At 40.1% G+C, this 144,179-nt stretch overlaps 1 protein-coding gene across 1 annotated transcript; it reads left to right on the forward strand.

Annotated features, from left to right (window-relative positions):
* The first annotated feature begins 18,730 nt into the window (after positions 1-18,730).
* LOC122794882 (vomeronasal type-2 receptor 26-like) lies at positions 18,731-111,773 on the forward strand. The gene is made up of 3 exons (XM_044063482.1): positions 18,731-18,812; positions 18,932-19,024; positions 110,750-111,773. Exons 1-3 carry the CDS (start codon positions 18,731-18,733, stop codon positions 111,646-111,648), a joined length of 1,074 nt encoding a protein of 357 aa, XP_043919417.1. The 3' UTR covers positions 111,649-111,773.
* The last annotated feature ends 32,406 nt before the right edge of the window (positions 111,774-144,179 follow it).

Below are 144,179 nucleotides of genomic sequence, written 5' to 3' on the forward strand. Positions count from 1 at the left end.
GACCCTTATGTATGTATATCATGCCCCACTCTAAGTAACATTTATCCTTATGTCTGATAGGAGCAGTGCCCATTTGGTGCATTTTTTTTGTTTAAGAAGCACTAATTAATGTTCTCAAATGTTTATGCCAGCCCCCATGTTACCAGTATAAGTAACTATTTTTAGTGTACTATTTAGAAATTTATTTTCCTTTCTAAAACATAGCACCTACTTTTTACTTACCCCAAAATTCATATAGGTTTCATAGGCTCATAAGTGTATACTAGGATAATGTCAACTGGGGCCTTTATAAGCCTAGCCATGCAACCAAAATGTTACCCATGACTTATTGTGCCTTAGCAGTTATTTTAAGGGGTGCATGTTAGTCAGGTCATGATTTAACAGCTGCCTCTCTCTGTCAGAGACATAGGTGTCTGACCAGGGATGAATTTCTGGTTTCCCCTCCAGGCTGCTCTTTAATAGGGTTAAGGAATGGTTCTGTGTTAGATGGATGTGAAGTCTATTCCAGAAAATAGGGTATCTCTGAGATACTTACTTGTTTCTCCAATATATCCTATGTAAGTTGCAAGCAAAGTTTAAATCCTTCGATATAGTAGTGCTTGTGCTGCTCGTGTTGCAGATGTGTATAAGGTCCATCAAAGTGGGATCCAAGGATGCACTTGTGTGCCAGAAATAAATCATCTGCAGTCTGTAGGAAACAGAGTATAGAGAAAGGCCTTTGATGAGCTCTGTAAAGGACACTGTGCTTATACCCTGTATTCTTTTTGTTTGGAACTTCTGTGGATGTTCCAGTTATTGCATGTACCTGGTCAGTTACTTACTGAAGAGGATGTTACACTCAGTGATGGGTTTGATGAGGGCTGAGCACAGTGGCACTATGACTTCCCTAGACATAACTGATTGGTTAGTATGATCTTCTTACTACCTTAAGCACATATTTGAAAGCCAAGTTACTGTCTACATGAGTCACCAAATCCCTGACTACTGCATCTTCTTTTAGGGGTGTTTATCAAAGAGGTAGTTTCCCTGGGTGGCTGACTTCCCAAAAGCATTTCTTGCCATTGAGCTGAAGCCATTGCTTTGGCACAAGTCATTAGTCTGTGTTAGACCTTCCTGGGAGTAAGATGTTAGTCTCTGTGGGGTGGGGTTTATGAATGCTCCTAACTTACAATCATCTGCAAACTTGGTAAACCAGAGTCCCTTAACATTGGCCTTGACTTTCAAAGAATAGATGCCAAAAAGGACTGGACTGAGCACAGAGCCCTGGGGTCTCTAGTAGTGACCAGCCTCTTTGTGGAGGTAGTCTCTCCAATCTTAGCTGCCTGAGTCCAGTCTTTGAGCAGGCTGGTTATCCAGTGATTTACATAGGGATAAAAACCTAATTCAGTGGCTTTATTTACAATTCCTGAGTGGAGTATTGTGTCAAATGCATTAGCTAAATCTAGTTATGCAGTATGCACCATTTCCCCTTATCCATTGCCTTGATGACCTTCTCAAAGAAGTCCACCATTCTGTAAGCATTACCTGCCTCTAATGAAACCAAACTGAGTTGGTCCCATGTCTAAAGGTTTCCTAACTATGTTATTGTGAATCATTTCCATGATAATTCTTTCAATGGCGTTGCATATGAGACAAGTCAGACTAATGATTCTGTAGTTCCTGGGATCCATTGATGGTCAGCCCTTGTGCAGAAGGATGACTTGATTTGTGTGGCATGAACTCTTTGCAGAGACTATGGTTTTATAGTGACTCCAGTAGGTCTGATTGGTCTTACTTCAAGCTATTTAGGAGACATCCTGGGATATTATCAGAGCCTACTGAAGCTGTATTCTTGGCCTTAGACAGCACATCTAAGACCTACTCCCTTCTGATTGTTGGAGGAGTTATGTTAAATGGTATTTCCAGGGGGGGGGCAAAGTTCCAGCTAAAATTGTTAGCCAGAAGTCTTGCTATATTTCCCAGTTCCTTGAGCATGGCTTTATTTACCAGCAGTTCAGCATACTGTTCTGTGCTGCCAGTCATGTATCAGACATAGCTAAAGAAGGCCTTCTTGTTGTCCTTGGCATGGGATGATATATTTACCTCACAATTTTCTTGTTGGACTTAATTAGTCCTCCTAGGTGTCTATTCAGATTGATGAAACAGTTTTCATTTATTTATTGTGTTCATAGGTTCATAGGTAGGTACTAGGCTATTGACCCTAGGGCCTATACAAGCCTAGCCAAAAATGTACCCTGGCTTTCGCCACCCAAGAAAATTATTTTTCTGTACCCCTGTCAAACAGAACCACAGAAGTGATCCCAGGGGTGAATTTCCTATTACCCATCCAATCATCAAGATTTTTCTTGAAGAGTGCTAATGAGGAGCTCTGTTTGACATAGATAGGCAGTCTGTTCCAGAGTATGGGAAGTCTCTGGGACAGGTATCTATCCCTCCAGCATGTTCTGTTTATTGTGGTGACAAGGTTTAGGTCCCTAGAACGTGTAGCTCAGAGGGATTGGGAATTCTTTAAGTGGAGCATGTCCAACAGCTCTGGGTTTGACATAGCTTTGTATGTTAGGCAGAGATCGCCTCTGAGTAGGCGATATGCGACGGAGTAAAGCTGGAGTTTTTTGAGACGGTCTGCGTAAGGCATCTGTTTGAGGCCAGTAATCCTGTTTGTGAGGTATTTTTGCGGTCTTTCCAGTTGTTGCAGATGTCTTGTGAGGTGCATACCAAAAGGGGCGTTGTACTCTATAATGGGTCTAATGAGTGATGCATAGAGGGGAACAATGACCTCTTTTTTTCTGGATGAGAAACCTTTTGTGATGAAGTGTGCCACATAGAAGGATTTCCTGACTACTTTGGCGATGTGATTATCAAAGGAGAGACTGCTGTCCACCTGTGTCCCAAGGTCTCTTATCACACTTTCAGTGTTAAGTAGACTACCACCTATGTGATAGTTCATGGGTACAGAATTTTTACCAAAGGGGATGACAATGCACTTTTTGGCATTGAGCTTGAGACCATGTCTTTGACACCAGGCATCTGTCTCAGTGAGGCCCTTTTGTAGGATGTCCACATCATTAGGAGTTTCAATTATGGCTCCTAGTTTGCAGTCATCTGCAAATTTAGTTAGCCAAAGGCCTTCTGTGTTAGCCTGTACTTCGGAGAAGTAGATACCAAACAGGAGAGGACCCAGGACTGAACCCTGTGGTACTCCACTTGTCACTGGTCTGAAGTCTGATTTGGAGTCTGCTACTTTTACAGTGTGGGTTCTTTCAGTAAGCCAGTTGGCAACCCATCTTGTGACATAGGGATTTATACCTAGTTTAGTGAGTTTATCTATAATTCCAGAGTGGGGGATGGTGTTGAATGCCTTGGCGAGATCTAGATAGGCTGTGTGAACCATGTTACCCCTCATCTATGGATTTGGTGAGTACTTCAAAGAATTCTATCAGGTTTAGGAGACATGATCTGCCTTTTACAAACCCAAACTGCGTGGGGTCCAGTGTTTGGAGATCTCCAATGTCTTTGTTTATGAGTTCCATGATGATACGTTCCATGGCCTTGTAGACGAGGCTCGTCAGGCTAATGGGGCAGTAGTTCCTGGGGTCTGTTGTGGCCCCCTCTTTGTGGAGTGGGATAACTGTCGCGGTGCGCCATTCAATGGGCACAAAGCCAGAGGTGAGGCTATGATTGAACATGGTACTTAGGTGGGGTGTCAGTTCATTCTGTAGTTCATGTAGAAGGCAGCCTGGGATGTTGTCAGGTCCCATGGATGCTGTGTTCTTGGCTTTGGAGAGTGAAGTTTACCTGTGCAGCCGTGATTACAGGAACTTTGCATTCTTCCGGTATAAAGATAGGCCCTTTATGGGGTGAGAGGGGGGTAAAGTTAGCACTCAACCTATCTGCCAGGATGTTGGCAATATCAGTTGGTTCTGTATATTTAGTGTCATTGTGCTGTAACTCAGAGCAGATCTGAGTGTTGCCATTGAGATTTTTGACATAGCTATAGAATGCTTTGTGGTTGTCTTTAGAATCAGTAGCAATTTTGTTTTCATATCTAGCTTTTGAGGATTTTATGAGGGATCTCAGCTTCTTACTGAGGCTGACCAGGGAGTTCCTCCAATCGTGAGATTTTACTCTTTTTTGCAACAGTTTCTTACTTCTGTTGTAGTTTGTTTATGGCAGAAGACCACCAGATTGGCTTCCTTTTTTTGGAGGATAGCATTTTGGTTCTGTTAGGGATAGCATGATCCATGCTCTCGTGTAAGTGCTTATAAAGCACATTTGTGTAGGATTCAGCAGTCGTACCTCTATTGTCCATCTGCATGGGTGTCATGAAGTTTGCCACTTCTGTCTTAAGAAGCGTGAAGTTGGCTTTGGAGAATTTTTTTACGGTTGTTTTCCTAATGGGTGGTGGGAATCGGGATGTGGATGTCTAGGGTGATTAGCTTGTGGTCGGATCTGACCAACAAGGAGCTGACCTCTGGTGTGGAACACCGGTCACCCATGTTGGTGATGACCAGGTCTAGGATATTGCTGCCTCTGGTGGGGGTGTGGATAAGTTGATCCAAAGCATTGGAATTGATGATTTCCAGAAAACGTTGAGCAAAAGAGTTGGTACATGAGTAGTTTTCCCAGTTAATGGTAGGGTAGTTGAAATCACCCATTATTAGAGTGTTGGGTCGTACCTTAATATTTTCCAGTGTATCAAGAAAAGAGGAGTGGGAATCCTGGGTCATGGTGGGGGGTCTGTAGCAAGCTACAATCTGGATTGCGGTTTTGCCCACAGTTAGTTGAACTTGGATAATTTCGGATGCATTATGCTGAGCAACTAGCTTGGAGGTGTGGATATCCTTAATGAATATGGACACGCCTCCACCTTTAGTGTTTCGGTCCGGGTTTGGTGGCCGAAAGGTGTGGTATGAATTATAGCCTGGTAATGCAGGGGTGCTCTCTGGAGCTTTGAACCAGGTCTCTGTCACTGCACAGATGTCAATGTTCTCCATTTTAAGGAGTGCCTCGAGTTAGTGCATTTTGAGGTTTAGACTTCTAGCATTACCCTCAGATTTTGCTTGCTTGTACCTGTTACGGTGGTAAATTTGTCATTTGAACCTTGCCTAAAAAAGGCACTATAGGGGTGGCAAGAGCCTTGGCCAGTATCAGGAATCCCAAGGGCAACAGGTGCAGGCCATCTCTGGCAAAGCAGCGTGGTCTGTTGATCATGTCATCCCAGGCAGACAGATACTGGATTCCCTTAGAATGACATCAGAAGCTTAGCCAATTGTTAAAGTCAATCATTTTTTCCTTGTACTGTGGTGTCATTCTGGGTGATGGCAGGATGTTACTCAGGGCTAGGGTCATACCGGCCTGGGCTACAAGATCAGAGAGCTCCTCCATGTCTCTTTTCTTGTAGTCCAGGGAGGTACGTCTCAGGTCATTCACACCAACATGGACAATGACAGAGTCATATTTGTACTTGTTGTGGAGTGACCTGAGTGCGTGCGTGCATTATGTGGTGGATCCTGGCACCTGACAGGCAGCTGACAGTAACTTTTTCCTTGTTTAGCCTGGTGAGTGGAACGTCAGTGTGCCTGACTAGTCACCTATGATTAGAGTGTTGGGTACGTTATGCCTTATGGGTTGTAGTGGAGTGGCACACTGTGTATGTGGGCTATGTGTCATTCGGGTTGTGTTGGGGGGTGGAGGTTGCTTGCATTTTTGCTTTGGAGGTCTCTGTTGTTTGGGCAGATTAGTACTGAAAGCCTCCGCGAATGTAGGTGTGTGTTTTGTGGTTCTGTGTGTGTGTTTTGGTGGTGTAGGTTTTGAGGGACTATGTGATGAGTGGAGTGCATTGCAAGTGTTTACCTTCTCCTCTTGACTGTCTAGACCAGTCTTTGGTAAAGAGAGCTTTGCTTCCAGTTTGGCTATATAAGTGCATCTCTCACAGGTCATAGTGTTGGGTGGTAGGAGGAGAGGGTTGTCTGTGTACATGAGGCAATTGCTGCATTGTCCCAAGATGCCCAGATTCATCAGGTAGACAGGAGAAAACACCAGGAGCTGACCTTTAGACATGCCTGGATAGGTGCTTATTTATTAAGTACTAAAAACTGTTTTCCTCTAGACAAGTGAGGAGAGTTGAGTGCTGTAGTAATTTGTAACTTATTTAGTGCTTACAATGAGTTCTGAACAAGTGCTGAGATCAAAGAAACAGATGAGTGCTAAAACTAAAAAGCTGTCTAGTTGCAAGGGAAATTTTGAAAAACAGACTTTATGGCGCCAGGAATACTTTAACCCCAGTTAAGGGGGGAGGGGGCTTAGGAGCTCACAAACAGTCCTGGACACAGCAAATCCATATCTGACCTGCCACAGGAAAGGGGGGAAGCAAACTTAGATTTTTTTTTTTCCCAGTAAAGTGGAAATGGAGAAAGCTGGAACAGAAGTTAATTCAATGTTAAGAATCTGAGTGGGTTGGCCTTCACAAATGTTCTTTATTAGATTGAGTTGACTAATGACACTAGACTGGGAGGAGTGTCACAGATCAAATATACAGTATGGGTGGGCAACTGCAAGGCCACCAAGTATAAGAACACACAACACTAGGGTGGGTGGGAAAAAATGACAGTTCCTAGCTGTAGCCACTAAATTAAAGTTTTAAACAGATTAAGGAGCAGACTCGAGAATGCTTTTAACAGACAAAAATGCACAAAAAAGTTCGGATAGAGCACTCACAAACAGAAAATACAACTCTCAGTATGAAAAAGAAGTTTACAGTTAAGAAATGTTAAAACATTTAAAACAGTACATAAATGCAGTGAAACAATAAAAAAAAACTTTATAACAGCGCAAAAATATAGTAGATCAACTGTATAGCACAATTATAAGCATTTCAGAAGTGCAATTCAGTATAATAAGTGTAAGAAATAACTTAGCCTGCTCTTGGAATCTTAAGGAATTTCCTCTTATGCAATGCAATCCAGAGCCTGACAATGCAAGCAGAACCTTTATAAGACACAGGGTTTATATAGCAGTAAGAATGGAAGAGTTGGAAGATCAGATTACTACTCAGCCCCTGCTATTACCCAATCACTAGTAGTACAGAAGGCTAGGAGGCCTTGTTAGTCTCAATAATAATGAAGACAATCAACAGAAAATGGCTGCCAGAAACACAAACAAAACTTCCAGCCTACACAACAGGCCTCTATCAAGATTATGCCCCCTGAGCAGAACACAGAAACCTCACTTTAAAAGCATAGAAAGAACACCCACAAAGAGAAAATCCAAGTCTCAGTATGAAAAAGCAGTTTACAATTTAGTAATTTAAATAAAAAGAGCAATTATAGTAATGCACACTATTACAGTTCCTAGCTGTAGCCACTAAATGAAAGTTTTAAACAGATCAAGAAGCAGACTCGAGAATGCTTTTAACAGACAAAAATGCACTGAAAAGTTCAGATAGAGCACTCACAAACAGAAAATACAACTCTCAGTATGAAAAAGCAGTTTACAGTTAAGTAATGTTAAAACAGTTTAAAACAGTACATAAATGCAGTGAAACAATAAAACAAAGCTGCATATGAGACTAGTCAGACTAATGATTCTGTAGTTCCTGGGATCCTTGGTAAACCAGAGTGTGTTACACTTCCTAATTGTAGCTATTTTTTTATGTTTAATTTTGGATTCCACCAGGGTGGTTTGAGTTTTGGGCTTACCTCTGGTAGGCACCACAGTGTCTATGCAGTTACTGACATGGTTGTACAGACCTTTGTGAATAATTCCATGCAGGTTGGTATGTTATCTGGGTTTGGAGGAGCTTGAGATTTTGACAGGATATCACTTAATAAAAGGTAATTCACCTTAGGGTAGTTTCTAAATGTCACAGGGTTTGTTAGAGTTACAGAACTGATTCTTATTTTGAAAGAGACTGTTTTGTGGTCTGATATTAACAGAGAGGACAAGATACTGGCAGTGGGGGGTAGCATTTTCCATATTTGTGAGTACCAGTTTGTAACTCTTAAGAGTATGCATTATTTGGTCCTGAGTATTTGTCTTTCCAAAGTCTAGGAATCTCTGTGCCTGTAAATTTGGTGACATGTAGGACTGGCAGTTGAAAGAGGGATAATTAAATTCTCTCATGAGTATGGTATTTGATTGACTGGTGAGTTTCTCCAATTAGTCTAAGTATGAGCTATGGGTTTCATGGAATACAGAGGGTGACCTATGGCTTGTTATGATATGGTATGAGGCATTTTATATGGTAATCTGAACATGAGTGAACTCCAGTGCATCATCCTCTTTAACCATCCTAGATGTTTGTATTCTCCAAGGTGAGGAGAGCTTGGAGGGATTGGAGCTTCTTGTTTAGACTCCTGGCATTGAGCAGTAACACCTTTAGATTTCCTTGGGTTGATTTTGTTATGTTGGAAGGTCTGTAAATTTGGCATTGCCTAAAAAAGGCTTTGTGAAGGAGGGCAATGTCTTAGCCAATATATGAAACTGTAGAGGGGTCAGGTATGGACCATCCTTGGCAAAGTAATGTGGTTTATTAACCATGTCCTCCCATACTGACAGATAATGTCCCCTAGAATGACAGCAAAACCTAAGCCAATTATTAAAATAAATCATCTTCTGTTCATATTGTGGCATCATCATTGGTGAATGTCTGCTATAAAATGGCAGGTATTATCTGACATGGTTTGAAGAGTGGTTAAGGTTCTGGCAGAGACAGAAGCAGAGGCAAAAAAGTGGTGTATATATTCAAGTTATGTGAGAAGGACACCCTTTCCTATAGCTACTCTAGCAGAGTTAGAGAAAAACTGAGAAGTATTGCTGGCCCAGAAAAGGAAGTAGTTGATGCTGTTTCATAGTTTCTCAATGTTTTCTTGGAAGTTGCAGGATCAGTCTAGCCATATAACTAGATATCTAAAGGAAGTGGTAGTCTCAATGGGATTATTGTCACAGTCTTTAGCATGAAGAGGCAAGTGGCTCTTGGCTAGTCTTGTTTGGTTGCCAAACAGCATGGTGTTTGAATTTTTAGTGTTTAGAATACTTTCAGGATTGTAGGTTATAGTATCTTAAATCTCATATTAGCAGTTCTACAGCCGCAAAAAAAACAAGATTAAATGCATTTAATTTAATTCTTATCAAGAGAGGAAAAATCGTTGACCACAAATACCTTATGACTGTCCACTTTCAAGTCTATCACTCTAACCTACAATTTGGATAAAAGTAACTATTTAAGTAGCTAGTTTTGGCATTTTATTAAAATTGGCTGAGGGCTTTCTTCACATTTCTACTGGGAATAAATGCTCCATGTGCTTTTATCAAGAATAATATCCTCTTCCTTTACATCAGTAGATTCCCAAAACACTTTTCTTGTGCATTCTACACAGTCTCTGCCTTATTTCCATTGAGTAATGCTCTCTCTTCTTAATCTGTTCTTTAATTCAGCCAACTTTTCAGTAACTTCTTTCTATAATGCATCTGCCCTTGCAAGCCAGTTGCCACTTTCCTGATGTACTTTCTGAATCTCATCTATATTGTGTTTATTTAGCACTTTCTCCATTGACTCCAAGCACTTGTCATTGGATTTTATAAATTTTGCCAGAGTATAACTCATTTTTGAAATTTCTTCAAGGATGCTGTCTATTTTCTCATTAAACTGTCCCATCTATCCTGTTTCTTCTCTTTTGTTCTGCTCCTGTGTTCTAGTAATGGCTTGCTTCATGTGCTAGGTCGGTGGATTTTCACAGTGGCTTATTTTATGCCTGTTTCTTGTGCTTTTCTGTTTTACTTCCAAACCTTACCTGACATTCAGTTGTGTTGACATTTATAACACCTTTCTTTGCAAGATCAGTGCAAAGTTGTGAAAATGTCAACTACATAAGGCTAGTTCATTTATATCCTATCGATGGCATAACAGAAGTCCTCAAACATTTCTTCAATATTGTACTTAAAGGTGACCTATGCCCTTCTATTAAAAATGCTGCTCTAGCACTCTTTGAAAGTCATCTTTCTCATACCTTTCAAGCTATTCTTTTCGGAGAATTCCTTCGGTTATCTAAACTGTGTATTAATTAAATGAATTTTAAATATGAGTTGGATAGAACTGTTGAGATGTTCAGAAATAGAGGTTATGATCAAAAAGTAATTAATAAAAGTTGGGAGAAATTTACAGAGAGGGATAGTAGAAGGGACAGGTTGGATAGGAGAAGACAGAGGAAATTAGATTTGTAAGAGAGAGGGATGACACCATTTATTTTGTTACAACATATAGTTGTGTTAGTTCTAAAGTTATAGAACAGGTAAAACATTTTTGGGAATACTTGATGCCCTCAAGAAATGTTTCTGAATGGTTAAACAAGAAACTTGCAATTTCCTATAGAAAAGGAAAGAGTATACATAATTTTATAGTGAAGGGTAGATTTAGTATTCCCCAATGAATATAATACATACACCAACATCATGTGGTACAACCAGTTGTGGTAAATGTAAAGCTTGCAAGTATGTGTTTAAAGGATTTTCTAAAATCAATAATATATCTTTTAGAGTATGGGACTATTTTAGTTGTAATACAGAGGGCGTTGTATATGCTCACAGGTGTCCTCGTAACAAATTTTATATTGGGGAGACAAATAGGTCTTTTCAAAATTAGATTGTTAGAACATGTGAGAGACATTATTAATAAGAAAGAAGAGAGTTCTATAGTTGTACATTTTAATACGTTTCATCATGGGAACAGTAATGGACTGCAAGGTACTGTTTTGGAAAAAATAGTGATCTCTCAGTTTAATACAACACTTATAAAAAAATGTTATTTAAAGAATCAGTCTATATTTTAAAATGTGATACTCTATCCCCTAGAGCTGTAAATGAGGAATGTAATCGGAGGCTATTCATTTAAGTATGTGAGTAAGTGTTAATTGCTTTTTGTATTTAAGGCAAGTGTCTTGTACTGTGTTTTACTCCTTGAAGGCTTTGGCCGAGACATCAAAGTGAGTTTTATTAAACGTGTTTGGATTACTGGCTGCTCGTTTTTGTATTATTTCAGCTTTTCCAGTTGCTTCATTTCTTCCAAACCTTACCTGACATTCAGTTGTGTTGACATTTACAACACCTGTCTTTGCAAGATCAGTGCACTGTTGTGAAAATTTCAACTACATAAGGCTAGTTCATTTATATCCAGTCAATGCCATAACAGAAGTCCTCAAGATTTTCTTCAATATTGTACTTAAAGGTGACCTGTGCCCTTCTATTAAAAATGCTGCCCTAGCTCTCTTTGAAAGTATATATTTGGAATGTTCCACTGCAATAATTGTAACTAGACTGGCAACTTAATACTACAAACAGATATCAGTAAAAGAACGAAAAACAAAACTGACATATTACATAGTGTCTTTCTAGATAATGCAATATGCTTCCGTTTAGATTCAAATGTCATTCATTGACTTCTTTCCAACAGCAACCTAGGTGCAACAATTTTAGGCAAACCTCCTGGAGTCAGAATTCATCAAATGCAGACTCTGCTGTGTGCTTGAGTCACAGAACCATGCATTGATGAACATGAGGTAAATAGGTAGGGAATGGGGATATATATGTTGGTATGCTTGGGTGTTTTTATTTAATTAATTATTTTGATGTTTTTAAGTCTGTCTTAATTAGTAGTACTATCAGGGAAAGGGTATTTTAGCCCCTAATGTGTAGGGTTGGGATTAGAGGCATTTTTCAAACATTCCTCAATAGAAAGAAGGCAGAGATTATATAGATTTATGGTTAGGTTTAGCACACATGAGCAAGTTGATAGAGGTACTATTGGAGATTAGTGTTTTTTTTTCTATTATTATTATTTAACTGAAAGGAGTAAGGAACTGTCTTCCTTTTCCTTGAGGAAACAGCATTTCTAGAAAAAGTAAGCAAGATCCTTATTTTTTAGTTTAAATGTATCTAACCAATATGAGAGTGTTATGAACAGTAATATATATATATATATATATATATATATATATATATATAGAGAGAGAGAGAGGGAGCATGTGTGCTTCTGTGTGTGTGTGTGTGTGTGTGTGTGTGTGTGTGTGTGTGTGTGTGTGTGTGTGTGTCTGTGTGTATACATTTTTTTGTAATCTAATATTGTTAGATAATGCTATACTATCGATGCTCATAATTTTAATGGTACTAAATGTGATTTCAACTCTGTTGTTGATTATTGTTAATAATGTCATACTATGAATGTAACAAATTTTTATTTTGATTGTTTTTTTTTATTGTACTGAGGAGCTTTTCTACCCGGGCCTCCACTGAAAATGAACTCTGCACAACCCAGTGGACTTTCTTGGTTAACAAACTGCAAATAAATAAATAAATGACGTGGCTGTTATATTCTCTTTTGCTGGTATTTGGTATGAACATTTATATATTATTTTATGAATCTCTGAAGTTCAAGTAAATGTGTTTTAGATGTGTGTATCTATGGTAGTTGATCTAAGGACATAATGATTTAACCATACAAGTTCAAACGTGGTGCATGAAACAATGCCATAACATACCAAAACATAACAGATTGCAAAAGGAAGAGTTTCTTCTTGTGATTCATTAACCATACCACTGACTTCAGATATAATTCATCTGAATTGTGGTTGTGATGTTTTTTTCTGAGTTAAAGAAGAGGGTTGGGGTAAGGGAGAAGTTAGGGTTATGGGTAATGTATTTTAGTAAGATGGAACAGGAGGCAAAGAAAAATCCTTATTATAACACTACCGACTATACAAGGCACCTTGGACACAAAATACATATAATAACTCACACACACATATACAAAATCACATCTATAACCTTACTTAGGAACTACCCTAACTGTGAAACACTTGTAGAAACACTCCTACAATGTGTTCCATTATGTCACCATAGCTTGCATACACTCTCTCTCTCCCAAACACACACACACACACACACACACACACACACACACACGCACACATATGAGAAATAGGAAGAATATATATTCTGCTATATATTGCTCATAATTTTAATGGTACTAAATGTGATTTCAACTCTTTTGTTGATTATTGTTAATAATGTCATACTATGAATGTAACACATTTTTATTTTGATTGTTTTTTTTATTGTACTGAGGAGCTTTTCTTCTGACTCCAGGAGGTTTGCCTAAAATTGTTGCACCTAGGTTGCTTATATAGCATATAAGAAATAGGAGAATAGAGAGATGCATACACTCTCAGGTCTCAGACTACCTCCTTACTAACAACCTCCTTTCCAATACTCAGCATGGTTTCCAACCAAACCATAGCACCACCACTGCCTTACTCTGCTTTACTAACACCATCCTTCAGCATAAAAACAATGGCTATCTCTCCTCTGCTACTTTCCTAGACCTATCTAAAGCATTTGGCATGGTCCCACACAAACAACTTATCTCTGTCCTCAATAACCTATCCTTCTCACAATCAGTCACCAACTGGTTTCAGAGTTACCCGTCTGACCGCCAACAATCCGTTGTATGGCAGAATGACATATCTCCCCAACTACCTGTCTCCATAGGGGTTCCCCAAGGATCCATCCTTGGACCCCTACTCTTCTCTGTTTTCACCAATAATCTAGCCTCTGCCACCAAACATGGTACATTCATACAATATGCAGATGACTCAACCATCATCTGCTCAGCCCAGTCCCTACCCAAACTGCAAAAAGTCACACAGGAAGCCTTTGCCTCTGTTGAAACTTGGTTATCCGATGCCCAATTAATACTCAACCCAAACAAAACTAAACTACTTATCTTCCAACCCACCAAACATACTCAAAGCAACCCTCACTTTAACATCACAGCAAAAGACAACACCACTATATACCCAACTGAACACACCAAATTGCTAGGAGTGGAAATAGACAATAAACTAAAATTTGACATTCACATATCCATGACCATAAAAAAAGTCCACAAAAAACTAGGAGCGTTATTCAGAAATAAGCAACTTCTCACCAAAGCAGCAAAGATTTCAATAGCAAATTCCCACCTTATCTCCACCCTACTTTATGCCTCTCCAATATATACCAACCTAAGGCAATGTGATCTAAACAAGCTAGAGACCTGCTACAACAAAATCGCCAAATTTGCCACAGGGGCATACTACCGTAGTCACCACTGTCTCTCACTTGCTGAACTGGGCTGGCTTGAACTCCCTCACCTCCTTCAATGGTATCAACTCTCACTCGCCCACAAACTAGTAAACCATCCACTAAATGTCCCATCCCTCCAGAATCTACTCCAGCCCTATCGCACCACCAGACCACTAAGATCCATAAAACAAAAATCACTTGCAGATCACTAAAGCCAATAACTCTGCTGGTGAAGCACTATTCTCTTGCACCATAGCCAAATTATGGACCTCCCTCCCACCCACAATTACCTCCATACCATCATGCACCCACTTCAAAACTTTAATAAAAGCACACCTAAAAACATGCTGGCTATGCCCTTGCAACTCCCACTCTAATATTACCCACCCCATCCAACCACTACCTTTCTTTCCACTCCACTAACTACCTTGATTATAGCAAGCTCAGATCCTCATAAGCCTAGTACTTATTATAAAGCAGGAACTTCTTATTGTAACATTTGTTAATGTCTGTTATATACTTCACAGATAAAGATTCTAGTTGTCTACTGATGTACTGTGTTCTTCATCTGTAAATATGTTGTAAGTAATTGCTATGTAAATTGTTATTTGCTATGTAATAAAATGTAAGTACTGTCTATTTTAACTGTGGAGCTTTTCTCCCCGGTCCTCTACTGAAAATGGACCTACATCCAGTCGTCCACTCCCGGTCAACAAATATAAATAAATAAATAAAAAATAAATAAATAAAAGAATAAATATGAGTTTTTAGCACGGTAATTCCAAGATAGTGGAGGTCCTATGAACACCCTCTCCATGAGGCTCCTGCTCAAAAATAATAGAATCAAATCAATAGCCATACATTTACATCTAAAAAAATTATCTACTGACTAATACATGTAACCTAAAAAACATCTGGTCTAAATGAAATGCTTTGATCCTGAATATCGATAGTTATCAGTTATTTTGAGCTCTCAAGAGTTCCGACAGACCAGACCACCCACCACGTGTAGTTTTCAGGCCTATGGAAAGCACACGGCCAGCTGCTATCCGAAACGGATCTTGATTACTATTAGAAAATGTCAAAGGAATCTGAGACTGTGGAGAAACAAACCTGCAAGACCAAACTGTCAGCTATAGCTTCCCCAGAGAAGGAAACTATACCTAAAAGACAGAAGACAAATAAACAACTTGAATTAAAGAAATCCAGCTCTAAACAGAAGTTGGAACCGAGCGTTCACATGGAGAAACTGAAAGAAGCCCTGTTACCATTGCAATTGGCAATCCAAGGATTCTCCGATCAACTTTCTACCTTTGGTAACAAAATAAATCAGATGAGGATGCACATGGACAATATAGAAGAGAACACCAAAGCCAATGAACACCAGATATCCTTACTGAAAGATGAATTGAATACAAAAAGTTCTACTCTGCTTGACATCCATCAGAAACATATAGATTTAGAATCTAGTAGTCGATGTAATAATTTGCTGGTGAAAGGGATACCAGAGTATTATCAACATAACCAACTACCAGAAACTATTATGCAGGTATTTGAATTCATTCTAAAGACCAACGAGAACAGCAGTGGAATCGTAATTGAAAGACTCCATAGAGCCCTTTATACAAGGAAAAATGCAGATACCCCTAGACAGATTTATGTCAAAATGCTTAACCTTCAAGATGTCCAAAGGGTTTTGACAGCAGCAAAAAAACAAAATCAAATTGTATGGATGGGACGCAGAATATCCATATCCCACGATCTTCCCTTAGTCATCAAGGAAAAGTGCCAAAAGCTTTCCATTTATTGCTCGGAACCAGAGCATCCAAGTGCTCCGGATTATGCGTAACGCTCCACATTTAATGAAGAGCGAAGCCACTGTTCTGCTGTTCCGCATTGAATAGCTGTGGCTCTGCTACAAAGCTTTTGATTGGTTTGTATACCGCAATTACTGCCAATCGACATTGCGGTATACAAAGCAATGCATAGCTCTGCTACCCTTCCGCGTTGACTGTGCTCTGCAGTTTTTGATTGGCTCGCAGACCACATTTACGACCAATCATGAATTTGGTCTATGAGCCAATCAATTAGATAGTCTGAGGAGGTCAGGAGCCATAAGAGTTCCAAAATACAAGCCAATCATGTTCCTGGAAGCCTTTTCGCGCCAAAATAATGGCTTGAAAAAGGCTTCCAGGAATCAGAGATTTTGCTTCGACCGACTGCTGGCTACGTTACGACCAATCATGAATTTGGTCTATGAGCCAATCAATTAGATAGTCTGAGGAGGTCAGGAGCCATAAGAGTTCCAAAATACAAGCCAATCATGTTCCTGGAAGCCTTTTCGCGCCAAAATAATGGCTTGAAAAAGGCTTCCAGGAATCAGAGATTTTGCTTCGACCGACTGCTGGCTACGTAAAAAGTTTGGCTGGAAGAAGGAAGGAAGGAACAGCTGGCTGCAGATGAAGATATCGCAGGAGTGGGACTCGGAAGTGGAAGTTAGCCTGCCAGGATGGAGAGGTGACTCGGTCGGTGAGAGGAGTGTGTTTGCTGAGGATTTTCTTTCTGCTACGCTGCTCTACAACCGAGTTGGAATATCAACTTTGTGCCGTGGTGTTTATATTGGATTATTTGTGACAGTGCTGCCTTGGATTGTATTGCTGAAGTGGTACCGTGGTGTGTATAGGCAGAGCAGAGGTAAGTGTTTTAGGCTTTTAGCTGTAATGGCTGAACTTGAAAATATTTCCCTTTAGAAGTGGTATACTAGTACAGATCCTGGTATTTTAGCAACTTTCTAAGTGTGTAAGTATTAATATTTAGTCTCACTGTTTTGTGTCCCTAGTATGTCTCTGGAGTGATAGTAATTTTGTATGCCTAAACAGATTCTGTTATTCTAGCATCTTTCTAAGTTTAAAAAAGCAGTATTTAAAGTGTCTGTTTCTACTGCTTGTCCCCCTAGTATGTCTATTTTTTTTTTTTGGGGGGGGGACTGTATGCCAAGACAGGTCCTTGTTCTAGCAACTTTCTAGGTTTATAAGAGCAGTTTTTAAAGTGGTTGTATGTTTCTGCTGCTTGTCCCCCTAGTATGTCTCTGAAAGTAATTGCCTTTTATTTTGAGAAACTGTATGCCAAGACAGGTCCTGTTCTAGCAACTTTGTAGATTTATAAGAGGAATATTTAAAGTGTTTGTATGTTTCTGCTGCTTGTCCCCCTAGTACGTCTCTGAAATTAATTGCCTTTTATTTTTTTGAGAAACTGTATGCCAAGACTGGTCCTGTTCTTGCAACTTTCTAGGTTTATAAGAGCAATATTTAAAGTGTTTGTATGTTTCTGCTGCTTGTCCCCCTAGTACGTCTCTGAAAGTAATTGCCTTTTATTTTGAGCAACTGTATGCCAATACAGGTTCTGTTCTAGCAACTTTCTAGGTTTATAAGAGCAGTTTTTAAAGTGTTTGTATGTTTCTGCTGCTTGTCCCACTAGTACGTCTCTGAAAGTAAGTGCCTTTTATTTATTTATTTTTTTTTGAGAAACTGTATGCCAAGACTGGTCCTGTTCTAGCAACTTTCTAGGTTTATAACAGCAAAATTTAAAGTGTTTGTATGTTTCTGTTGCTTGTCCCCCTAGTACATCTCTGAAAGTAATTGCCTTTTATTTTGAGCAACTATATGCCATGACAGGTCCTGTTCTAGGAACTTTCTAGGTTTATAAGAGCAATATTTAAAGTGTTTGTTTCTGCTGCTTGTCCCCCTAGTGTGTCTCTGAAATGAATTGCCTTTTTTTTTTGAGAAACTGTATGCCAAGACAGGTCCTGTTCTAGCAACTTTCTAGGTTTATAAGAGCAGTTTTTAAAGTGGTTGTATGTTTCTACTGCTTGTCCCACTAGTATGTCTCTGAAAGTAATTGCCTTTTTTTTTGAGAAACTGTATGCCAAGACTGGTCCTCTTCTAGCAACTTTCTAGGTTTATAAGATCAATATTTCTAAGGTTTTAAGAGGAATATTCTAGCAATATTTAAGTTTATAAGAGCAATATTCTAGCAATATTTCTAAGGTTATAAGAGCAATATTCTAGCAATATTTCTAAGCTTATAAGAGCAATATTTCTAAGGTTATAAGAGCAATATTTAAAGTCTCTGTCCTGCTTGTCCCTCTTATGTTGAGCTTTGTCCAGTTTTCTTGGACTAAGAGGTTGAGAAGTATGTCCAGATGGATGTCTAAAGTGAGTTATAGTAATGGGATGCTTTAACGTATCCAGTTTTGTTTTTGGTAGAACTTTGTGTAACTATCTTGAATTCTTTGTCTTAAATGGCACATTCTTGTAAAAGTGCAGAGGGCCCTGGTTTTAAGTACCTTTTTAGGCATCTTTGCCAGGCCCCCACCTTGCTGTAGGACAGGGGTAGAACACATCTAAAGTGGTGAATGTAAAATGCAAGTAGTATTGTCATGATGTGTGTTGCAAGTGCCTTTGTTAAGCTGGATGTGTTTATCCTTGGCATGGATTTTGAGATAATCAAGGGTGCTTTGGATACTGAATGTCATGAAAGTCACTCTTCCCTTCTGCAACACTGGTTAGGTGGGCACCAGCGGATTGAAAGTGTCATCGAAGCAAGGAAGTGAAGCATGCAGGCCTTTATAGTAAACAAAAGGAGCAGAGATGAGCAAGAGAAGAGAGTGCAAAGTCAGAAAACTTCCAGTGATACGGGTAGGTTATGGCCCTATTGTCTTGTATCTTTGCTATTGAGGACATTTTCTAATTTTCCTTTCTGCACTATAGCCCCATTTGTTTCATTGTTTAACACCACTGTTTTACAAACCTGCTAGGTACAGACTATCCAGATTACAGTAAGGACAGGGATGTAGATATAGATCGCACCCCCAAAGAAGAGAAGATGCACAAATTTTCAGCCAAGTTGGGCAAGTGCCTTTGACTGGCTTTCTATGAGTAGGCGTGAAGTGAAATTTGCTTTCTGCAAGACTTGTAACACGGATTTCACAATCCATCATGGGGGCCGACATGATCTGCAAAGACATGCCAACAGTGAGAAACACAGGCAGAATTGCAAGCATGCAGCTGGAAGATCTATGGTGGATTTCTTTGGACCTCATAGTTTAACAAGTACAAAGGTAGTTGAGGCAGAGGTTGGTTTTGTGTCTCACCTTGCTAAACACAACTTATCATTTGCAGCAGGAGAACACATCCTGAAATTTATGAAGAAGTGTGGAGAGGATCAAGATGTTCTCTGTAAAATGACATGTGGAGGGACGAAGGCATCATGCATTGCACGGGATGTTCTGGGGCCTCATTACCAGAATGATGCTGCAGCAGCCTACCAGAAATTACCATTCTGTGTGTATATGGACCAAAGCACAGACATGGGAGATGACAAACTATTAGTCATCCTTGTTGGTTACCTTGATGAAAAGGCAAGCAAAAATGTGATAAGGTTCCTTCATATGCCAGAATGTGTGTCAGGAACTGGACAAGCAATGTTTGATTCTTTAATGTCCACTCTGACAAAATTTAACATTCCAGTTTCCAACATTGTGGGCTTTTCTTCAGACAATGCTGCCTCAACGACTGGAAAACACAATTCTGTGCTGTCTCATTTAAAGGAGGTGAAGCTCACAATTATAAACATGGGGTGTCTCTGCCACTTGGCAGATCTCTGCAGTAAGGCTGCTGTAAAAGCACTACATTCACCAGTTGAAGAACTTATATCAGATATGTACTGCCATTTCAGTTCTAGTGCACAAAGACAACAAAAACTGCAGGAATTTGCTTTGTTCACAGATACTGACCCCCTCAAGATCATTAGACATGCACCTACTAGATGGCTCAGTCTTGGTAAGGTTATTAACAGAACCCTGGACATGTGGCCAGCTCTAAATTCATATTTTCTGTCTGCAGAGCCAAGGTCTGCTAAGATTGACTTAATTTCTAAAAACCTACAGTCATGAAGTGCATATGATTTTTATGTTCCGTAAGTATGCACTGGAACCCTTATTGGAGTTCAACATATAGCTTCAGAGCAGAGAAAGTCAGCTACTGACACTGCATGCCACTGTGCATAAACTCCTGCAGCAGTACACTAGCAGAGTCCTCAGACCTGCAACTGCTGTCAGACTAATCAAACACAGTGATGTGTCAGTGTTGACTGATAGTAGCTGTGTTCTACCAAATGGTGAACTGCGGATTGGCTATGAAGTCAAGCAGTACATGAACAGCCATGAGAAGGATATTGCCGGCACAGTTATTGAATTTAAATTTTACAAAAAAAGTTGCAGCTTTTTATACTGCAGTGTTGCAGAAAATGCTGAAAAAGTTTCCCATACAGGATCACTTACTGAAAGATGCTGCATTACTTACTAATCCAGCCAAAAAATTGAACATTTCTTCAGGGCTTGTCAGAGATGTTGGTTTCCGTCTGGGTGTATGTGAAAATGATGTTGTGGCTGAACAACTAATCGATGAGTTCACCCAATATCAGATCGAGGACACAGTGAATCTGACAGGCCCAGTAGATGGGCCCACTCATGTGTGTCACAGTACTGGGCACACCTTCTGAGGGACCTTTGCACTGAAGGGAAACTGCCACTCTTTAAGCAGCTGTTGATGAGCCTGCTTTGCTTGTCACACTCTAATGCACAAGTGGAAAGAGCATTTAGTATGGTGCGGAAAGTGAAAACTGAACTGCGTCAGTCTCTGAGTGTAAAAACACTGAACTCTTTGTTGGCAGTCAAAATGAATGAAGAACTGGATGTCTGTGATATTAAGCTCCCAAAATATGTTTTAGAGGCTGCCAAGAAAGCCACAGCAGCATACAATAAGTCTACATCTGACGTATGATAGGATGCTGTTTAACTTGGTCTAAACTTTGTGTGAATTGCAATATGTCTTTAGAAAATGTAGTAAATGTGATTTTTATTTTTGTAAAGTGCTGCCTCATTTACTTATGGTGTGGTTATGGTATTGCAGATTATCAAATAAAGTTTTTTGGATCTGAGAAGTGTGTATATTGAATTTTACAGTTCTACCATGCTCCATGGCGAAGGCACGTCTCGCGCAGTGCGAAAATAGGGTGTTCCACATTTTGACCATTTGTCACACATTATTAGGGTCTGTGTTCCACATTGGCCTCTTAAGAGGTTGAGATCTATGCTCAGAACTAATAAAATGCAAGATTAAATTTCAAATGCGATATTCAAATATGCTGATCTTTACATTCAATGAGACCAAATTCACCGTAGACTCACCTGCAGAAACTAAAGTCACTTTTGTAAAATGCTTCGGTAAAGCCCTAGTGCCTTAAAACCCATTATGTCAGTCCATATTGGTGCTTATACACTTTCATTTGCAGTCACTAGTTGTCCTCCAATGTTTTCCTAGTTTAGGTTTTCAGAAGAAATCTAGTTGCATCTGTGACTTTAAGTTTTAAAAAAAAACAAAAAGAAGAAAAAAAAAAGAAATGAAAATGCTAAACAAAATATATTATCTAAGCTGGAAGTAGCCCTTTAGGAACATATATGACGGTTGCTGTTGGGGAATAGGAGTTTACCCGAGTTACTACTTCCTGTACTGTCATTCTAACCTTCCCATGTAGTGTGAGTCACACTAATGGAGTTACAGAGAGCTCTGAAGCATGCAAATAATCTGTATATGCTGTTCGTGACCAACGCTTTGCCTTGGATGGTAAATATTCACAGATATAAGACTTTCTAACTGAAAGAGCTATTTTTAAGCTAGAGTATTACAGCTGTGCGATAGAACTGTCACTTTGCTACAACGATGATGGTGTTTTTTTCGATGTATTATAATTATATTTTTACAACCTATTTACTTAAACAGATGTGTAAGTTTGAGAAGGGAAAGGAGTGTGACCTACTGATGTAGTACAGAACTTTCTTTTAACCTGGAAAAATAATGCCTGTTAAAGTTAAGGCTTTTGTAAAAGCTGAAACAGCTAATAGTTTCTAGATGTAAGCATAATGCTGTGACCTGCTATTTTATTCTGCTTTCTTCTTTGCCCACTAAAAATGAAGAGAGTGAAATTGTGAAAAAGGGGGCCAACACAAGGAAAGAAGCCCACATATGCTTTTAAATCAACCAAAATGTGATGCTTGATAAAGAGATCACATCTTGTGCTTCTCGTGGAATATTAATATTAATTTGTTTTAATGTCTTGAGTTTCAATTTATATATTGCAGAGTATGCAATGATAATTTCTTTAATTAGTTGGGTCACTGCAATTTTTGGGGGGGCTGATATGTCTACAAATACCCTTTTAAGATGTAATAATGGCTACATAATAAGTTATAATGGATTACATTAGTTCATGCTTTTGTCTCATGTTTGTTTCATACCTACAGTATTAATCAGACACTGCATGTTTACTAATACTCTCATACTACACATTTGGGTAACATCTATTAGAGTCTTATCTAGTACAGTAACATGGTAAAATACCAAATTATTGTGCTATGATAATTGTGATTAGTTACGTGGTAGGTTATGCAAATATCACTATGGCTATATTCATCTTATTTAAGAGTGGAGTGGTTTCATGTAGAATGGGTAGGGGATGACGAGTCTAGGAATTGTAGTGATTTTGTATATATGTTTTGAAGTTATTATTACAATGATATTAGATGTTTTTGAAGTGTTTTTTATAGGGTACATAATCTTTCATAATAATCAACATTTAGTAATGCTGTACCTTATCTTTTTTTGTTCCTTCAAGCAATTGGGGTGGGTGGTTAGGCACAGGATTAGGCTTGAAGGTGTACGATGCTATTGCTAAACATAATTTCTTATGTTCCTTTAATTAATATTCTTTTTTACCGTATACATACTAAAATTCAATGGAGTCTTGTAAAGTATAAACATTATATATTAGTAATACCATTATGCAGTCTATAGTTTAAGTCCTAGAATGTGGAATATAGAGTCCTGGAATGCGAGAGGGCTACAAGATAAAAATATGTTTAGATTGCTGTTATACCTAATTTTCAACTCAGAGGCACATATATGTTTTCTACAGGAAACACACATGCCTACAGAGGATTAGAAAGGCATTTTAAATAAAAAATGGATTAAGGCTATAATTGCATCCAGGGATAATTCCAAATACAAAGGGGTGGCTATTATTATTAAAAAAATCTTTTTAGTACGCTATCGTGGAGCAACAGTCGGATGAAGATGGTAGATAGTGTTATTTTATTCATAGGCGCCGGAAGCTGTTAAAGACTGGGGGGGGGGTGGAGGGTAACAGGGGCACTTAGTGAAATAAAAAGGGTAATTTTTTTTATAACTATTTGCTATCACAACATAGGTTTACTTGGAGGGCATTTTAAGCTTAGCCAATTCCCCTTTGGTGCTTGAATTAAAATTTTCTGATTGGACTTATTATCCCCATGGCTGATAATTGTATATTAGCCCTAGTGAGAACAACTGTGATCATACCATAGATAATTTGAGGGAGCCATGTAATAGATGCAGCATTTAGGAACTGCCTCTATCTATTAGTGGCATGAGGGGAAATCCTGGAGTACATTTTCTATTACCGATCCTTAGATCCAAGTTGCATTTGAATATGGCTGGATGAGCTTTGTTTTATTTTTATGGATAGTCTGTTCTGAAACAGTGGTAGCCTCTGTGATATATATGTATGTGTATATATATATATATATATATATATATATATATATATATATATATATATATATATATATATATATATCCATCCATCTCTCCACAACATTCAGTTTAGATACCTGGACTGAGTATTTCTGATGCCATTTGACTTGCTGATGTTCAGTAGGTCCATCTGTATTATGTCGGAGGATGCTTTGTATGCCAGACATGTCACCTCTAAGCTCTCTGTAGGATACTGAGTATTGTAATAAATCTTTGAGGTGGTCCATGCAAGACCTATTGTTTAGGGCTTGTATCCTTTTAGTAAGGCATCTCTGAAGGTATTCCAATTGCTGCATGCGGCTGGACAGATACATGCCAAAGTGGGCATTATACAAAATGATTGACATAATGAGAGCTTTGTAAAGGGGGACAACAACATCTCTAGATCTAGTCGCAATCAATTTGTTTATAAGCTGTGCAATATTGAAAGGCTTTCTTATGACTCTGGGCAAATGTTGGTCAAAAGTTAGGTCACTGTACACATAAGTTCCCAAATGCCAAACAATTATACCATTTCTCAGAGGGCATTGTCATGATTTTGACACCAGTTATTATTTGGGACAAACCTTCCTGCATGATGGTTAAGTCATTTGGGGATTCAATAACTTTTCCTAGCTTGCAGTCATCTCAGACTTAGCTAGCCAAAGCTCTTTGGTATTTCCTTTTACTTTTGAGATGTATATGCCAAACAGAAAAAGTCTCAGCACTGAACCCTGGAGGACTCCATTGGTGACTGGTCTCTTCCCCTGTTTTGATCTCCTGCATCCTGTGAGCCAAGTTGGCAATGCAGTTGGTGATGTAAGTGTTTGCTCCTACATTATTCATCTTTTGTACTACACCCGAGTAGGGGATTGTGTGAAAAGGCTTGGCCAGGTCAAGGTAATGTGGTGTGAACTGTTTTACCTTTATCCATTGCTTTAGAAACAAGAGTAAAGCTTAGAATTTGCCCATAATTTTGAGCCTTTTACACTTTCGTCTGGGCTGTTTTCAAACACATGTTTAGGGCCATGCATACATGTATGCATTCCTTGATTCACCTTCCTGATTGTATTAAATTATATTCCTTGAATAATAAAGCACACTTGTTAGACTTAAGTTAGAGCACATTTTAAATTTATTGTTTAAACATTTTTCCAGTAGGCAATGAAACAAAAATGCATTAACCAATAATGACAAAACTGCCCTATTCAGAACATTTCCATCATAAAGGTCTACTTCCACACACAACTGCATTTTAAATTTGTTTGAACATTTTTCCAGTAGGCAATGAAGCAAAATGCATGCACGAATAATGACAAAACTGCCCTATTCAGAGCATTTCCATGATAACAGTCTACTTCCACAGAAAACTGCATTTTAAATGTATTGTTTGAATATTTTTCCAGTAGGCAATGAAGCAAAATGCATGCACCAATAATGACAAAACTGCCCTATTCAGAACATTTCCATCATAAAGGTCTACTTCCACACACAACTGCATTTTAAATTTGTTTGAACATTTTTCCAGTAGGCAATGAAGCAAAATGCATGCACGAATAATGACAAAACTGCCCTATTCAGAACATTTCCATGAAAACAGTCTACTTCTACACTGAATATATAAATACAGAATCACAGTAGACAGTAAGCCATAGGCATGTTGCACACGTCTTGAACTTATTTTCAATTTGGGGGGGGGGGCAAAAAGCAGGGACACATTTTAAACATTGTATGTATAATTTTGGAAAGTTGTTTGCATAAAATGTTGTTACCACCATGCATTTTACTGCCAAGTCTTGAACCCAGAACAGTGTGCACTACAGTCAGATCAACATACCACTAAGCTAAACCAGCAGTTTCTTGAAAGATAGGAAGACAAACATAAATGGCTATCATATAATTTAATGAATTCAGTTCTCACTTCTCACCATAGCTCGCAACCTCTTAGCACAAAAATACAGAACAATACCAATAATGGGGGAATACAGCCTCAAAAATAGGGACAAATTTCAAATACTGATTTTATAACCTTAAAAAATTGCTATAATAACCCGCGGTGGTGGTGCTGCGGTAGCGTTGTCACCTCACAGTAAGACACTGTCCAGTTCAATTCTCAGCTAGAACGTCTTCTGCGTGGAGACATGCGTGAAGGGGCCTACCTTCGTTGAAGGTTGTGCATCAGGGCTGGTAACTCGGCACGTAAAAATCAACTACCAATCATTAGCAGACCGGAGTTCCACTGTGGTGTCCCCTATCCAGGAAAAGCCAAAAGAAACAACAAGAAAATTGCTAGAATAAAAGGTTTTGTTTTACCACTCCTGCAAACCAGAGAGAACAGAACAAAAATGTGAGGCATAAATTCACAGGTGATGGTGGCTAGGGACTTTAGGCTCTTTCTACCTGCACCCAAGGTACAGGGTTTGAGCCGGAGTACCTCTAGCCACCAGATGTATCATGCTGGGGGCATTTACACACACTACAGTCAAGCAACAGTGTACTTACTCTGATAGACAAACTTCTCCATTTCGGCTCCACTCTAGCATTCAGCTTCTGTCCGTTCCCCCACTCCACTATTAATTCCTGTCGTTCCTGCCCTGCAGTCCAGACACAGCAAATCTGCTCCATTACAGGCTTCTGAAATAAATCCCTTCAGTTTCAGCAGCAGCTTCTGAATATCCTGCTTGCAAACAACAGCCAGAAATACATACCCTGATGTCATCACGGCAGTTGGGAGGTGCGGAAAATGAAAGAGACAGAGGTATGGATGATCTGCAAAAGTGGGGGGGGGGTCCCCTCCCCCCGGGAGTCTATAGTTCCAGTGCCCATGATTTTATTGCCATTAATCCTTTCAATAGTAAACCACCTCTCTTCATAAATTTGTACGGTCCGTGTCAGAAACAGCAAAACTTCATCGTAGAAATTCATAATACTCTAAGCAAATTCCTAGATCATGAATACATATTGGGAGGAGACTGGAATACGGTTATTGACTTGGGGATTGATCGTTCCACTAACTCCCCCCAAAAAATATTTGCAAGTGTCAACTGCACTAGGTGAACTTGTGGCCAATCTATGTTTGATAGACCCTATCTCATTTGGGGAAAGACATGAGAGGAAAAACTTATACACATACTATCCCAAATGTCATAATACATGGTCAAGGATAGATTTCTTTCTCATGTCCAAATCTGTGGCAGTGGGGGATATTAAATATCTTGTGGAACCTTGATACTTTTCAGATCACTCAAGAACTGGGTTGATAATAAGCTTTCCTGACAAAACAAAGAATAAGAGAAGAAACTGTAACTGGTCCTTAAATAATAATTTACTTCTTAAATTGGAGGTGGTCTGAGAAATATCAGATATCTTATTACAACTGGACCTAAACATGGAGAACACAAATATTCCATACAATATTCAATGGGCTGCCTGCAAGGCACAAATAAGGGTGGTCCTTATTCAGAAAGCAGCTTATTTAAAAAAAATGGTAAAAGAAAAGAAAATAAATTAATGGCAGAACTGATAGCATTAGAAAAAGAATTTCAAATTAAACCAAATTCTGATATTGAAAGTCAAATAAGTAATACTCAAAGACAATTACGTGAATTACATCAACATAACTACTCTCTATATGAGTTGAGATGTATAGCTACTCAGAAGGGGCACAATTCCCATCAAAAGTTCTGACTAGAATTATTGCAAATAAACAAGAAACGGCCAGGATTTTACTACTTCACTATCATGATAAGATTTATAAAACCGATACTCAGATACTAGATAGCTTTCATCAGATTTACACAGATTTATATGGTCTAAATATTCAACAACCCTCTTCTGAAGAAATTAAGGATTTTCTTGAGAATATTGCATTCCATAAATTAAAAAAAAGAGTCCCTTTGAAGCCCTAATCACTCCTCTCAACCAACAGGAGATATTTGACACTATAGGGAGATTGAAAATGGCTAAGGTGCCAGGACTGCATGGATATACTGCAGAACTTTATAAAATGTTTAGTCAGATCCTATCGTCCATTTTTTTGAAAGTCTATAATTACATTAAAATAAATGGTATTTCTGATTGCTACTTAAATAATTCTAAAACAATCTTTATCCCCAATAATAACTTAGATAGCTCAAACCCACATATATATAGGCCGATCTCCTTAATTAATGTGGACATTAAAATTCTGTCTGCAATTTTGGTCGAGAGACGGAAAAAAGTTATGCGACATATAGTTACCCTGGAACAAACTGGTTTTATGTCAAATAGACATACTTGGGACAATGCATTAACGTTGGATGCTATGCTGCACCTCACTAAAATGATAAGAGCCCAAGGTATGGTTTAATAATTGATGCTTGTAAAGCATTTGACAGAGTAAGTTGGAAGTTCTTGTTTGGAACTATGGCTCAATTCAACATCCCCAGAGAATTTATTGTTATTAAAACTTTATATAATAAGTCATATACTTTCCTTTACATTAATAAAAATATATCTAAACCCATCAAATATATATAATGGTACTAGACAGGGTTGCCCCGTTTCTCCTCACCTTTTCAATTTATACCTGGAGCCTCTACTGCTATACATTTCTCAGACCATGTTCCATACTATTCCTAGAATTATGAAGGTCTTATACTTTGAACGCCCTATATCAGACATTAAGAACATAATCAACACAATTGATAGATCTGCGAATGTCTCGAACTATAAAATTAATCTGAAAAAGTCACTTATTTTTCCTGTCAATCCACTACACCATAAAGAGTATTTATACTCAGATTCTCCTTTTAAAATTGAATACTATTTCAAATATTTAGGGATACAGTTTGAGCATACTCCCTCATCTATGTACCAGAATAATTTGATGAAAATTTGGTCAGGTATTTTACAGGACCTACTGAGGTGGCAGCAGCTGAAACTGTCCTTGTTATCCAATGCAGCAATTATCAGGATGAACGTCCTACCTAATTTGCTATATCAGTTTAATGCCTTCAACTTGATCATCCCTAACAATTTTTCAATAAAATCAATAAAGAACTGGCCACATTCATATGGTTTCCAAAAGCAGTTAGAATCAGTTATTAAAAACTACGTTATCCGAAACAAAAAGGAGGCTTAGGTCTGCTGGACTTTAAACTATATTATTGGATTATTTGTGCAAACAGAATTATTTCAATTTCAAGTTTTGATTCCAAGGATGATACATGGCACCCTCTCTGGGTTAAGATTTGGCATAACCATGTATGTAGCTATAATTTTAATCCTAAAGTTCTCCTATACCTAACGGCTTCAAGCTTAAATAACATTTCTATAAACTCTATTCTGAAACAAAGAGTTAGGATCTTTCAAAGCTTGATAAAATTTATAGATCTGGACAGGGTCCTTCCCCTTATTCAACCAATCCACATGAATCCCAATATTAAACTAAATAAAATGATCAATCTCTTGGACTATCCTCTTATTATGGATTACACTGTATGGGATATACCTAAATACAAAGGGAAATCAATGCGAGACACGAGATGTGATCTAAAATTAGGTCAAAAATACACTATTATCCTACGCCAACTCAGGGAACATCTTGCATCAATTATTGCTGATGATCCGAAAATTGTGAATGATAGAGTAAGTACAATTTATTTCATAAACAACTTATCCAGGAAAAAAGTATGCTATCAAACTCTTACAAAATGGTAGTGGCCTATAAGTTCCAAAATGCGTTATTATTTTCTAACTACTGGAATCAACACAATGCCAACCTTAGAGAGGACCAAAAACTTAAGGCAATACAATTCTCTCTTAAGTTTTCCCCATTCAAGAAATTAATCTATACACAGTTAATGATTAATAACGCCTACTTCACTCCCTGCACACTAAATAAGTTTACTCCTAATATATCCTTAGCATGTTCATGCTGCTCCTTTCCTCAAGCAGATCTTCTACACATCCTGTGGTTATGCAACCACACATGTAGGCTTTGGTGACCTCTCAAAGTTAGATTAGAAAAAAATGGGGTACCAAAAATTAACACTAACTTGTGAACTAACAATATTGCACATTACAGATATTAGATTACCCAAGCTGAAATTCCATGTACTTATTACTCTCTGTCTACTGATTAAATTTTATATATCTAAAAATTGGCTAGATCGCACCAAATTATCTTGGAATGGTTTCAGGAAACTAACAATAAAATACATATCATCACAAAAACTCTTTATAAACAACCCTATTAAACAAAGCTATTTCCAGAAATTTTGGAAATTGATTTTTGACCTCATTCAGGGAGATTGATGTAATGCATAATTAATAAAAAAATATTGGAAGTAGTCCTTTTTTAGATCTGAGATGCCCCACTTTGCTGATCCAACCATCTAGGAGGTTACTAAAAGTACTTGGCTCTATACTTTATAATTTACAGTAGATTTTGCTTTATGTATATATTTGTACATAGTTATTATTGTATGCTTTGAGGGGTATATAATGTTATATGAATGACTTTCAAAATTTGCCTGTGTTGCACCTGAATTGTTTTTCTGTAATTTTATATGCTTGTTGTACTCTCTGATACCTCTTATGTAAGACAATAAAATACTATTGGAGAGAAAAAACATGAGTTTGTAGCAATTAAACTTCTTAATGGTCTCTACATCATTATAAGATTTCCTTAATAGTCCCCACTGCATTCCATCTAGAAAATGAGTAATCATAGAAACTGAAGAATCATAGAAATTCCTTTTCGTGTTAGGATGCATCTTATGCAATTCTGAATGCTGCCCTGTTTTAGTGACCATATTTTTGATTGTCATGGTTCTCCAGTAATTTAGTACAGTATAATTCTCATAAAAAATGTCACAACTAAACAAATGCATGTTATTTAATGGGAACTGTAGAACATGTAGACCTAATTACAGTCACTTGCATTTATATTTGTTGACTTGCCTTAAACTACTTTTCAGGTTCCACGCTCCATTTGTAGTGAAAGCTGCCTTGCAGGATACATGAAAATCCTCAGGAAGGGCCAGCCAGTTTGTTGCTTTGACTGCACTCCATGCTCTCTAGGAAAAATAACAAATGTTACAGGTATTTTTAACACACATGACCTAAATTATGAAACTATCTGCATTCTTTTTCTGTAGATTTTCTTAGAATACAAGGCCAAAAGTACCAAATGAAAAAATGTTCGCTAACATTTCCATTGCATATTTGATGAGTCACAACTTTTTATAAGGATGCATATGGATTGAACTGTACAACTGATGTTGAAATGTTGAACAAAATGAAATAGGAAAGCAGTCAAAAAGTATTAGAAGTTTCTCTTTCACATAAACACAATTTCGCTAATTATCAGTTTTGTGGGGAAAGTACTGAAGTAAATAACTTTTCCAAACTGTACTGTGTCACTTTCACATGGATTTGAGATAAATCAGATTGGCTAGTGTCACACTTATGAAATATATTATTAGGTGTGCCCATATACTTTACTTTGTGCTTTGATTCTGAAACACTCTTTCATTGTTTGAAAGGAAAGGCAACATATTTTCAGGATGATTATTTTCTAGTACTGGATCCACAAAACAAAGACAGCCATATTGCAAACTAGTCAGAAAAATACATGCAGTGTGTTATACAAAATATTTAAAGTGCAACAACAGCATGATTTTTACAGTATATAAACAATACTGCTGCCTAACTAAATTGTGATAAACTCGATGAAAGTTCTCTTTGCAGGACATATGTAGCATAGGGATCTAACAGCACAATGATGGAATCCTACAGAACTTGTTTTCATTTTTTTTTTTGTTTTTTTCCAGAAAAAGCAAGCATTTCTATCTAAAGCGCAATGTTTTGGCAAAACCTTTTATTATGTAAGAGGATTATAAACCATAATTAAGGCAGCACAACTTTAATCTTTTATTAAAGACAGATAAGTACAACACAGAAGTTAAAGTTCACTGCCAACACTTGTTATTTTACTTTTCATTAATGTTCACTGCCAACACTTGCTATATTACTTTTTTTTGTTGTGTCTTTCGGCTTTTCTCGGTTAGGGGTCGCCACAGCGGAACTCCGGTCCACTAATGATTGGCAGTAGATTTTTACATGCCGAGTTGCCAGCCCTGATGCACAACCTTCATTGAAGGTATGCCCATTCATGCATGTCTCCACACAGAAGACGCTCTAGCTGAGAATCGAACAGGAAAATGTCTTAATGTGAGGCGACAACGCTACCACAGCACCACCTATTCATTATTTATTCTTTATTTTTGAGAAGGTAGGTTGGCTGGGCAACTAATGCCATTCTCTAGGCACAATCTGGTAAGGGAAAATAAAATGATTTCAGTTATACATGATACAGCAGAAAACAGAAGACAAAACACCCATAGTAAAATTACAGATGATAAATGCAGTCAGGCATCCTCATTCTATGTTAGTGAAAATTCAAACAATATTTTACTAATTTTTATTTTATAAAACAAATAGTGTTTTACTAACGTATAATGTTTATGTAAAAGTATTAAGATAAATACAGTGGATGCAATGGTGAAACCGCATTCTCTATAATTTGAATCATGTATAAAATAGTAAGAGTGTATCAGTCCCATGCATATTAGGGATAAGCTTGATTCCACAAAAACAGGACACTGTGAATGTATAAGTAAGACAGAGGGGGGATTCAGTAATCCTCTGTGTAGGACAAACAAAGTCCTACTCGGAGACTGCCGTCTAAGAGTATGACGTCAGCGCGTCATGCATATGCATGAGGGCGCACTGACTCATCTCCCAGGCTAACACGGAGCGTGTAGGAGTGCATGGGGGGCATGTCAGACTGCCGAGCAGTCCAAATATCCACATCCCTGCAAGTGCTTAACTCTGCAAATGTCAACAGATATGAGCGAGTCTGCTCAAATGTGTATACCCCCAACACTACACTCCCCCACATTCAAAAGCCCTGTACAAATGAAATAAAACGTAAAACAATTTTTTTTTTATTATTTACGATATAGCTGCCCGTATTTGCATGTGTGTGTGTGGGTGTGCCCATTGCTTAGCTGCAGTTAGCAGTTTAGACATCGAAGAAGATAATAAACCACTTATATGCAAATTAAGCCAAATAGCAATAGTGTAGTGGTAGAGACTTCACACAAAGAGAAAGCATTCCCGGTTCAAGTCCCACAACTCCCTTTTCCATTTTCTGTAGGAAATCCATGCATAAAAATAATTCCTGACATTTACCTTTTAAATTATATTAAAATGCATTGAAATGGCCTATGTAATAGTGAATGATATTTTAAATATATATAAGAAGGTGAAATGGTCATGCATAATAATGAATGTATAAGTAACCTATCTTAAGCAATGTGAAGCACTGCTAAGCAACGTTTACCAGTATTAAGCACATTTAAGAATAATTGCCCAAAGCTAAGCACTGGTTTAACTAGCGCAATAGCTTTGCACGGAGCTGCGCATCGCACCAACTAGCGAAAACCAAACATGTTTGCACGGAGGTGCGCACCGTGCTAACTAGCGCAACATCGGGCAACGTTGGGCAACGTAGAGCAATGTCGAGCAACATTGGGCAAAGTTGAGCAAAGTCGGCTAAACACAGCCGCACCCATTACCGGTCAGGCCCGTAGTAAAATAAAAAGCAATGACAGGTCTCGAACCCAAAATAGTGTGCACCATAATCACAGTACTGATCCACTAAGCCATGACAGCATTTGATGTTCATGGACTGTCAACACACATATACCTATGAATCAAAGTTTATCTAGTGCTAAGCAGGTGTGCACTCAGCTGAGAACTTTCAAATCCAGCCAATCACAAATAAGTGCGGGAAATGAGGCATATTTAAACTCTATAGGTGGGAATACTCACCATAACTGGTTGTAGCTCCCATCTGCAGGCAGGAATGGCTGGTGTCGGAGAGGGCTCTCACTTCCGAGTGCAAAGGTGGGGCATCAAGGAGTCAAAAGTGATGGTTTGGCTCCTCATCCATCATCATTATGCTAGACTCCTGCAGGGCCAGTTCCAGTGCATGGAATACAAAGTGGAGGCCTGGAACCGTCTCGCACATGAACTCACCAGTGCCACAGGCATCCCTTGGACTGGTGAGCAGGTCAGACATCACCATGCAGACCTGAAGAGACGCAAGCAGGACCAACTGAACCAATGGATACAGGAGGCCCGTGGGATGCAGAATGCCCCACTACTGAGTAGGTAGCCATGGACTGAAGTATGTAAAAATTGCTAGTGTAGTCGGAAGTATGGATAGGTATATGTCTCAATATCACTTCATTTACTTCACAGCTGCAGGTGTCTGTGCTACGAATCAGCAAGCCTATGCAGATAGGCTGCTAAGGCTGTGCCACCAGGCAGGTTAATAATTTTCTGCATGTACTGTTATATAAAATAAGTGAGAGAGCCTGACTAAAAGTGTCTTAGCCCAATAATAAAGGTATAATAAGTCTTGAATAACCTCTCTGCATGAACTGTTATGTAAAATAAGTGAAAGAGCCTGAAAAAGAGTGTTGTAACCCATTAATAAAGGTATAATAAGCCCTGAATTAATTTTCTGCATGTATTGTTATACAGAATAAGTGAGAGAACCTGAAAAAGAGTGTTGTAAACCATAAATGAAGGTATAATACATCCTGAATAAGATGTCTGCATGCACTGTAATAGCAAGTAAATGAGAGAGCCACTAGAAAAGTGTGTAATGTAATTAATAAAGGTATAACACCTGTAGTGTGTCCGTGTCACTTTCTTTGAAATGTTGATGTACTCTTGCAGTATAGAAATAGTAGTGTTATATTAAGCGCTGTCAACCCACACTTGGGTAGGCCCATAGAAAGAGGATGAAGGGAGTGCCAGTATCTATATACAGTCCTCAACTGTAGTTTCAAGGCTGGCATGTATAAGTAATTCTGGCACATGTGTAGCTTGTAATTGTGTGCACCGGAAATGTCAGTGTGCTGCTAGAAATGTAGGGGGCTGTTAAAATATAACTGATAATGTCACCTGAGCACATCCAGATATGTAGACATATGAGTATAAATAAAATACATAAATACGTAGCAGTAACATCTGCATCCCAGAAAGTTTGTATAGTTGATACAGGTCAGGTACATAATGAACTAGCAAAACACATCCCACAACGTAATGGACATTGCCTAGTGTAGTAATACATGTAGGGGATATATACCTACAGTCAATAGGAATGTAGTGTAAACTATAAGTTCATATAAGTTGTTAATGGAGGTATCTTATTACACCCTACTGTAGGTGCATAAACAATGTAATTCCACACTTCAATGGGTATGTGTAATCTCAAAACATTTGTTGGGACATATGTCCTATTGGTTTATAAATATCTGCATAACTTTGATGCATGTGCCCTGTTCAAACACCACAATCTTGGTGGCCTGTTGTTACCAATCATTCCAGCATGCTGTTGGAATGTCCACTGTCATTCAATATATGCATGTGTTATGCCTGCTGTTCAACTGTTGGAACTCTGGTGTGTTGGGTTAATGGGAATATTACTGCATGCTGTTACAACTAATTTGGAATGCTGTTGGATGTATTGTTATTAAATACACCTAAACACAGAACGTATGGGAAGGTCAGTCCCAGCTGACTCACCTGTCCCACCTCAGCTGGCGATGGCACCTGGCACCAGCAGGTCCGGTGCCCAGCCCGGAACCTCCTCCTCCATTGGCCCTGTGCCACCTTTGGGTGGAAGTGCTGTAGGGGATGGGGCTCGTCCCCCCCCATGCAAGCGTGGCCAGAGGAGGGCCACCTGTCACCCTCTAAAGAGTCCAGGCTGTGGTGCATAGGGAGATCCAGCGTTCAGTCGCTGATCCCTTATGCCAGCTCGAGGCAAGAGTGGCATGACTCCTGGGGGAGCCTGCCCCTCCTACGCAACCCCCAGCACAGCTACCCTCCGGGCTGTAAAGGTGCAGTGGCTTGCGATTTCCAAACATCCTTCCCCGTCAATTGTGTTCACTCACCCCATGTGTCATATTCCACCACTGTATGCGTCTTGTTTGTCTTGTCTGTTTACCTCCCCAACCTACCTCGCAAAACATACCTACTTCCCCTACCCCACATTCCACTCTTACCTGAAAAAAAAAAATGGGCAATCTGCTCCCACAAAAAAATTACGCCTCATACATAGCTGCCCATTCCTCACAAATGTCCACTGGACACAGAAACTGAAATTTAATTGGCAGTACAACATACTTTGTTGTCCTCACCCCTCTCTCAGGGTTGTAAGGTTTCAAATTTCCCTACAAATTACTAGTATATGCACAGCTGTTGCTGTTAAAGAAATGGGCAGATATGGACCTTCCCTATACCCATCCTGCACATCCCGAGCTGTTTTCCCTACTGTCTTTCCCTCTCTGTGCCCCTTTTTCACCACTTTCCTATCTCCCCATTTTCTTTTCTTTCAAAGAAATGAGTGTGGGAGTTAGCGGGAGTAAGCACTTCTAAGCAGTAGTAAGCGGGTTTGAGCGAGTGTGCGCACGTGTGCACTTAGCTAAGTATTGCTAAGTGTTGCGCAAACCTGCTTACAACTGCTTAAAAGTGCCTTAGTCACCCTGCATATGAGGGGCCTTGTTCTGCAGCAAAATAAAACACCACTGTCAGTCTCGAACCCCGGACACACTAGACTGCATGAAGTTCCACTAGGCCACAGTAGATATAAAGCAGGATGTTGCTGAAATATATATATATATATATATATATATATATATATATATATATATATATATATATATATATATATATATATATATATATATATCATGCATCAGAATATGTGAATGTAAAGGAAAGATAGGAATGCCATAACACAAAACCTGTTCTGTGGAACTTTACCAGCAGTTGTTGTGGAATTGCATTATATGACTGTGATAACAGAACCAGACATTCTAGCAGTAAATAATGTTACAGCAGCACTTCAAAACCCCCACACAGTATCATAGCAGGACAGTCCCCACCCAAATGTACAAAATACCAGTGTGTTCAAGGTACAGCAAGGATGTAGGTAGGCATACTCAGTACTGGAATTGTCCAGTTTCATGAGCATCCTGTGATAATGTCAACAAAATAAAAATCGCAAACAGTGCAAAAGTGAGTACATTAATATCCACAGTATAGCTGTTCCCAAACAGTTCATGTGCCAAATAAAAACATCTCAATAACTACATATGTATGGCAGCTAATTGTAGAAGTTGTAAAGAAACTTCATACTCCCAAGTATCCTGTGTTAGCATTTCTAGGGGTGAGTACAATTCTACACTGTCAACTGTGTACTGGAAGAGGCAACATTAAGGTCTGAGTACAACATACAAATAACTGTCTACACCCTTAGCAACAGTTAGAAGAAGTATACCAACCTTCTGACCTACACAACGGTGTCCACAGCAAACAAGCATGGTCCCCAATCTGGAATTCTGAAAGGGCTACACCTACTGGACTTAGCAATTTATAGCACTGGGTTGCTATGACAGTGAGTACTGCAAGTACCACACAGCAGGCTGCATGCAATTGCCAAATGGTGGCCACCAATTGGTACAGAGGCCATCACATGCACATGTGCAGATACCTATAAAAGCAGTCTGTACTTGCTGTCGACACATGCAATCATTCTATTGCAGGTAAGGAGGGAGAGAGAGAGAGAAAAAAATTAAAAGAAAAAGTGATGTAAAGTAAAGAAATATAACAAAAGGAATATATTGAAAACAAAATAATATAGTGACAAAAGAAATTATATTGAAAAAATATATTGAAAAGAAACTATATTGAAAAAAGAAATTGAAATAAAATATATTGAAAAAAACTTTGAAAGAAAAATATATAGAAAAAAAATTGAAATAAAAATATATTGAAAACGAAATATATTAATAAATATCTAGAAAAAAAAGAATATACTGAAAAAATATATATTGAAAAGAAATATATTCTGAAATAAAAATCTATTTTAAAAAAAATGCTGAGCAGTGAAAGATATATTGAAAGCAAAACAGATATTGCGAAACTATCATACCAGGATATATGGCAACATATACGAAGACATACAAAGGAAAGGTATGTAACAGCTATGTATTTACTGGAATGTAGTAGATGTATAGTTTTAATCATCCATATGTGGCAGCAGTATGTATCGATGCACAGATGCCCTGCATAACTACTGGCATGGGGAAATGAGTGTATTGCTGTGTGCAGTGGGATGTGACATGACATATGTAGTTCAGCATTAAATGTCAAACATCTGATCCATGTTATCTGTGTTCTGTACAGTAGTGTGTACAATGTCTGTGTGGGGTAGTAGCCCATACGGTTATGCAAACATGGATGTGACAGAGTAACAAATGCATGATAGTCATATTAATGTGTAGCTTAGCATTGGCAACAGCTGTACCAGGCTAGTATGCTAATTCAGCATTAGCAGCTATGTATACACCCTCTAATATTACTGTGTGCTCACATGTGACACCTGTTCATGTTGCAGAAGGCCCAACAGGTCAGCCGTGAGGTACATGTACCTACAACAGTGTAGTCCTTGTGTGTGTATGGCACACACATATGGAGAGATCTGTTCGTGTCAGATATAGTAGCATCTGTACATGTGCATTGAGCAAGGGACATACTGCAACTGTTTGTGAAAGGTGTATATATATATATATATTTATATATATATATTGTTGAAGGTTATGTGCATATTTCTATTTAGGTTGTAGTGTGTGGCAGACCAGACAGCATACAGTGCTAGTATATGTCATGTGGTGGTTAAACGCTGTGGGTATGATTTATCAGATTTGCAGTGCTGCAGCCAGTGAGGCCTGCTAAAGCTATATGGGCTGAGAACACCTTCAATGCACTGTGCAATGTTATGACATAACTGTATACGTCACAACATTCCCATACTTGATATCCCCACCATGACAGGTGGACTGTATATGTGCCTATATGTATATCTATATGTACAACAATGGATGTTCATATGTATGTGTGTATATATATATATATATATATATATATATATATATATATATATATACACATACACACACACACATATATATATATATATATATATATATATATATATATATATATATATATACATATACATATATATATATATATATATATATATATATATATATATATATATATAGAGAGAGAGAGAGAGACAGGGTCATAATTACTGCAACAGATGCCTGGTGACAAAGCCATGGACTCAAGCTCAATGTTGACACTGCATTGGCATCCCTCCTTGCAAAAACACAGTACCCATGAACTACCACATAGGTGGTAGTCTACTTAACACCGAAGGTGTGATAAGAGACCATGGACACAGGTGGACATTAGTCTCCCCTTCGATAGTCACAGTGCCACACTAGTCATGTAATCCATCTACGTGGCACACGTCATCACAAAAGGTGTCTCATCCAGGGAAATATATGTCAGTGTTCCCCTCTACTCCACACACATAAAGCCCAGTATAGAGCGCAATGCCCCATGTGGTATGTACCTCACAAGACATCTACAGCAAGTGGAAAGGACACAGACATACCTTACAAAGAGTAATACCTGCATCAAACAGATGCCCTATGCAGACCGTCCCACAAACCCACAACTAGACTGTGTCGCATACCGCCTACCCATAGGTGACCTCTGACTGACATACTAAGCTATGTCAAACTCAGATCTGTTGGACATGCTCCACATAAACAGATCACAATCTGTACAAGCTACATGCTCTAGGGACCCAAACCCTTTGACCACAATAAACAGGAATCTATCCCTCCAGCATGTGCTATCTCAGAGACATCACATACTCTGGAACAAACCAACTATCCATAGCAAACAAAGCTCCTAATTAGCAGTCGTCATAAATAATCCTGGAGATTGTGTGGGAGATAGTAAAATTCACCCAGGCAATCACCTCAGTGTCTCTGCTTGACTAGGCCATGTGAAATCTAAATACCTAAAAAATGCGAAAAAATGGATAATACTGCCAATAGTCAGCAAAACCAAAAGCAAAATGCAGTATCCACGATAGACGGCTCCAACTCCAAATTCAATGGATGTTTAAACAATGGTTGTTTTTAATTAAACATATATTTATAGTATTATATTTAATATATTTAATATATTTAATAATATTTAATAGGAAATGGAGTTTACATATTTTTTTAAAAAGGATTTACTGAATTAGATATGTAATTAATTAATTAATGGTGAATTTTTATTGGTTGACAATGATGTGTTTTAGTATAAAATAAGTGTTTTAGGGTATGCTGGTCATCTGATGAAGTCATTTTTATGACGAAAATGCAAGTAGATGTATGGTGAAGGCGTTTATGTTATACAAGTGTCTCTGTTGTGCGTTGGAAATAAACTTGGTTAATTTGTTTAAAAGTTGCTGGTTGGAGCCGTCTATCGTGGATACTGCATTTTGCTTTTGGTTTTAAATCTAAATACCTACCTATGAAGTGATACACACCCACATGTACTTGTTGCAATAATCGATATGTGAGGTTGACTGAGTGTGATGGTGAATATGTTGGTGAATGTGTCAGAGTTCGGTATATGTGTGATAGCATAGTGGGAAACTGTTTCTGTCATGGTAGTATGTGTCCTAGCTGTGATCCCAGCAAAAGATGTGTATGCAATTGGTAGGCAGAAAAAGCAAAATGCCATACCATCTGACGTAGTCCCTTGTTGTCGACTGAGGTGTCCCATTGTAGGCTAAAGCAGTACATGTATGCTTATTGGGTGTTACTGCTGGTGAATCCAACTCCTGTATGAACTGTAGTACTAGCTGAAGCTGTATGCCTAAACAGCACAGTATGGTGTACGTGCTCATTTATTGGAACCACTGTTATGTGTGTTCCCTGTAGTCCTCACAGATTATATACCTCAGGCATAAGGTCTGGTAACTACTGACAAGCAGTACTGTAAGGTACATAGGTAAAGGTCACCTGGGTTGCCATACCTTTGTGTCTGTTATGTATGTCTGCTGTGTGTGTGGGTATGCCTGTACCATGGCCTCGGTCATATGTGTGTTACATGATATAACTCCGTATCTAGCAACATGTATAGTCTAGTACAGCAGTATGCCACCTATATTAATGAATGTGCACATATGTTAGGCAAGGGCTCACCATCAATAACTAGTGTGGTATACTGGTAATACTGTCAGTGGACTTTACAAACATTGCAATGGATTACATATTTCATGATGCATTAGCATGATATATACCTCCTGTGGCTAGGTAGTGCATTGTGTCACATACAGTGTACCATGTACTGTTGTATAGTCTTACATACTGTTATAACTTTGTTGCTGTGCAAAACATGGTTTGATATATAGAATGTGCCAGGCACTATCAGGCATCTGTGTATTGAGAACTGATATGTTGTATTGAAAGTGTGTATCTTCTGACAGCCAATAGGTTGCTATATATGGCAGTTAATTGACATCTCTACTTTAGAATGTTACGTGTGCCACATGACTTGCTCACACATATTGTTTAATTGTCTTCCAGGGTAATGTCCCACCATTGTAACCCTGCATATAGCATGGCCGAGGAGGAAGCCATCACAGTGAGCCTGGTGCAGCAGTATGTGCTGCTGTTCTCCAGAACCAGCCAGGACCAGCATGAGTGGGCTGCGCTGTGGCAAGATCACGTCCGTAGGGTAAATGACATAGGCATGCATAACTGGATATATGAGCAGGTACACCATTACTGCAGTGATTTAATTAGACATGTCTGCCAGGGTGCGTCTGATATCCGCAGACAACAGTTTGCCACAGATGGGGGGTAGCCATCCATACCCCCCTCACCAGAGTGGAGGAGCTGCTCCTGAGCCAGGTGGCTCCTGGCCAACAACAACCACAACAAGTAACATGTATCATCATGGAGGCTGGAGCCACCCAGCAACTTTACATGGAGCGTGCAGGTAACATGGCATAGCTGTAAAATACTGTTACCTCTATTGGTAGAGCATGCTTATGTGAGATGTGTACTGTGTAGTTAGATGATGTGGTGCTTAGTGTTGTTCAATACTAATAATTATGAATATAATCTGTAGGCCTGTGACTGTCCACTGTTGTACTACTGTACGATTGCAAACACACAGGAGCAATGCCACAGTTGCTGCCACTGACAAAGTGTCTGATATCCTTGTAGGTCCCTCTGGTGTGACAGCAAGGCAGCAAAGCCATGCTGGTGAGTGTGTTATACCTTTAATATTTCTAATTAAATGTGCATGTCATAGGTGAGGTGTAGGCTATGTACATGTAACACATCAACGCATAATGCATGCTGTGCATATTTGCTGTGAGACTATGCACATCCTAGTAATGTGGGTAGCTGCCTAAAACACATACAATACACAGAGAATCCCACACAATTGTGGCAACACTGTAGTGGACATCAGATAGGCAGAGTCGATACGCATGCACACAACATACATACCTTTGTCATATGCAGTACACGTTAACATGCTACACATGGCGTATTCAGACACCCGCTGTAAGGTCACACTACAGTATCCCAAACTTCATCCACACAGCACACATAATATATCTGAGGGGTAGATGCCTCACATGTGGCTGTGCAACACTCTTCAACACATAACACATTCATGTTAGGCAATGCCCCTATTGGGCAGCTCACAAACCCATGTAACAACTGGCTGTGAAATGGTGAATGTAGCCATGGTACTGCAGTTCAGGTACAGCATGCTATGTGCCAGTATGGCACACATTAGTAGCGTTGAGTGACCACATGATGCTGCATGATGATGGCTCATGGTACTACACCCCATCCAGTTACAGTGGCAACAGTAATACACATATCATGAATTGCTATGCATCTCAATGTTGTGTGTGTGCAAACATATGCACCTATATGCAATAAGCATAGCAATCACCATTTGTAGAAAGTGACACACATATGTCTTGTAATGCTATGGGGTGCATAGGTCACATGACACACATTGTGTATGTGTGATGTTTCATGTTGCAGTTGTGTGGTAGCATGCCATGGCATGGTTGGCACTGGCATGTCCACAATATGTCCTACACTCACCATAACCACTGTACAATTGCTATGTTGAGCAATGGTATTCCATCAGGTATACATGCACCACTCATCCTGTGTGTATACATAGCATGCATGTGCTACACCTGTGTACACAATTATCTGCTAAAGGCACAGATGCTCTAATCAAACATGGATATCTATGTGACACACTGATACACATCCAGCCATGGTATATATACCTGTGACTGATGGTGCACAGGACATTGCAGGGCTTTTAATATCTGCACATCAATGTTGTCTCCCTGTACACATTGCGTTCCAGGGTGAGGCCATTCACTGAACAAAACACACATGCATCAAGGCCATGTATAATGTTATTAGCAAGGGCTATCTACACTCACACTGCATGCTGTTGAGCAACACACGTCCTGCATCCTGTGTGTTTGGCTTGTGATACTGTACCCCATCATCACACGCTATTGAGTATGTTCGGGATTGCTGGTGGTGTGTGTGTGTGTGTGTGTGTGTGTGTGTGTGTGTGTGTGTGTGTGTGTGTGAGTCTGTTCTAGTGAGGAGTGTATTTGTGTGCATCTGTGCATGTGTGCATGTGTTCATGTGTTCATGTGTGCATGTGTGCATGTGTGCTGACATCATGTACAGGTTGTAGAGTGTGTTTCCTGTCTCCCTCTCACAGGTGCTGATTCTGGGCTGGCTCAATGCAGCAGGGAAACTGATGTTACTGACCATGATAGTGATAATGATGATAGGTGTGTTGAGGCTCATGCATGTTTGCCAGCATCTATTGTTGGACCACCAATCGACACTACACAAGTGTCCACACCATCCATGCACACAGTCATACTGCCAATACATCCATCACCAATGCCCTTAGCAGAGGGACAGCGTACAGTCGGCATTGGCCAGGACAGTGTGGTACCCATGTCACATGCATCCCAACACAGCAGCCATACCCAGATGTCTGGAAGGGCACCACATAAGCAGATGTCCAGGGGTTCTCGTCGGAGCACTGTTGCCCATCATGCCACTGGCAGATGTGCCACAGGTCTTACTACCTCACGCATGTTCCAGGCTGTCATGGAGGCACAGGCATGTATGGAACGGTACACCAGATAGGGACTGAGGGCACAGAGGGCACATAACACCACCATAATAGACAGTATCCATGACCTAGCTGGTGCCATCCATAATTACACTGAGGTCACCAATAGACATTGGGGAGAGACATTAGAAGTCCTCCACAATGTCATGTCCATGTGTCAGGACAGTGCGGGACGGATGAGTCGTCGACGTGGACGTATGCCAGCAACATCAGCAGCTGGCAGTTGCTGCGGACATCCCTCAAGAAACAGCCGCTCCCATAGTGCCAGTACCAGCCTCAGCAATGTTGGGGGCGGGCTGTCCATAGAAAGTCCTGGAAGACCACATGCATGTGGCTCTGGACAGTCCCAGCAGGGACCTGGGTCCAGTGTACATCCATCTACCTCTGGGTATAGTACCCAGTCTGGCTTGGTACCTGATAGTGTCAGTAGCACCCCTGCCAGGCACAGGTACCATATCTGTGGCCAGAGATGGTGATCTGTAAAGCCTCGCAGGTACAGTCTGTGGCTGTCCCACAAGTACCCATATGTGGCAGCCACATGGTGGAACTGTGTGCATGCAGACACACACACATAATCCAGACACCTAGGGCTAACACATACCCACACACATTACATCAACATTGGCCCATACCATTATTCTTGCCCCTCACACACAGACACACACACACACACACACACACACACACACACACACACACACACACACACACACACGTCGACTGGATGGTTCACTGTAGTTCTCTGGCAGACCAACAACACATCCTGTGCATATGATGAAACCTGTGCCACCTCCTGTCATCTGTAACATTGATGCAGGAACAGGCTACCATGGTGCTGATGCACAGGGTGTCTTTATAGCAGTATAGCAATGTTAGCATGTAGTCAGCAGTAGAGTGTAATGATATGCTTGAAGGTGTAGCTGAGCAGGCATGATGCATTAAAGCTATGATAGTCATTGTAGTGTTGTTTACACCAGTGTTAGTTCCAATTGTATATTGTCCACCCACGTGCCACTTGGCTGATGTGTGCAGTATTGCCAGCATTTGTTAGTAAGTGGACAGTATGTGTGGGATGTGTGTAGCACATATTTGCAGGTGTACAGTTGTGGTAATGGTGGAGGTGCACTGTCTGCATGTACATGCATAGTGGACACATGGGCAGGGTGACATGCTCTGTATTACACAGTAACACTCCATAGTTTCTATTTATGGCCAGTATGCATTGTACTACACACATTTTGGAACCTGACTACAGATGTGTGTATGGCATGGTTTGACACTGTGCTGTGGGTGATACTGTTACTATCTGTCATTGTTTTGCATTCTGGTAGTATACATGACTTCAACAGCCTGACCATAACCAATCGTTAGATGATGTCTTGACAACTGACACACAGATGTAGGACACACAGCAACATTTGGATCCTCCAGGTACTATACTATGTCAGTGACCAGTGGTATTCAGCTGCACCCATTAATGAGACCACTCCTGTTCGGCATATGGCTCTCTTAGGTACAAGCAATCACTGTAGGGATATGTCTGTCCATGTGTGCTAATGCATACTGTGACCTCTACTGCATTCCCCAGGTGACACACACATCCTCCACAAGGGTATCATGCAGACAGATACCTGTTGTCAAACCCATGCTGTAAAGCTATAGGCGAAACTAAGCATAGTCATCCACCTTTACAGAACATAGTATCCCCACAGTACCATATAGGTAGTAGCCACCAACACGATGAACAGGTACCGATGTATACATGCAACCTAGTGTTACATCATCTCTCCTTTGATAATCACATTCCCTAAGGTATTTTGAAATCCCTTGGTGGATCACATAAGCAAGAAGGGGTCTACATGCATGTCCACAAAGGTTTTTGTACACCTATAATGCCTGCGTTTGAACAGGTCTGACATAAGCCTCGGCCATAAACCCTCTCTCACACAATTCAATAGAAACCGTGATGAGTGTGTGTGACACGGATGACCTAGGCCAGGTATCACTGCAGTGGCTGGCCTTGTCATAAACATACAGATGTGACCTAAGGTCTGTGAAGCAGCAGCACAGTTTGGCAATGATGACAACTGTGTACTTGGATAAAGCAGAGTTCACACACATGCAATAATTGAGGTAACATGTACATATATGTATTTGCATCACAGCTACCTCACATGTGCAATGCCTACTGATATGTCATATGGTGGTAAAAGCAAAACCCCAACCACATTGCCCAACACTGTCACACACACTCACCAAGTGCAGGATTCAAGCCCTTACCTAACTACTTCATGATACTAGAGGAGTACGCATTAACACAACGCGCTATACACACTACTAGGGGTTCTCTTTTCCACAGGTATATTTGTAGGATGGTGACATCATCAGACTTGACAAAGACTGGTTTACCACTTTTAAGGTGTCTTACTACTTTCCTAAAAGGTTGTTCTTTCCTAAGGAGACCACACACAAACACAGTTGTCAAGTGCAGGATTCTAACCCCTACCTAAATGCTTCATGATACTAGAGGAATACTATTAACACGACACACTATACACATTACTGGGGGGTTTCTCTTTTCCACAGGTATATTTGTAGGATGGTAATATCATCAGACTTGACAAAGATTGGTTTACCACATTTAAGGTGTCTTACTACTCTCCTAAAAGGTGACTCCTTTCCAAGGAGACCACACACAAACACACACACACAGTTGTCAAGTGCAGGATTCATACCCCTACCTAACTGCTTCATGATACTGGAGGAGTACGCATTAACACAATGTACTATACACATTACTGGGGGGTTCTCTTTTCCACATGTATATTTTTAGGATGGTGACATCATCAGACTTGACAAAGATTGGTTTACCACTTTTAAGGTGTCTTACTACTCTCCTAAAAAGTTGTGCCTTCCCTAGGAGACCACACACGGTGGTCAAGTGCAGGATTTAAACCCCTACCCAACTGCTTCATGATACTAGAGAAGTACACATTAACACGACACGATATACACATTACTGGGGTTTCCCTTTTCCACAGGTATATTTGTAGGATGGTGACATCATCAGACTTGACAAGGATTCGTTTAACACTTTTAAGGTGTTTTACTACTCTCCTAAAAGGTTGCTCCTTACCAAGGAGACCACACACAAACACACACACAGTTGTCAAGTGCAGGATTCAAACCCCTAACTGCTTCATGATACTAGAGGTAATACACATTAACACAACACGCTATACACCTTACTGGGGGCTCTCTTTTCCACAGGTATATTTGTAGGATGGTGACATCATCAGACTCGGCAAAGATTGGTTTAACACTTTTAAGGTGTTTTACTACTCTCCTAAAAGGTTGCTCCTTCCCAAGGAGACCACACACAAACACAGTTGTCAAGTGGAGGATTCAAACCACTACCTAACTACTTTATGATACTATAGAAGTACGCATTTACACACCATGCTATACACATTACTATGAATTATCCTTTCCACAGGTTTATGTGTAGGATGGTGACATCATCAGACTATACAAAGTGGGTTACATTAGATGACATTAGGCGGGCTACATTGAAGGAATGTCTAAACACTTTGGCCATGTGATCTTCAAAGGGGAGTTTACTATCTAAACAATGACCAGAAAAAAGTCAGTGAGTAACAGCTCTACTTTCTTAAAATTTAATAAGCACAATCCAACTTCTCTAGCGCCTCGGCCACAGCCTTTACAGAGTAAAAAATGTTAACTAATAAAAAACAGTATATATAGAAAAGTCTGTTAATTAATATAATTAAACAATTAATCAATTATATCAAGTTTAAAACATTTAAAGCTACAGTAATCAAATAAAACTCTGCCAGTTGCATTCCTTATTCAATCCATGTGGAGACAAAGTATTATACTTCATAATCAAAACAGATTCCTTTTGTCTCATTACATTTTTTTGAAGTCCAACATTATTAAATTGTAATGGCACATGTTCCAATACAGAAACTTTCATACAATCCATATTGCCATGATGTTCATTATTAAAATGTTCTGCAATAGGACTATTCATTTTCTTATTCCTAACGTCCCTAACATGTTCTTTTATTCTATCAGATAAAGCTCTCTTGGTTTCACCAATATAGTATTTTTTACAAGAGCAAAAAATAATATAGATTATTCCCATACTAGAACATGAATATTTAGCTCTGTTAGTAAATTTTTTACCATTGATTTCTTTCACCTCAGCAGTTATATATTTACAAATTGAACAATTGTTACAAGGGAAAGTTCCTATCTCATTAATGTTAGTTAACAAATTTCTTCTTGGTTCCTTGTATACACTGTGTACCAAAAAGTCTTGAATATTTTTAAATCTCTTGTAAGATATAACCAAGTCCACATCCTTAAGTGAACCAATTTCTTTTTTTACAAAATCCCAATACTTTTTTATTATACCATTAATGATATGGGAAAAATTAGTATATTTGGTTACAAAAAATAATTTCTCCTTGTCTAATTGATTATTATTATAGTTAATATGTCTATATTTATCTGCAGAATTTTTTATTTTATTCTTTTTATTAAATATTTCATCAAGACTATTCATAACATGGGACTTGTTGTACCCACTTTCAATAAACATAGCGGCTGCTTTAGAAGCTTCTTCAAAAGCTAATTTGCTGTCAGTACTTAGTCTTTTAATTCTAATAAATTTACCATGTGAAATAGCTGTTAAAGTATGGGCAGGATGACAACTACTGCCACACATTTTCCAGTTTATCTGATTAAATTTTCTATGTATATTAGTTTGTATTTTTTTACCATTAACCCCTGTAAAGGCAATGTCCAAAAAATTAACTTGTGATCCTATTTGTATATCATCAAATTTAATACCTAAATTATTATTATTTAATTCATAAATAAATTGAGTAGACAAATCATAACCACCATAACAAATAAATATTAAATCATCAATAAATCTATAATAACTTATTACATGTTTTCTAAAGAATTGATGTCTATATACATATTTATTTTCAAAAAAAACCCATAAATACATTTGCATAGGCAGGGGCAAATGCAGCCCCCTTTGCTGTTCCCATCAATTGCTTATACAAAACACCATTAAATTCAAAAATATTATGGGTTAAACAAAATTCAATAAGTTCTAATATGTAATGTGTTTTTGGACTATCACCCATAAAAAACAATATTGCTTCCAAACCAAATTTATGAGCAATATTTGTATAAAGACTCACCACATCTATAGTAATGAAATACATGCCTTCTACCCAACAAATATCTTGAATCTTATAAAGAAAATAAAATGAATCTTTGATATATGAAGGTAGTGTAATAACTTCTTTCAGCAAATACTCATGTAACAAACTACACAAATTATAAGTAAGAAATCCATATGCAGATACAATCGGACGACCAGGTGGTCGTTCTAAACTTTTATGTATCTTGGGTAGACAAAAAAATTTTGCTACCTTACTATCTTTAATAATAATTTTACGATCTACATCAGATTTAGTAAAATAATGTAGTCTGATGCCTTTATTTAATAAGGCTTTAAATTCCTGTTCCGCTTTCATAAGGGAAGAAATATCTACCTTAAGATAAACTTCACTATTGTTAAGATGTTTCATGCACATATCAAAATAATCATATGAATTTAGAACAACTAGTTTACCTCCCTTATCAGAAGGTTTAAAAACAATATCATTGTTTCTACTTAATAGTTGTAATTTGTTCCATTGATCCTTTGTTAAATTGAAACATTGATTTTTACTTAAAAATTCTTCAAGTTCTTTTTCTAATATAATATTAAGCATATTGTCAAATTTTTGAATATTAACATTCTTACATGGAGGTAAAAATAAACTAGTGTTTTTAAGACTGCTGGCATCTAACCAGCTATAAGCATTAGTCTCACCCTCATCCTCTGAAATGCAAGAATAATATGTGTCATCACTGTCGATATCACTAACTGAAAGCAATTCATTATTAAATTCATTTTATTTCATTATTATTACTTTTTTCTGGTCGTTGTTCAGTTATTTGTTCTTTTAGTAGTTTTGAGTTTACTATCTACCTGTGTCCCCAGGGCCATAATGACTTTCTCCATACATAATGGATTACCACCTATGTGGTAATTTGTGTGCACTTTGTTGTACCCAAATGGGATGACTATGCATTCTTTGGCATTCATCTTCAGGGCATTGTTTTGACACCAGGTATCTGTCTCTGTAAGACACTTCTGGAGGGTGTCTGTGTTAGCCGTACAGTCGATTATGGACCACAGTTACCATTCATCTGCAGAACTGTTCAGCCATACACCTCCCATGCTTGCCTGTACCTCTGACCAGTATCTAATGAACAGGTGGGGTCCCAGGACCAAGACCTGTGGGATGCCATTTGTGACTGGCTTAGAGTTGGACATGGCATCAGCAACTCTGAACATGTGTGTTTGATCTGTGAGCCACCTGGCCACCCATCCTGTGACATAGCTGTTAATGTTCCAGCTGGTAGGCTTGTCCATGATGACAGAGTGGGGAATGGTGTGGAAAGTCCATTGTGTGGTCCGGGTGGGCTGTATGGACTACTTTCACCTCCATCTATGTCCTTGGTAACTGTTTGACATAAGTCAACTAGGTTTAGGAGCCAGGATCTGACTTTAACAAGGCGAAGATGTGGAGATTCAGTGTCTGGAGGTCTCCAATGACTCTGTTTATGGGTTCCATGACAATTAGCTCAATAGCTCTGTAGACCAGGCTGAGTAGACATATTGGGCAATGGTGTCCATGTTCTGTTGTGGCCCCCCACCTTTGTGGAGCTAGATGACTGTTTGTGTATGCCATTCTTTGGGTACATAGCCTGTGGTACGCTTGTGTCTGGACAATGAATGTAGGTGAGGGTCTAGTTCCTCATGGGCCTAGTGTAAGACGCAGCCTGGGACACCATCCAGTCACATTGATGCTGTGTTCTTAGCTTTGGTGAGGGCTGTCTTTACCTGGATGTCCATGACGTCTGGGGCTCTGCATCCTTCTGTGATGGACACAGGCCCTTTTGGGGGTGATGGGGGGAGTTTACACTGAACTTGTCCCCCTGGATGTGGGCAATGAAAGTTGGTTTGGTGTATTTCTTTCCTTTTTTCAGTAGCTGACAGCATATTTGGAAGTTGACACCTACATGTCTGGTATAGCTACTGAAGGCTTTGTGGTTGTTATTCTTACATTCCTTGGCTATTTGTCTTTTGAAACTGTCCTTGGATTATTTTATGAGCGATCATTGTTTCTTCCTGATAATGATCACTGATGCCTTTCCTTTAGTGAAGTTGGCTATATCATGTGTTTGTTTCCTCCTCCTGTTGTCTAGCTTATTTATGTGCAACAACCACATGATTGTTGTCCTATTTTTGGAGGAGCACATCTTGGTTTCATTTGTGATGTCTCATTCCATGCATCCCTGTGGATGCTCATAGGATGCACTTGTAAATGATTCTGTAGACTGTACACCATTATCCTATAGCAAGAGGGCTTTGGAACACTCCACTTTGGTCTTGGGAAGTGTGCATTTTGCTTTTGCAAATGGCTTCACAGTGGTTTCATTGACTGGGTGAGGGTTCCAGATGTGGATGTCCAGTGTGATTACTTCATGATCTGATATTACCAGTGAGGGGTTTATCTCTGTAGTGGAACACTGGTACCCCATGTTGGTGATGATCATGTCCAGTATGTTGTCACCTCTAGTGGGTGTGGTGACCAGCTGTTCAAGGGTGTTAGGGTTTTTAAACTCTAGGAAACATTGTGCGAAGGACATTGTACATGTCTAATTCCACCACTCACTGCTTGGGTAGTTGTAATCTCCTCATATAATGGTGTTTGATATGTCCTTTATACTTTCCCCTGTTCTCCGGAATACTGAGTGAGGTTCCTGAGACAAGGTACGTGATCTGTAGCAGGCTACAATCTGATGGGCAGCTTTGGCCAATGTTAGTTGCACTTGCATGGTCTCCTAGGCCTCATGTTGTGACACTAACCTGAAGGTGTGGGTATACATAAGGTAAATGGGTACACCCCTTCCTTTTGTATTTCACTTGTGGTTTTGGGTCCAAAGGTAGGAGGGATTGTGAGTGTTTTACATGGAGCATATCCAACAGCTCTGTTTGACATAGCTTTGTATGTTAGGCAGTGAACACCTCTGAGTAGGCGATATGCAAGGGAGTACGGATGGAGCATTTTGAGATGGTCTGTGTATGGCATGTATTTCAAGCCACTAATGCTCTTTGTGAGGTATTGCTGCTGGCTTTCCAGTTGTTGTAGTTGTCTTGTGAGGTACATAGCAGCAGTGGCGTTGTACTCTATTATAGTTCTAGTGAGTGATGAGAAGAGGGGAACATTGTCCTCTTCTATTCTGCATGTGACACATTTTGTGATGAGGTGTGCCACATAGGAGGGTTTTCTGACTACTGTGGGAATGTGATTATCACAGTTGTATCCACTGTCCACCTGTGACCCAAGGTCTCTTGTCACACTTTCAGTGTGAAGTATACTACCACCTCTGTTGTAGTTCTTGGCTACAGAGTTTTTAACAAAGGGGATGACAATACACCTTTTGGCATTGAGCTAGAGCCCATGGCTTTGACAGCAGCCATCTGTCTCAGTGAGGCTCTTTTGTAGGATGTCCACATCTTATGTATTTACAATTATGGCTCCTAGTTTGCAGTCCTCTGGAAACTTCAGCAGCCACAGACTTGCCATGTTAATTTTTACTTCAGGGAGGTAGATACTACGCAGCCTGGGAAGTTATCTGGTCCCATGGCTGCTGTGATACTGGCTTTGGAGAGTGTTTATTACCTGTGCGGCCATGATGACAGCAACTTTGCAGTCTTCCGTTATAGAGATGTGCTCTTTCATGGGTGAGAGGGGGGTGAAGTTATCAGTGATCCTATCTGCCAGGATGGTGGCAATATCAGTTGGCTCTGTACATTTACTGCCATTGAGCTGTACCTCAGAACAGATCTGAGTGTAACCATGACATGAACCTGTCTGTTGGGCAGGGATCTCCTGAGTAGACAGGATGCAACAGAGTACAGATTGGGTTACATTCAGTCTTGTTGCATAGGGCGACTATTTGAGGCCAGTAATCCTCTTGTTAAGGTACTTCATTGGTCTTTCTAGCTGCTGAACATGCCTAGTCAGATTCATCGCAAATGTGCAAGCTAGCACTTGCTCCTACAGTACTTATTACCTTGATACGGCACTCTTGTCATAGATAGTACCCCAAAAAGGCAACCCCCCATTTCTCGGTCACCCACGTCCCCCGGAATCTTTTTTTAAAGTTTTTCGTCTACCCTTCTAGCATGTCGAGGGATCAGTTGCTAGTGTCCTCTCCTGCTCAGCTGGTGAACCTGGGAATATTGAGGCAATGTTTCAATTGCCTCATGTACACAGACAACCCTTTCCTCCTCCCACAAAACACAAATACATGCGAGAGATGCAACTATACGGCCAAACTGGAGGCTGAGCTCTCTCAACATAGGACTGGCAAGACCAGTCAGGAGGAGAAGGTTACCACACACACTATAGACCCAGTCTCACATAGTACCATTACAACCTCAAATCATACACATAAACACACAAAGACATACTCGAGGCTCTGATCAAAAATCTACCAAAACAGCAGAGGCCACCAAAGCAGACACCCAAACAACCACCACCTCAGAACACAACACCCGCAACACATAGACCTCACAGTCAGAGTGTCAAACAGTCACAGCCCTTAAGGCCAAACACAATGCCAGACACACTAGTCATTGGTGACTCCATAGTCAGACACACTGATGTCCCGCTCACCAGACTGAGTAAGGAGAAGGTCACAGTAAGCTGCCTGTCGGGCGCTAGAATCCGCCACAACGCAAGCACTCAGGTCTCTCAACAGCAGGTACAAATATGACTCAGTCATTGTCCACGCTGGTGTAAACGACCTGAGACGTACCTCCTTGGACTACATGAAAGAGACATTGAGGAGCTCTCTGATTATGTAGCCCAGGCAGGTATGACCCTGACCTTGAGCAGTATCCTACCTTCACCAAGAATGATGCCACAATACAGAGATAAGATGATCAGCTTTAACAATTGGCTTAAACACTGGTGTCATTCAAAGGGGATCCAGTATCTGTCTGCCTGGGATGACATGCTGGACAAGCCACGCTGCTTCAAGGGACGGCTTGCACCTGTCACCCTGGGATTCGGATATTGGCAAAGGCTCTTGCCACCCCATAGTGCCTTTTTAGGCAAGGCTCAAATTCTAAACCTACCACCCTAGAACACAAAAAGGAAAAAACTAAGGGTAATGCTGCTCAATGCCAGAAGTCTAAATCTCAAAATGCACGACTCGAGGCCCTTCTCAGTATGGAGAACATCGATGTCTGTGCTGTGACAGAAACCTGGTTCAAGGCTCCTGAGAGCACCCCAGCTATCAGGTTTTACCTCATATCATGCGTTCCGGCCCCAAAATCCGGACAATACCAAGAAAGGAGGGGGTATCCATATTCATCAAGGACACCCACACCTCAAGACTGGTGGCAACGCGATACATCGGAGACCATCCAGGTGCAATTAACCATAGGCAAGACTGCTCTGCAAATTGTAGCATGTTACAGGCCACCCTCACAAACTCAGGAAACTCACATGGCCTTCCTGAAAACACTAGAGGGATAAATGTATCACCAAACACCATCATACTAGGTGACTTCAATTACCCTAATATAGACTGGGAACACTACTCAAGCCCAAACACCCTAGCCCAAAAGTTCCTGGAATTCATAAACTCAAATGCCATGGAACAACTAGTCACCATCCCCACAAGAGGAGATAACATACTTGATCTCATCATCACGAACATGGGAGCACAATGTTCAACACCGGAAGTATACCCCTCACTGGTGAGATCAGATCACAAACTAATCTCGCTGGAGGTCCTCATCCCACCCCCACCTGAAATAAAAAAGACCACAGTAAAGAACTTTTCAAAAGCCGACTTCACACTTCTAAAGACTAGTGTGGTCTCCTTTCAGGCCCCCGAGCCGGCGGAAAACAATACTCAAGCCGCTCAATCACTTACAAACGCCTTCTACCAGCACCTGCAGGACTGCATGGATAAGGCAATCCCAAGCAAAACAAAGACCATTTGCACCAAAGGCAAGCGTCCAGTCTGGTGGACCCCAGCCATAAACAAACTCTACAACAAAAGGAGGAAGCTACTACAAGATAGAGCAAAATCCTTAAAAGGTAAGACACCCTTGATCACTATAAGTAAAAAACTAAGAGCTCTCATAAAATCATCCAAAGCAAATTTCGAGAGAAAAATAGCTAAAGACTCAAAAGACAATCATTAGGCCTTCTTTAGCTATGTTAGAAACCTAGGAGGAAACTCCCAGATATGCTCAGAACTAGTTCAAAATGATGTGAAGATTACTGATCCTACAGACATTGCCAACATACTGGCTGACAGGTTCAGTGCAAACTTCTCCCCTCCCAAAAGGAGAGATATCTATACCAAATGAGTGCAGCCCCCAAACATCTCCAGCGCCCAAGTGAGAACTGCTCTCTCCAAAGCAAAAACACAGCATCCATGGGACCCGATGGTGTCCCGGCTGTGTGCACCACGAACTCAACGAGGAATTAAACCCACAACTAGGACAGCTGTTTAATCAAAGTCTTACCTCTGGATACGTACCAAGGAGTGGCGCACTGCAACTGTGGTCCTACTTCACAAAGGCGGTGCCTCCACAGACCCTGGAAATTACCGCCCATTAGCTTGACAAGCCTTATCTGCAAAGCCATGGAGAGGATCATAATGGACCTCATAAATAAAGACATAGGAATTTGCAGACTTTGGATCCAACCCAGTTTGGCTTTGTCAAAGGCAGATCATGCCTTTTAAACTTGGTTGACTTTTGAAACAGTCACCAAAGCCATTGATGAGGAAAGGCAGTCCATACAGCCTACCTCGATCTGGCTAAGGCCTTCGATACAATACCCCACTCGGGTATCATTGAAAAACTCATCAGCTTAAATGTTAACCCATACATCACAAGATGGGTTGCAAACTGGCTGAGTGACAGAACCCACAGGGTCAGAGTTGCTGGCGCCATGTCAGACTCAAAGCCTGTCACAAGTGGTGTCCCACAGGGCTCAGTCCTGGGCCCACTCTTGTTTGGCATCTACTTTTCCAGTACAAGCAAACACAGGAGGGTTATGGCTGACAAAGTTTGCAGATGACTGCAAACTGGGCCATAGTAGAAAACACATCTGACACAGATATCCTTCAGAAGGGTCTCACAGAAACGGATAACTGGTGCCAGAGCCACGGCCTAAAGTTAAATGCCAAAAATGCATAGTCATACCCTTCGGGAAAAACAAGGTTACCCCTAGCTACCAAATAGGTGGCAATCCACTGAGCACAGAAGAAGTTATCAGGGACCTGGGGACCCAGGTTGATAGTAGTCTGTCATTTGACACCCATGTAGCTAAAGTAGTTAGGAAGTCCTTCTACATTGCCCACCTTATCATGAAGGGATTCTCATCTAGATCAAGGGAGGTCATAGTCTCCCTTTACTCATCACTCATCAGACCAATGATTGAGTACAATGCCCCATTCGGAATGTATCTGACCCGACACTTGCAGCAGCTGGAGAGGCCACAAATCATGCCTACCAAAAGGATAAAGGGTCTCAAAAATCTGTCCTATGCTGCCCGACTGAAAGAACTCCAGCTCTATTCAGTCGCCACGCTTGTTCAGAGGTGACCTTTGCCTAACATACAAGGCGATGTCAAACCCAGATTTCATGAATATGCTTCACCTCAAAAAATCTAGATCCATCAGAGCCACAAGGGCGGGAGACTTAAACCTCGACACGGCTATTAATAGGACGTGCTGGAGGGATAGATTCATCACCCGAAGACTCCCTATGCTGTGGAACAAAATCCCGGTACATGTGAGGCAGAGCACCTCGCTGGCCTTGTTCAAGAGAAATCTTGACCAATGGATGGGAGATCGCAGATATACCCCAGGAATTACCTCAGTGTCACTGCTCGACAGAGGCACAGCAAAATAATGGGTATAGTTCCCCATACTAAAGGGGTGGCGTAAGCCACAAAACAATGGGCTAGGCTTATAAATGCCCTCGGGCAGATAGCCTAGTATGAACCTATGAACCTATGAACCTATGAACATATGTGTTGTGGTACTCTCTGACAGGTCTGATGACTGCTGAGTAGTGGGAACCTCCTTTGACCTACATGCACAGACTTTGGCAGTTTGTGTGTACACATAGCATGATTTTCCAACCACTTTTTGAATGTGTTTCTGGAAGTTAAGATGACTATCCATATTTGTCCATAGATCCCTTATTATCACATCCGTATTTAGCCTATGTCTGTGAGCATTCCCAGTATGACCTTTCAGTATGTTGCTGCCTGTCATTTGATTTGTTTCTTTGTGTGTGAGCATGCCCAGTATGACCTTTCAGTGTGATGCTGAATGGATTCCACTACATTTGTTGGAGTGTGTGAGCACGCCCGGTATAGACATTTATACTATATGTGTATGGAAAATCAAGTTGTATTTTTACAGCAGGGCTCACCATTGTGTCATAGATCATCAGGGATCATGCTGTGCCTGCAGGGTTTCCATGCAACACTTTGCATAGACTTATCAACATTTCTACATACAGGGGTGACAGCTATTCTTTGTACATTTCTACCCGGAGGCACGCCTGGTTGTTACTGTGGGTGTACATAGGATGTGGGTTTCACCTGACACTTATACACATTTGCTATGCCTGCACTGCTATGTACAGGACACCATTTCAGTCTGTACTGTTGCCTATCGTAGTGGCTTGCGGCATACTACTGTACTACAAATGTTAGCGTCCAATGTCACATATATTACACTGTGACTTCATAGCCTACACAACCCACATCACAAAGCCTAGCCTGATGTTCTCTGTCTGCATAGGCGTGTGGGGGAGGTTACCCATTTGCCTCTTTAGGGGCATGATACTGCATCTGTTTGTGTTTGCATTAGTGTACAATTGCCCTGCTGTGTCTGTGCTACTGAAATGCTATCACGGCTCAGTGGTTTAGTACTGTGATTACAGTGCACAGTATCCTGGGTTCAAGCCCTGTCATTGCTTTTTATTTTCATGCTGGGCAGACCAGACTGCTTAAGGAACAGTAAAGCAGATATGAGCATGTTTAACTGACTTTGGTCAACTTTGGCCAACCTTAGCCAACATTGCCCGACGTTGCGCTAGTTGGCGCGAGCAATTTTGTTTACATATACTAGATAGTGGTAAAAGCTGCTTAGCACTGCTTTATATTGCTTGGAACATGGCAATCATGCCTCAGGGGGTGCTGCAGGGCTGCCTGTGTTGGATGCACATACTACACTCCCTATACATGTTTGGAAACAGGTAGTATCAAGTTAGGCATCCCTATTATTTTATGTGCGAGTCAGAGGTAGGTATCATTTCCAGAGTTCCTACTGAGCCAGTGTATGTGCTATGCGTTGCCTCTTTGCCAAGGCCAAGGCATACTGGGCACGCCTCCTTCTGCCTACTGGGGCAGGCTCAGGTTGTTCCTCCTCCAAGTCACTCTGTGCCTGTGCAGGCCATTGCAATGGTGAGGGGCTGTTTGGCCCTGCCCCATGCTGTTCCTGCTGTAGCTGTTTTTGCAGGATCATATTGTGTAGCATGGCACATACCATGACAATTTGGGTACATGTAGTTGGTGAGTACTGCAAGGCTCCACCAGATGTGTCCAGGCAACGGAACCGTGACTTGAGCATCCCAAACACACGCTCAATTAAATTTCGTGTTTGTGCATGTGCCTCATTATGGAGTTCTTGCTCAGGTGTGTGTGCATTTCTGATGGGTGTCATCAGCCACAGCTCCAGTGCCTATCCCACATCCCCCACTAGTTGACCGTCAGGGATTTCCCCATTGGCAAATGTCTGGTACAGCTGTGACAGATGCCAGATATGGGAATCATGGTAGCTTCCAGGGCAGCCAGCATACACATTCAGTATTATGCCCTGGGCATCACACACAACCTGGCAGTTGATGGAGTGGAAGCCCTTGTGGTTGATGTAGGCCCTATCCCACTCTCCGGCTGGTGCTTTGATGTGTATGTGTGTGCAGTCAATTGCACTCACTACCTCAGGGTATTCCACTATTTGATGGAAGAGACACATGTTGCTGGCCAATACCTCACGGGAATTGGGGAAATATACATGATCACCGACATGTGCTGACATGGCATTCAGGAACTGGTGCAGTACCCTGGATGCTGATGCCTGTGAAATCCCCATCATATCACCAGTTGGTCTCTGGAAGGTACCTGTTGCTAGTATTCCTAGGTCAACACATACCTTGGTTTCCACTGGGATGGGTTCCCCTCTGTTGGTTCTGTGTGTGAGGCGTGGCCTGCACAGCTCAACAATTTGCTGCAGGAGCTCTCTGTCCACTCTATAGCACTCCACTATCTCCAGCTCATGTAGCCCCTGGTAGTTTATCCTGGGTCTGTACACTCTTCTCCTTCTCCTCACTGTGGGTTGCTCAGCAGCATTTACAATGGCACCACCCTCAGCATCTTGCACATGTTGCCTTATAATAGCAATGGCAGCCCCTAACATTTTTCTGTCTCAGTTAGGCTTTTTAAGTTTTCACTTCTCTTTGTAAACTGCAGTGTTGCAGTGTTTCTGAGAAAAACATGGGGGGATGTTGTTTGCAGAGTTTTGAATGCTGGGCTGGGCTGGGCTGGGCTACTGTACTGCCTGTGTAATTGGCTGATTCTGATTGATTTCACCTGGCAGCTCTGCTAGTTCTCCTTGGTTAACTTCCTACTACTTCCTTTCCTTCCTTTTCCCATTTCTGTTTCCACAGGGAGCAACGCCATGCAAACAAGTGCTAACATGTACACATGAGCAGACATGCTTACACAGGCTTACACGGGCTTAGGCAGGTGCACATTCATGCATACAGGCTTAAATGGCCTTACACAGACTTACACAGGCACACACACACACGCACACAGGCTTAGATGTGTTTACTGGCGCGCACACGCACGCACACAGTGTAAGCAGCTTTGCAAGAAACTTCAGTGATAGCCACGGCGTACACCTTCAGTTTCTGGGTTTCAGTTTAGACAACTGTAGACATGCCTCTTCCAGTCTTGAGTAACTCACAGCAACCACATGCCACTCTGCTCCAATAAGTTAAAGTCTTTTTGATACATACCCCCTCATGATGTCACCTATCTTCTACTCTGTTACTCCCCTAATCCTACTCTTACACTCTAGGGAGATGGTTCACATGGCAGGGAAATTTGGGATTCACTATCCTTATGCTCATTTGCATAGGATTGCCTACTAATGCTTGGTTACATCTCTCAGACTGAGCTTCCCCCCTTAGCAACCACTACTCAGTAACCATGTTGTCTTCAGCCTGCCATTCACCTACATGACAGATGAATATTGTGATTAAAATACCTATTTGTGGCTTTTATTTTTTGTTTTTAGGGTTTTTAGAGTGCTGCACGTTTGCGCGGTGCTGCGCTATGCTTAAACATTGGAGATCGAGGGAAAAAAATTTTTTTTTATTATTTTGCAATGCATAAAAATACCAATGGCTGTATATTTGGCCATTGGCATGCTTCCTCAACTGGATGCATCCTTTATTTGGAGCTGTCATAGCTCCGTTTTGCTATTTGCTGAACGGTACTCAGTTGCCAACCGAGTACATTTCTACAAATAACACTACTCTTACTCGGACAGGTTAGTGTTTCCTGGATTGCAAATTTACCTCATTTGTATACCTTTCAGCAGCAAATGAGGTAATTTTCATAAACTAACACTGTCCGTGCAAGAGTCATTTTAGGAGCTCTCTTGCACGCCCCTGCCGACTGTTCCTGGATCGCTTGGCAAACATGTTGGCTGGATGGAGTCTTACTCTACTCTTAGACTCCATGCAAGCCTTCGTGAATCCTGCCAAGAGAGTAAAAAATATTTAAATAATTGTTCTACAAGCAAGACATTGTGATTGGTCTTCTGTGAAGACCCCCCCTTACCATTGTTTTTTGAATGCCTGCTTGCCAGGAGCTTGCTGCATCTGCTTATTTTTTTATAAAATGATATAGAGGTGAGTAAGAAAACTTTAATAAATCTGGAGAAGGAAAGGTGAAATCAGATTATCCCTTTAATCAGTTTCCTCCTCATGTCACATTTTTCAGGACCTTAACAACGCATGGTCCAAATACCAGCTCTATAAAGGAGAGTTCTAACTTCTAACTCTTGTATGTAACCAAGGAAACCTTCTCATAACAGTTCTAGTAGCAGCTGCTCTAGAACAGGCATCGGCTGTATCATAAGCATATTTCATAGAATGTTGAGACACAGAAGCAATATCATTCACATAATATTTTTCATCAGAAGATGGAAAAGTGCCTATATTGTTCCTCATACTCTCAGTGATTCAAGCATGAACTTTATCATATGAGCTTGAAAATTAAGAATTATAAAAATGAGAATAACAGAAGTATATAATTTCCCCAAATCTATTACAAACATTCTGATCTTTATCAGAAAGAGAGGTATTAGCATTCACCAGATATTTAGCAGCAGGAGGGTTAACCAAAGAAATCTCACAGGGTCAGATGTGGGATTGGAAATTAACAACTTGCATGATTGAGGAACATATTACAATCTGCTTTCTTAGGGTCAGCAGGTCGGCTGTCAGGGAAGTTACAGGCTGTAATAAACATATCCTCCAATGCAGAAAGAACAGGAGGAACAGGAATCTGTTCAGGAAAGTCCAGTTTCAATAAATCATAATATTTCTTCAAGGATAGTGGACTATCATTATGTTCCCAGTGAAACATTTGGTTCATTCTGGATATGGTTTCAGAAAAACAAAAAGGAGGAAAGCAGAAGTTGTCCTGTCAAAATCATTTTTGTGTGTAATATACCGGAAATCTTCAGAAAAATAATTCTTTTTTCTCTTACCAGTATTACCAGAAACACAAACCATTCCTGACTATATCTAACAGAGATAGGAGAAGATATGCCTAACTTTTGTTTCTTTTTGACATGAATTGCTTTAGAAGCAGATGGTCTCCTCTCAGGTAAATCTTCTGTGATGAACAAGCATCCCAGTCAAGGTAGAAAAGCATTCCCTGCTCCTTCCTCCAAGAATGACAAGAATAGTTTTCCCTTGCCCACCAAAGGCGTCCAACAGCCACACAGGATGTGTCTAACCCCCTAGTCTATAGAGGCTGAAGGAATACACCAGCTGGAGCTAAGGTATAAGATGAATGGTCTGTGGAGCCAGAAATGGCCACAGCAAGTTACCCATCAGCAAATGAAGCAAATGAGTAGCCTGTTGTAGGTGCAAATGCTGTTTAAAAATGTTCTTCTGTTTGTGGCTGGAATGAGGAAGGACTGAGGAACTGGCAGTTTATACCATGGTTAATCTGAAAATGATGCCCAAAGTCCAAGTAAGGTATTGTCTCTGCACCACCTAGAAAGCAGGATTAGTACTATATGGTCATCTAGCTTACGTGTGGAGATATATATATATATTTGGTGGCCAGTGCCATGGAAGACAAATACCACCTTCTGCAACTCTGACTTGGTAGAGAAGACTTACATTTTTCAGCATACACTATAGTTTGATAATATATATATATATATATATATATATATATATATATATATATATATATATATATATATATATATATATATATATATATATATATATATATATATATATATATTTCCACTTGGGCTCCATTGAATAAGGAGCTGCTGTGCCTATATCTAGGGAGCAGAAAGCCTAAGACCTAATTCAGGAAATTGAAGTTTCGGAGATAAGTCTAAGGAAAGGCTTGGGAAGGCTGACATTATGGGCAGATGTAAGGGATTTAAAAGTTCATTGCAAACAAATCAAAAGTACTGAACTTTTGCTGCAATAATCCCATTGCGAATTATCAGCTAAGGGCAGTAGAAGAAATAGCTTCTGAACAGAAAAAGGGATCTGGGGTAATGAACAAACTTAAGCTGGACAAGATCATCAGGTCAAGCATGAGAGAGTGGTGAGAGCAGTAAATGGAATACTAGGGCCTATCCTCTAGGTTTAGAATCAAAGCAAGGGCATGCTACTTGTTTTTAGTAAGAAATGCCAAGTGCACACCTGAGTATTTTGTGCAACTCTGGAAGTCATACAAGAAAGAGGATATCAAACTGGCAGAAGAACTTCAGAGAAGACCCACCAAAGGGTTTGTAAGTTAATGGGTAAAATGACATGACCAGATACAAAGCAGATGGCACTATTTTCACTACAGGATAGACAAGACAGAATGCATAACAATTATGTGTAAGATTGTACTGAGGAAGTGTAATGGGATCACATTTAAGGGGAAGGGCATAGAGAGGAGAATGCACCATCTACTCATTAGACTCATGAAAGTATCCCTTTACAGTGAGGGTCATTGTCTCATATAATGGTCAACCAGGAAGAGTACTGGTAGGTCTACTGTGAAAAAATCACGATGGTGTAGGACAGGTGGAGAAAAGGTGAGGAAGAAAGTAAGGAAGATGAGGTGGGGTAAAATAAAATAACAATGCTTAACTTTCAGCCCCTCTCCTTGAGGCAGGCAGGGCAAAAGTTGAAATATCAGTGGATGAATACTGGCCTATGGAATCTGGATGTTTAAGGTAGTAGATTAAGACTTTATGCTACTAATGAACTTCATTTTGTAGTTCTGGGCTTGAATCCGTTGGTTTCTAGTTGACTAATGCTTGTTGCTGAGTACATCACTGAATCAGAAAACATTGCCAAATTACTCCTGAAATGAGGCAGTTGTGACTAGCTGGGTTACCTTGATAAATGAAAAAAATGTAATTATTGTGAGATTTATAGACCAATTTTTTCTTCTTCTGCCATCAGGCAATTGCTTCTTAATGCGACTTTAATATGTGTACATGGTTACAATATTCTTTTACATAAATCTTGTAATTTAATAGTCAAAACTGCATTAATGTTCCTATTGCCAATCATACAAAAGCAGATAAATGAACAGTGTTAGAGTTCACAACCTAATATTTCTTTTCTGTATACTATATGAGCTCCAACTCACTGTTCTCCCCTCCAACTAATAAATGTCAATAAACAAGGAAAAGAAAATAATCTGCATGACAAACATTCCTGTCAAAACTCTCCAGCTCCATTCTTGAACCAAATCTCAACCACCCTTTGTGTAAAACAGAAATATATATATATATTTTTTACCATTCATCATAACACAGGCAGATTTTCTGAGGGGCGGGGGCTAGGGAAGATAAAGTACACACATTAACTGCTTGGCATTGATTGATTGATTGATTGATTGAATATTTTTTTTTACATAAAGTAAAAAAAAATAGTAAAACTATTTCTTTACTTTGAAATAAATCAATAAAGAACTCGCAGCATCCATGTTCACAATTTGAGGGAGGTATGGTTCACACCATCCTGATGATCCATACCTCTCAACTTATTGATTTTGGCAATACATTCCTATTTTAAAGTTTGACTTAATCTCTAACATGACAAATTTACAATTTTTATTTTTAAGCACCTATTCTTTGATGATGCCACTGTAGCTGTCACATCAGCTGACAGCTAAATGGGAGTGACACCCTAGGAGACAAAGCGCAAAATAAAATGCCGGCCTAAAGTGGTGTGCATAAAACAAATTTAGTGTGGCATATACAGACTGGTTTTGGCTAAAAATACCGAGCCTTCCTCAGTGCAACAAAAGCTTCCACAAATAGCCACATGTTATATTCACAATAGTAAATTGGTAAGCCCAAATGATTGGTCACAATTGCTCATTAAGCCCAGGGGGGAATAATCCCCCCAATTTAATAATCCACTTTTTTTCTTTCATGTTAAGTAAATTGTGTCAGCCAGCTTTATTATTTTTCTTGCCAGTGACTCTATCAATAACAGTAAACCTAAAATGTGCTGTAGGATGATTCAAAACATGCTTGTATAAGGCACTAGTTGCCATTTTATTTTTAATATCACTCATGTGTTCACTGATCCGAAGTTTCACTGGTCTCAAAGTCTGTCCTACATAAAACAGAGAACATGAGCAGGTGGCCAGGTAAACCAACCATTCACTAGAGCAATTGGCAAAAATATTAATATCATAGACCTGGCCAGTATTCCTGCTAAAAAACTCTTTGGTCTTATCCATACATATACAGTGAGTACAGTGCCCACAAGGAAAACACACAACCATTGGGTCCACCATAAGTGCCATTTGAAATTGTGGCTGAACCTCCATAGACCCAGTTTTATAATGAGCAAAAAAAGAACCCAGTGTTCTGCCTCTCCTGTAACAAAAGGGATATCTTTCTGGTAGCAAGTTAGCAAGTTTAACATCCCCCAACAGAATGCTCCAGTTTTGTTGGATAACTTGTAGCAGGTTAGGAGTGCTACGCCCATAATTGGTAATAAATCTGATATTGGAATCCTGAGAAGAAGTTTTATCCTTATATTGCAACAGATCCTCTCTATCCAATGTAGATACCTCCCTACAGGCCATGGAAATTGTACCAGAATTGTAGCCCCTGCCCTTGAATCTACCCACCAGGTCACGTGTCTGATGTTCATAAGTCTCAGAATTGGAACAGATACATTTAATTCTCATAAATTGGGATTTGGGTATGTTGCATTTAATATGAGGAGGGTGATGGCTAGAAGCATGCAACAAAACATTATATTCTGGGAATTTCCGATACACCCGTGTATCCAATGTATGATCAGATTTTCTGCTGACCAGGACATCCATAAAGATTATCTGGTTCAGATCAAAGTTGCATGTAAAATGAATGCCCCATTTATTACCATTAATGTAATCCAAAAATTCATTAAGAAACGCAACATCAGCTTTCCATACTAACCAGCAGTCATCCAAATAACGACGCCAGATGTCAATCTCAGGCAAATACAGATTATGAGGGGGATCATAAATCAATTGTTCTTCCAAATATGCCATGAAAAGATCAGCATATATGGGGGCAAAAGAAGACCCCATGGCAGTAGCCTGCATCTGAAGATAACAACTGTACTGATAATAAAAAAACATTTTTGGTTAGTACGTGCTCAGTTAATCCCAATAAAAAGATGTTAAAACCTGGCGGGTAGAGTTCTGATGTAGTAAGCCAATGTTCGAATGCTAACAGGCCAGCCCAGTGTGGAATATTCGTATATAGGGCTGACATATCAAGGGTACATAACAACCAACCCGGTTCAAGTTGAGTATCCTGAAGGATATATAGGAACTCCGTTGTGTCCTGAATCTGAGCCCTGACATAACGGAGTAATGGACGAATATATTGAGTCAAATAGACTGATATAGGTTCAGTGAGAGATCCCCTACCTGAAACTATAGGCCTACCCGGAGGGATCTGCAGTGATTCATGGACCTTGGGTAACAAATATAGGTACTGTGGTTTCAGATCACTAACCGTCAAATGGTTGGACGTAGAGGTGGTAATAATCCCTTCCTCTGCCTCCAGATTCAAAAAGGCATCGATTTGTTTTTAAAACCTCCAGTAGGATCAAGGGGCATACGCATATAGTATTGTTTGCTATCCAATTGCCTGTTTGCTTCCTGATCATACTTAGCTCAGTCCATAACCACTACAGCCCCTCCTTTGTCAGCCTGTATAATAACTGAGTTGTTGTCAGACTTAAGCTGTATAAGGGCCTCCTGTTGGGGTTTAGAGAGGTTATGGGACTTAGTAACCATGTCAGAATAGTGAAGATGTAAATCTTTGAGAACCCTGTGGGAAAAAAGATGAACAGCGGGGTTCATCGGTGGCATGAAATTAGACCTATGAAAATGAAAAGATGAATCACCAGACTCATGGTTATCCTGGTCAAAAAACAATTTCAAATTAAGAGTATGACAAAAACTGTTCACACCATCAGCAAAAACACCCTTGGGAACAAAAAAATGCAGGGACGAAATTCAAACCTTTATTGAGTAATTCAATTTGGATAGAAGTTAAAACACATGTAGAGATGTTAAGAACATTGTTATATTCAATTACTTGATGGTCATGATCTGTAATAACGTCACCACATCGGCTATTCTTGTGATGTTTCCGCCCTGCCCTGGGTCTCCTAACCCTAAAGGGGTGTCCGAATTACTGTGCTTTGGTGTGGGAGAAGACAATACTGGTCCTGTTTCAGAATCTGTCATGGAAGATGATTCCTCCCCCGAGGTGCTACCGAAGGAAGACACATTCTTCTTCAGGATTGACCTAGGCCTTTTCCTCTTGTTGGGTTTGGAACCAGTGTTAGAAAAATTCACACTTTTATGCGGTCCAAATGGTCTCCACCTATCATAGTCAGCTAGATCATGGTTAAATTTGTGTATCTTTTGGTCCCTTAATTGGCCCTCAAGGTTCAATAATTCCTGACTTAACTGTTGTAAACAGGTTTGGTAACATGTCTGCCCTTCACACCATTTAATATCTTCATACAGTTTGGTCACCTCAATCAAAATAGAATCAATGCACCTGTTATGATAAGCCAATATGGTCTCCACAAAGCCCATGGATGCTTGTTGTTGAACCGCTAACCATTGTTGGTTCATTTCCTGATCTATCTCAAAAACTAAGGGCTGGATCCATACCCGTAATCCCCTAGGACAAATGTTCCTCACCCTATATGCTTTAAAAATGCGAAGATGCCACACATGAGTGCACAGAGTCCTCATACTTTTAGATAACTTTGTGAACATATCATAACAAGATGATGTAGATTCACCCCCACCCAAGGGATCCCCAGGAACCTTGGTCCCTAAACCAAATATGCCAATATCATCCCAATCAAATGACAGACATTGGAGAATTTGGCCCAAATCCATACTTGTCACAAATGCTCAGAAATGTTATATAAAACTATAAATAGGACCAGATCGTTTTGTGTCTGCCAAAACAGCAAATGTATAAATGTTATCCACCAACCACTAAAAATCAAATGGTAAACACAAAGGATGATTAACAAGTCAAACCAAGAATGGTTCCAAATATCCACACCTGACCAACAAATATGAGAAGAAGGATTTAAACCAACACTGAGGAACAATAATAGCCCCTACCCTTGTTGAGCCATTAATGGATGACCACAATTTAGCCAGTGATAGAGCTACATGCCCCCAAAAAACAGAATCTTGATCTTAAACAACAAACAGGAGGAACAATGATAGCCACCAACAAAATGATTCATAAAATGCAGAAGAAGGGAAGTGCTACGTGCCTCAGAAACACGGAACCAAAGTCCTTAACCAAAGACTGATCTAATGGTCGAAGGCCAGATTAAATAATCACCCACTCCAAATATTCAGGGGTAATATCCACCCATTAATGTTTCGAGGTGTTTGCATCCACAAACCAATAAAGTTTAGGGTCTAACCCACTCATCAGTTGCTGTCAAAAGTATACACGAAAACTCCAATTTTATTAATTTCATAAAATATAGTCAAACAATATAGTCAAAAAGAGCATTTATGCAGTATGAAAAAGGGTAAAAAACATATATGTACCGAAAATTGTTCCTTCATTCAGATACCCCATGGATCCCCATGATTACAGTAAAAAAAGGAGGAGAACAAACCATTAGTCCTTATGGGAGGAAAAGGGGGACCAACAAAATAAATATGACCTATAGTCTTGTTTGTAATTACAAAACATTATAGTTAAATATAGAGTCAATCCTAAATATTGCTCTCCTAGGTAGTACATGTGGAAAATCCTCAAACTGTATGTACTAGACACTAAGAAATAAAAATGAATAACTATAGATGTATACAGTATAATAGAATTAGCTAACAAAAAGCAAAAGGTGCTTAATAAAATAAACACCGTACAGAGTTTATGATAAAACCACCAAACTGGAACATTCTGTTGGGGGATGTTAGACTTGCGAACTTGCTACCAAAAAGATGTCCCTTTGGTTACAAGAGAGGCACTGGGTTCTTTTTTTGCTCATTGTTAAACTGAGTCAATGGAGGTTCAGCCACAATTTCAAATGACACTTATGGGGATCCCACTGCTTGGGTGTTTTCCATGTGGGCACTGTACTCACTGTATACGTATGGATAAGATCAAAAAGTTTTCTAGCAGGAATACTGGCCAGGTCTATGATGTTAACTTTTTTGCCAATTGCTCTAATGAATGGTTGGTTTACCTGGCCACCTGCTCATATTCTGCATTTTATGTAGGACAGACTTCGAGACCAGTGAAACTTCAGATCAGTGAACACGAGTGATATTTAAAATAAAAAGGCAAGTAGTGCCCTATATAAGCATGTTTTGAATCATGCTACAGCCAATTTTAGGCTCACTGTTATTGATAGAGTCACTGGCAAGAAAAATAACAAAGCTGGTTGGCACAATTTACTTAACATGAAAGAAAAAATTGGATCATTAAATTGGGGGGATTATTCCCCCCTGGGCTTAATAAGCAATTGTGACCAATCATCTGGGCTTGCCAGTTTACTATTGTGTATATAACATGTGGCTATTTTTGGAAGTTTTTGTTACACTGAGGAAGGCTTGGTATTTTTAGCCAAAACCGGTCTGTATATGCCACATTAAATTTGTTTTATGCACACCACTTTGGGGTGGCATTTTTCTTTTTGTGTTTGGATTTCCCCTTTTTGGTGCCGTTCCCTTGCCATACTTGTTGAGTTTGGTTACTTCGTCGGACCCTAGGAGACAAGCCAACCAACAAGCCACTATACGGTAAAGTAAACTGTTATCAGAACTGTAGTTTAGAAAAATGCACTGCAGTTTACATTAAAGTTTACATTAATTTAACATAAATTAGTGTGACTGAAATAGGTCCAGTGGGATCAGTGCCTTACCATGATTAGCAGCTTCATAATAAATAAATACATACATACATGAATTTAATCGAGTATGTTTACCTGTCATACATACCCAAATTAAGAAAGGTTTTGTTGTGTGTGTGTGTGTGTGTGTGTGTGTGTGTGTGTGTGTGTGTGTGTGTGTGTGTGTGTGTGTGTGTGTGTGTGTGTGTGTGTATGTGTGTGTGTGTGTGTGTGTGTGTGTGTGTGTGTGTGTGTGTGTGTGTGTGTGTGTGTGTCTTTGTCTGTCTGTCTGTCTGTGGTCCACCTGGGAGGTACTGATGGAGTTCAGGGTGCATACAGCACTACTGCAGCTGCTGTCACCAGTCTTCAGGATAAGAAACTGCATGTAAACATGGCAATAAGCAATAAAGGGTCTCAAACATCTGTCCTATGCTGCCCGACTGAAAGAACTCCAGCTCTATTCAGTCGCTTACCGCTTGCTCAGAGGTGACCTTTGCCTAACATACAAGGCCATGTCAAACCCAGATTTGATGAATATGCTTCACCTCAAAAAATCTAGATCCGTCAGAGCCACAAGGGCGGGAGACTTAAACCTCGACACGGCTATTAATAGGACGTGCTGGAGGGATAGATTCATCACCCAAAGACTCCCTATGCTGTGGAATAAAATCCCGGTATATGTGAGGCAGAGCACCTCGCTGGCCTTGTTCAAGAGAAATCTTGACCAATGGATGGGAGATCGCAGATATACCCCAGGGATTACCTCAGTGTCACTGCTCAACAGAGGCACAGCAAAATAATGGGTATAGTTCCCCATACTAAAGGGGTGGCGTAAGCCACAAAACTATGGGCTAGGCTTGTAAATGCCCTCAGGCAGATAGCCTAGTATGAACCTATGAACCTATAAGCAAAAGCAAGCGAGGAGAGATCCAAGGTGCATGTGATGAGTGCATCTATATAATTTGTACAACTAAAATCTAAAATCATCTCTTTAATATGATGATCATTGGGAAATGGAGTATCATTTAATATTTCTTTAATGATAAAGAATGCAAGTATACCTATATTTTCATTTGACAAACACTGAAAGTAATAATGTTTTACAGTCCGAATAAAACATACTTAAATAAAAAGTAGAATGTGTGCCTCCTCAAAATCTTTTATCATTAAAAATGCAGAGATACACACACACACACACACACACACCAAAAAGTTGGCAACTGTCTGTAAAGGAGATAGTTAGTTTGCTGTTTATTTATTTTATTCTTTATTTTATTTTATCTTACATTTGTTGACTGGAAAAGTCCAACTGGATATATGTTCATTTTCAGAGGAGGCCCAGGGAGAAAAGCTCCAGCAATGCAGACAATAAAATTACAATTAAAATGTAACACTTGGCTTACGAGCTATAGTAGATAATAATATACAGTCAACAACCCAGTACATTAATAAGGTGCACTTGCACAGTAAGGCTTGGTTTACAGTCTCTGGTAGATAATAATATACACAGACTAGGGAGGCAAAAAATGCTACAGTCTATCCTGGATAATATGACATATAGGGTAATTCAGTACTGTATACAGTACTGTTAAGTGTACCATTGAAAAGAAGAAGAAGTGAGTTGTACTAAAGAGTGGTAGTTAAAAAGAGGCACTGCAAGTAGTAGAGGGTGGATTAAGTAGAGAGATAAGTAAGGGTAGGGTCAAGGGTGAAGGGACAGAGAAGCTTGAGGGCATATAGAGAGATAATGGGTAGTATCAGGTTGTAGAACTGGGTAACAGAGGGGTCGGTCTGGGTTGGAGCAAGGACATAGCCAGTGGGTGGTAAGATACCCTTTGAGGCTTTTTTTTAATTTGGTTAGTGAGGGTTCTAAGGTTAGGTCAGCAGGAAGTGAGTTCCAGATTCTGCCAACATAATTACAAAAGAGTGAGTCTGCAGCTAAGTTGTTCGATTTGAGCATTTGAACAAGATGTTTGTTGGATGATCGTAGTGTCCTGGGATTACTGTAAGAATTAATACGGTTGTAACAAGCCTGGCTAACTCTTATCTTAAATGTTAATTACTAGTCAATTTACTGTAAATATTTTTCCCTGACTGTAACCAGGGGTAAATTCTAACCTGAGAACTTGCTTTTACATTCTTTGTGCATATCAAATCTGTAAACGTCTTCATTGTTTTAATGTTTATTGCTTGTTTTGGAGCTTTTCTCCCCGGGCCTCCGCTGAAAATAGACATGATTTCAGTCGGACTATCCCAGTCAACAAATGTAAAATAAAAAATAAATAAATAAAATAGTCCATGAGATTTGTCAGGTTGATTGAGGACATTGTAGGTGACTGTAAGCTGATTATAATGAAGTAAATTGGGGAATTCTAGCCACCCTAGTTGAATAAGCTTTAGGCAGTGACGAGTGTGATAGGCAGAGCCAGTAGCAAATCTAGCAATGTGGTTGTAACAGCTTGAAAGTTTGCTCAGATCAAACTTATTCAAGTGGATTAGAATAGGAGAAGCATATAGAAGGGTTGAGAGTAGGTGAGTACAGGTGATGACATTCCTTGCTAATGGGCTTAGGAAATGTTTACTTCTGTATAGAGAGCCTAACTTTTTATTAATGGTTTTGATAGTTTGGTTGACCTGCATATCAAATTTGAGCTGGTTATCTACAATTACCTTGAAGAGTTTGGTATGAGCATCAGGGGAAATAATGGTGCCATTGTTGGATTTTATAGTAACGGAGAGTTGGATGGATCTGTAAGTGGGGGAGAAGAGTAGTATCTTAGTTTTGTTAGGGTTTAGAATCAAGTGATGGTTAGAGAGCCAATTTTCTACTGAACTGAATGTTTTCTGGTTTAAGGTCACCAAGTCTGATGGGGAGGAGGCTGAGCAGATCAGAGTAGAGTCATCAGCATATTGGATACATGTCATGTCTGGGATGATGGTACAGAGGTCGTTAATAAAGATAGAGAATATGGGGAAACCTAAAAATAGATCCCTGGGCAACCCCTAGGGTGACAGGTAGCTGAGTGTATAGTTTGTTCTGCCACAGGATAGCTTGACATCTACCACTGAGATAGGAACTGAACCATTGAATGGCTTGGTTATCCAGTGATATGGTTTTCAGTGTATGGATGAGTAGTTGGTGGTTAACCATATCAAATGCCTTGGACAGGTCGAGAAAGAGGGCTGAGGATAATTTATTGTTTCTGTTGAGGTTTATGGTTTTAGAGAAAGAAAAGAGAGCAGAGGTGATGCAGTGAAATGGCCTAAAGCCATGTTGAGAGTTTACCAATAGATTGTTCTGGATGAAATAGTCCAAAAGTTGTTAATAGATGCACTTCTCCATTATTTTGGCCAGAGGGGAAAGAATGGCAATTTGTCTGTAATTAGATAGCTCAGTGGAGCTCCTCCCTTTATGGAGTGGTATAACATGAGATGTTTCCCAGATGGAGGGGATGGAGTTTTCTGTAAGGGTTCTACTGATCAATGTGGAGACTGGGTATGCTATGGCGTCTGTGGCTTTTTGTAGGTATTCTGCAGGAAGGTGGTCTGCTGCTAGGGTGGTGGGTTTTAATTTGTTAATAAGGGATCTGACAGGTGAGGTAGGTACTGGTTGGAAGCTAAAGGAGTGATAAGTAGAAGGTAAAGCTGTAAGAGAGTTAGAGCAAATGGGAATTAGTTGACTGGCAAGGGTCTGTATAGTTTCAGTGAAGAAACTATTAAAGGTGTAATGTCTTCTGGGGGGTTTTGGGTAGTATAAGATGGAGCTGGGGTAGTGGTTTGACCTGGATGAAGAAGTATGTTGAGACCCACCCACAAATGTTGAGGATTGTTTTGATGATTTTGTTGAAGATTGTGGTAGTATTTTTTTTTGTCTAGTAGAATGGATTTTTTTGAGTCATTCCTAAGCTGACAATATTTCTGCCAGTCTAGATGAGATTTAGTTGTATGCCAGGTGGTCCAGCCTATATTTCTAAGTTTGTTTTTTGTTCTAGTATCTTTTGTAAGCCATGGTGCAATGAGAGTCGATGATGGTAAGGAATTTGGTGTTAAAGTTTACAACAGCATCCTCAAGTGGCAGTTGGTTTAGGATTGCCCAGTTGCATAATTTAAGTTAATTTTGGAAGTTGGTAAGGTTGAAGTTCTTATTGTTTCTGTTTGTTTTATAAGTGGGCTGGTGAGGGTTGTCAGCTTTGTGCTTAATAATGAAGGTTGGAGAGTGATCACTTATGTCATCAGGGAGTGTCCCAGATTTGTACATATGGGGATGACTATTGATAAGTATCTAGTCAAGGATACTTTCTTTGTTGGAGGGTTTACTAATTCTAGTGGGAGAGGTTATTATTTGTGTAAACCCATATAGATTTGTGTGTGTAGTTGGGGTCACTGCAGAGCAGGTTGTCCAATCTATAGTGAAGTCCCCAAGAATGATAGATTCTTGAGGATAGGTATTGGATAACCAGCGGAGTACATCTTCTAGGATGTTTGTATTATTGCCTAGGGGAATATAGATACAAACTATGTTTATTCTTTTGTTGTTATTCATTTGTAATTTGATAATATGAACTTCTGCATTATTAAATAGGGCTGGTTGTACAGAGTCTTTGGTGACATATAATGTATTTTTATAAAGTATAGCTACCCCTCCTCCTTTCCTAGTAGTCCGGTCTATTCTAAGTAAGTTGTACCCAGGTGGAAGTATCTCGTTATCCTCAGTTGTTGGTTTTAGCCAAGTTTCTGTGAGGCCTATTATGTCAGGTGTATGTACTGCTATGAGGACATGCAGGTTTTGAACTTTGTTATTTAGGCTTCTAATATTTAAGTGAAGGTCCAGAAGTGAACCAGGGGGCCTATTAAGAGGTTGTTTGGCAGTGGGATAGTTACTATAGTTAGAGTTACTAGATGAAGATGGACCTGGGTTTAGGTGGATGTCACCATCCATTGTAAGTGCTTAGTGTAGACTGATGATGAGATTTGAGAGTCTATTTATTAGTTTTAGATAGTGTTTAGTTCTGGAGTTGTTATTTATGAATTTAATGGGATGATAGGTTATAGGGTGCAGGGGATTGGATGCAGGGGAAATGAATAAATGATTTGTAGTATTAGAAGTTACTGCTGAGGTGGTTTAACTTTTAGGGTAATAGAATCCTAGGTAGGACTGGTTTTTATTGGCGGTGAGGAGGTATGGAACAAGCATCAGAAGTAATAGGGAAGATATTAGTAAGTGCTTTGGTGGTAAGAATTGAAGTAGGTGTGCCATTTTAGAGCTAGATATATTGCAGAGGCTATATAAGGAGAGTGGGAGGATTGGTATAGGGAAGGAGAACTCCCTTTGTGATGTGAGAGTGGAAGGTTGGATAGATAGTAAAGAAGGTGTGGCTACAGCAGTATAAATTTTGCTATACTGGGGGTGAATGGGAATATGGGGCAGGGTAGAGCATGGAGCAAGCCTAAGCGCAGCAAAGGTGAGCAGAGTGGGGCTTAACCAGACCAGAAGATTTTCCAGGAGCCTGTGAATACATCATGAGTACTTTTAAACAATGTTAAGTCAGTTGTTTGTATTTGCAAGATTTTCTATAGTGGTATTGTGTTGCTTTAGGTTAGAATATAGGCCAAATTAGTTGGCAGAGAATGTTTTTTAAAGTTGGAGTTGGATTTTGACTTGAGGCATTATAGTGGCAAGCTGATCTTGTATAGACCCAGTGCAGTTGCAGTTTTCTACCATAGACAGCGTTACACAGATAGAAAATTAAAAGATAATAACCACAGTTTTAAAAAACAGTTAGGGCTGCCTGTTAAGCCACAGGAATCATGGTGTTCTTCCTTTAAGTTTGAGAGCAGTGAGATAGAGACAGGGACAGAACCTAGTAAGGGATATAGTAATTAGTACAGTTTCCCAGTATGAATCTTCTACAATAGCACATAAGTAAATGCATTCAATTGCCAGTGACAGAGAATATCACTGTTGACCTAGCCAAATAATCTCAGTAGTTTACATATTGGCAGTGACTAGTCTTTAACATAGCAGTAGCAAACATGTTTGTATGAAGATATATTCATGAATACACAAACAAACACTGCGAAAATAGAAATACTATACAGATTAAAAATTACAGGTACCAGCAATCACTATAATGTCACCTAGTCTCAAACTGTACAGTTTAAAATTACAAGTACCAGTAATCACTATAATGTCAACTAGTCTTAAACTCATACAACTAGTGTGTAGATAGTCATTGAAAATTACAGTACAGTCCACCATGTAGAAAACCACCTGCACTTAAGACAATATTCCTTAGTATGAGATTTTTCAGGTTAAGCTAAAAACAGCACAGTTTCTAGTGATTACTGTTGCAAGAGTTTACACAGAGAAAATAAGTTTATAACAGCTGTTGTCACATACCACACGGAAAGTCAGCCTATTGGGTCCAGGAGCACTATAGCATTTGAAAATGGCAGCTTCAGTGCGGGAAATTAGTAACCTCGCTTCTGTAGCTATAAAGGAGTGGGAATCAAGTAGCTGATAGGGTGGGCAACAGAATGTATGTTTAACCAGACCACAAGATTTTCCAGGAGCCTGTGAATGCACCATGAGTACTTTTAAACAATGTAAGTCACTTGTTTGTTTTCAAAAGACTTTCTTTGGTGGTATTTTGTTGCTTTAGGTTAGAATATAGGCCAAATTAGTTGGGAGAGAAAGGTTTTAAAAATGGGAGTTAGTTTTTTTCTTCAGGTATTATAGTGGCAACCGACCATGCTTTAGACCCAGTGCGGTTGCGTTTTTTTTAGCATAGACAGCGTTACACAGATAGAAAATTAAAACATAATAACCTTAGTTTTAAAAAACAGGGCTGCCCTTTAAGCCACAGTGATCATGGTGTTCTTCCTTTCAGGTTGAGAGCCATGAGACAGAGACAGGGAAAGAACCTAGTAAGGGATGTAGTAATTAGTACAGTTTCCCACTATGAATCTTCTACCAATAGCACATAAGTAAATGCATTCAATTGCCAGTAATAGAGAATATCACTGTTGACCTAGCCAAATAATCTCAGTAGTTTACATATTGGCAGCAACTAGCCTTTAATATAGCAGTAGCAAACATGTTTGGTACATACATGTTGTTACATACCACATGGAAAGTCAGACGACAGGGTCCAGGAGCACTATATCATTTGAAAATGTCAGCTTCAGTGGGGAAATTACTAACCTCAATTCCGTAGATAGGAAGGGGTGGGAATCAGATACTGATGGGGTGGGCAACAGAATGTATGTTTAACCAGAACGCAACATTTTCCAGGAGCCTGTGAATACACTGTGAGTATTTTTAAACAAAGTCACTTGTTTGTTTTTGCTAGACTTTCTATAGTGGTATTTCCTTACTTTAGGTTAGAATATAGGCAAAATGAGTTGGGAGAGAAAGGTTAGAAAAGCTGGAGTAAGGTATCGATTTGAAGTATTATAGTGGCAAGCCGACCGTGCTATAGAACCAGTGTGGTTGCGGGTTTCTAGCATAGACAGCATTGCACAGAGAGAAAATTAAAGGAAAATAACCTTAATTTAAAAAAAAAGTTAGGGCTGCCTGTTTAGCTGCAGTAGTCGTGGTGTTCTTCCTTTCAGGGTGAGAGCCATGAGATAAGGACAGGGACAGAACCTTAGTTTTAAAAAACAGGTCTAACTGTTAAGCCGCAGTAATCGTGGTGTTCTTCCTTTCAGGGTAAGAGCTGTGAGATAAGGACAGGGACAGAACCTTAATTTTAAAAAACTGCCACAGTAATCATGGTGTTCTTCCTTTCAGGGTGAGACCCGTGAGACAGAGACTGGGACAGAACCATAGTTTTAAAAAACAATTAGGGCTGTCCGTTAAGCTGCAGTAATCGCGGTGTTCATCCTTTCAGGGTGAGAGCCATGAGATAGAGACTGGGACAGAACCATAGTTTTAAAAACTAGTTAGGGCTGTCCATTAAGCCGCAGTAATCGTGGTGTACTTCCTTTCAGGGTGAGAGCCATGAGAAGGAGACAGGGACAGAACTTTAGATTTAAAAAACAGTTAAGGCTGCCTGTTAAGCCGCAGTAATCGTGGTGTTCTTCCTTTCAGGGTGAGAGCCATGAGAAGGAGACAGGGACAGAACTTTAGATTTAAAAAACAGTTAAGGCTGCCTGTTAAGCCGCAGTAATCGTGGTGTTCTTCCTTTCAGGGTGAGAGCCATGAGAAGGAGACAGGGACAGAACTTTAGATTTAAAAAACAGTTAAGGCTGCCTGTTAAGCCGCAGTAATCGTGGTGTTCTTCCTTTCAGGGTGAGAGCCATGAGATAGAAACAGGGACAGAACCTTGGTTTTAAAAAACAGGCCTGACTGTTAAGCCACATAAATCGTGGTGTTCTTCCTTTCAGGGTGAGAGCTGAGAGATAGAAACAGGGACAGAACCTTGGTTTTAAAAAACAGTTAGGGCAGCCACAGTAATTATGGTGTTCTTCCTTTCAGGATTAGACACGGGAGATAGAGACAGGGACAGAACCATAGTTTTAAAAACAATTAGGGTTGCCCGTTAAGCCGCAGCAATCGCAGTGTTTTATTTATTTACATTTGTTGACCGGGAGTGTCCGACTGGACATAGGTCCATTTTCAGTGGAGGTCCTGGGAGAAAAGCTCTACAGTTAATATATACAGACAGTTACATTGGATTTACATAGCGATTAACAATTTGATTAACATAGCAATTAATTACAAACATAGTTACAGATGAAGAACATAGTACATCAGTAGCCAACTAGAATCTTTATCTGCGAAGTACATAACAGACACTAATAATTGTTACAATAAGAAGTTCCTGCTGTATAATAAGTAGTTGGGTTATGAGCATACAAGCTAGCTATAATCAAGGTAGTTAGTGGGGTGGAAAGAAAGGTAGCGGTTGGATGGGGTGGGTGATATTAGAGTGGGAGTTGCAAGGGCATAGCCAGCATGTTTTTAGGTGTGCTTTTAGTAAAGTTTTGAAGTGGGTGCATGATGGTATGGAGGTAATTGTGGGTGGGAAGGAGTTCCATAATTTGGCTATGGCACAAGAGAATAGTGCTTCACCAGCAGAGTTATTGGCTTTAGTGATCTGCAAGTGATTTTTGTTGCTGGATCTTAGTGGCCTGGTGGTGTGATAGGGATGGGGTAGATTCTGGAGGGATGGGAGATTTAGTGGATGGTTTACTAGTTTGTGGGCGAGTGAGAGTTGATACCATTGAAGAAGGTGAGGGAGTTCAAGCTAGCCCAGTTCAGCAAGTGAGAGACAGTGGTGACTACGGTAGGATGCCCCTGTGGCGAATTTGGCGATTTTGTTGTAGCAGGTCTCTAGCTTGTTTAGATCGCATTGCCTTAGGTTGGTATATATTGGAGAGGCATAAAGTAGAGTGGAGATAAGGTGGGAATTTGCTACTGAAATCTTTGCTGCTTTGGTGAGAAGTTGCTTATTTCTGTATAATGCTCCTAGTTTTTTGTGGACTTTTTTTATGATCATGGATATGTGAATGTCAAATTTTAGTTTATTTTCTATTTCCACTCCTAGCAATTTGGTGTGTTCTGTTGGGTGTATAGTGGTGGTGGTGTCTTTTGCTGTGATGGTAAAGTGAGAGTTGTTTTGAGTATGTTTGGTGGGTTGGAAGATGAGTAGTTTAGTTTTGTTTGGGTTGAGTATTAATTGGGCATCGGATAACCAAGTTTCAACAGAGGAAAAGGCTTTCTGTGTGACTTTTTGCAGTTTGGGTAGGGACTGGGCTGAGCAGATGATGGTTGAGTCATCTGCCTTTTGTATGAGTGTGCCATGTTTGGTGGCAGAGGCTAGATTATTGGTGAAAATAGAGAAGAGTAGGGGTCCAAGGATGGATCCTTGGGGAACCCCTATAGAGACAGGTAGTTGGGGAGATGTATCATTCTGCCATACAACGGATTGTTGGCGGTCAAACAGGTAACTCTGAAACCAGTTGGTGACTGAATGAGAGAAGGATAGGTTATTGAGGACAGAGATGAGTTGTTTGTGTGGGACCATGTGAAATGCTTTAGATAGGTCTAAGAAAGTAGCAGAGTAGAGATAGCCATTGTTTTTATGCTAAAGGATAGTGTTAGTAAAGGAGAGTAAGGCAGTGGTGGTGCTATGGTTTGGTCTGAAACCATGCTGAGTATTGGAAAGCAGGTTGTTAGTAAGGAGGTAGTCTGAGACCGGAGAGTGAATGCATCTCTCTAGTATTTTGAAGAGTGGAGAGAGAATAGCTATGGGGCGGTAATTGTTTAGTTCTGCGGAGGGGCCGCCTTTGTGGAGGGGATTTATATGTGAAACTTTTCATAGTGTGGAAACGTAACTTTCTGACAAAGATCGGTTAATCAAGATGGATACTGGGTAGGCCAGAGCATCAGCTGCGATTTGTAGGTATTCACTTGGGAGGTTGTCTGCTGCTAATTTGGTGGGCTTAAGTTTAGTTACGAGTTTTTTTATGTTGGAGGTAGGTACAGGAGAAAAAGAGATGGCAGTGGGGAGATTACTAGTTGAAGCTGTGGGTTGGAGGGGAGGTTGGGTTGTTTAGCTAGTGATAGTATGGTTTGTGTGAAGTGTGTGTTGAATGAGGTAGCAATATTTTTGGTGGAGTGAGGGATGTTAGGAGGAGGGGTACTGACTTTACCTGGGTGGAGGATGGAGTATATGGAGGACCAGAATTGTTTGGGGCTGTGTTGGGTGGAGTCTAGGGCAGACTAATAGTATTGGAATTTGTCCTGTTTTATTAGATTTTTCACTCTATTGCGTAGTTCTAAGAATTTTTGTCTAGTTGAGGGGGTTTTGGTTTTGCGCCAGTGCTCCCAGGCTTTATCCCTGTTTTTCATTTCTGACTTAATGGTTTTCTGTAGCCATGGGGAGGGTTGTGCTTTGGTTCTGGAAAGTCTTATGGGGGCATGGTAATTAAGGATGCTCAGGAAGGTAGTATTAAAAAATTCAACTGTTTCATCAAGACTGAGGTACTTTAGAGGATGCCAGTTACATTCTTTGAGGGATGAGATGAATGTGAGTGGGTTAAGGTTTAGCTTTTTATGTATTTGATGGCAGATGACAGGTTTAGCTTGGTATAGGTATTTTTTGAGTAGGAATGTTGGGGAGTGATCACTGAGGCTATCTGATAAGCAGCCAGTTATATATGACTGGGGGCTCTTACTGACTAGTATCCAATCCAGGGTAGTGTGCTTGCTGGAGTTTTTATTTATCCTGGTTGGCGACTGGACCAGTTGGGTGAAGCCATGAAAGTTTACATGATGGGTTGGATGGTTGCCAGAACATGACTGCCAGTCAATGTTGAAATCACCTAAAATTATAGTTTCTTGGGGGAGATGGTGGGTATACCAGCTGAGGAGGTTTTCTAGTGGTGCGATGTTTTGGTCAGGTGGGAAGTAGCATCCAATTATGTTGATGGTTTTGTTTTGTTTTATTTTGAGGTTGGTATATATTACTTCTTCATTGCCTATTTGTGGAGCTGATGATTTTAAGATCTGGATGTTTAGATGCTGTTTAAATATTATAGCTACTCCGCCTCCTTTCTTGTTTAGCTGGTCTACTCTTAGTATGCCGTAACTGGTAGGGAGGATTTGCTCACTGGTAATGTGAGGTTTTAGCCAGGTTTCTGTCAGGATGACTATACCTGGGGAGTACAAATCTATGGTGGCATGGAGTTCATGGACTTTGTTGGATATACTTCTAATATTTAGGCTTAGTAGAAGGAAGTCACTTGGCTTTCTATTGGCTGTGATATGGGAGAAGTTGTGGTTTCTAGTCTGATTATGAGGATTGGGGTTAGAGATGGTAGGGCCAGGGTTGGGGTGGATGTCTCCACTTAGGGCTAGTTTTGATATGCATGAGGTTATTAGTTTTCTCAGTTTTTGAATGTGTTTGTTTATTAGGGAAACTTTATGATTGTGCTCTGTGGATAATAGGTATGGTGAGAGGGTTACTAAGTTAAGTTGTAGGGATGCTTTATGTTTGAGTAATATAGTAGGTAGAATATGTGGGGGTGCATAGGGATGGTTCTTGAGTTGGTGGGGGGGAGCTGAGTGAGGGTGAGACATGAGTGGTGGTGTGAGTAGTAGTACAATGGTTGTGGTTGTGTGGGGGAATGATGGAGTTTTGGTAGGATGTAAGATATGCAAGGAGAGTGCATGCAGTGAGCATAGATAAGGTATTATTGTACATGTTAGCTGAGGAGGAGTGATAGTAGTGGGAAGATGAAGGAAGTAGTGTTGGGTTTAGTGATGTGGTTGGCTATTAGAAAGATGGGAGGGATTTGTGAGTGTAATAAAGGTAAGATCACTGGGGGCAAAAAAGAATAGGGGGCAGGGCGGGGAGCGAAGCGGGTAGAGACCCTATTAGTTGCTCTTATGAGGGGGCTGGAAACAATCAGGTAACAGAGTAAACTGATAAATGAACATATGATATTAAATGTGGAGACTCAGATAGGTACCCTGTATTTCCACAAACTATCAGTTAGCTGTGCCTCAGTTCAGGCAGTTTTAATAAGTTCTATGGCAGAGCCGAGCATGAGGTGGTTGTAGTTTTAAAAATAGTGCCTCCCACGGGTAATACTTCTTAACTTTGGGAATTGGATTAAGGTAATAAACAGGGAAGGGGGAAGGGGAGAACAAGGGTGTGTGAGAAGGCAGTTCTTTTGTACTGCTGCGAATGAGCCAAAGCAAAGACAAGTTTGTGTTTAAGAAACAATCGGAAATGACCAAGGACTGCTATGAAACTGTACATCATTTCTTAACCATTTATCAGGTGGAAAAACAGGATATCCTTGTATCAGTAGGCTACTGTGGTCTCAGTTTAAATTAACAAACACACAGTATTTATCAATTATGGATACTATTTGCTAACAGAAGGGAATGTTGTGTCTTTCAGCTTTTCCCGGTTAGGGGTCGCCACAGCGGAACTCTGGTCCGCTAATGATTGGTAGCTGATTTGTACATGCCAAGTTACCAGCCCTGATGCACAACCTTCAATGAAGGTACACCCATTCACGCATGTCTTCACACAGAAGACGCTCTATCTGAGAATCGAACTGGACAGCATCTTACTGTGAGGCGACAATGCTACAGCAGCACCACCATCGCTAACAGAAGGGAATAAGAGAGAAAATGCAAGATGTGTGTGTGTGTGTGGGGGGGGGTGGCTGCTTACAAGCAAAAGCAGAGTGCTCTCCAGGGGAAAATGAATATTGGCTCAAACAGGTAGACACATACTCAAAGTTAACTGTAGCTGTTTGCAGACAGTTCAGACCCGGACGCCACTTTTCTTATAAGAATGATAAAGGTGGTACTGCAGTTGAATACTTAAGAGTGGTGTTCGGTCTAGAAAAGAAGAATACAGAGAGGAGTAAGCACTTTTGAGATGGTAAAGATATATTATATAGATTACAAAAAACAAACTGAGCAAATAGCTACTGCATAAAGGAAAATATGTCTTGAACCAACTATTAGTATGTGCAGATACTGAGCCAATTGGAAAAACATCAGTTAAAAGGTACCCCAGCTGACAGTTATGCAGTCAAAGATAAAAATATAGCGAGCAGCACTCTGCCCTGGGTCTCTTATGTGATTCTATCCACCCGTAACAGCATAAATATATAGAAATATTTAGACACAAGTATGAGCTGTCTACACACAACGCATATACATGAATAGCATTAGTGAACAAGGTGCAGCTATGCAAATATACCATACTATTATACTAAAAACAAATTGGTGCAGACAAACAAAATGCTAGCATGCAATAGTAACTTCCAGTAATAAAGCATAAATCAGATTAGATGTCTGAAACAATTCAACATACATAAGCATATACAGTTGTAAAACACTTACTGGAAAGATACTGAACTTTTCATGGGGCTGTAGCAGAGTGTATAGTAGTTTTAAAAATGGTGCCAGCCACAGGTAATATTTCTTAACTTTGGGATTGGCTTAAGGTAATAAACAGGGAAGGTGGAGGGGAGAACAAAGGTATGAGCAGGCAGTTCTTTTGTACTGCTGCTAATGAGCCAAAGCAAAGACAAGTTTGTGTTTAAGAAACAATCAGAATTGACCAAGGACTACCCTGAAATTGTAAGTCATTTCTTAACCATTACTCAGGTGGAATAACAGGATAACCTTGTATCAGTAGGCTACTGTGGTCTCAGTTGAAATTAACAAACACACAGTATTTATCAGTTATGGATACTATTTGCTAGCAGAAGGGAATAAGGGAGAAAATGGAAGATGAGTGTGTGTGTGTGTGGGGGGGGGGGCTACTTTCAAGACAAAGCAGAGTGCTTTCCATGAGAAAATGAATATTGGTTCAAACAGGTAGACACATACTCAAAGTTAACTTTAACTGTTTGCAGACAGTTCAGACCCAGATGGCACTTTTCTTACAAGAATGATAAAGGTGGTACCACAGTTGAATACTTAAGAGTGGTGGTAGGGCTAGAAAAGAGTACAGAGAGGAGTTAGCACTTTTGAGATGGTAAACATATATTATAAAGATTACAAAAAACAAACTGTGGAAATAGCTACTGCATACAGGAAAATATGTCTTGAACCAACTACAAATATATGCAGATACTGAGCCAAATGGAAAAACATAATTTAGAAGGGGCCACAGCTGAAAGTTATGCAGTCACAGATAAAAATATACCGAGTAGCACTCTGTCCTGGGTCTTTAATGTGATTCTATCCACCAGTAACAGCACAATTATATAGAAATAATTAGACACCAGTATGAGCTGTCTACACACAACACATATACATGAATAGCATTAGTGATCAAAGAAACAATCTGAATTGACCAAGGACTGCTCTGAAATGGTAAGTCATTTCTTAACCATTTCTCAGGTAGAAAAACAGGATAACCTTGTATCAGTAGGCTACTGTAGTCTCAGTTTAAATTAACAAGCACACAGTATTCATCAGTTATGGATACTATTTGCTAACAGAAGGGAATAAGAGAGAAAATGCAAGAGTGTGTGTGTGTGTGGGGGGGGGGGGGCTGCTTACAAGCCAAAGCAGAGTGCTCTCCATGGGAAAATTAATATTGGCTCAAACAGGTAGACACATACTGAAAGTTAACTTTAGCTGTTTGCAGACAGTTCAGACCTGGACTGGGCTTTTCTTATAAGAATGATAAAGGTGGTACCACAGTTGAATACTTAAGAGTGGTGTTAGGGCTAGAAAAGAAGAATACAGAGAGGAGTAAGTACTTTTGAGATGGTAAAGATATCTTATAAAGATTACAAAAAACAAGCTGTGCAAATAGTTAATGCATACAGAAAAAATTGTCTTGAACCAACTACTAGTGTATGCCGATACTGAGCCAGTTGGAAAAACATCAGTTAGAAGATACCCTAGTTGACAGTTATGCAGTCACAGATAAAAGTATAGCAAGCAGCACACTGTCCTGGGTCTCTAATGTGATTCTATCCACCAGTAACAGCACAATTATATGGAAATAATTAGACACCAGTATGAGCTGTCTACACCTAACACAAATACATGAATAGCATTAGTGAACAAGATGCAGCTATGCAAATAGACCATACTATTATACTTAAAACAACTTGGTGCAGACAAAGAAAATGCTAGCATGCCATAGTTACTTCCAGTAATGAAGCATAAATCATATTAGATGTCTAACACAATTCTACATAAATAAGCATATACAGCAGTAAAACACTTACTGGAGAGACATTGAGCTCCTCATGGGGCCTGTACAGAGTGGATAGCAGTTTTAAAAATGGTGTCTGCCACAGGTAATATTTCTTAACATTGGGATTGGCGTAAGGTAATAAACATGGAAAGGGGAGGGAGAACAAGGGTTTCAGCAGGCAGTTCTTTTGTACTGCTGCTAATGAGCCAAAGGAAATACATGTTTGTGTTTAAGAAACAATCAGAATTGACCAAGGACTGCTCTGAAACTATAAGTCATTTCTTAACCATTTCTCAGGTTGAAAAAAAGAATAATCTTGTATCAGTAGGCTAATGTGGTCTCAGTTTAAATTAACAAACACATGGTATTTATCAGTTATGGATTCTATTTGCTAACAGAAGGGAATAAGGCAGAAAATGGAAGATGGGTGTGTGTGTGTGGGGGGGGGGGGCTGCTTTCAAGCCAAAGCAAAGTGCTCTCCAGGGGAAAATTAATATTGACTCAAACTGGTAGACACATGCTCAAAGTTAACTTTAGCTGTTTGCAGACAGTTCAGACCCAGACTGTGCTTTTTTATAAGAATGATAAAAGTGGTACCACAGTTGAATACTTAAGAGTGGTGTTAGGGCTAGAAAAGAAGAGTACAGATAAGTTTAAGCACTTTTGAGATGGTAAAGATAAATTATACAGATTACAAAAACCAAAAAAGCAAATAGCTACTGCATAAAGGAAAATATGTCTTGAACCAAATACTAGTATATGCAGGTACTGAGCCAATTGGAAAAACATCAGTTAGAAGGTACCACAGCTGAAAGTTATGCAGTCACAGATAAAAATATAACAAGCAGCCTTCTGTCTTGGATCTCTAATGTGATTCTATCAACCAGTAACAGCACAATTATATAGAAATAATTAGACACCAGTATGAGCTGTCTACACACAACACATATGCATGAATAGTCGGAAAAACGTCAGTTAGAAGGTACCCCAGCTGACAGTTATGCAGTCACAGATAAAAATATAGCAAGCAGCACTCTGTCCTTGGTCTCTATTGTGATTCTATCCACCAGTAACAGCACAATTCTATAGAAATAATTAGACACCAGTATGAGCTGTCTACACACAACACATATACATGAATAGCATTAGTGAACAACGTGCAGCTAAGCAAATAGACCATAGTATTATACTAAAAACAACTTGGTGCAGGCAAGCAAAATGCTAGTATGCCATAGTAACTTCCAATAATAAAGCATAAATCATATTAGATGTCTAAAATAATGCAACATACATAAGCATATAGAGGTGTAAAACACTTACTGGAGACACACTGAACTCCTCATGTGGCCTGTAGCAGAGTGGATAGTAGTTTTGGAAATGGTGCCTGCCACAGGTAATATTTCTTAACTTTAGGATTGGCTTAAGGTAATAAACAGGGAAGGGGGAAGGGGAGAACATGGGTTTGAGCAGGAAGTTCTTTTGCACTGCTGATAATGAGCCAAAGCTAAGACAAGTTTGTGTTTAAGAAAAAATCAGAATTGACCAAGGACTGCTCTGAAACTGTAAGTAATTTCTTAACCATTTGTCAGGTAGAAAAACAGGATAACCTTGTATCAGTAGGCTACTGTGGTCTCAGTTTAAATTAGCAAACACACAGTATTTATCAGTTATGGATACTATTTGCTATCAGAAGGGAATAAGAGAGAAAATGGAAGGGGTGTGTGTGTGTGTGTGTGTGTGTGTGTGTGTGTGGGGGGGGGTGCTGCGTACAAGCTAAAGCAGAGTGCTCTCCAGGAGAAAATGAATATTGGCTCAAACAGGTAGACACATACTCAAAGTTAACTTTAGCTGTTTGCAGACAGTTCAGACCTGGACTGCACTTTTCTTATAAGAATGATAAAGGTGGTACCACAGTTGAATACTTAAGAGTGGTGTTAGGTCTAGAAAAGAAGATTACAGAGAGGAGTAAGCACTTTTGAGATGGTAAAGATACATTATAAAGTTTACAAAAAAGAGACTGAAAAAATAGCTTCTGCATACAGGAAAATATGTCTTGAACTAACTACTAATATGCAGATACTGAGCCAATTGGAAAAAAAGTACAGTTTTGTACCTACCATAAATGTAGATGTTCGAGGATCTCCATTGCTGCAGTCCTGACAAATGGGGTACTCCGCTGCCCACTATCGGCTCGAATACCAAAGGGCTATAACTGGCGTCGGTCACGGCGCTAGAGACTGACGTAAGTACTTGTCAGTATAAATGCGCATGACCGACGCCATAACCTCAGTCTTTCTTGCCTCAGACGTCAGAATGCAAAGAAAAAAGAAAACACCACCCAAAAAACCCCAATGCAAAAACAAAAAAGGGGGAAGGAGGGAGGGAAAATAGGACTGCAGCAATGGAGATCCTCGAACATCTACATTTATGGTAGGTACAAAACTGTACTATGTTCGTCGTCTCCCATTGCTGCAGTCCTGACAAATGGGTAGAATCCCAGAGCAACGGAAAAAGGGAGGCTGGCCAACTAAATAGCAGGAGGAGCAGCAGACATGCCCTGTAAGACTGCAGTGGCAAACCCAGCCCTAGACCTAGAATAAAAAGGCAAATGATAATGCTTGGTAAAGGTATGTACAGAACTCCAAGTAGCTGCCTCTAGAATGTCTTTCGTAGCTACCCCTCTCAAAAAAGCAGTAGAGGTGGCCGGAGCCCTAGTAGAATGAGGCCTGACCCCAACTGAAACATCCTTTCCATGATGAGAGTAACAAAAAGCAATACAATGGCCAATCCACTTGGAAATAGTTTGCTTCGAGACAGCTTTCCCTTGTGAAGTCAAAGCAAAAGAAACAAATAATTGTTGAGATCTTGTGAACTCTTTGGTTCTGCTCAAATACCTTAACTGCCTATGTACATCCAAAGAATGCAAAACTTTGTCCCCTTTATTTTGGGGGTTAGTATAAAAAAGTAGGCAAATGTATAGATTGGTTCAATGCCACAATAGAAATCACTTTAGGCATAAAAGTAGGATTAGTACGCAAGGAAACTCTGTCCTTGTGAAAAAGCAGAAAAGGTTCCACTGCCATGAGGGCCTGTAATTCAGATACCCTACTAGCAGAAGTAACAGCCAACAAAAAAGCAGTCTTCCAAGACAACAACTTCAATTCAGCTGTAGCTGCAGGTTCAAAAGGAGGCAGAGTCAGCTTTTCCAAAACAAAATTAAGATCCCAGGCAGGAGTAGGAGCTCTTCGTGGGGGTCTTATATTCTTTGCCCCTCTAAGAAACTGTTTAACCAATGGATGTGAAAACAAAGGAGGGTCACAATCATAGTGTGCAGAAATAGCTGCAGCATGCACTTTTACAGAAGAGAAGGACAAACCCTTGTCCAATAAAACAGACAAATATTGCAATGTACAACTCAAATTAGGCAATTTGACATCAAAGCCTTCAGCTGAACTCCAAAGAAAAAAGCCCTTCCATTTATCAGCATAAACCTTTCGAGTACTAGGTCGCCTGGCATCCAAAATAACATCCAAAACTCGTTGAGGGAGCTGAAGGCCCTCTGTCTTTAAAACAGAATGCGCCAGGCTGTCAGGTGTAGGGATTGCACCCTGACATTGAGAAAATGATTGTTGTCCTGAGACAATAAGTGAGGAATCTGTGGTAATGGCCAAGGTGTCCCATGAATTAAGCTCCTCAACAGAGGGTACCAATGCTGACGAAGCCAATCCGGTGCTATAAGGAACATGCAAGGTTTGTCCCTCCTGACTTTCAACAGTACCTGTGGAAGAAGAGGCAAAGGAGGAAAAGCATACACGTGAAGGTTGTCCCAACTGAAGGATAGTGCATCTATTTTCCAGGCTTTCGGATGAAACAGCCTTGTGCAAAACAGTGGCAGTTGGAAATTCAGAGGAGAAGCGAACAGATCTATGTCTGGAGCTCACCAAGCCATGGTCAACTGAAGAAATACCTGAGGGTCCAACTTCCATCCATGAGGATCCACAATCTGACTGCTCAGAGCATTTGCTAAAGAATTTTGTGCTCCTGGCAGAAACTGTGCTCGAAGAGTGATGTGCAGATTTAAAGCAGTATCCCATAACAGCATTGTTTGTCTGCAAAGAGGGTAAGAATGAGTTCCCCCCTGCTTGTTGATGTACCACATGACAGTCGTGTTGTCTGTTTGAATCAACACCAGTCCTGGTTGAAGTAGGCCCTTGAATGCTTCCAAAGCAAATTGAACTGCCAGCATCTCTTTCATGTTGATATGCAAGTGAAGTAGCTCTGGGGGCCAAAGGTCTTGAATCCATTTTCCTTTGAAATGAGCTCCCCAAGCTGACTCCGAAGCGTCTGTCGTTAATATCTGACTTGCCTCTGGTTGGGTCACAGAGAGTCCCTTGTTTAGGTGACATTCCTGAACCCACCACACAAATTCTGTCTGAATGCAAGGTAGAAGCCAAATGACAGTGTCCAAATCGTGGCTGTGTTGAGTCCAAACGCTTTTGAGATACCATTGTAGCTTCCTCATATGCAGTTTGGCATTGGGAAGTACTAGAATGCAAGATGCCATGAACCCCAAGGCTTGAAGGACTGTCCTTGCAGTCAGCCTGGACAGTACTGATAGCTGTTGGAAGTATAGGTGAAGATTTCTTTGTTTGTCCGGGGCAAGAAATGCCATCTGAGCAGCTGTATTCAGTCTTACACCCAGAAAAGACATCTCTTGTGAGGGTACTAGACTGGACTTTATTTCGTTCACAGAATACCCTAGGCATCTTAAAACTGTCATTACATACTGCAGATGTTGAAGAAGTTCGTGCTTGCCTTGAGCCAGAATCAAACAGTCGTCCAGATAAGGATAAATTTGAATTCTGTTTAGTCTGAGAAAAGCTAATACTGGAGCCAGGACTTTTGTGAATACCCTGGGCGCAGTAGACAAGCCAAAGGGCAATGCAGAGAACTGATAATGCAAATTCCCATTCCGAAATCTCAGGAATTTCCTGCAACTGGGCCTGACAGGAATGCGAAGATAGGCCCCTTTGAGATCCAGAGTCACCATCCAGTGATCTTTGCCCAGCATAGGTAACAGCTGTTGCAGTGTGAACATCTTGAATTTTGGAATTTCCAGAAAGGTGTTTAGAATGGACAAATCCAGAATCTGTTTCCAAGTATTTCCTTTCTTTGGCACTAAGAAAAGACGGGAATAAAACCCTGTGCCTCTTTCTGCAGAAGGTACTTGCTGCATTGCTCTCAACTGAAGCAGAGAAGAAATATGTGCCTGTGCTTCCAGTCTGTGCTGATGAGGCACATCCGGCATACCTTTGAAAGGAGGGAATGTGTGAAAATAAAATTTGTAGCCTCGATTTATCATGTCCAATACCCATTTGTCTCGGGTAATCAAATGCCAATCCCTTTTGAAAAGTCCCAGTTTTCCTCCTAGAGGAGCTGCCAGCAAGGCAGAGTCCGGCAGCTGAAGACACAGGTCATGGGGACTGCTTCTGAAAAGACTGACCCCTGCCCACCCCAGCAGAAGGGGTAAAAGAATTCAAAGGCCCAGAAGTAATAGGGCCCCGAGAAGAAGCCCTACCTCTACCATGCCTTGACCTGCCCCAAGAACGAAAATCCGAAGAGGGAAAAGACTATCCCCTAGCAGGCCAAGTCCTACTGAACTTAGGGGGCTGAACCTGTAAGAAGTTCTTTACCGTCTGCATAGACTTAGCTTTTTCCTCCATCTTTTTCAAAACTGATTCCACTGGAGGGCCAAAAAGAACATCAGATTGCAAAGGAGCATCCATTATGCGAGCCTTAACATGCTCCGACAAGGACTGATCTCTAATCCAGGCATGTCTGCGAACAACAGAACTAGTAGCAGCTACCCTGGAAGAAGCTTGTAAAGCATCAAACCCACACTGCAAAGAATGCTCACCAACCTGGTCAGAAGCATGCACTAAATCCAGAAGCTCCTTACAGTCAACACCTTCAGACAAGGCCTCCACTTTACATTTCAATCGACTAAGCAAATAATTCTGATACCTGAGCATATGAAATATACAAGTCAAAGCTCTCATAGCCAAAGTAGAAGAGGTATACAGTTTTTTTACCCCACCCATCCAGGGCCCTAGCATCCTTGTCCAGAGGAACCGGATTCTGAACCACAGAAGCCTTAACACCTTTGGGGCCTTGAGAAATAGTTTCTGGATCAGCCCTAGGACTCTTATACAAGTACTCGTGAGCTTCTGGAACCCTGTAGTATCTATCTGGTTTAACTGGGGCAGGGGGCAGAGACTCTGGGTTAAGGGCAGCCTCAGAAAATACATCCCGAACAACATCCAGTACAGGGGGAATAGCCAAAGGCCTGTGCTGAGGTAAAAACAAGAATTCTCTCAGCCTCTTACGAGAATCAGAATAATCCTGGCCATACCACTGGAAATGTTCCCTCATGGAATGCAAAGATTCAGAGAAAGAAAAATCTTCTGGAGGGGATGCAGAGGGAGTAGCGTCCTCAGCCTCCGAATCAGAATAGGGAGGGAAATCCTGAAGCTCTTCCACAGAGGAATCAGACTCATTGGAAGACTGAACCAGACCCCCCAACTCTGTATCAATTCTGGGCCGCTTCACAGGGGGGGGGGGGGGCATGGAACCCCTTTACAGTTATCAACTTTGTCTGACATCCGGTAACACTGAGGCAAGAAAAAGACAAAAAATGTTCCCAACAGGGTACTTAGCCAACTTGGTATCCGGTCTGAAACTCGAAAACCGACAGTTCCAGAACGCCGAACGGCACTTGCAAAAACTGCTTCTGCTGAGGACCATGCGGCAAGAAAGACTGAGGTTATGGCGTCAGTCATGCGCATTTATACTGACAAGTACTTACGTCAGTCTCTAGCGCCGTGACCGACGCCAGTTATAGCCCTTTGGTATTCGGGCCGATAGTGGGCAGCGGAGTACCCCAGTTGTCAGGACTGCAGCAATGGGAGACGACGAACATCATCATTTAGAAGGTACCCCTGCTGACAGTTATGCAGTCACAGGTAAACATATAGCGAGCAGCACTCTGTGCTGGGTCTCTAATGTGATTCTATCCACAAATAACAGCACAATTATATAGAAATAATTAGACACCAGTATGAGCTGTCTACACACAACACATATACATTAATAGCCTTAGTGAACAAGGTGCAGCTATGCAAATAGACCATACTATTATACTAAAAACAACTTGGTGCAGACAACAAATGCTAGAATGCCATAGTATCTTCCAGTAATAAAGCATAGATCATATTAGATGTCTAACACAATTCAACATAAATAAGCATGTACAGTTGTAAAACACTTACTGGAGAGACACTGATCTCCAGATGGGGCCTGTAGCAGAGTGTATACTAGTTTTAAAAATGGTGCCTGCCACAGGTAATATTTCTTAACTTTGATTGGCTTAAGATAATAAACAGGGAAGGGGGGAACAAGGGTGTGAGCAGGCAGTTCTTTTGTACTGCTGCTAATGAGCCAAAGCAAAGACACGTTTGTGTTTAAGAAATAATCAGAATTGACCAAGGACTGCTCTGAAATGGTAAGTCATTTCTTAACCATTTCTCAGGTGGAAAAACAGGATAACCTTTTATCAGTAGGCTACTGTGGTCTCAGTTTAAATTAACAAACACACAGTATTCATCAGTTATGGATACTATTTGCTAACAGAAGGGAATAAGAGAGAAAATGCAAGATGAGTGTGTGTGTGTGTGTGTGTGGGGAGGGGGGTGCTGTGTACAAGCTAAAGCAGAGTGCTCTCCAGGAGAAAATGAATATTGGCTCAAACAGGTAGACACATACTCAAAGTTAACTTTGGCTGCTTGCAGACAGTTCAGACCCGGACTGCACTTTTCTTAAAAGAATGATAAAAGGTGGTACCACATTTGAATACTTAAGAGTGGTAGAGTACAGAGAGGAGTAAGCACTTTTGAGATGGTACAGATACATTATAAAGATTGCAAAAAACAAACTGAGCAAATAGCTACTGCATAAAGGAAAATATGTCTTGAAACAAGTACTAGTATATGCGGATACTGAGCCAATTGGAAAAACATCAGTTAAAAGGTACCCCAGCTGACAATTATGCAGTCACAGATAAAAATGTAGCAAGCAGCCCTCTGTCCTGGGTCTCTAATGTAATTCTATCCACCAGTAACAGCACAATTATATAAAAATAATTAGACACCAGTATGAGCTGTCTACACACAATGCATATACATGAATACTATTGGTGAACAAGGTGCAGCTATGCCAACAGACCATATTATTATACTAAAAACAACTTGGTGCAGACAAACAAAATGCTAGCATACCATAGTAACTTCCAGTAATAAAGCATAAATCATATTAGATGTCTTACACAATTCAACATAAATAAGCATATACAGTTGTAAAACACTTACTGGAGAGACACTGAGCTCATCATAGGGCCTGTATCAGAGTGGATAGTAGTTTTAAAAATGTTGCCTGCCACAGGTAATATTTCTTAACTTTGGGATTGGCTTAAGATACGCAACAGGGAAGGGGGAGGGGGAGAACAAGGGTGTGAGTAGGCAGTTCTTTTGTACTGCTGCTAATGAGCCAAAGCAAAAACAAGTTTGTGTTTAAGAAACAATCAGAATTGACCAAGGACTGCCCTGAAATTGTAAGCCATTTCTTAACCATTTCTCAGGTGGAATAACAGGATAACCTTGTATCAGTAGGCTACTGTGGTCTCAGTTTAAATTAACAAACGCACAGTATTCATCATTTATGGATACTGTTTGCTAACAGAAGTGAATAAAAGAAAATGGAAGATGAGTGTGTGTGTGTGTGGGGGGGGGGGTGTTTACAAGCCAAAGTAGAGTGCTGTCCAGGGGAAAATGAATATTGGTTCAAACAGGTAGACACATACTCAAAGTTAACTTTAGCTCTTTGCAGACAGTTCAGACCCAGATGGTACTTTTCTTACAAGAATGATAAAGGTGGTACTGCAGTTGAATACTTAAGAGTGGTGTTAGGTCTAGAAAAGAAGAGTAGATAGAGGAGTAAGCACTTTTGAGATGGTAAAGATATTTTATAAAGATTACAAAAAATAACCTGTGTAAATAGCTAATGCATCCAGGAAACTTTGTCTTGAACCAACTACTAGTATATGCAGATACTGAGCCAAGTGGAAAAACATCATTTAAAAGATACCCCAGCTGACAGTTATGCAGTCACAGATAAAAATATAGCAAGCAGCACGCTGTCCTGGGTCTCTAATTTGATTCTATCCACCAGTAACAGCACAATTATATGGAAATAATTAGACACCAGTATGAGCTGTCTACACTTAACACAAATACATGAAAAGCATTAGTGAACAATGTGCAGCTATGCAAATAGACCATACTATTATACTTAAAACAACTTGGTGCAGACAAACAAAATGCTAGCATGCCATAGTTACTTCCAGTAATAAAGCATAAATTATATTAGATGTCTAACACAATTCAACATAAATAAGCATATACAGCGGGTAAACACTTACTGGAGAGACACTGAGCTCCTCATGGGGCCTGTAGCAGTGTGGATAGTAGTTTTAAAAATGGTGTCTGCCACAGGCAATATTTCTTAACATTGGGATTGGAGTAAGGTAATAAACAGGGAAGGGGGAGGGGAGAACAAGGGTGTGAGCAGGCAGTTCTTTTGTATTGCTGCTAATGAGCCAAAGGAAATACAAGTTTGTGTTTAAGAAACAATCAGAATTGCCCAAGGACTGCTCTGAAACAATAAGTCATTTCTTAACCATTTCTCAGGTGGAAAAACAGGATACCTTGTATCAGTAGGCTATTGGGGTCTCAGTCTAAATTAACAAACATACAGTATTTATCAGTTATGGATAGTATTTGCTAACAGAAGCTAATACGAGAGAAATTGGAAGATGAGTGTGTGTGTGTGGGGGGGGGGGGGTGCAGCTGCTTACAAGCCAAAGCAGAGTGCTCTCCAGGGGAAAATAAATATTGGCTCAAACAGGTAGACACATACTCAAAGTTATCTTTAGCTATTTGCAGACAGTTCAGACATATACTGCACTTTTCTTTTAAGAATGATAAAGGTGGTAAGGCAGTTGAATACCTAAGAGTGGTGTTAGGTCTAGAAAAGAAGAGTACAGAGAGGAGTAAGCACTTTTGAGATGGTATAGATTAATTATAAAGATTACAAAAAACAGACTGAGCAAATAGCTACTGCATACAGGAAAATATGTCTTGAACCTTCTACTAGTATATGCAGATACTGAGCCAAATGGAAAAACATCAGTTAGAAGATAGCCCAGCTGACAGTTATGCAGTGACAGATACAAATATAGCAAGCAACACTCTGTCCTGGATCTCTAATGTAATTCTATCCACCAGTAACAGCACAATTATATAGAAATAATTAGACACCAGTATGAGTTGTCTACACATAACACATATACATGAATAGCCAATTGGAAAAACATCAGTTAGAAGGTACCGCAGCTGACAGTTATGCAGTCAGAGATAAAAATTTAGCAAGCAGCACTCTGTCCTGGGTCTCTAATGTGATTCTATCCAAGAGTAACAGCACAATTATATAGAAATAATCAGACACCAGTATGAGCTGTCTACACACAACACATATACATGAATAGCATTAGTGAAAAACGTGCAGCTATGCAAATTGACCATACTATTATACTAAAAAACAACTTGGTGCAGACAAACAAAATGCTAGCATGCCATAGTAACTTCTAGTAATAAAGCATAAATCATATTAGATGTCTAACACAATTCAACATAAATAAGCATATACAGTTGTAAAACACTTACTAGAGAAACACTAAGCTCGTCATGGGCCCTGTAGCAGAGTGGATAGTAGTTTAAAAAATGTTGCCTGCCACAGATAGTATTTCTTAACTTTGGGATTGGCTTAAGGTAATAAACAGAGAAGGCGGAGGGGGAGAACAAGGGTGTAAGCAGGCAGTTCTTTTGTATTGCTGCTAATGAGCCAAAGCAAAGACAAGTTTGTGTTTAAGAAACAATCAGAATTGTCCAAGTACTGCTCTGAAACTGTAAGTCATTTCTTAACAATTTTGCAGGTAGAAAAACAGGATAACCTTGTATCAGTAGGCTACTGTGGTCTCAGTTTAAATTAACAAACACACAGTATTTATCAGGTATGGATACTATTTGCTAACATAAGGGAATAAGGGAGAAAATGGAAGATGAGTGTGTGTGTGGGGGGGGGGGTGGGGGGGGCTGCTTTCAAGCCAAAGCAGAGTGCTCTCCAGGGGAAAATGAATATTTGGTCAAACAGGTAGACACATACTCAAAGTTAACTTTAGCTATTTGCCGACAGTTCAGATGCAGACTGCACTTTTCTTATAAGAATGATAAAGGTGGTACTGTAGTTGAATACTTAATTGTGGTGTTAGGTCTAGAAAAGAAGAGTACAGAGAGGAGTACACACTTTTGAAATGGTAAATATATATTATAAAGATTACAAAAAACAAACTGAGCAAATAGCTACTGCAAACTGGAAAGTATGTCTAGAACCAACTACTAGTATATGCAGATACTGAGCCAATTGGAAAAACATCAGTTAGAAGGGACTCCAGCTGACATTTATGCAGTCACAGATAAAAATATAGCGAGCAGCGCACTGTCCTGGGTCTCTAATGTGATTATATCCACCAGTAACAGCACAATTGTATAGAAATAATTAGACACCAGTATGAGCTGTCTACACACAACACATATACATGAATAGCATTAGTGAACAAGGTGCAGCTATGCAAATAGACCATAGTATTATACTAAAAACAACTTAGTGCAGACAAACAAAATGCTAGCATGCCATAGTAACTTCCAGTAGTAAAGCATAAATCATATCAGATGTCTAACACAAGTCAACATAAATAAGCATATACAGTTGTAAAACACTTACTGGAGAGACACTGAGCTCCTCCCTGGGCCTGTAGCAGAGTGGATAGTGGTTTTTAAAATGGTGCCTGCCACAGGTAATATTTCTTAACATTGGGATTGGCTTAAGGTAATAAACAGGGAAGGGGGGGAGAACAAGGGTGTGAGCAGGCAGTTCTTTTGTACTGCTGCTAATGAGTCAAATCAAAGACAAGTTTGTGTTTAAGAAACAATCAGAATTGACCAAGGACTGCTCTGAAACTGTAAGGCAATTCTTAACCATTTCTCAGGTGGAAAAACAGGATACCTTGTAACAGTAGGCTACTGTGGTCTCAGTTTAAATTAACAAACACACAGTATTTTTTTATTTATGGATACTATTTGCTAACAGAAAGGAATAAGAGAGAAAATGGAAGATGAGTGTGTGTGTGTGTGTGTGTGGGGGGGGGGGTAGCTGCTAACAAGCGAAAGCAAAGTGCTCTCCAGGGGAAAATGAATATTGGCTCATAGAGGTTGACACATACTCAAAGTTAACTTTAGCTGTTTGCAGACCGTTCAGAGCCAGACTGCGCTTTTTTATAAGAATGATAAAGGTGGTACCACAGTTGAATACTTAAGAGTGGTGTTAGTTCTAGAAAAAAACAGGGAAGCGTAAGCACTTTTGAGATTGTAAGGTTAAATTATAAAGATTACAAAAACCAGACTGAGCAAATAGCTACTGCATACAGGAAAATATGTCTTGAACCAAATACTAGTATATGCAGGTACTGAGCCAATTGGAAAAACATCAATTAGAAGGTACCACAGCTGAAAGTTATGCAGTCACAGATAAAAATATAAAAAAGCATCATTCTGTCTTGGGTCTCTAATGTGATTCTATCCACCAGTAACAGCACAATTATATAGAAATAATTAGACACCAGTATGAGCTGCCTACACACAACACATATACATGAATAGCCAATCGGAAAAATGTCAGTTAGAAGGTACCCCAGCTGACAGTTATGCAGTCACAGATAAAGATATTGCAAGCAGCACTCTGTCCTTGGTCTCTATTGTGATTCTATCCACCAGTAACAGCACAAGTCTATAGAAATAATTAGACACCAGTATGAGCTGTCTACTCTCAACACATATATATGAATAGCATTAGTGAACAACGTGCAGCTAAGCAAATAGACCATACTATTATACTAAAAACAACTTGGTGCAGGCAAGCAAAATGCTAGTATGCCATAGTAACTTCCAGTAATATAGCATAAATCATATTAGATGTCTAAAATAATTCAACATATATAAGCATATACAGGTGTAAAACACTTACTGGAGAGACACTGAACTCCTCATGTGGCCTGTAGCAGAGTGGATAGTAGTTTTGAAAATGGTGCCTGCCAAGGTAATATTTCTTAACTTTGGGATTGGTTTAAGGTAATAAACAGGGAAGGGGGAAGGGGAGAACATGGGTGTGAGCAGGCAGTTCTTTTGTACTGCTGCTAATGAGCCAAAACAAAGACAAGTTTGTGTTTAAGAAACAATCAGAATTGACCAAGGACTGCTCTGAAACTGTAAGTAATTTCTTAACCATTTCACAGATAGAAAAACAGGATAACCTTGTGTCAGTAGGCTACTGTGGTCTCAGATTAAATTAACAAACACACAGTATTTATCAGTTATGGATACTATTTGCTAACAGAAGGGAATAAGGGAGAAAATGGAAGATGTGTGTGTGTGTGTGTGTGTGTGTGTGTGTGTGTGTGTGTGTGTGTGTGTGTGTGTGTGTGTGTGTGTTTGTGTGTGGGGGCTTCTTTCAAGATGAAGCAGAGTGCTCTCCAGGGGAAAATGAATATTGGCTCAAACAGGTAGACACATACTCAAAGTTAACTTTAGCTGTTTGCAGACAGTTCAGACCCGGACTGCACTTTTCTTATAAGAATGATAAAGGAGGTACCAGAGTTGAATACTTAAGAATGGTGTTAGGTCTAGAAAAGAAGAGTACAGAGAGGAGTAAGCACTTTTGAGATGGTAAAGATATATTATAAAGAATAAAAAAACAAACTGATCAAATAGCTACTGCATACACGAAAATATGTCTTGAATCAACTAATCGTATAAGCAGATAATAAGCCAATTGCAAAAAACATCAGTTAGAAGATACCCCAGCTGGCAGTTATGCAGTCACAGATAACAATTTAGCAAGCAGCACGCTGTCCTGGGTCTCTAATGTAATTCTGTCCACCAGTAACAGCACAATTATATAGAAATAATTAGACACCAGTATGAGCTGTCTACACACAACACATATACATGAATAGCATTAGTGAACAACGTGCAGATAAGCAAATAGACCATACTATTATACTAAAAACAACTTGGTGCAGGCAAGCAAAATGCTAGTATGCCATAGTAACTTCCAATAATAAAGCATAAATCATATTAGATGTCTAAAATAATGCAACATACATAAGCATATAGAGGTGTAAAACACTTACTGGAGACACACTGAACTCCTCATGTGGCCTGTAGCAGAGTGGATAGTAGTTTTAAATATGGTGCCTGCCACAAGTAATATTTCTTAACTTTGCGATTGGCTTAAGGTAATAAACAGGGAAGGTGGAGGGGGAGAACAAGGGTGTGAGCTGGCAGTTCTTTTGTACTGCTGCTAATGAGCCAAAGCTTCTGTTTAAGTAACAATCAGAATTGACCAAGGACTGCTCTGAAACTTTAAGTCATTTCTTAACCATTTCTCAGATGGAAAAACAGGATAATATTGTATCAGTAGGCTACGGTGGCCTCAGTTTAAATTAACAAACACACAGTATTTATCAGTTATGGATACTATTTGCTAACAGGAGGGAATAAGGGAGAAAATGGAAGATGAGTGTGTGTTGGGGGGGGGCTTATTTCAAGACAAAGCAGAGTGCTCTCCAGGAGAAAATGAATATTGGCTCAAACAGGTAGACACATACTCAAAGTTAACTTTAGCTGTTTACAGACAGTTCAGACCCGGACTGCACTTTTCTTATAAGAATGATAAAGGTGGTACCACAGTTGAATACTTAAGAGTGGTGTTAAGGCTAGAAAAGAAGAGTACAGAGAGGAGTAAGCACTTTTGAGATGGTAAAGATATATTATAAAGACTACAATAAAACTGAGCAAATAGCTACTGCATTCAGGAAAATATGTCTTGAACCAACTACTAGTATATGCAGATACTGAGCCAAATGGAAAAACATCATTTAGAAGGACCCCATCTGACAGTTATGCAGTCACAGATAAAAATATAGTGAGTAGCACTCTGTCCTGGGTCTTTAATGTGATTCTATCCACCAGTAACAGCACAATTATATAGAAATAATTAGATACCAGTATGAGCTGTCTACACACAACACATATACATAAATAGCATTAGTGAACTATGTGCAGCTGTGCAAAAAGGTCATACTATTATACCAAAAACAACTTAGTGCCGACAAACAAAATACTAGCATGCCATAGTAACTTCCAGTAATAAAGCATAAATCATATTAGATGTCTAACACAATTCAACATAAATAAGCATTCACAGTTGTAAAACACTTACTGGAGAGACACTGAGCTCCTCATGGGGCCTGTAGCAGAGTGGATAGTATTTTTACAACTGGTGCCTGCCACAGGTAATATTTCTTAACTTTGGGATTGGCATAAGGTAATAAACAGGGAAGGGTGAGGTGGAGAACATGGGTGTGAGCAGGCAGTTCTTTTGTACTGCTGCTAATGAGCCAAAGCTTCTGTTTAAGTAACAATCAGAATTGACCAAGGACAGCTCTGAAACTGTAAGTAATTTCTTAACCATTTCTCAGGTGGAAAAACAGGATAATATTGTATCATTAGGCTACTGTGGTCTCAGTTTAAATTAACAAACACACAGTATTTATCAGTTATGGATACTATTTGCTAACAGAAGGGAATAAGAGAGAAAATGGAAGATGAGTGTGTGTGTGGGTTTGGGGGGCTGCTTACAACACAAAGAAGAATGCTCTCCAGAGGAAAATGAATATTGGCTCAAACAGGTAGATACATACTCAAAGTTAACTTTAGCTGTTTGCAGACAATTCAGACCCGGACTGCACTATTCTTATAAGAATGATAAAGGTGGTACTGCAGTTGAATACTTAAGAGTGGTGTTAGGTCTAGAAAAGAAGAGTACAGAGAGGAGTAAGCACTTTTGAGAAGGTAAAGATATATTATAAAGGTTACAAATAACAGACTGAGCAAATAGCTACTGCATACAGAAAAATATGTCTTAAACCAACTACTAGTATATGCAGATACTGAGCCAATTGGAAAAAACATCAGTTAGAATGTACCCCAGCTGACAGTTATGCAGTCACAGATAAACATACAGTGAGCAGCACTTTGTCCTGGGTCTCTAATATGATTCTCTCCATGAGTAACAGCACAATTATATAGCAATAATTAGACTCCAGTAAGAGCTGTCTACACACAACACATATACATGAATAGCATTAGTGAACAAGGTGCAGCTATGCAAATAGTCCATACTACTATACTAAAAACAACTTGGTGCAGACAAACAAAATGCTAGCATGCAATAGTAACTTCCAGTAATATAGCATAAATCATATTAGATGTCTAACACAATTCAACATAAACAAGCATATACAGTTGTAAAACACTTACTGGAGAGACACTGAGCTCCACATGGGGCCTGTAGCAGAGTGGATAGTAGTTTTAAAAATGGTGCCTGCCACAGGTAATATTTCTTAACTTTGGGATTGGCTTAAGGTAATAAACCGGGAAGGGGGAGAACAAGGGTGTGAGCAGGCAGTTCTTTTTACTGCTGCTAATGAGCCAAAGCAAAGACAAGTTTGTGTTTAAGAACCAATCAGAATTGACCAAGGACTGCTCTGAAACTATAAGTCATTTCTTAACCATTTTTTCAGGTGGAAAAACAGGTTAACCTTGTATCAGCAGGCTACTGTGGTCTCAGATTAAATTAACAAACACACAGTATTTATCAGCTATGGATACAATTTGCTAACAGAAGGGAATAAGGGAGAAAATGGAAGATGAGTGGTTGTGTGTTTTGGGGGGGCTGCTTACAATCCAAAGCAGAGTGCTCTCCAGGGGAAAAATGAATATCGGTTCAAACAGGTAGACACATACTCAAAGTTAACTTTAGCTGTTTACAGACAGTTCAGACCCAGACTGTACTTTTCTTATAAGAATGATAAAAGTGGTACCACAGTTGAATACTTAAGAGTGGTGTTAGGTCTAGTAAAGAACAGTACAGAGAGGAGTAAGCACTTTTGAGATGGCAAAGATATTTTATAAAGATTACAAAAAACAAAATGAGCAAATAGCTACTGCATACAGGAAAATATGTCTTAAATCAACTACTAGTATAAGCAGATAATGAGCCAATTGGAAAAACATCAGTTAGATGGTACCCCAGCTGACAATTATGCAGTCACAGATAAAAATATAGCGAGCAGCACTCTGTCCTGGGTCTCTAATGCGATAGTATCCGTCAGTAACAGCACAATTATATAGACATAATTAGACACCAGTATGAGCTGTCTACACGCAACACATATACATGACTTTTGACTAGTGGCAAGCCGACCATGCTATAGAATCAGTGCGGTTGCGTTTTTTTTAGCATAGACAGTGTTACACAGATAGAAAATTAAAAGATAATAACCTGTTTTAAAAAAACAGTTAGGGCTGCCTGTTAAGCTGCAGTAATCATGGTGTTCTTCCTTTCAGGGTGAGAACCATGATAGAGACAGGTACAGGACCTTAGTTTTAAAAAACAGTTAGGGCTGCCGTTAAGCCGCAGCAGTTGTGGTGTTCTTCCTTTCAGGGTGAGAGCCGTGAGATAGAGACAGGGACAGAACCTTAGTTTTAAAAAAAACAGTTCATACTGCCTGTTAATTTGCAGCAATTGTGGTGTTCTTCCTTTCAGGGTGAGCGCTGTGTTATAGAGACAGGGACAGAACCTTAGTTTTAAAAAACATTTAGGGCTGCCCATTAATCTGCAGTAATTGTGGCATTCTTCCTTTCAATGTGAGTACCATGAGATAGAGACAGGGACAGAACCTTTGTTTTAAAAAAAACAATTTGGGCTGCCCATTAAGCCGCAGTAATCTTGGTGTTCTTCCTTTCAGGGTGAGAGCCATGAGATAGAAACAGGGACAGATCAACATGGAAAGTCAGCCGACTGGGTCCAGGAGCACTATGCATTTGAACTTCATGTAGATATTTTACTGATATACCAGAAGTGTTCTCTGATGATAGGAGTGGTGTGATGTTCTATGTATACTTTCTAGGCATACATGGTAGCCTTTGTTACTGTTCTAGAATTGCATACCTGTACAAGATGGTCATGAACTATTAGAGTTAAAGAGAAGTTTTCATTCATTAGTGATCATTCAATTTGCATGCCGACTGAGTCTTCCCACCCACAGGCCATCGGATTTACTGTGCTGACTGTGAGTGAAAGCTCACAAATTTTCAGCATTAATGCTGAAGTAGAAATGGCCACAATAGAAAAGAACATCACCAGTGGAAAGAGCATTAGTGGCCATAAGCTGTGTGGTAATTTTTATTAATACTGCCATTTATTCAGATATGGACAGTGGATGACATTTCAGAAACTTATGCAGCCTGGGGACACGTTGCTTGCAACAGAGTTAAAAAATACAGTAGCACTGTCACTTCTTCCTCTAAGTCTCTTAACTCAAGAATCAGGTAAAAGGACTAGGGAGAAGGAAGGGAGCATAGGTTTAGGGAGTGAGTGGGGAATTTATGTTTAGGGAATGGGTTAAGGTATTGGGTTCAGGGAGTGACTGGGAACATTAGGGTTAGGAAAGGGAAGTACAGCTTTAAGATTAGAGAGCGAGAGGTCAGTTAGGAACTGGTGGGAGTTTTAGGGTTAGAGTTAGGGCACTGGTATGGCAATACAGATTCAGAGTTTCAGATGGTTAGAGGGCTAAGTAATTAAGTAAGATTGATATAATGGAAGTTAGGACATTTTCTTTTAGAGTCAGCAGTAGAGAACAAGTATATTGTAAGCAACTAGCACACAAGCACTTTTAGCATACCCATTTAGTCATGTATGTATGTGTGTATGTGAGTACGTATATGTATGCACATACATAGATATAGTATAGAGATGGAGATATAGAGACGAGTGCTGTTCAACTTTTTATTCAGTTGCCCTGCAAGTCCCTGAGCCAAAATTATCAAATGTTTTATACCCAAATTTGTTATACATGGAGAACAGGATTTAAACTCTTAAAAGACAATCTTAACTCCTCTCAAACCCTAAATTTCCCAATCGCTTCCTAACCCTAAAATCCCCACTGTCTTCATATTCCCAAAGCTCTACTGTCAATCCCTAACTCTAAACTCTTTTCTCACTCCATAACCCTAAATCTCCCCTCTCACTTATTAAACCTAAATCCCTTTCCCACCACTGCTTGAAATTCTAATCTAAACTCCCAACTCCTCCCTCTCTCTCCTCAAGGCTGCTGCTGCTGGTTTTACCTTACTTAAGCTCAAATTATGCTTTAGGTTAAGGGGCAGCAGCACCAGTCTGTCCACTCAGTTGCTGCACTTGCCCAGTCTCATGTTTGAGATTGAATGCAAGTTGCAGCCCATGCTAGATACAAGATGTTTAAGTACCTGGTGTGGAGGCAGTGGTCTTTGATGAGCACCCTACCTACGCATACATGTGCACACACACTTTTTCATAAAAGCTGAATTCTCCTTCTAATCATTTCTTTATGATAAAAATCATGGCTTATGTATTTACAGCCCTTCACGGATAAAAGGAAAAATATTTCAAACTATAGAGCCATAAAAAAATATGCATTTCATTCTGCTGTCCAGTCATGCATGTTATATAGAGCAACTACTGTCATCTTGCTTCATGCATGTTTTTACTTCAATATTCACCTTTTCCTCTATATTAGACATAGCCATAAATGAAATTCCAAGGTTCATATGAAGGAGAAAAAAAGAAAATTTCCATATGATAAATTTCTTGCTGTTATGATGCACTATGAACTACTAATACAAAGGCAAGAGTAAAGAAACGCTTAGAACGATGGGAAAGCCTTAAGTTGGAAGCTTTTCCATTTGCACTTAGTCTTTCTGAATCAGGAAATTTTATCACTGATTTTTTTCCCAATGCAGAGGCCTCACTGCAGAGGGTGGTCTCATGGACAGTGCTGCATGGCAATGCTAATCCTTCAGTCCATTGGAGTAGCTAATGCTAGTTAACCATGTTCCAGATTTGTTTGAACAAGCAATTCAGAGAATTGCTCAGCCAAGTAAAATTATACATTAGGAGATAAAGTGACTGTTGTCAAAACAATGTGGTCTTCAAGTCACTCCTGTGGGAGTACTCATGTGTGCGTAAGTTTCACAAACACACAGGGGATGGAGATGTGTGTTTGTGTGTGTGTGTGTGTGTGTGTGTGTGTGTGTGTGTGTGTGTGTGTGTGTGTGTGTGTGTGTGTGTGTGTTTTGTATGTGTGCGCATGGGCGACTGTCGGGAGTGTTCTTGCAAACATGATCCATTGGTGACTAGGGATAACACTAGAGTGTTCATGTTTGACCATGCTATTCTGTTATTCAGAGGTATGCTAATGAAATGATAATGAGGTTTTTCTCATTGCAGCTGTATCTGCATGACTGTGAATTGCATTTTTCAGTGTCATGTTAATTGACCAGCCTGTTTTGAAAATTAACGTGAGCAGTGAGCATTTTTCTCAGTCTTAAGGATAGTCCTTTCTCCACAAAGAAGATAATTTCCAAGAAACTCCTACTTAATACTGTTCCCACACCTTGAAATAAAAAACTCTAAGGAGCAACAGGCAAATAAAATTAACATCTCAATGCTAAATTCTAGCATTTTAAATCTTTCATCCCTTTCTCCCTACATATTTTTTTTTCTGAGAATCTCTTCCATTATTACTATATATGTATCACTCAGTCACTTTCACGTTACTGTTTTCATATTGCTTTTAGTCCTGTACAGAAACATGTCCATAAAAGGTGGTCATCCTATTCCCTTTTCATTTGATAAGTGGCGTTCAGGTATTAAATCATATGTAATAGTACCACTATTCCTCACAGTTCAGCAAATGTAGGCAGCTGCCTTATCTATACAGAATGCATGCAATCAGAGACAACAGGTTAAACAACATAAAAAATACATCACTCCGTTTATGACAGCTTGTAATAAAATTGATCCATTTTTATAAGCCTTTTTTTCTGTTTAGAAGCCAACTTTAACTACACCTTTCTTGCATGACACTTACTTCCTTTATTGTATTGCATGTCTCTTGCCTCTTATACATTGATCAGTTCATGTGTATCTTAGTCAGAGCTTTATCCCTTTATGTCAATGAGTTGACTCCCACTTCCTTTTTTGATTAATGCATCACTAATAAAGAGTGGGTATTTCATTAATCTTCAAAAATAAACAAAAATGATTTATAGTGATCATGAACTCAAGTTACAGGAGATGAATGGCAAATGACCATTTTCCTCTCATTCTATTGTTATTGTCTACATAGCAAACTTTATTGTTCATTATTATTTATCAGTTCATTAACACATTTACCAAAGCAAGCATAAAATAAAGAAAAACATAAATTCATAGCTTCTTATGTAAGTATTAGGCTAGCTGCCCTTGCAGGCCATTTTAAGACTAGCCAATTTCCCTTTTGGTGCGTGAATTAACCTATCCCATTTGGTGTTAGATTGGGCTTACCCATCCAGTAGTAGATAATTATGTATTCCACCTAATGAGAATAACTGGGATCATATAGATAATCTGAAGTAATCAATGCATGGGATTAAGCATTTTAGAGCTGCATCTGTCCATTACTAGAATAGGGGTTAGTCCTGGGGTAAATTTTCTGTTTCATATTCATAGATTCAAATTTCAGAATATGGACAGGGATGAGCTTTGTTTTATGTGGATGAAGATTCTGTTCTATACCAGTGGTACTCCCTGTGAGATATACCTGTCCCTCTAAACTGTTTTATTGATGGTGCAGAAGAGGTTTAGATCCCAAGACTGAGTATTTCTGATGCCGTTTGACTTGTTGATGTGCAGTAAATCAATCTTGTGTTGGAGCATGCTTTGTATGCCAGACACAGGTCAATTCTTAGCAGTTTGTAGATACTGAGTACAGTGAAAGGGCTTTGAGTCAGTCCATGTAGGATATATTGTTTAGGGTCTGTTTCCTTTTAGTAAGGCATCTTTGTTGGCATTCCAGTTGTTTCTTGTGTATGTTCAGATACATGCCAAACTGGGAATTATGCTCAATGACTGACATAATGAGGACTGAGTAAAGGGGAACAATGACATCCTTAGATCTAGACATAATCAATTTGTTTGTAAGCTGTGCAATATAGAAAGAATTTTTTAAGATAATGGGGATGTGTCGGTTGAAGGTTAGGTCACTGTCCAGATAAGCTCCCAAATCCCAAACAAATGCGTCATCTCTTAGGAGCATACTGTCAGTATTGTAGTTCTCCAGTATAGATGCCTTCCCAAAATATATGATAATGCATTTTTTGCCATTTACTTTCAGTCCATGATTTTGCTACCAGTTATTTATTTGGGACAAACCTTCCTGCAAAATGGATTTGGGGACTCGATGACTGCTCTTAGCTTACAGTTATCTGCAAACCTAGTCAGCCAGAACCCCTTGGTATTTTTATATATTGCTATTTTAGTTCAAATCTATTTTGTTTCTTTTTAAAGTATAACTAAAATTAGATATCACTTTACTATACACATTTGCGAGTTTTGTATCTTTTTTATGAAACACATGAGCGTTCTACTTTTTCCTCTTCAGTTCCTCCTACATTGACATTAATCCCTTACCCAACTGACTATTTTATATAAAAATAATGAAAAATATCATACTTCACAGTATTTTTAATCACTTTAGAAGCTACTTATTGTATTATTTTATTTATTGTTGTGGTATGTCCAGTCTTAGACTTCTTAAGTGCCATCAGTTTTCTTTATCACGTTACCTATTTATTTGAGAGAGACTCCAGGCCATATTTTCATTATGCAATGTTATGTAAGTGTTCTACATGAATGTGACAGTTCCTTTATATTAGTTTTTGTTTCAGAAGAAAGAAAATATTATATTTTTTGGAAATTTTGTTTGGGCTTTATTTCCATTCTGTTTTATGACCTTTACTAAAGGCGAAAAGCTCTTCTTTTCTATAATGTTTTAATAGCATAGTCATTGTCAGATCTAGTGGTTGTGTCTAATTTGATTGGTGCTGTTGGCCAAGCAGTTTTCAGTGCCCATTGTTTATCCAAGTAGTAGAAGAATTTCATAACAATGGATCTTGTTGGTCTGATAGACATAGTTGATGCTGCTTTTATTTGTAGATCTGTAGGCTCAATGTGCACTCCATGAAAGGCTTTCTTCTAGTTTCAAGGCCTGTGCTTTATATTTGTGAATAAACTTGCCTTGTCATTTCTCTCCATATTTTCAGCTACTCTGAGTATTCTTACAGTATTAATTTCTTCCCCATTTCAATGTTTTTCATTTTGTTAACCACAAATTTAGCTTTAATAAAAAATCTCTTCCTCTTTTAATGTAACCTCAAATTTATTTAGTGAATTTTTCCATATAAATATTTTTGTCTCATTGCTAGACTATTTAACATTTCAGTTTGTTTAATACAGTGCTCATGCAAAAGGTCCATTAATGTTTGAATCTTATCAGTTTTAAGGAGAGTGCTTGTGTGCTTGTGCCAAAGAAACAGATTGCTGGAAGGTTTTTTTAACTGAAACTCAACAGGTGTGAATTTTGAAGAATTCACTTTTGAAGTATTGGAGCTTTGTATTTAATTTAGGGCACATTGTTAATATTCTACAGTTACATGAAGAAAAATAGTTATTCCAGTAGAAATATTATTTATTGAAGAACATTATTTTTTTTCCTCTTTTTAACTGAATGATATAATATTTTCCTGTAGGATATGGCAATTAATCTGAAGAGCATCTTTTTAAAAGTTGTTACTTTTCAGCCACCTTTATACTTCATATGTCTCTGAGCACTCCAAAATTGTTATTGAATAAACTTTTACATTGCATTCCAAAGCATGCAGTTTTATCTATTTTAGTCATAAATTTTTGATTTGCTTACACTGTTTATGATAAGCTTCCACATAGTGAGCAAGTACAGAGAACCATTCAAGTGCCATCAGCAGCTTCAGTTTAATAATGGAGTCTGCTTTTGCCATTGTGTTTCTTATGGACTAACAATGGTTTATTTAGAGCAGGAGTGTCCAACAAGTGGCCTTAGGGCCACAATCTGTCTCACTGAAACATTTTATCTGGCTCTTGGTATGTCCTATAACAGACTGTTTTGAATATAAAGACACATGTTCGCCATAGTAATGTGGCTCTTCAACCCTTGACAATTATGGAAAGTGGTGATGAGTGAGATAGGATGGACACTCCTGATTTAGAGTATAGAGCACAGAGCACAAAAATGACCCTGATACCAAGGTCATGGGTCAGTCCACACTCTCCTTTGCATTTACTTCTTAGGGTCACTAATATTTCAGGCATACCTATAGGTTACAGATGAAGTGAAGACACTATCTGTAGGGTGTCTGTGAAACTACTGCTGATTTGTAAATCATTGTTTTGTTTAAGCACCTGCCATAAAACCACAGAGGTAGTTCTGAAGTATGATTGGACAAAATAAAATGATAATGGATGTATGTTTATGATTTAAATTGTATCAGCCTGTATGATGTTTCCCTTTATTTACAGTGAATTTCTTCAAACTACCACTGAGAAATCAGTCTTCAGTTTTACATTTGGTGGATTGCAGCACTGCTCCACGTAGTATATCAATGCAATAACAAAACAATTTTATCTTTATAGAACTACCCTGCTACTGCTCTGAGTAATTGGTAATAATGTGTACTCAGCACTCAGTCTAAAAGGTAGTTTTCTATGCTGAGTAACAGCACCACTGAATACATTAGGTAACAAGATCTTGAAACTGTTTAAGGAGTGAGTCATGAGTTTTTACAGTATATTCGATAATAATTTGACACGTTACTTCTATTTTAAATAACAAAAACATGTGTTTTTCATCTTAACTCACAGTAATTATTATTTAATATATGTAATAGACTCTTTGGACTGTTGGAAATGCCCAGAAGATCAATGGCCTAATGAAAGACATGATGCCTGCATCCCAAAAGTGATTGAGTTCCTAACATATGAGGAGCCCTTGGGTACAACTCTTTCCGCTGCTGCTCTGTTCATGACTCTGTTAAATGCTTCAGTTCTGGGGATTTTCATTAAACACAGAGACACACCAATAGTCAAAGCCAACAATCGTGAACTCAGTTACCTGCTTCTTCTTGGGCTCATGCTGTGTTTTCTCTGTGCCTTAATATTTATTGGAAATCCAACATCAGTGACATGCATACTTCGGCAAACCATATTTGGGATAATTTTTTCCATTAGTGTCTCTTTGGTTTTGGCAAAAACTATCATTGTGGTTATTGCTTTCAAAGCAGCAAGACCTGACAGTAAACTGCAAAGACTGCTGGCACCAGCTGTACCAAAATTAGTAGTCTGTATATCTTCCACTGGGCAATGTATTATATGTGCTGTTTGGATGTTATGCAACCCTCCTTTTGTAGAGTACAATACAAAATATTCAGATGGGAAAATAATAATTCAGTGCAATGAACACAATGTGGCATTTTTCTATTGCATGCTGGGATATCTAGGGGGTTTAGCAATTGTCTGTTTTGTAGTTGCTTTCTTGGTAAGAAATTTACCTGACACATTTAATGAAGGCAAATTCATTACCTTTAGCATGTTAATGTTTGTCAGTGTGTGGCTGTCCTTTATACCTGCATACCTGAGCACGCAGGGCAAATACATGGTTGCAGTGGAGATATTTGCAATCTTAGCCTCAAGTGCAGGATTACTCTGCTGTATATTTTTACCCAAATGTTATATTATTTTACTTCAACCTCATAAAAATACAAGGAAACATTTAATAGGTACAGTTTAGTAGCACATTCTAATACTATAGAAATAATTGTATTGTTATATTTCTAAATAAGCAGTTGCATTGTAAAATGATATTTATTTGACTATGGTAACAATTAACTCATTCCCTTCAGTACAGCTTTTTTGTTTGTGTGCCTTTACCTCCCAGTGGGTGTGGCTTGAACCTTTAAAAAAATGAAGTTTTCACCTTACAGTTCTAACAAGTACTCATTGACAGAGGTCAAATATCACTACACCTGTGTTTGTCATCATGTATGCTTCAAGATAAAATATTGTGATACCTTGTATGCAGCACGCTTTTAGACTTATTAATGCAAATATGAACAAGCAATATTGGATGCCTAGAGACGCAGTAGGAGGTATCTGCAGAAACGCGTGGAAGCATACTCAGCTGTAGGTACTACAGCCACAGACCAGTTCTTCATGCATACAACATACAAGAAATGCAATGCAAGGAGTAGTGTGTACTAAACTGTATACCAGCATATGTACTATAAAACAAGGGCATGCATATATTTTCAATGCATGCAAGAAATATGAATAAAGGCAGAAGTAACTCATACTACATATTCTAATCATTCACAACAATTTGGAGTCCAAGTCTAGATATAACAGTTTGTCTGTACCTCAGATCTGCAGTGTGTGAAGTGGATAAACAGCAGTAGGTAGCTACTTACCTTACCACCTCAGGACAATTCAGCCTTTATCACATTTTCATGCTTTAACTTTGTTACACTTCTTGTGAGGTGAATTGGATTCTAAGATCTCATCACATGCACTTTTTTTCAGGACTACAGACAAAAGCTGAGTGATATCTTTTAGTCCCATTATTGGTGTCCTCCAAGCATCAATAAGCAAAATCAGCCAAGGCTTTACTTTCTTTCTTTCTTTCTACCACATCACAATATCTAAGGGTAATGTGTTGATATCTTTTGGTCCAGTAGCTGTTTCTCCACAGCAAATGATTTTGTTTTACATAATGCTGTGCGGTAGTAGTATAAACTTTCAGTGACAGATCAACAATAACAGCAATTATCCTACAAAAAGTAAAACTGGCTTTCATCACATAGATGCAACACAATTCATTGGTGATGCACTGCAATATGGACATTCATAACTAGCACCTGCCATGTGTAATAGAAATGGATCTAAGGTAGATTATATAAAAATCAAATGAATCATTTATATTAGATTTATATTAGAAGTTGGTCAGATTCCTGTATAGGAGATATATTTGTGAATTTAACTAAGGAAGACAACACATTTTAGTCATCTTCTCTTTAGTCGCCTACTAAACAAAGTAAATTTAACTCTACAGAGATGTAGTAACTTCTTCCTCAAATCACTAAACGAATCTCACTTAAGTCCAAATGGGGTCCTAGGCAAGAATCCAGTGTGGAGTACCATAGATCTTACATCATGGAACACTTTCAATGCAGGTTTCATACTTGTAATAGAACAGAACAGAAACTTCCCTCATCTGAAGAATAAATGATTTCCTAATATACAGAAACCAGCACTTTTATTCAGTTTTGGTGCTTCTGGATCTCTCACCTGCATTTGAAACTGTTGATCATAGCATTTTGATGGTGCATTTAGTCTTACTGAGGTCTTTCTTCTACAGTATTAGACTGGTTTGCATCATATCTCTTAGGCCATAAACAAAGGATGAGTTTAGGTCTAAACAAGTCTTTACTGCAGCCCTTGGATTTGGAGACTCATAGGGCTCAGTCTTAGGCCCATTACTGTTTGTAGTACATATATCTGCATCTAACTATATATATATATATATATATATATATATATATATATATATATATATATATATATATATATATGTACACATATAATGCTAACTTGTTGAACCCAGAAAAACACTGGCACACGGCTGCTCAAACATGCCAGCCATCATTCTCTGCTAGATCTCAGTACAGTGGGGATCAGAGAATTTGCCTTTTCCCCACTGTAGTGTGATCTTGCAGGTGGTATATATAATTAACTGGGGCTGTGTGAGCTTCAAAGTGGCTTGCTCTCTTGCAAAAAAACAATGGCTGGGATTCAATAAAGTGAAATCTCCATGTCAGAATAGTGTAGCAGCTTCTGTATGGAATATGGCCACTGAGTGATCCAATAAACAAGACTGGGGGTGTGCAGGAGCCTGCCAGCACTATTCTGACATGAACACCACTGAATAATGCTAATTACCTCATTTGCTGGTGAAAATCATGCAAATGAGGTGAATTAGCAATTCAGTAAGCAGGCAGGCATCCGTGTGAGAACAGTGTCCGTTGCATAAATGTATTCGGTTCCTAACTGTGTACATTTCTGCAAAAATCAAAATGGTGGCATGACAGCTCAAAGTAAAGCATATATTATGACTATTAGGCCTGCCAATGGCCAAAAATATGGCCATTGGCATGGAAAACAGTTGCAGAAAATTATGAAATCAAAGTTTTTTTTTGGCCTATTTCGGCTGTTTAAGCATAGTACAGTGGCGTGTAACGAGATCATACAAAATAAGGGAAAAATATAGAAAGACAATTTTATGGGAAATATGCATTTTGTCATTATAATGAGTAGCATGCAGAAACAAAACAATAACAGATAACAGTGATAGCTAAGGAGACAGGCTCCTGTGTAGTGGTATAACAGAGGACTAAGGCAGTGTGGTATGCAAATGAGCTACATTTATTGAATAACAAAGTTGGAAACCATGTCCACCTGTAGCTAACCGTGTAGGAGCTATAATGCTGTAGTGTAATCAGAGAAGCAGCTGACATGAAAAGGGGGAGTGTCATGCTTAGTGTAAGCACATTGGAGCTCTGCTGCCTCTATTTGCACTCAGCTAAGCACGGCTAAGCAAGGGGCTGTGTCCGAGCTAGTTCAAGAAATGTAGAGCATGTTCATGTCCCTGGGAGGTTCCTTTCTGCTCAGTACTGTTTACTACAGCTGCAAGGGTTTTCCTGGTGATACAGGGCTTAAACACAATGGAAAAAAAAAAAAACAGGAACCAGCAGAAGTGTTTACATTTGAGCAGCGGGTTTACCCTGTGCTCCACAGGGCTTAGAAGGGGCGGAAATGAGAAGAAAAAAATGGGAAATAGCAGAATAAAGGCACTCAAGCACAAATAATATAGCTGGCAGGTGGAATGTCTCATAGTCAGCCAATCACACAGGTGGCATCTGCAGCACACCAGTATAAACTATGCAAACACCTTTCAGTCTGTTTTTTTCCCACAAACTCTGCACCATTGGTGTACACACTCAGGGGAATTTTAACTGACAAAATGTTAGGAGCTGCTGTCACTTTGAAACAGCAGATTGTGCTAGAAGCTGAGGGTGGTGAGGAGGATAATGCTGACAACCATCTCAGACTGTGGAGGAGGAGGAGGAGAGTGTTCAGACCCAGAGTAACCTACCAAGGGCTACATGATCTGGAGATACTAGAGCACTACAGGGTGGACAGGGACTTACTTCAGAAACTTTGCAAGCTGTTCCAGCCTCACCACAGACCCAAAGCCGATAGAGGGGAGCCCATCCCAGTTGAAACCAAGGTATGTGTAGCCTTAAGAAAACTAGCTACAGGTACCTTGCACATACCTACTGGGGACATCATGGGGGTCTCACAGGCATCTGCATCCAGAGTACTCCACCAGTTTGTTGATGTCATGCAAACACATGCTGGTGAGCAAATATATTTCCCCAGCACCCATGAGGAGAGAACCAGCAATATGCATCTCTTCCACTGTGTAAGAGACTACCCAGAGGTATTAGGTACCATAAACTGCATGCACATCCACATCAAGGCACCACCCAGTGAAAAAGGGAGAGTCTATGTCAACCACACCGGCTATCACTCCAGCAACTGCCAGGTCATGTGCAATGCACAGGGCATTATCATGAATGTGTGTGCTGGCAGCTCTGGTAGTAATCATGACTTCCATATCTGGCATGCCTCACAGCTATATCAGGCATTTGCCAGGGGGTAACATCCATGATCATCTGGTGGGGGATGCTGCCTATGCACTGGAGCCATGCATGATGACACCCATCAGAAATGCAGACAAACACACACACACACACACACACACACACACACACACACACACACACACACACACACACACACACACACACACACACACACACACACAGGAACAATATAGAGTCTGTGCTTGGGATGCTCAAGTCACAGTTCCGCAGCCTTGACATATCTGATGGAGCTCAGCTATACTCCCCAGTCACATGTGGACACATGTTCATAGAATGTGCTATGCTACACAATATGATCCTGCAGAAATAGCTGCGGCAGGAACATCACAGGGAAGGCCCACATAGCCCCCCACCATTGTCAAGGCCCCCACAGGCACACGGGGACTCAGAGGAGGAACCCCCTGAGCCTGCTCCTGTAGGCAGATGGAGGCATGCCCAGTATAGACAGGCCTTGTCAAAGAGGCAACGCATAGCACACACACTGACACTGTAGGGACCCAGGGACTGACACTTCTCTCTGACTTGCACACACAGCAAAATGGATACCACACGCATCATATTACCTGTATCTTACCATGTATAGGCTGTGTACTGCATGCATCTGACAGAACTAGCCCTCAAGCACCATCCTCACAACTGCCACAGGCACAGGGTAAGTCAGTCTTTTTAACAATAAATGAATAGAGTAATATGTTGTGGTAGCATAGATATGATACCACTGCATACATGCAAAGGAATGGGGTGGCCTACTGGGATAGCAGCAAACAAGTGACAGCTATATGGGACAACAGGAAATGTCCGCTCAATACTGACTTCCCCAGAGAATGCAGTACTCCCATAAGTGACAAATCTCACTGCAGTATATGTGGGGGCTAAAAAACTGGGGTGTCATAGCTCACATGCATGGATGTCAGCGTGGGGGTCTCATACTCACCCCTCAGCCTCACCCAGCAAGTCAGCCATAGAAATCCAGAAATAAATTTCTGGCAAAGGCCCACAAATGGGGACAATGATGAAATAGGCCCATACAGACCTACAAAGTGATATCACAGCAGGTTTTACAGTTGCGGTAAGGCTCTGAAGGAGAGAGGTCTGAAACCCAAATGTCTGCCATTACAAACTCACGTGTGGTCTTTAGTGATATGCCTGTAGTTCCAAGACAGGCACTATACTATGCTAAATGGAACCAAAATGTAAAGGGAACATCAGCACAGTCTGTGCAAATGTGGACAGCTGACAGGTGTGCCCCCCCACACCCATGTTCCTTTAGCATTGCAGTAATAGTAATGTTTTTAGGGTATAAGCAGCAAAGCACACATTCCCATGGCTGTCCCAATCAACCTGATAACTTGTTGCATATCCACAATATGCAGGGGTCAATGAGCCATGTATATGTGTGGTCAATACTGTCAGTATGTTACCTGCACTTACTCATGGCTGTCGTGTCTTAGTGGCCTAGGTACAGTACTGTGGTTGACATGGTCCATGTTCCAAGAAAAAAGTGCCAACTATTCTGCATGTCAAATACAGCTATGGTAGGAGTTGCACACACTGTCCAGATGTCAATATCTGTTACTGCAGGAAAGCTGGACAGGTCAGGGACAAGGGACCACACACAAATGGACAGTACACATCTCAGAGTAACCTACACAGTGCCTAGCATACCCCTCAACTGTACAGACATTTTGCAGAATGTCCAGAGCCTTCCATCATATTTACGGTCTCTTTATCAGGAAATTGTGGTTTAAATCTTTGGCAAATCAGAAAAGACTAAAGTCAGAAAATAATGACAGATTGTAGTTTCAGACTTCATGCCCTTTAGGAAAATGCATGCAAAACCTGTTGTTGTATCACATTTCTAGGTTTGTAAGGCAAATAGTTAACAATGGTCCCTATATGTAGGCCTTTGTCCCCAAATTACTTATGTCTTTGTCCAGATGTCTGGCTCTGAAAAGTTGGGAGGTATGGTGCCTAGTAGGACAGCAGGTACCTGAAGGTTAGTCTACTGCCAGGTTATAAAAGGCTGCCAACTTACTGTATCAGCACTGACAACAAGTCACTGGCCAACATCCATACCCCTGGAATGACAGATTGTCACAGAGGGAGCACAAATATGCCTTGTATATCTGTTCTGCTTGTCCTAACATTGCATTTGCCTGCCAACTATTTGCAAAACAAGAAAGGGTTATGTCAAAACAGCAATGGTAGACAGTGGGGAAACAACTGTCATACCCATAAAAGAAAGCAAGCAATTGCCAAACTGGCCTCCCAACTGTCTGTGTTTGGCAGAACATTATTAACACCCTGTCTCCATGTGTGGGTCTTTGTCTGACTGTCATATATGGGCCTGTCCAGATATCATTCAGTGATGGTTTGACAGCTAGGCTAACATGTAGCCTCATAATAACATATAGTAACAAAAAACATCTGTGGACCACAGCAAATGTAAGTGGTGCAATGATGGACAACCTGCTAAATAGGTACACTCAGAGGTGTGAAGTCCATAACAGTGTGTGTGATGTTATGGCATTTACCCTTCTCACATCAGAATTACAAATACATAACAGCAGCTACTGTGGGCAAAGACTGTGACTGGACTACAGAAGGACAAAGAGACACACATAACAGGAAGGGGAACCACTGACCAGACAAATGGAGAATGTGCATACCAAACCATATTGTGCAGTAACATAGATGCCATGCAGTGTATGGACTCAGTTAACATCACCTGCAAATACACAGCACACACCCATGTAAGTGGAGGTCCGCAACAAAACAAAATCCCAAACAAGGAGACCTCATAGGCAAAAACACATGAGATATCCACAAACCTACACACCACAGACCATGCAGTCTCCACACACCAGGGTCTTTCAAACACTAAGGCCTTACCCCAAACCCCAAACACCTACCCACACAGATAGGATAACAGCACTGTCCCTCTACCCCATTCCATACAGACTCTGATGAGGTGACCCTTGTCTGGCATACAAAGCAATCCAGACTCTACCTTGATGGGACTGTTGCACATCTGGACGTTAAGGCCCACTCGATCAACCTGTAGGATCCACATAAACCCAGGCTGTGATATCAGTACAGCTTGTCTGTGTGACAGATACGTGTTCCACACACTCCCCCATCTGTGGCATACACTCCCTGTCTACAGCAAACCAAGTGTCTCAGTAGTGATGTCCTCCCTGTATTAGTGCATGGGAAAGACAAACTACACTCCTGTGATTCCACCTGTGCCCCTGCTGGACAAGGATTCTGTGTGCTAATATGTCTTAACATGGGCTGCACTCTCATCTGCGTGGGTTATAAGGGCTTCAGGGCCAATACCCTACTAATGTCATATCAACCTATCAATGTATACACAACTGTCTGTCAGTGGTTCACCACATTAGTCTGTACTGTTGTGACACTGACGTACCTGGAAGTCACAGTGTTATGTGGAATATACTACACATATAATGGACATTTTTGCATGGTAGAATGCACTCTATACCCACACCCATACCTCTCAACCTCTGGTAGCAAGACAACTGGACAAGGTCATAAATAAAAAAGGGACAATGGTCCAATGATAGGCACGTGTGGTAAATATTGGTCTTACAAACTGAGAAAGTTGGTAGAGCAATGGGTTTTGCATTAGCAGGAATTGTCTGAAGGTTATGAAGTCTGAAACACTAATGTCTGTCATAATTTTGTAACATCAAGTTTATGTAGACTGGACAAAACTTTTAGACAAACATCTGGACAATCTGCCAAAAACTGTACAGTTCAGAGGTATGGCATACCAGGATATGACTTCTCAGGTAAGAGGAATACCACACAAGCAGGAGAACCCCAGGCAGTACATCACCAAGTTGCTGGACTGTTTGCACAGCTTCATCAGTCAATCGGCTGTAGCCACCCCTCTCAACTAGCTGTTTTGGGCATGAATAACTATAGTTATGCTCATAATATTGGTCTGTGAATTATATATCTTGTATTTCTCTGGTAAAGCACTGTGATGATCTGAGAATGTCCATCACTACTTAATGACACAATACATTCCAGTGTCAGATATCAGATAAGTCAGAAAATTTCTGCTAAAATAAACCCTGTACCTCTAGCAACTTCCTGTTAATTTTTGAGAGGTATGGTTGTAGCACACAAAATGTTGGACTGGAGTACAACTATCTCTAAAATGGAGTCCCACTCTTACTATGGAAGGCCATATTGGGCATGCTCCTACACTTAATCACAGTCCATGTCGGAACCCACATCGGAGTACATAATTGTATTGTGATCTCGGTCACCCACGTCCCCCGGAATCTTTTTTTAAAGTTTTTTTTTTGTCTATTCCTTCTAGCATGTCGAGGGATCAGTTGCTAGTGTCCTCTCCTGCTCAGCTGGTGAACCTGGGAATATTGAGGCAATGTTACAATTGCCTCATGTACACAGACAACCCTCTCCTCCTCCCACAAAACACAAATACATGCGAGAGATGCAACTATACGGCCAAACTGGAGGCTGAGCTCTCTCAACATAGGACTGGCAAGACCAGTCAGGAGGAGAAGGTTACCACACACACTATAGACCCAGTCTCACATAGTACCATTACAACCTCAAATCATACACATAAACACACAAAGACATACTCGGAGGCTCTGATCAAAAATCTACCAAAACAGCAGAGGCCACCAAAGCAGACGCACAAACAACCACCACCTCAGAACACAACACCTGCAACACATAGACCTCACAGTCAGAGTGTCAAACAGTCACAGCCCTTAAGGCCAAACACAATGCCAGACACACTAGTCATTGGTGACTCCATAGTCAGACACACTGACGTCCCGCTCACCAGACTGAGTAAGGAGAAGGTCACAGTAAGCTGCCTGTCGGGCGCTAGAATCCGCCACATAACGCAAGCACTCAGGTCTCTCAACAGCAGGTACAAATATGACTCAGTCATTGTCCACGCTGGTGTAAACGACCTGAGACGTACCTCCTTGGACTACATGAAAAGAGACATTGAGGAGCTCTCTCATTATCTAGCCCAGGCAGGTATGACCCTGACCTTGAGCAGTATCCTACCTTCACCAAGAATGATGCCGCAATACAGAGATAAGATGATCAGCTTTAACAATTGGCTTAAACACTGGTGTCATTCAAAGGGGATCCAGTGTCTGTCTGCCTGGGATGACATGCTGGACAAGCCATGCTGCTTCGCAAGGGACGGCTTGCACCTGTCACCCCTGGGATTCCGGATATTGGCAAAGGCTCTTACCACCCCCATAGTGCCTTTTTTAGGCAAGGCTCAAATTCGAAACCTACCACCCTAGAACACAAAAAGGAAAAACTAAGGGTAATGCTGCTCAATGCCAGAAGTCTAAATCTCAAAATGCACGCACTCGAGGCCCTTCTCAGTATGGAGAACATCGATGTCTGTGCTGTGACAGAAACCTGGTTCAAGGCTCCTGAGAGCACCCCAGCTATCAGGTTTTACCTCATATCATGCCCGCCCCAAAATCCGGACAATACCAAGAAAGGAGGGGTATCCATATTCATCAAGGACACCCACACCTCAAGACTGGTGGCAACGCACGATGCATCGGAGACCATCCAGGTGCAATTAACCATAGGCAAGACTGCTCTGCAAATTGTAGCATGTTACAGGCCACCCTCACAAACTCAGGAACCTCACATGGCCTTCCTGAAAACACTAGAGGGGATAAATGTATCACCAAACACCATCATACTAGGTGACTTCAATTACCCTAATATAGACTGGGAACACTACTCAAGCCCAAACACCCTAGCCCAAAAGTTCCTGGAATTCATAAACTCAAATGCCATGGAACAACTAGTCACCATCCCCACAAGAGGAGATAACATACTTGATCTCATCATCACGAACATGGGAGCACAATGTTCAACACCGGAGGTGTACCCTTCACTGGTGAGATCAGATCACAAACTAATCTAGCTGGAGGTCCTCATCCCACCCCCACCTGAAATAAAAAAGACCACAGTAAAGAACTTCTCAAAAGCCGACTTCACACTTCTAAAGACTAGTGTGGTCTCCTTTAAGGCCCCCGAGCCAGAGGAAAACAGTACTCAAGCCACTGAATCACTTACAAATGCCTTCTACCAGCACCTGCAGGACTGCATGGATAAGGCAATCCCAAGCAAAACAAAGACTCTTTGTACCAAAGGCAAGCGTCCAGTCTGGTGGACCCCAGCCATAAACAAACTCTACAACAAAAGGAGGAAGCTACTACAAGATAGAGCAAAATCCTTAAAAGGTAAGACACCCTTGATGACTATAAGTAAAAAACTAAGAGCTCTCATAAAATCATCCAAAGCAAATTTCGAGAGAAAAATAGCTAAAGACTCAAAAGACAATCATAAGGCCTTCTTTAGCTATGTTAGAAACCTGGGAGGAAACTCCCAAATATGCTCAGAGCTAGTTCAAAATGATGTGAAGATTACTGATCCTACAGACATTGCCAACATACTGGCTGACAGGTTCAGTGCAAACTTCTCCACCCCCTCCCCCCCAAAAGGAGAGATATATATACCAAACGATTGCAGCCCCCCAAACATCTCCAGCGCCCAAGTGAGAACTGCTCTCTCCAAAGCAAAAAACTCAGCATCCATGGGACCTGATGGTGTCCCCGGCTGTGTGCTCCACGAACTCAATGAGAAATTAAACCCACAGCTAGGACAGCTGTTTAATCAAAGTCTTACCTCTGGATACGTACCCAGGGAGTGGCGCACTACAACTGTGGTCCCACTTCACAAAGGCGGTGCCTCCACTGACCCTGGAAATTACCAGCCCATTAGCTTGACAAGCCTTATCTGCAAAGCCATGGAGAGGATCATAATGGACCTCATAAATAAAGACATAGGGAATTTGCAGACTTTGGATCCAACCCAGTTTGGCTTTGTCAAAGGCAGATCATGCCTTTTAAACTTGGTTGACTTTTTCGAAACAGTCACCAAAGCCATTGATGAGGGAAAGGCAGTCCATACAGCCTACCTCGATCTGGCTAAGGCCTTCGATACAATACCCCACTCAGGTATCATTGAAAAACTCATCAGCTTAAATGTCAACCCATACATCACAAGATGGGTTGCAAACTGGCTGAGTGACAGAACCCACAGGGTCAGAGTTGCTGGCGCCATGTCAGACTCAAAGCCTGTCACAAGTGGTGTCCCACAGGGCTCAGTCCTGGGCCCACTCTTGTTTGGCATCTACTTTTCCAAGTACAAGCAAACACAGGAGGGTTATGGCTGACAAAGTTTGCAGATGACTGCAAACTGGGCGCCATAGTAGAAAACACATCTGACACAGATATCCTTCAGAAGGGTCTCACAGAAATGGATAACTGGTGCCAGAGCCACGGCCTAAAGTTAAATGCCAAAAAATGCATAGTCATACCCTTCGGGAAAAACAAGGTTACCCCTAGCTACCAAATAGGTGGCAATCCACTGAGCACAGAAGAAGTTATCAGGGACCTGGGGACCCAGGTTGATAGTAGTCTGTCATTCGACACCCATGTAGCTAAAGTAGTTAGGAAGACCTTCTACATTGCCCACCTTATCATGAAGGGATTCTCATCTAGATCAAGGGAGGTCATAGTCTCCCTTTACTCATCACTCATCAGACCAATGATTGAGTACAATGCCCCATTCGAATGTATCTGACCCGACACTTGCAGCAGCTGGAGAGGCCACAAAAGTTCCTCACCAAAAGGATAAGGGTCTCAAAATCTGTCCTATGCTGCCCGACTGAAAGAACTCCAGCTCTATTCAGTCGCCACCGCTTGCTCAGAGGTGACCTTTGCCTAACATACAAGGCCATGTCAAACCCAGATTTGATGAATATGCTTCACCTCAAAAAATCTAGATCCATCAGAGCCACAAGGGCGGGAGACTTAAACCTCGACACGGCTATTAATAGGACATGCTGGAGGGATAGAGTCATCACCCAAAGACTCCCTATGCTGTGGAACAAAATCCCGGTACATGTGAGGCAGAGCACCTCGCTGGCCTTGTTCAAGAGAAATCTTGACCAATGGATGGGAGATCGCAGATATACCCCAGGGATTACCTCAGTGTCATTGCTCGACAGAGGCACAGCAAAATAATGGGTATAGTTCCCCATACTAAAGGGGTGGCGTAAGCCACAAAACGATGGGCTAGGCTTGTAAATGCCCTTGGGCAGATAGCCTAGTATGAACCTATGAACCTATGAACCTATATATGTCTTTGCATACAGACAGCTATGTACACCTTAACTGTCTCTACACACACCCATCAGACAGGATTCCCCTCAGTTAGCTGTAGGTGGCCCATATGTGATATGGCTGCATCTGTTGTTTGTGATACACAGACATATATATGGGCAATATATAACAATATGTCAAGCATACACACACATAGACGTGAGGAAGAGAGAGACACACAGTGATAGAGACACAGGGAGACACACACAGAGTGAGTCATACACAGGGATCACCTGAATGGCATAGAGTGATGTCATGCTGTGGACAGTGGCATACCGGTCATAACCAGTCGCACGTGCCAGCATGAAGGTGAGCTCCATTATGCAATAGTACTGGGGTGGGGGTTGTGTGTGTGTGTGTGTGTGTGTCTGCAGGTTTAGGTATTAAAAGGCCGTTCCCACTCATTACACCTCCCATTGTCATACTTCACAAGCTCTGCTGATGTCATTCCCCTTAGAAGTACCATTGGACACCTGTTAGCCCTAAAGTCTGTGTAGCATGTGTGATAACTGAGTAACACTATAATGCAAATAACTAGATAGGTATGGATTCTAATCTCAGTCCTGACAAATGTGTGTGTTTGTTTGTAGGTGAAACAGTTTTAGGCCATTCCCACCCAGTACACTTCCCAGTGCCCTACTTTAACAGTTCTGCTGATGTCATTCCCCTTAGAAGTACCTTTGAACAGTTCCAGCCCTATAAGCTCTGTGACACGTGCAATAACTACATAACATTATCATACAAATAACTAGATAGGCAGGGGTTCTATTCTCAGTTCCAGCAAATGTGTGTATAAGTCTGTGTAAATGTGTTTGTAAGTGTGTATGTTTGTAAGATAAAGTATTTTGAGGACTTTCCCACCCACAACACTTCCCAATGCCCTACCTTACCAGTCCTGCTGATGTAATTCACCTTAGAAGTACCTTTGGACATTTGGCAATCCTATAAGCTCTGTGGCACGTGCGATAGCGTTACACTGTAGCCCAAGTAATGGCATAGGTAGGGGTTCTACTAAGTCACTATGGGAGTGTGAATGTGCATGACCCTGTGGATCCTCAGCTGATCTTAGTGCTGACCTACATCCACGTGGCTAACACCCATCCCCCACCACATGCTCCAGCACAGACATTCCACGGTCGGGGATTGCCAGTGCCTCACCCCACCATCTATCCATGACCTCACTATTGTAATGTGTGACCTCAGCAAGGGCATGTAGGTCATCATGCATGGCAGGAAGAGTTCCATTCAAGACCTTGAGTATCTGTCTGATGTGCTCAGTACGTGCCTGTGCCTCCACGATGGTCCAAAATATGTGTCTGGTGACACCTGCTGTGGCACTTGTGACAGGGGCTTGGTGAGCAACAGTCCTCCTTTGTGTACCCCTGTCCATCCGCCTGTGTGGGACCTCACCTGGTCTCTGGTTATGGCTAGTGTCTACACTCACACTTGCCATAGTCATCATACTTGCCTGTTCCATGTCACCACCCACCAACTATCCATTCTCTGTGGCTGTTGTGGACTGGGTATTTATGGACATTGTGACTGTGTGTGGGGACATTGTGGTTGCCAGTGGGATTCCAACAGATAGCACAGATTCAGCCCCCAACAACCCCACCTGTGCCTCACTATGACCACCATCATCATCAGAGTCTGCAGAGACACTGACATCAGGTTCTGAGCAGAAGAGACCCTGACCCCATGTCCACATGTGAGGGGAAGCCAACATATGTAAATTAATACCTGCACTATAAAGTTTGCTGGTAGAAACACACATGCACACATGCATACACACATACACATACACACACACACACACACACACACACACACACACATATATATATATATATATATATATATATATATAGATATATATATATATATACAGGTGAGATGGCACAAAGGCATTACACAGACCACAATATCTGAATGGTGGCATGCATGGCACACAGTCAGACCACAATATACACACTCTGGACAGGCCCTCAACATCATGCAGTACAGCCATTTCCACTTAATGTTAATACTAATATACACCGCTGGGATATGTGAGTAGTGTTAGTAGGTGATGGGCCTTCACCTAGCACACACTACACCCATGGACACATTATTGCTGTTCACTGGTATAGCACACTGTCGACTCCTACAGAACATGCCTTTCAACTGTAAAGATTTCCACAGAATGTCCAGATGTTTGACTCATATTTCTGGTCTGTACCACATAAAAGCCATGTTATTCTGACAATTTACTGATCTGAGCATTGTTGTTAACAAATAATGACACATTTCATTTTCAGACTTCAAATCCTTCAGTGATTGTATGTTAAAACAAATCTGTTAGTCTAGCAACCTTCTAAGCTTATAACAGTAATAATTAAAATTTGTCCCTATGTTTGGGCCTTTGCATCCCCATTTTGTCAGTCTTTGTCCATATTCCTTGCACTGACAGGTTGGGAGGTATGCTACAGAAATGTTACATCTCCTGCAAATAGGGCTCTGTGATGACCACTGTGATACAATGCAGTGAACCCCAACACAAGTGAACTTGCACATATCCCAATATGGCGAAGATTAAAAGTTATGTGCATGGTAAAATGCATGCACTTAACATGCCTAATGTATTGTTGAGCCACAACAGGACATCTCCCTACTCACCCGCTTCAGGGCACTGTTCCACATCCAGACCAGAGGGACCTATGTAGGAGAGAGATATTGTTAGCAGACTCACATGTGGCATTGGTACAGGATGAATGCTGCATTGCTGCACATGTACAGTACAAGCTGTGATACTACACAGCTGGCTGTCATTCACCATAGATGTGCACTTCTGTGCAATACAAAACACAACCCACAAATGCAATGTGACCTGACATATGTGTCTAGATACTCAGCAAATGCCATTATGGTTGCTACAGAAGTTAACTGATGTCCTCTGGGGCCTTACCTGGATGTACTTGCCTGTTGTCTTGGTGCCACCCACCTCCGTGGTGTGGGTATGTTGCAGTTGATGTTGTGTGGTGGCTGCCCCAAGGTTGGCAAGGAGCTCTCAGTAGGTGTCTGTGGGCCCTATGTAGCAGGACCCCACCTGTGGCTGAATGGTTTCCCAGCCATGGCAGCAGTCCTTTGCCGGGCATGGTGGATGAGATCATTTGCCGTGTGTCTGACCTGGTTTGGGCATGCTGACCAATGGTGTTTACCCTGGTTACCAGGTCTTCCCACAGGGCAGTCTGCTCCCGCAACTGCTGTTGGCGATCGCCAAATATGACCCCACAGTGCTGGTTAATTGTTTCAATTATTGCCATGGCCTCATTGTCACTATATGCAGGGTTTTGACCATGCTGCATTCCACCTGGAAGACATAAACAGGGAAAGACATTACAGGACCTCATACATTTTTCAACATTATTTGAAGAACGTACACATCAACATTGACTAGTACTATCCACCATTTCCAACCACATCATACCCCTGTCATCTAGCAGCACTGTATGAGCTTGCATTGCACTCCTGGTCCTGCTGTGTCATGTTCTTTCCAATGAGGGCCATCAATTTGCATAATCCTCCATTCATCATTCACATTTGTGTAGAGGGATGACAGTGGCATTCTTCCATGTCAATGGGATGTCGCTGGTGCTCAGGCTTTGTTTGACTACAGTGTATAATGGAGCTGAGAGCACATGCCTAAGTTCATGTAGGATAAATACAGGGATGTCATCATGTCCCATGGAGACTTACTTTTGTTGCCTTTGACTTGGCATTATGGACCTGCTCACTGATGATGGGGGAGGGGGGCAGGTGCATCTTCCAGTACTGATGGGGGGGCATTTCTACTTAATCTGTCTGCGGCATGTTGCCTATAATTATGGATATTGTGTATGTGGTGTGACTGACCACTAGTACAGAATGGGTTGGGATGTTGCCTCCAAGATTGGAGACATATCTGAAGAGGGCCTTGTGATTGGCCTTGTTGGGTGTGTCCAATTTGTACTCATAGTTACCCCTTACAGTGATTCATCTGTGACCTTATATGCTTGTTCACACAAAGGTGGGATTGCTTTCAGTTTGGTGCCTGTTCCTACTTGGCCCTGTACAGCCAATATATTGAGCTATTATGTGGTTTGTGTATTGCTGCCACGCACTAAAGGGGATTACTGTACTTTGGTGGAGGTGGGTTTTACGAGTCAGGTATTGCTGCATCCATACAGCTATGTATGTTGTAGGTCCTCATATAGATGTTTGTTGTAGGCATGGACATGACATCATAACACAGATGGACACTTCTCCAATTTCAACCTGGTAATCATGCTTATTCTAGTACTAATTTTTGTGTCAAGGCAATGCAATAACCTGTAGCTATAGACATTTGTCTGTTTGATGCACTGATATAAAGATTGCACACATGTGCAACATGTACCACGTATCTACCTAATGTTTTGCAACTCATGTCTGTTGTTTTGAGGCTTCCAGCTACACCTACTAATATATACATGTGCACAGGTAATACCTGATATACATATCTGTTCTATGTCAGTTTGGCACACTGTGTTAACACTTTTGCTGCTCAGTCACACCTCTCAACCTGTTGGAGCAGGACATCTAGACACTGGTACACATTAATGGGGGGCACTGGCCCACATATAGTGACACTATATTAATATCACTGTAACACAGTTACGTCAGTTGATAGCACAGTAAGCGTTGCATTTACAGACATACCCTGGAGGATGTGACATCCGACATTCATATGTATGCTATTATATTCTGATGTCAGTCTTTACAGATTTGCCAATGACTTGCCAAACATAACACGACTCTCTGAGAAAATGACTACAAATATGAGGAATACATGTGGTCAGTATGCAGAACACTGGACAGTTGAATGGTATGCGTTCAGTATATCACATGAAGTTCAACTAAGCACATACCCTATATAGGTGTCTTAGATTTGTAAGACAAGCATATGTATCATAGTGGTATTCACAAGTGACATTTGGATATTTACAACATCCCAGTAGCTGGGCTGGCAGTGTCACAGTCAGTACTGTGCAACAGACACTCCAGTGATGGCCATATATGAGCTGACCTTTCCTGGGATGACTCAGGAACCAGTGCTGTGATCTGTGTCACTGCAAACAGAGCCATATGTGATGGCCATAGTTACTGAACAGCAATGTATCAGTACAGCAAGTCTTGATTAAACATATTGTTTAACTTCCTATTTCCCATTTTTGCATACACCTTTCTGCATTCCATTACATGCTTACTTGTTAGACATACCTGATTTTTTTTTCTTTTTCAAGTATTCTTGCGCTTCTTTCTTCCTCTGTGTGTTACCTCTGTGTCTTACAGGAAAAGACCTGTTTTGCACAGGCAGTAGCTTGCCTTTTGTAGATAATGCTCATGAGCAGGTGATGGCCTGTGCACCAATTGATGCCCTCCACTTGCTAATTGCATCCAGAACAGTTGTGTTGTTATTCCAATAGCCAATGGCATGGCAACACACTCCTATAATTAAGTACTTCATGTGGGCGTTGGGCCTTTTCCTTGCCTGTGAGGATGACATCATAGAGTTGTGTGAGCTACAGCATCACAGAGGGTAGGTCAAAATACCTCTTAGAACATGAAATGTGGAGACAGCCCAACAAAATGGGGGAGGAGGTTAGAGACTTAGGGACAGAATATAAGTATTGCTGTTATGCATTTGGAATAATGCTAGTTTAACAGGGTTTTGTCTGGATATGCATTTTCTGTGTGATTTCAAGTCTGACAGTATTATGTATATGACATAACTCTCAACTGTATGGCTATCCACAGAATGCCCAGATGCTTTCCTCTTATGTTTGGTCTGTTAGACAGACAGTTCCTGTCCTAGGCAAATCAGTAGTATAATATGGGTATTGCAGTCAGTAAATGCTGACATCCAGTTGTGTTTCTGACTTCATATTCTTCAGAAAAGTTATGTTACAACAAACCCTGTTACACCAGCAACTTATTCAGTTTATAACAGCAATATTTTAATTATGACCCTGTTCTTGGGCCTCTATAACCCAATTATGTCAGGCTTTGTCCAGATGTCATGCACTAAGAGGTTGATAGGTATGGTACATCATTATTTAGTGCCTTCATTCTTGATATTGTCCCAGTGATGTTGGAGAATCCCAGACATGTTATGAGAATGAGGCCATGAATAATAGGCCAAAGCCTGGACATTCTGTGGAACTCTGTACAGTACAGAGGTTGGTGTATGTCTGGCCATTGTTAACAACTTCTCAGGATTGTGAAGAAGTGTAGTGTTTAAACATTAGTTGGCCTGTGCAGGGGGGTCAGATGTGAGTGTCATGAGTCCTTTTATATATGACTGTGCATGCTACTACAGTTGCTGGTGGTCTATCAGTTGTATATGTTTGTAGAGTTGGGGCAGTATATGCTGGTGTAATGTGTGACTGGCAATCAGGATATGTTTGTTCAGACAGTATAGAGTTCATTTGGGGTACTAGTATGTTGCTGTGACTGTGGTGCAAATAGTTGTTGATTGGACAAATTTTCACCAATGTCTGCTTTTCCCTATAGTTACATCCCTGTAGTGCATGATATATTTGCAAATGCATGAGTAATTCCCCAGAGCTGACTTGGGCTAGTGTGTATTGGTCTGACTGTAGTTCAGAAGGTGCTGCATGAAATGGTTCGCAGCTGTCAGTGTTTTTTTTCCTTCAGTTACATGACTGCAGCCATACTTCTTCACTGTCCAGATTTCTATACACTGTCCAGATGTGTGGCTCATATGTTTGGTCTGTTCCCCATAACAGTTGTGGGTTTCTGAAAAATCACTGGGATGATATGAGCAACTGACATCAGTAAATGATGACAATCATTTCTGCTTCAGACTTGAAATTTATCAGAAAATATATGTTAAAACAAACCATGCTAGTCTAGCAGACTTCTACACTTATAGCAGCCATATTTCACATATGTCACTATTATTTACCCCTTAACCCCCACTTTTTCAGGCTTTTTGCAGATGTCTTACAGTAAGATGTTGAGGTTAATGTGGATAGCTGACAGGTGTTAATGTTACATTAACATAATGCATGACACATTTGTAAAAGCATTACAAATCCATACAGCTTAGATGGTGTAGTGGTATGTTGCTGTGATTGTACTGCACAGCCTCCTGGGTTAAAGACTTTGCTGGGCTGATTATTTTATTACTGGGCAGAACAAGGGCTGATGGAGACAGAGTGATTAAAGCACTTTTAAACAGTTGTAAGTGGGTTTGCACAGTTTGTGCGAAGCTAATTGATGCCAAGAGATGGTTAAGTTCGTTTAGCTTCACCTCGCGGTGCTTACTCCTGCTTACACCCGCGTTAATTTTCAATAAAGAAAAGAAAAAGAGTGATAGGAAAGTGGGGAAATTGGGGAAAGCAGGGGGTAAAACATTAGGAAAACCAGCTAGGGATGTGCAGGATGGCTATAGGAAAGGACCATAGCTCTACATTTCTACTGCAGCAACAGCTATGACTGATGTGGGAATTTGGAATTTACAACCTCACACCCTAGAGGGAGGGGTTTTGGCAATGTACATTTGTAGAGTAACTTTAGTGTTGATTGATTTATGTCACTGGACATGGGGTGAAATGTAGAGCTATGTATGGGGGAATGATTTTTTTGTGGGACAGATGCCCTTTTTTATTAAAGTGAGACTGGGATGTTAGGGAAGGGCTGTAGGTATGGTTGAGGAGATAGGTTGGATAGGATAGGTTGCATTCACCGGTTCATATCATGTTATCGAAAGCCGATAACTGCGAATGCCATAATGTCGAACCCTATACAGTGAACGCTAAAAATAGCAAAGCTTCAGAACATCTAATTCTTTCCTAGGGAAAGAATTTGGTTGTCCGTTTCTGTGGCTTCGCTATTTTTAGCAATGTGATGGAAAGTTACGGGGGTTCAGGTAAGTGTGTGGTTGTGTGGACGTTAGGTTTAGGGTGTGGGTTACGTGAGTTAGGGTTAGGGCGCTGGTGAGGTGAGTGTGCAATGGTGACAGAGTTTAGGGTTAGGGGTGGGTTAAGTGACTTAGAGTTAGGGTGCTGGTAAGGTGAGTGTGTGATAGTGACAGACCTTAGGGTTAGGGTTGGGTTAAGGTAAGTGGATAGATATTAGTGTTTGATAGTTTAGTGTAAGGTTAGATGTATGATTTTAAGCGTAAGTGTGTGGATTGCTGTTTTTTTTTTTTTTTGGTGTGCCTGTGTTGTGTGAATGTGTTTTGGAATAGTGATTTTTTTTTCCCTGGGAAAAACTTCACTGTTCTGAATGTTCGATATTGTGTGCTTTCGATTATTTAGGTTCGATTAAATGGTGTTCAGTGTTTTCGGCTTTCGATGATGTGATATAAATGCGCATTCACAGACAGACAAGACAGACAATACAGTAGACAGGAGCAGTATATGACACATGAGGGTGGTAAACTCCTTGGATGGGGAGGGTGTTTGGGAATCAGAGGCCCATGAGCCCCCAAATGGATACAGTGGAACTGAGGTCCCCACCCATGGACAATCACCAATGCACCTTCACGGCCGTGAAGGTGGCTGTGCTGGGGGCTGTACAACAGGGGCAGCCTGCCCCTCCAGGTGTGACAGGTGGCTCTCCATCTGGTGCAGCCGTCCATCCAACTCAGAGCAGATGATGCTGCGCACCATGCCCTGGAACTTGCAGCAGGTGACAGGCTCCTCTCAGCCCCCATGCTCTAGGGGAAGATAGGCCCCATCCTCTAAGGTGGTTCCACCCAAAGATGGTGCAGGAACAGTGGATAAGGAAGTTCTAGGTGAGTCCCAGATATGCTGGGGCCTGGTGCCATGGCCAGATGAGGTGGTACATGTGGATCCACCAGGATCTGCCTTCCCAAACCTGCTGTGGTGTTGAGGTTATCCAAGATATATCGGTTAGTCATGAACAAAACATTTCAAAATTAGTTATAACAGCATGTGTGGGTGTTCCAATTAACCCAAACCAACAGATTTGGAACAGTTGCATAGCAAACATAACACGTGCATAAATGGAACAACAGTAAGCACTGTAACAGTATGCCAGTTACACTGATGGCAACAGGCCACCAACAATGGTATTTGAACAAGGTATGTTAATATGCAACCAATTAAATATATGAACAATAATAGAACAGAAGTCCCACAATAAGTTTTGAGAAAAACATACCTGCAGTATATGAATAATAATTATTGATGCAGATGAGGGGTGGGGGGAGAGAAATGTCCATTGACAACTGTATAGGCTTCTAGTTTTCACAACAGTACTGCTCAGTACTCTACAGGTCTGCCCTCACTTTACATCTGCCTATTGCACATAACTTCTGTAGCACATACATACCTGTCAAACTGTCAGCTTGTAATGGTATGTGTTAGACTGGAACAACAATGACTGCATTACTGGGGGGCTTGTATATTTTAGGGTTACATATCTGACAAAGAAGGGGTACTCTACACTGATGTTGTGTGTGTCTGTTACTTGTACACTTCACCTGGATTCCTATCTGTGTCCAAGGTGATTGGCAGCAGTGACCACTAGCCATGATAGCATGACACTTGAGAGATGTATTGGGAAGAATGCATGGTGTATGTACCTATCCTGCTGTCATTTTCAGGCATGGGGTTGGACAGTGGGACAGTTGTACATGATGTACTGGTATACCCTTCCAACAGCTTCTACAAATGTATTTACCTATAAGACCTGTGGAGAAAATATCTGTTACCACTATCTGACTGTTTCTACAAATATTCAAGATTTCTTGAGTGCATATATGCACACATCTCAGTACCACTCCCTGAATTTGAACCATTTCTGGGTGTTCTAACATGAACAACAAAGCTATTTCTCATTACACTGAGCTACTGGGAAACTGCTCTTTCTTGTTTGACTGAAGTTTTCCTATTACTCTGTATGTTAGACAGTCTGACCTTGTAATTCTGAGATTCCTGCATGACAGATAGTATACTGTGTATTAATCCTTTGAAATAATACAATCTGGAAAGCAAAGCTTAACACAAGGCAATGCTGTAGGGGAACACTATAATACATTGGACATTACTATTCAGGGTTCAGATCATAGTGCATAACATATTTCATATTTCATTTATATCTTGTTTTACAGCTCAACAGTCTACTGTTTTGCATAATAGCTGGTTCTCAGAACAACCTCAGTAAATTCATGCTATCAAAGCAATATTTGCTGTGAAGAACATGTGCACATTCTGTTTTTACACCAGCATACCAGAGTAAACACAACAGTTAGTGGTTTAGGTCTTTATTGTACTTATATGAAACAGTGTTTTACTACTGCATATCCTGCAGATCAATATTAGTCTGGCAAGCTTGTATTTAATCATTAGACACAGTACACACTACACCTACTGGCAGTAAATGATTTACTCCTTCTTATTTATTTCACTATATACTGCAAGGTAGATTTGTGCTCACCAGCCTGTCAGCACAACCTTGTCAGCCTGTTGGCATGGGCCTCAGTATTGCTAGCCCTCTCCTCTGCACCTGTAGGGGGAGCAAACAAACATTATGCATACCTGTCTATCACATACTCAGGCTAGGATTTGGTACAGTTATGTATGAGATACTAACTACTGGAGCATTCCATGCCCGAGCATCTTGGATCCACTGGGCAAAGAGCTCCCCCTTCCTCCACTTTAGGTTAGCATAGTGATGCCATACATGCTCAACAGTTCGGGGACTCATGTGGCACTGTTGATGTCATGTGCCAGACAGTCCCAGGCCTCCACTTTGTACTGAGAACCATGGTACTGGCCCTGCAGCAGTCTGTCACCATGATTTTCTACAAGGATCCCAGCCATGACCCTGGACTCCAGAATGTCCTAGCACTGCATCCAAAATGTGTACTCTCTCTCCAATACCAGACATAGTTCCTGCAGAGATCAGACTACAACAGGTTATGGCTGTATTCCCACCTATGTGGTTTAAATAAGGCCATATTCCCACCTTTGCTGTCATTGGACCATTTGGAAAATGCTATGCTCAGCTAATTGGTGCACAAATCTGCTAAGGTGAGATGCACAGTGCTTAAAGGGGTAAATGCTGAGCACTGCTTAACAGTGCACAAATCCATTTAGCTGAGGTGACTGCTGCTTAGAATTTACATATAAGCAATGCTTGAGCCAGCTAAGCATACCTGAGCACTGCTTAGCATTGCTCAATTTTCATTTTAAATACATCTCAGGGTTGTAGATTAATTCATCATTACTTATTATGAAGTGCATATGATTTACTTTACATGATATCCCCCTATGTGCTTTCATTACATGACCTTGGGGTGTGACTATACTGTATGGGATACTTGTGTATACATGGGTGATTTCACATGTTATATGCACTCACACTTCTATTTTGGACCAGCTACACTACCCTAGGTAGCAAATATCAATTACTACATAATTACACATAAAACTAAATAATTTTAACAATGTTTTCCCATGTACAAAAAAAATCCGTGGTGGTGCAGCGGTAGCGTTGTTGCCTCACAGCAAGAGGTTCTCCTGTTCAATTCTTGGCTGGAGTGTTGGGAGTGCCTTCTGTGTGGAGTCTGCATGTCCACCCCGTGGTTGGGTGGGCGTTCGAAAGACATGCATGAATGGGTGTGCCTTCGTTGTAGGTTGGACGTCGAGCTGGCACCTAGGCGTAAGTGAAAATCTACTGCCAGTCATTAGCAGACTGGAGTTCCGCTGTGGTGACCCCTAACTGGGAAAAAGCCAAAAGACAAAGAACAACAACTTTCCCATGTAAAAATAAAGTGCTTGTCTTGGTACTCAAACCATGAGCACCTACATGTAAAGCTGAGCCTCTAACCCCTATGCTATCTTGTCATTAAGGGTTCTAGGTATACATTTTTATTTAGCTGCTATGAGATGTTTAATCAATGTTGAGCAGTGGGCTGTAGTTCGCAGACACGCTCAGCTATGTTTAAACTTAAATTAGAATGGAAAGAAATAATAAATGCACTTTAATTACATGTATCAATACTACTTGTAAGTCAAATTTGGTAATGTACTATCTGTCATTCTATCAACTGTCAAAGTCTGTATGGGGCATATCAGGATTAAAGTCACTACATAATGGCATACATTTGAGTTTCAGACTTCTAATCTTTCCCTACATGTTGTTATATCAATACAAACCCTGTTCCTCTATCAACTTTCTAAGCTTTAAGGGCAATATTTATGATTTGTCCCTACTTGTCCCACCATCATTTTAAACTTTGGCCATTTTTTTGCTCTGAGAGGTTGGGACACGTTAAAGGTGCTTTATGCACTTTCCCACTGCAGGTGGTGTGTGACAGTACCTGCCACACACCTCCTGCATTGCTTCCCATCTAAATAACTGCTTTCAGTATCCATGGACAATGAAAGTACTTAGAAAGTGCCACATGGCACTTTTAGAGTGCAGGGGGCATGTTAGATGTACGGGCACTATTTAAACATGACCTCTGCACACGGTAGTGTTCATGTCCACTTAGCCTTAGCAGTACCATGCCTTCATGAATATGCAAGGCACACTGCTAAGGCTATGTGGAAATGGACACAGTTCACTCCTGCAGGAATAACACTTTTCCTGCATGGAGTTTATTGAATTCTGGGGAATGATTTTTTTTGATAGGGTGCTGATAGAAAAGTTGTGGTAAATCAGTAGCCTTTCAATAGATTTTGTTATCAATGTATGGTCATACTTCAATGGGAGATCTTATCATTGCTATTCAGTTGATACCCAGATTTACCTCTCCTTCCCCAGGTTGAAATGATAAATGTGCATTCCTTAGTTGACCATCTTTAACACTGAACATGAACACCATGCAAAATGGAGGTGAATACAGAACAGCACAGTAAATCATCAGATAAACCCAGATGGAAAAAATACTGTACCAAACTTAAAGCAACATAATGTTTAATACAAATTATGTGCTTTCATTCTGGAAACTGGAACTTCATCAGAAGATTCTGATGATTTACTGTGCTGTTCTGTATTCACCTCTGTTTCAAATGGCATTCAGCGCTGTTCATGTGCTGACACTTTTGGTACTTAGAATTGCTTAAAACTGAGCACTTAACAAACTGAGGCCACCACTGCTCATGGTAACATTGTTGTCCTATTTTACACTATACTCTTTATGATGAAGAGAATAGGCTTGGGTTTGTTGAAAAATGACATAATCTTAGAGTAATCTTAAATTATAGGCTGATGCAACGAATACAACTATCAGCTATTGTAAAATCTACGTTTCCATCTACAAAACATAAATAAAATAAAGTACTTTCTAACTCAGTCAGATCTTTCTCTATTAGTTTATGCCTTGGTCTTGCCATGGCTGAATTACTGTAAGTGCCCTTTATCATGGATTTCCCAGGATTAAACTTATCTGTCAACAACTGGTTTGTTACTGTGCTGTCAGGATACTAACTGGTACATTACCTTAACAACACATTACTCTTGGTTTGCATGGTCTGCACTGGCTTCTAGTTCAGTTTAGGGTTATCTATAGAGTTCTGGTTGTGGTAATTTTGTCTCTGCATGACTTGGGTCCCTTAATGGGTTCTATACTTGATTAGTCAGTAGCTGCTGGTGGTTCCACAGGTACACCTTGCAACCTCAAGTGTATTATACTTTGCCTACCAAGGACCCCACCTGTGAAACTTACTGTATCTGTGGCTTTGGGAGCACACAACACTGACTAGCTTCCATAGTTCACTAAAATCATACCTATTTGATACCACATATGAGGAGGATAGATGATTAGCTTGTCTAATGTTGATTTTTATGTTTCTATTTGAGGTATTGTATACTAATATTATAAACTGTACAAGTTGTTTGGAAAAACATATAAATAAAATGAAGTTACATTTAAAGTTGGAAAAGGATATTCCCTGGCATTCAATAACCAGAGCCTACATGGCGTTTACATGATTGTGCACTGGTGTTCGGCGAGTGGCAGCATGCAATGAATATTAATGCTGTGCAGTACTTCTAAGCTAGGTTTTATGGCTGCCAACAGTGTTGCTGGCCAGGAAACTGTGTAAGTGATCATGGATATCAATACTGTTTCAAGCACGTATGGTCTGCTGATTTGTGTGAAATGCCACAATGATCACCAGGGCTTCACAGATGGCTGTCAGTCTGTTAGTGCAACATATCTGCACAAAGGCCAACATAATGTGGGGACATTTAACCAGAAACAGGGACATGTTTGTCAAAGATGTCACATAGAAATGTGTTAGAAAGAAACTCACCTCTCAGCCTGTTAGATTAAGAAGTCTGGACAAAGCCATAAATAATGGGGGTACAAAGGCCCAGAAATAGTGACAGATTGTTAACACTGCTCTTCCAAACTTAGAAAGGTGATAGAATAATAGAGGGTACAGTTGCCTGCACTTTCTGAAAAGCATGAAGTTTGAAAGTCAATTGTATGTCATCAGTTTCTGACCTCAATCTGCAATGGCATGCCAATGACTTGCCAAAAAATAAAAATGTTATGAGGAAAATATAAAAAATATGAGACAAAAACTGGACATTCTGCACAAATCAGGACATTTGAGAGGTATGAATTCAAATGCATCTAAAATTGAGTCACATCAGTCATGTAATCATATCAGTGATTAGGCAGAAAGCCACTAATTTCATAAGGAACACATCTGGGGATCCTGAGAATATTTTGGCAGTTGAGAGGTATGAATGTGAAGTATATGTTCCAAACTCAGTAGAAGACAGTGTACCTACAGTGCAGAGTATTGTGATATACCATTCCTGGCAATGTGTATTACAGCTGTGTAAATGATTTGCAATGGCTCATGGACTGCTATTTAAAATGAACACTCAGGAAAAGTATGTGTATTGAATAAAGACACACACATGAATTATAGCAATGAACAGGTGAAACTACCTAATGTACAGCAGAGGAGGGCATGTAAATGGAAGGTGGTTGTCACAGCAGCACTAATCACATACCTATATGTTACAGTAGTGACTGTACAGTGAAAATGCATTTCATGTGACTGCCACACAAGGTGACATAACATTTGGGAAGATGTCTGTGTGAGATAGGCATCCTTACATGAATAATGTAGAGGACATCTATCAGGGATCTCATGTACAATTGGGGTAGGGTGCATATTGAAAAGTTGTGCAAACTGATATGCTTGAATATGAGTGTACTCTCAGCAGACATCTTCAGCAAGGTGGGCACAGGTAAAGGCTCATGGAAAACATTACAACAACCAGCCACAATCATGGACAATATCAGAATAATATCACCAGTAGTCCCATGCCTCTAACATAACATAAGTAATTTACAGTGATAAAAGATAAGTCTGCAAACACACACACACACACACACACACACACACACACACACTTGAACAACTATTATGATACATCCACACTCTATGAGGGTAACCACACACACACTATCCTGGCACTGTAACATCTGCTGGAGTTGTTAGGAGGGACACTGCTATACCTGTATGTGATAGCATGGGCAATTCAGGATAGTTGCCTTGAGTGCATTGCATACACACACACACACACACACACACATATATATATATATATATATATATATATATATATATATATATATATTTATATGTATATATATATATATATATATATATATATATATATATATACATATATATATATATATATATATATATATATATATATACAGAGAGAGAGAGAGAGATACCGGATAAAAATAAACAAACCACCTTCTCTTAGCTCTCTTCTTTATTCCATCAAGTGAGTAAATCAATAAATAAGTCAAATTCACACAACATGGCTAAAATGTGGCTGCAATGAAAATATAAGACATAAACTCACATGCAAATCAGTTACTCCTACTGGCATCTTCAGTGCATAGTGCATCAAAGGAAATTACACAACCAAGAGGTTTTAAAAATGAAGCCCTTAAAGGTCCAGCTTCATTTTAAATAGATAAGTACATATATATATATATATATATATATATATATATATATATATATATATATACACACACACACACAATTATTAAGATTAAGTAAAGACAAAAATAATAGCAATTAATTCAAACATATAAATATGGCACATAACTATCAACATAACCTCAACCATAATAAACTGGAACTAAGATCAGTTTTAATAACTTTCATTTTAAACCTGATTTTTATAAAGCCCGCAAATTAATAATTCATATTCTTTCCTTATAATCCAAAACTTTATGTTTATTTTAAGTAGAATGCCCTTCACCCTTCACCATATCTATGCCTAAAAAAAATAAAATGTGCCCCCACATGCTCTAAATGATGTTTATAAAGTGCTCTTCTGAGTCTGTTGTAGTTAAAGAACCTCTGCCTGAGACTATTAGTCTCCCAGTAGGGTTAGTCTTTGATTTATGAATTTTCAGTAAAATATAAAATGCAGATGAAATTAGATCCATAATCACTTGTAATACAGAATGGGTAATTATATGACAGTATGCCAACATGGTGAATTTTCTGTGGGTCAAATATCTAGGTAATTTAAACACATTATATCACTACATATCAGCGATATTAATTGCAATAGACCCAGAACTGTACCTTATAAACATAATTAGCTCATGTGGGGCACATTTTATTTTTATAGGAATAAATATGGTGAATGGTGAGCGGCATTCTACTTTAAATAAACATAACATTTTGGATTATAAGGAAATGTGGATTATTAATTTGGGGGCATTATATAAACCAGGTTTAAATGAAAATTGTTAAAATCAATCTTAGTTCCAGGTTATTATGGTTCAGGTTATCTTTACATCTATGCACCATATGTATATGTTTGAATTAATTGCTATTATTTTTGTCTTTACTTAATAATTATGTGTGTATATATGCTCCTCTATTTAAATTGAAGCTAGCCCTTTAAGGGCTTCATTTTTAAAACTTCTTGATATGGTTATAGCTGATGACATGAGCAGTGTCTGTTGAGAATATAACAGTATTCCACATGCTGGTGTAAAAGGATCTCTGTAATATGAAGCAAGAGAGCACACACACATACACACACAGACACACACACACACACACACACACACACACACACACACACACACACACAGACAGTTGATTGGAGTGATAATATAACTCCTAAGTACACAAACTGCAGAACTCAGTATTTTAAACAACCACAGCACAAGTCTGACTTTGATTGTCTCAGACAACACTTTCTGATGACATCAGCAGTGTCTGTTGGGAAGAATATAACAGTGTCCCACATGCTGGTGTAAAATGCTCTCTGTAATGTCAAGAAAATCTCACATACAGACACACATGAACACACACTTCCTTCCTGCTCATTTCTTATTTGCTTACCCTCTGTTCTACCCCCTGCTTACTTAACCTTTTTATCTCTTTCATATACTTCTTCTCCCAACCTTAAATTTGGTCAAAGAATAAATAGACACACAGCACACATGCCCAAAAAGAGGTTATAAAACAATCAGTTGTGTTTTTGTGGTTGTACATTGTGTGATGGTTCACAGATAGCTTCTTTGCTGCCCATGGCTAACTGATAAGAAAAGGCACTTCTCATTGTATAGAAAAAATAAAATCCAAGCTATATCTTGCACTACAGATATTGCTATCAGTTGTGCAAGTGAGCTGAGCCGTACTTTACAGCAATTGCCAATTGTGAAATGGAGTAAAGCTTATGCCTTTAATCTGATTGGTACCTCCTTTTTAATGACTTGCTTTGTCAGCTGTCATTGCAGACAGAGAAAGGTGTTCCATTCCCCTCATTGTTGTATTCTTTATTGAAACTTTCTGCTTCATTGTGCTGTTTGGTAACATTCTCCAGATTTGTTTTTCCCTTCATTCTTCAGTATTAATGTTTGCAATAATTTGTTTAGTTAATGTAAGTGTTTAGTAGAGAATTACTAAATAAGTCCTTGGATCAAGTCCATTGAGACCTGTCTTTTGAATACTACTTACGCTTTATTGGTTAACAGCTCCCTTATATGGGTTTCTCTGACTGCTGCATAGTTCAGTTAATGCTGTGTTTATTATTAGAGAATCATTTAACTCAGTAATGGGTCTGAATTCCTCAAGGTTGCTATTTTGTTTTTCATTACACTTGCCATTATACGACAGGTATACTGATAAAATAAATCCCTGAAAAACATGATTATGTCAGGAGTGGGTTAGGTCAGAATCATGTCATTTTACCATAACCCTCTTATCTGGTTACATTTTGTCTATGTTCAGGTTTTGTAGATGGATATATGTGTATACATCATACCAATTTCTCCACTGTGGTCTGCATCTTTTCTAAGTTCACTGTCTCCCTCTCTAGTCTTCTTTCAGTTTCTCTTGTTTTTGTTGCTCTACTAGACCATCTACACTCAACCCTTAGCAAAAACAGTTTTATTTTGGTATGTAAGATGTATTTCTGCATATCTATTTCCTTGAATCAGAACAATGACTCAACAGATTGCTAGTAATGTGTGCATGCACTTGTGCAATAACTGCAATAAAGGCTCATATATAGTAAGTGTTGATAACAACTACTCACACTTTACTGGGACTGCAATTTGATCTAACACAATCTTCCTGCACCTGCCTACTGCAGCCATGATGAGGAGATGGTTATCTTGCAAATTGGCTTGGTCACATGCACTCATAATGTGCATCAGGGCTCATTGTTTATGCAAGATAAGCAGTGTTGACCTGCCCATAATCATGAAGTCAGTGTTTCTCAATCCCCTGGATAGTCATTTCTCCATAAAGCAAATCAATTTTTTGGAAACTCCATCTTCATATGTTTTCCACATTTAGTAAGAGTGATAGACAAATAAGTTAACATCTCATTGCTAAACAATAAGTATTTTAAAACGTTCATCTTATTCCCTTCTCATCAAGAAGAAGCATTGAGTATTAAATCATATATAACAGTACCATTCTTCTTCACCATTCAACAAATATAGACAGCTGCCATATCTGAATAGAATACATAAAATGGAGGTATACCAAGGTAAACATCATAAAAGGAAAGCAAATGTATTGATCCCATAGTTACAGCTTGTGACAAACATGTTCTGTTTTTATAATACTTATTTTTTTCTGTTGAGAGCTTTAACTAATACTTGATATTTCTTTCTTGCGTGACACATACTTCTTGTTGTGTATGAACTTTCTATATTGCTATGGCTTCCAGTTTTCTGGGTTACTGCAGAACACATCTGTGGCCTAATGACCTACAGGGACTGCATCTCTTCCTCTTTTTTTTTTCATTAAATTCAGAGCCTTGACAGGAACTTGGCAAATGGATGCACTATTTGTACCCAACTGGCCTATTTGTTCTGGGGATACAGGAATCAGGCATTCCAATGTAAGGTGCAAGCCTTACAATGCATACATTCCGGCCACAAGTCCCAGCTGACACTCTATTCCCTAACAAGAACCTGGTGATAGGAAGTACCCACCACCCTCCACTTAGTGGCCAGTCTGAGCTCTAACATTACCAGGACTCAACTGGCTTATGCTTCACATGGTAACACCAAGTACTACTGCTAGGTGCTACATTTGTTATAGGCATGGGCACATCCTTCTCTCTCGGATGAGTTGGCAGCAGCCACTCAGTCCCATTTTCCATTGCCAGTTCCTACAGATACCTGAACTGCTACTCAAACCCAGTTCACCAGTAACATAGGGAGGACATTAGCCTTCTAGGACACAGAGCTAGCTCAAAGACCCTCTTTTTTGAACACTCACACCAACAAAGAGCAGCTCTGGGATTCTCTAAACAAAACTTTTCATACAGAAACAGTGTAGTCGCTCTGCACAGAATATGGCTGCGAAGCTATTCAGGAAACAGCTGATCTGACATGCATGAGCCTGCCGACACTGTTCCTGCACGGAAAGTCATGCAGAATCCTAAATACCTTATTTTTTTGGTGGAAACCATGCAAATGAGGTGAATTAGTGATTCAGGAAGGGATTTTTGTAGGAACAGTGCTAGTAGCAGAAATGTGTTCAGTTACTAACCGAACACATTTCTGCAAACAACAAAAAGAGGCATGCCAGCTCAAATAAAAGCATGTATTATTAAATTTAGGCATGCCAATGGCCAAATATATGGCCATTGGCATGGGAAAGTGTTTAATGTAACAAAAAATCTAAGTATTTTTTGGCTGATCTTGGACGTTTAAGCATAGGGCTGTG

Source organism: Protopterus annectens, chromosome 2.part1 (genome assembly GCF_019279795.1).
Source record: "Protopterus annectens isolate FY-2018-M chromosome 2.part1, PAN1.0, whole genome shotgun sequence".
NCBI lineage: Eukaryota > Metazoa > Chordata > Ceratodontiformes > Protopteridae > Protopterus > Protopterus annectens.

What these genes read in the sequence shown, in the direction of transcription:
- LOC122794882 (XM_044063482.1), top strand. Translation starts at nt 18,731, where the DNA reads ATGCAGGCCTTTATAGTAAACAAAAGGAGCAGAGATGAGCAAGAGAAG. An exon ending in GAAAACTTCCAGTGATACGG is followed by an intron (nt 18,813 to 18,931) that starts GTAGGTTATGGC and finishes CAAACCTGCTAG; the next exon opens with GTACAGACTATCCAGATTAC. An exon ending in CAAATTTTCAGCCAAGTTGG is followed by an intron (nt 19,025 to 110,749) that starts GCAAGTGCCTTT and finishes TATATGTAATAG; the next exon opens with ACTCTTTGGACTGTTGGAAA.